Source organism: Pteronotus mesoamericanus, unplaced genomic scaffold (genome assembly GCF_021234165.1).
Source record: "Pteronotus mesoamericanus isolate MK-2021 breed Mesoamerican mustached bat unplaced genomic scaffold, CSHL_Meso_final contig_64, whole genome shotgun sequence".
Taxonomy (NCBI): domain Eukaryota; kingdom Metazoa; phylum Chordata; class Mammalia; order Chiroptera; family Mormoopidae; genus Pteronotus; species Pteronotus mesoamericanus.
The window spans coordinates 4,107,651-4,221,549 of record NW_026555224.1 but is presented as its reverse complement, the minus strand read 5'-3'; the positions used below and the strand labels follow the sequence as shown (position 1 = coordinate 4,221,549).

The window sequence follows — 113,899 nt, the reverse complement described above, 5'->3', positions numbered from 1 at the left end:
GTCTTTGTGGTGACCAGCTCCCACCCAGAAGCCCACCCAGAGTCACCTTAATAGAACAAAAGATACTCCCCATGTTCCTATCACTCAGGAAATTACAAGGATTTTAGGAGCTCTGTGCAGGAATCAGGGAGAGACCAATCTATATTTTCTATTGTATCACAGTTTCCCTTCTTTCAGAAATTTCAGTCTTGTGCTACCTATTCAATTTCTAAAAATCTTTGTTCATATGTTTTGGTTGCTTTTCTAATTATTTAAAGAAGAAGGTATTATTTATTACCAATGACCCCTCATAGCTGAAAGCATAAATCCAACTTTTTTTTTTTTTTTTTTTTTTTTTTTTTTTTTTTACTGATGAGTGGTATTTCGTGAATGGGTATGCCGCATTTGTTACATCTTTCACCTCTTGTTGGATATTTGATTTGTTTCTGGTTTTTGGCTCTTATGAATGAAACTGGACAAGTCTTCGTAAGGACATATGTTTTAGCTTCTCTTGAGTAAATATGTAAGGATTGAATTCCTGGGTCATAAAGTATTGTATATTTAACTTTTAAGACATTGTCAAACAATTCTCCAGCACGGCTGTATCAGCAATGTGTGTATAACAGCTCTTGTTGCTCTACATTATCTCCAACACTTGCCATTACCAGTCTTTTAAACTTTTAGCCATTCTAGTGGGTAGGTAGTGGTATCTCATTGTGGGTTAAATTTGTATGTTCCGGTAACTAATGATGTTGATAATCTTTTATGTGTCTATTGGCCATTTATATTTTTTAAATGGTGTTTAAGTTTGTATCTTTTCTCCATTTCCCCCCATCGGCTTATCTTCCTACTGAATTGCAAGAGTTCTTTCTAGATTCTGGATATAAATTCTTTGTCAGATATAACAGAATCTATGTTTTTAAGCACTCCTCTTTGCTTGAGGGAATGGAGAAGGTAGGAATTTAAATAGGAGAGAGATGATTGTGTCTTATACTAGGATAGAGGTTTAGATGGAGCAAAGTAGACAGAATTTTAAAATTATTTTTAAAAAATTGCCAGGAATTCTAGGTCTATTTTTCATCCCCTTTTGTCTTCTGAGTGTTCTTAAATATATCTAAGAAATCAACCCTGAATTATTTCTATGCTTGAATTAATCACAGGAGGATGTCTCAGGATCCTAGGACGTACGGTCTTCTCCTGTTCCTTTTTCTGAGCTATGGAGTGGCAAGTTTCAAAGTTCCAAATTCCAGGCAGGGTAAGTCCTGAAGGAGGAAAAATCTGTCATGGTTTCCACACATCTTAGGGGATCGATCAGTTTAGGTATGTGATGCTGTATGGTAAAGTAGTTTGGAGAGTGTATGTGTACCTATGTGCATGTGTGAGCATACGCATGTTGGATTTTCACAATTATTCTAAAAGGGTTTTCAAACCAAGGTTTTCTCACATTGGATACATACAGATTCAGGTGTGATTAAAACCTACTAAAATTTTCCTTCATGACTGACTTTTTAGGGGAACTCTTTTCCTAACCCACATTGATATCTTTGAAAGTCACACAATTCAATTCTAGTTATGCATTCATTGGCTTTCTTACAGATTTGCATCCATTGTTGCAAAAAATGGCAGTGAGTATCCATTTTTTTAAAAACCCAAACCTCCTCTACTGGAACAGCCAATTGTTGGATGTTATACTTGGTGTTTCTCTTTGCCTTTTAGGAGGAAATAATAGATGGAAACTATCTGATGGGTAATGTCTCCACTCTGTCCCTACTTGCTGCTTCTAAGAGTTTCACATGGAATGTGACTGTGATCTCTCTGGAGTGATTCCTTTTTAAATTGTCTTCATTTTATTCCCATTTTAGCATTATTGGATCTCATACAGTTTCAAAGGTAACTGGCCATAGAGGGGAGGAGAGGGGATGGAATAGATTTTTAATAAAAATTCTTAATGAAAATCCTTAATGGTAAAAAGTAATACATACTTATACAAAAATGTCAACCAAAGCACAAGTGTTTTTTTTTTAAAGTAGACACATTTGCTCCACAAACTTTCATTCCTCTCTGCTCTAGCATAAGAGCTAATATTTACTATTTACTGAGTGTTTACTATGCAGCAGGTCCTATTCTAAGTGCTTTATGCATAGAAACACATCTAATTCTTACAGGCACCCCGGGGTGAGTCCTGCTGTTATCCCATTAGACAGAATGATGACACTGAGGTCCAGGAGCGTGAATCAAGTTCACATAGCTGGGAAATGGTGGCATTGTGATGTGTATCCAGCAACCAGGGTCTGAAGCCTGTTGCCTTCACCTGATGGTGTTATGTACTGCACATGGGCTGGTGTTAGATACCAGAGCATGAGGCAGGGCACTGGAGGGCCTGGTGGAAAGAAAAATGTTAGCAAATGATTCTAATATGATGAGTATTCTGAAGGAAAAGAAACGGAGGCCTTGGGTCTCATGGAAAGGACACCCAGTTATGCTAAAGTGGTAGATCCCCATAAAAACTCTCCCTGAAATACTCCAGTTGATAGTTTTGGATATATTCTTTCAGACTAAATATTTATTTATTCATTAATCTATGTATAACAAAAATGAGATTATAAAAGGCCTTCAAATGACTTACAGCAGGAGGGTTTATCTATTATCAGCTACTCTACTATATCTGGAAGCAAACGCCTGACTCACTCCTTTTTTATTGACAAGTGGTATAACACGGAATGGATGTGCCATATTTGTTGAACTTTTCACCTGTTAAATGTTTGATTTGTTTCCAAATTTTGTCTATTGTTAATAAAACTGCATTTTCTGTGTTGGGCACTGTTTTAAGCACTATACTTGTATGAACAAACTGCATCCTCACAATTGTTAGTTGTATAACATAGAAAGGGAAATTGAGGTACAGTACAATTCAACATATTGCCTAAGGCCACAAAATTAAGTGACTGAGCCAGCATTCAAATCCAGATTTTGAGCCCATGCTCTTCACAGTGCTATTCCAGTCTCTCGGAGTTCACATAGCATCTGCTTTTTATACTTAATTTAGTAAGGACAGCTTACTAAGTTCTTCTCTTTGATTATAGTTGATTTAAGTGGATTGTTATGGGAATTAGAATATTGCACACAGCACAGAGATTGATAATTGTTCTTGGGAGAATGGGATCCAAGTGGATTTCTAGAATTGGAAAATCCCCTCGCTCCCTACCCATTGTGCCAGATTAACAAGTCTCCTACCTTCACACACAAAGTTTCTAGCATCCCCAGCCACATCCCACCATCTTCTGTGCATTCTGGTCCCCTGGTCACTGAACTAGTAGGAGAACTACTCATCTTAGGGCAACTGTCATCATGACCTTCTCCCACCTGTCTTTGACGGAAGCTCCCACATGTGGACGTCAGACCTGTCCCACAGAATCCTGGCCTACCTGAATTCACGGAATGTTGCCTTCACCATCCCCAGCCTGCAGGTATGTATCTGAGACCTATCTGTATATGTTCCCTTCTCAGGACTCAGGATTGCAAACTCAGGCCAGGTAAGTTGGAGAGGTGGGCTAAGTGTAGAGCTAGTTTTCACTTTCCCAAAGAAATGCGTTCTGTACAGTTTTTCTTGAAACATGATACAAATTCTTTGTCCTTCCTTTTTCCCTCTTTGATGGAGACATAGTATATTAGGATGTAAGTTGAGCTGCTGTAACAAAGAGACCCCAAATTACAGTGCTAAAACAGTTTAGTTCATTTCTGTCTTATGTAATAGTCCACAACTAAGTGGGAGATCTAGAGAGGGTTTATTTTGAAAGCCCTCCCAGGGGCCCAGGTTCCTTCTATCTTGTTTTGTCATTCTCTAGGGAGTTGTTGCCCACATCTGACACAGCACATCTATTCTCCAACCCAAGGGAAGTGTGGTGGGAAAGAGGAAGTGAAGGGTGAGCATCTTTTCTTTTAAGGATGTGACCTGCAAGTCCCACACTTCCTTCTGCTTACCCTCCATTGGCTCCCAGTCCATAGTCACATCTTACTGTAGTCCTTCCTCAGAGGCCATGAACCCAGCTTAGACTTGTGGGATTCTGTTGCTACAAGGAAAACAGGAGAGTGGATCTTTGGGCATAATTATCAGTATCTCAGTTATGTGTTTCAGAAATATTTTTCCTCACTTATACTTCTACTATAAGAAAAGCAATAACACGATCATGTGTTTTTTTTAATGTATAGTTAAGCATGTTACTTTCAATTTTTTCTTTAAATTTTTTATTGTTATTCTATTCCAGTTGTCCCAATTTTTCCCCCTTTGCCTTCTTCTGCCCAGCCCAACCCTCTCTCCCACAGTCAATCCCCAAACCATTGTCCACGTCCATGGCTCATTCATACATTTTCTTTGATAGTCCCTTCCTCTTCTTTCCACCCTCATTCTCCTCCATCCTCCCATCTGGTCACTTTCAGTCTGTTCTATGTTTCCGTGCCTCTGGGTCTATTTTGCTCATTAGTTTATTTTGTTTATTAGATTCCTTTTATAAGTGAGATCATATGGTATTTTTCTTTCACCGACTGGCTTACTTCACTTACCATAATACTCACCAGTTCCATCCATGCTGCCACAAAAGGTAGGAGTTCCTTTTTTCTTTCTGCTGTGTAACATTCCATTGTGTAAATGTACCACAATTTTTTGATCCATTCATTTACTGATGGGCACTAGGCTACTGTAAATAGTGCTGCTATGAACATAGGGGTACATAACTTCTTTTGAATGGATGTTTTGGGATTCTTAGGGTATATTTCCAGCAGTGGAATTGCTGGGACAAAAGGCAGTTCCATTTTTAATTTTTTGAGGTAACTCCACACTGTTTTCCACGGCAGCTGCACTAGTTGGCATTCCCACCAGCAGTGCATAAGGTTCACTTTTTTCCATCTCCATACCAACACTTACTGTCTGTTGATTTATTAATGATGGTCATTCTGACAGGTGTGAGGTGATATATCATTGTGGTTTTCATTTGCATCTCTCTGATAGCTAGTGATGTTGAGCATTTTTTCATATGTCTTTGGGTCCTCTGTATGTCCTCCTTGGAGAAGTGCCTATTTAGGTGTTTTGCCCATTTTTTAATTGGATTGTTTTTCTTCCTGGTATTGAGTTGTATGAGTTCTTTATATATTTTGGAGATCAAACCCGTGTCTGAGGTATCATTGGCAAATATGTTTTCCCACATGGAAACTTATACTTCTATAATACTTCTATACTTCTTATGGAAGTAATACTTCTATACTTCTAAACTTATACTTCTATAGTATATTTCTATACTTCTAAACTTATACTGCTATAGTATATTTCTATATTTCTATAGTATATAGTACATTTCCCTTCACATTTTGATTATAGTTCCTTTAGCTATGCAGAAGCTTTTTAATTTTATGTAGTCCCATTTGTTCATTTTTTCCTTTATTTCCCTTGCCCTAGGAGATGTATCAACAAAAATATTGTTATGTGGGGTATCTGAAATTTTACTGCCTATGTTTTCCTCTAGGATTTTTATGGTATCACAACTTAAATATAAGTCTTTTATCCATTTTGAGTTTATTCTGATATATATTGTAAGCTGATGATCTAGTTTCATTTTTTTTGCATGTACTAGTCCAGTTCTCCTTACACCATTTGTTGAAGAGGCTGTTTTTACTTCATTGTATACTCATGCCCTCTTTGTCAAATATTAATTGACCATAGAGACATGGGTTTATTTCTGGGCTCTCTATTCTGTTCCATTAATCACTGCGTCTGTTCTTATGCCAGCACCAGACTATATTGATTACAGTGGCCTTGTAGTATAATTTGAGATCAGGTATTGTGGTCCCTCCTACTTTGTTCTTCTTTGTCAGGATCATTGAGGCTATTCAGGGTCTTTTTTGGTTCTGTATGAATTTTTGAAATATTCATTCAAAATCTGTGAAATATTAGTATTTTAATAGGAATTGTGTTGAATCTATAGATTGATTTGGGTAGTATGGACTAAAATATATATTTTTAATGGTGTTAATTCTTCCAATCCATGAACATAGTGTATGTTTCCATTTATTTGTATCTTCCTCAGTTTTTTTCTTCAGTGTTCTATAGTTTTCTGAGTACAGGTCTTTTTCTTCCTTGGTTAAATTTATTCCTAGGCACTTGATTTTTCTTGTTGCTATAATAAATGGGATTTTCCCCCTAGTTTCTTTTTCTGATAGTTCATTACTGGTGTACAGAAATGCCACCAAGTTCTGAATTTCAAGTTTATATTCTGCTATATTTTGCCAAATTCACTTATTAGGTCGAATAGTTTTTTGGTGGAGACTATAGGGCTTTTTATGTGTGCTATCATGTCATTTGTGAATAATGACAATTTTACTTCTTCTTTTCCAATGTGAATGCCTTTTATTCTTTCCTGTCTGATTGCTGTGGCTAAAACTTCCAGTACTATATTGAAAACGAGTGGTGAAAGCAGACAACCTTGTCTTCTTGATCTTAAGGGGAAAGCTTTTAGATTTTGCCAGTTGACTATGATGATGGCTGTAGGTTTCTCATATATGGCCTTTATTATATTGAGGTATGCTCCCTCTATACCCACTTTGCTAAGTGTTTTTTCTTTTTATCATAAATGAGTGCTGGGCTTTATCAAATACTTTATCAGCATCTATTGATATAATCAGTGATTTTTGTCCTTCATTTTATGTGGTGTAATATGTTTATTGATTTGTGAATATTGTACCATCCTTGCATCCCTGGGATGAATCCCACTTGATCATGGTGTATGACCTTTTAAATGTATTGCTGGATCTGGATTGACAACATTTGTTGAGGATATTAGCATTCTTGTTCATCAGAGACATTGGCCTGTAGTTTTCTTTCTTTGTTGTGTCTCTACCTGGTTTTAGAATTAGGATAATACTGGCCTTGTAAAAAAAGTTTGGAAGCCTTCCCTCTTCTTGAATTTTTTGGAATAGGTTGAGAATAAGAGTTAGTTCTTCTTTGAATGTTTGGTAAAATTTGCCTGTGAAGCTTTTGTGTGCCAAGAGTTTTTTGATTACTGCTTCAATTTCAGTAATTGTTATTGATCTATTCATAGGGCTTTCTGCCTCTTCTTGGTTCAGTTTCAGATGATTGTATCTTTCTAGAAATTTACCTTTTTCACCCAGGTTGTCCAATTTCTTGGCATATAGTTGTTCTTAGCAATTTCTTACACTCTTTTGTATTTCTGTGGTATTGGTAACTTCTCTTGTTTCTGATTTTATTTATTTGGGTCTTTTTTCTTCTTTTCTTGATGAGCCTGGTTATAGGTTTGTCAATTTTGTTTATATTTTCAGAGAACCAGCTCCTGGATTCATTGATACTTTGAATTTTTTTTTTAGTCTCTGTGTCATTTAATTATTATCTGATCTTGTTTATTTCCTTCTTTCTACTCTCTCCAGGCTTTTTTTTGTTGTCCCTCTAGTTCTTGAGTTAGGTTGTTTATTTGAGATTTTTCTATCTTCTTTAGGTAAGCCTGTATTGCTATATACTACCCTTTCATGACTGCCTTTGCTGTGTCCGATGGGTTTTGGGTTGTTGTCTGTTCATTTTCACTTGTTTCCAGATACTTTTGATTTCTTCCTTATTGATGAATGGTTAACCTGTTCATTATTTAGTAACATGTTATTCAATCTCCATGTATTTGATTGCTTTTGAGTTCTTTCCTTGAGATTAGTTTCTCATTTCAAGCTATTGTGATCTGAGAAAATGCTTGTTATGATTTCAATTTTCTTGAATTTTTTGAGTCTTATTTTTTGTCCTACCTTGTGGTCTGTCTTTGAAAATGATGCATGTGTGTTTGAAAAGAATGTATATTTTGCATACATTCTTAGTTCTGTAAATATCAATTAAGTCCATTTGATGGAGAGTGTCATTCAATGCCACAATATCCTTGTTGCTTCTTGCTTTGGAAGATCTACCCATTGTTTACAAGAGGGTGTCAAAATCTCCTGCTATGACTGTATTGCTGCTGGTCTCTTTCTTGAAGTTCTCCAAGATTTTCCTTATGTATTTAGGTGCTGCTATGTTGGGTGCATATATGTTTACAAGGGCAATGTCCTCTTGTTGGACTAATCCCTTAAGTATTATGTAGTGGCCTTCTTTGAATTTTGTAGTGGCCTTTGTTTTGAAGTTTATTTTGTCTGATATAAGTATTGCTACCCCAGCTTTTTTTTTTTATTATGTCTGTTTGCTTAGAATATTTTTTTCTATCCCTTCACTTTCAGCCTGTGTAGATCCTTTGTTCTGAGGTGGGTCTTTTGTGGACAGCATATATGTGGGTCATGTTTTCTTATCCATTTAGCTACCCTATGTCTTTTGATTGGGGCATTTAACCCATTTACATTTAAGGTTATTATTGATAGGTATTTTTTCATTGCAAGTTTTCCCTTTGTACTTGTGTTCCTCTCTCTCTCTCTTCATTTTGTTAAAGTAGTCCTTTTTCATCTCTTGCAACTGCTGGCTTGGTGGAGATGTGTTCTTTTAGCTGGGCAGATTAGTTTTGGTTGCAGGCCTTTGCTTTTCATTACTGAGAATATCTCATGCCATTTGCTTCTGGCTTGTAATGTTTCTGTTTAGAAATCAGCTGACAGCCTTATCAGAGTTTCTTTGTATGTTGCTAGCTCTTTCTCCCTTGCTGACTTTAAGATTCTCTCCTTGTCTTTAAAATTTTCCATTTTTAATTATGATGTGTCTTAGAGTGGGCCCCTTTGGAGGTTTATCTTCATTGAGACCCTCTGTGCTTCCTGGACTTGCATGACTTTTTTCCTCACCAAGTTAGGGAAATTTTTTTGTCATTACTTTTTCAAACAGGTTCTCTGTCCCTTGCTTCTTCTTTTTTTCCTTCTGTTATCCCTATGATGTGAATATTATTATGTTTCATGTTGTCCTGCGGCTCTCTTAAACTGTCTTCCTTCTTTTTTATTCTTTTTTTCATTTTGTTGTTCTGACTGGGTGTTTTTCTCTACCTTGTCTTCCAATTCACTGATTTGATCCTCTGCTTCATCTAGCCTGCTTTTAATTCTTTCTAGTGTATTGTTCATTTGAGATATTGTATTATTATTTTCTTCTTGGTTCTTATTCATAGTTTATATGTGCTTTTTCATGCTGATGTAGTTTCCACTAAGTTCCTTATAGCGCCCACTGAGTTCCTTGTAGTTCTCACTGAGTTCCTTGAACATTCTTATAACCATTATTTTGAATTCTATGTCTGATAATTTGCTTGCCTCAGTTTCATTTGGCACTCTTTCTGGGGAGTTCCCCCTTTCTTTTTGACTGAGTGTCATTTCTTTGTCTTCCCATTTTAAGTGGCTCTTTTTCTTTGTTTCTGCATATTGGGTTGGTATCCTTTGACTCCCTGTCTCATGGGGTGGTCTTCTGTGGTGGGAGACCCATGGGAATCAGTGGTTCAATCTCCTTGATCTCCTGAGCTAGATGCTCTTGGAATGCCCTTTATGTCAGTTATGTGAGTGCTCTTATTATAGTTGGGTTTTGGGTTGCCTTTGGATCATTCTTTTGTGTATTCTTCTCTTCAGGTGGCTTACTGAGAGTCTGCCACCTACCACGTCTTATATGCTGTTGTACAGGTGCTTCCAGAACAAACATAACAACCCAGAAAACAAAATTCACACCTCCAAAACTACCCCCCAACCACAACCACACTGTCAATAACAAATGAGTCGTATTAATAAAGGTGGAAAGAGATTGAGACTATTATAAGAAAAGGAAATCAAATATGAGATGACTAACAGAAAAAATAATGATTTTGAGATGGTAGAGGGAGAAGAAATTATAAGAATAGGGAACAGAAACAAAGTGAAGAAAGAAATAAAATAAAATTTACAATGTAAATAAAAAAGGGAGGGAAGAAGGCCAATGGAGTAAGAGAAGGGAAGAGTATAATGAGGTTTTTAAAAAAATTTAAAAATAATGAAAAAATAGGAAGAAAATTGAAGAAAAACAACCACCACAGCAATATCAACAGAAAATGACCAAAGATTAATAAAGGTGGAAAGAAAATAAGAAAGAAAAAAAGATTATGAGATGTGTGAATGAAAGAAAAGTGATTTTGAGAGGATAGTGGGAGAAGAAGTAATATGAGTAAGGAATAAAAACCTAGCTAATGGAGGGAAAAAATAAAACTTAAGACAAATAAAAGAATGGGCAAGAAGAAGGCAAAGTGGAGTAGGAGAGGAAACAGTAAAATCTGAGATTTGAAATACAAAAATAGTGAACATCTAGAAATAAAATTGAAGAAATCATCAGCAACCACCATATCAACAACAAAGGAGCAAAGATTAATAAAGAGAAAGAAAATAGGATATTTTAAGAAAGAGAAAAAGTGTGAGATGACTGATAAGAAGAAAAATGGTTTTGAGCCCTGGCTGGTGCAGTTCAGTGGATTGAGTGCCGGCCTGTAAACCAAAAGGTCACTGGTTCGATTCCCAGTCAGGACACATGTCTGGGTTGTGGGGACATGTGAGAGACAGCTGGTCAATGTTTCTCTCACACAACCATGTTTCTCTCCCTATCTGTCTCCCTCTCATTCTCTCTAAACGTAAATAAATAAAGTCTTAAAAAAAAGAAAAATGGTTTTGAGAGGCTGGTGTGAAGATAAATATTAGTTGTGTGGGATAGAAACAAGACATAGAAATGGAAAAAATAGAATTTAAAACAAAGATAAGATGGCAAATTGGAGTAAGAGAAGGGAGGAGTAAATTATGAAATTTGAAATAAAACTAAAGTAAAAAATAGTGAAATAATAGAAACAAACTTGAAGAAAAAAATGTTAAAAAGCTATGCCACAGAAAAAATAATGCAAATAATGAAGAATACCAAGGTGGAATTCATCTCAGTGGAGTCTAGTGTTTGCTACTGTCTTCTTTTTGGCTCTGCCCCTGGTAATATCAGATGGTGTTCTAGTCTAGCCCTAGGCAGCCTGCTCAAGATTACAAGTGATCCACAGTCTGTGGCTGTCTCCTTCAGGCCTGGCTGGCCTTCCTTGTTCTGCCCTGCCAGCTTTCCATCAGCACAAGGTCCAGCAGCGGTTCATCTAATCATCTAATGTCCAAGAGCACTGCAAGAACCACCTCTGCCTGCCTCCAGGGGGGCCTCTGGTGTGACTGGGAGAGCGGAATCCCTGGGTCACTCATGAGAGTTGCTGTTCAGTCTTCAGGGAAGATGGTGGGAGTGTTTCCTCACTGCCATCCCCCCGCCCCCCGCCCCACACCCTGCCACATGTCTTGGTTTGTCCCAGATTATTTCCAATGATGTATCGTTTCTGATGAATTAGCTATCTGTTTCCTGTGAGGAGCCAATCTGCGTAAAAGGGGCAGCTTTTTCCTGCTTGGTGCTGATGGCAGTTCTGTATAAGAGCTGAGGCTGGATGAGGCCCTGAACACCTCTTGCTTCCCCATGGCCCAATGAATCAGCGTAGCCCGTAGTGTCTCATAGAAGTTCAGAAAGGACCCTTTCAGAGCTTCCACTTCTTTCCCCTGTGGGAATGTGCCCAGCAGGGAGCTCCTTAGCCTGGCCTCATTGATCTGCAGAATCTGTAATCCTGCAGGTGGGGGTTTGGATCGCCTGTCTGTGAGGAGACCTGCCTGGCTGCAATGAATCTCGGGCCCTTAGCTCCTGGCCATCCAGTCCCCAGGCTGCCTCTCTCACAGGAGACTCAGACATGAACACCCCACTCTGCAGCCCCCTGCTCACCAGCTGTACCAGGTCACGTCACACAATCCCTTCCATGTGCAGCTTTCTGTTCTTCCTGCGCAGCTGGACTCAGTGGGAACAAACTCCATTTTCACTATGGTTTCTTTGTTGGCAGAGCCCCTTGCATGTGAGAACGTGGGGTCCCTGCCTTGCCATGCTTCAGCTTCCCCTTTAAAAAAGTCTCTATGTGGTACCCACACTGCATTCTTTAGCCATGGGTCAGCTCTCTGCCTGCTACACCTCCCCCAAAACAGAAAATCTCTCGTTCAGAGCTGTTCACTGTTTTAGGAAATAGTTTCTCTCTGGAACTCTCCTGGTTGATGGTGCAACTATGGATGTGCTATTTGCTGTGTGTGTGCAGTCTGAATCTCACAGACTTTGTGTATCCTTCCAAGTCTCTCCCAATTAGAGTTGGGGTTTTTTCCCTGTGTGGGTCTAGGGACCCTGCTCCAGGAGGGAGAGGGAGCCACTATGATTTGTTTTCTGTCTGATCTGTCCTTTGCAGCAGGTACCTTGCACAGAGCATTTCCCCCTCAACTTTTAAAATCTCTTACTGGAAGATGCAAATCATCCTCTGTGCTCCTTGGCCTTAAAAATTCATATCAGCAGATTCTGTTGATTGCTCACGTCACTTTTCAGAAGATCAGCCAAAAATCCATGCTGAGGGCACAAATAAATGGGCTCAGCTTCCACCTACTCGGCCCCCATATTCTATATACTCATGTTAATAGATGGCAATGGATGTGTGCCTCAGGGAACACTAGTTGTGTAGGGCTGGTGTGTTCTGTCTTTAGCATTATACTGTGAATAGCTCAGAACACTGAGGAAATATTCTTCTAGCATTCAAGAACTCTTTGATTCAGCAAAGAATTCATGCCAAGGATGAATGAAGTTCTACATACATTTCTGTGGTTTCTATGTTTACTTCCTTTTTATTGAAAATAAAAATATCAATCAACATTCACATATGAACTACCCTTAGAGAACTGGTTGTTAACCAGTTACCAGGGTACCCACTAGCTGTTGGTCTCATAGCATCTGCTTTCTTTCTACTGTTACCATCTGTGACAACAAGAGAAGTAATACTGGATACTTTTTTCTGTAGCAGTTTGATTTTTCATGAAACATATATTTTAACCTGACTGGTAGATATACTGTCTGTCTATTATCTATCTATCTATCTATTTATCTATCTATCATCTATCTATCTATCTATCTATCTATCTATCTATCTATCTACCTATCTAAGACAGGTACAATTGTAGGCACTGGAGACTCAGAGAGAACAGTCATATTTCTACCCATGTGAGTCTTTCATTCCAAGGGGAGAGACATTGAGTAAATAGTCAACTCATTTAAGATAGAGAATAATGGCTGGCACTTATTGACTACTTGCTGTGTGCCATGGACTAGTGTAAAAATTATACAATCATTTGATCCTCAGAACAACTCTGTCTACTATTGGCTCTATTTTCAGCTGAGGAAACTGAGGCCCAAGGGTAGCGTTGCCCATTTAGCGAATAAAAAAATACAGAATTTCCAGTGAAATATAACTTACAGATGAACAACAAATGGTTTTTTTTAGTATAAATGTCCCATGCAACATTTCGATATACATATACTAGAAAATCATTTATTGTTTATCTGTAATTAAGATTTAACTGGGCAGCCTGTATAGTTTATCTAGCAAGTCTAGTTTAGTAACTTGCCCAAGGTCTCACAGCTAGTAAGTGGCAAGGTGGGCATTTGCACACAGTTTGTCTCATTCTAGAGCCCACCTTTTGCCTATAACATCACACTATGCTGTCCCTCTAGAGCAGCTCTATTTAAGGGAGATTTAGAAAATAACTCCCCATAGAGCAAAGGAAATCACTTTCAGGAGAGACTACACTGGTAGCTTGGGGCATGGAAGAGTGGGGGTAAACTTTCTGGACTTGAAAGCTCAATCACCTACAGAGCCAGGCAGGCCATAGAGAAGGCTGGCTAGGTGGGTGGTGAGCTGATTGTCACATCAGGGGACGTGTGCCCAGTGTTCCCAACTCTTTGTGTTTTCTAAGAGAAGTTGGAAATCTGTTTTTATGAGGAGTGCCCTCTTTTACATGTTGGCAGCTAATGAAAAATTTCAGAGCCAGACTATCCAAAAGTGTGCAGGCTGCCAACTTGTGGTCTCTGCAAGGAAGGAGGTAGCCTGGCTGGGCTGCTGTCCTTGGTGCTGACTGTGCTCCTGGCCTGCCCTCACTGACTCTCCCAACACTCCGTGTCCAGGCAGCCATGGAAACCCACCTAGAGCAGCGTCTGTACCAGCCCCAAAAGCTGCTGCAGGACCTGAGAGAAGCAGATGCTCAGCAGTTCCACACCGCCATGAAGTGCCTCTGGGAAGACAAGAGGGACTACATGGTGAGGCTCTTGCATCCATGGAGTAGGCAAAGTCCAGGACTAGTTGAGCATTTGTTGAGCTGAAGCAAATTGAGCCTGATTTAGGCCCTGACCTTTCTGCATCTCTTCCTGTCTTCATGTCCTTCCCTGGCGCTCCTGGAGCTTTGGACCTAGAATTGCCTCCAAAGTTCAAAAGAAGAGACTTATGATTCATATTCTTATGGCTACTAAGAAATGAGGGGCACTGAGGGCCTCCAGTAGTTTGGCTTAATAAACATCCATAAATGATTGCTATGCACCTGGGGACACTGGGTTCAGAGATAAAAGACTATCCTTGACCTCAGAGTCTGGAGGGGAGACACAAAAACCAGAAACAGGTCATTTCAACAAGACAAAGTTGATGATGTAAGAGAAAGCAAGGCCTCAGGCCCAGGAAATCCATTGGACCCAGTAATGGGAGCTTTTGAGTTTCTTTTTTCAGAGACAGGTTTGTGTGAAGCAGTTTTTCCCAAAAGGAGGTGGATCATTTAAACATTCTAATAATCATTTACATTAATGTTTGTGATTAAAATAGAATGGACACATTGAACCTGTGAATTTGGTAGTAGAAATGTAATGTTTCTTTTTGAAATGAATTTAACTTAGAAAAAAGAGTTAGTTCAAAAAATATGAAGTAAATAATAGTAAACAAAGTGCCAGATTATGGTGAAAATGGAGATGGTGGTCTGTGAAAATGATACTGATTAATGTTTATTAAAGGTTTACTATGTGTCAAGTATTATTCTAAGCGAATGGCCAGGAAACTGTTTCTATGAAGGCCCAGAGAGTATTTTAGTCTTTGCAGGCCATACAATTTCTGTCACAATTTCTCAGATCTGCCATTGTAGCAGGAAAACAGACTTAGATGGTAAGTAAGTGAAGGGGTGTAGACATCTTCCATTAACACTTTAGTCACAAAAACAGGCAGTGGGCCAGACTGGGCTTGTGGGCCATAGTTTTGCCAACAGTGCTATAAGGATGTAACATGCATGGGTCCACTGAGTTCTCTTAGGGCTTTCTGAAATAAAGATAAGAATCTTACCACTTCAACATTCAGATGAGGAAATGGGCCTGGAGAGGTTGGGGAGGTAACCTCAGGTTGCACAGCTTGAAGCTGCAAATCGGAGGTTAGAGCTTGGCCTCTTGATTCCGGCTTGAGGCCTCTTGGCATCTGGTAAAACCCAAGGGCCCCCTTCGCAGAATGTGTTAAAATCTATAAAATAAAATACAAATGCTTACAAAGGAAGCCAATTCTATTGAAAGACATTAATCAACTGCATTAAAAAAATTGTAGTATAGTAATTCATGTGCTTCTTTAACACATCCAATAACAAGATTTAACAGCAGGTCTAATAGCTCCTCTGCAATTTTGAGGGAGTGTTGAGTGTAGATGAGATTTCAGTACATCAGCAACTATTGTGATATGCTATAAAAGTGCCTGTGGTTCCTATTGATGACAAATCAAAGGTCCTGCTACCACCTTGGAGACTTGTTGCCTAAGTCTGTCACTGAATAAAATACTGGGTGTCAGCTCTAGCGTAGTGAAAATAAGGGTGCAGCCCCCCCCAGTGTTTACAAATGCCCTAAATGCTGTTCACAGACCCCAGTTTAAGATCCCCTAAGTTGCACTCACTAACCACACTGTTTCGCCCCTGTGGTAAGAGAATGAAGGTAGCTGAAAAGTGTGGGCTTGAACTCAGATTCCATTTCTGTGTAAGGTAGCTTATTACCTATTGTTCTTTTTTTTTTTAAAGATTTTTAAAAATTATTTTTAGAGAGAGGGAAAGGAAAGGAGAAAGATAGAGAGAGAGACATTGACACGCTCTCGCATCACATCTCACATCGCATCACGGTTGGTGGTGTGTGAGAAACATCCATCAGTAGCTTCTCACACATCACCAGTTGGGGACCTGCCTGTAACCCAGGCATGTGCCCTAACTGGGAATCAAACCAGCGACCTTTTGCTTTGTGGGATGATGCCCAACTCACTGAACCACAACATTCAGGGCTCATTCAAGTCTTAATATAAATCTAAGAGGTAGGCTCTAATTTTATCTCTGATAAAGAGGAAGAAACTAAGTCTTAAAAGAGATAAGTAATTTGCTGCAGGATACACGGATAATAAGTGGAGGGCATGGGATTCGAATCTAAGAATGTCTGATCCTCAGACCTGTAGGCTTAAACTACAGTACTGTTGTGGGAATTTATGAGAAGACACATGTTTACTACATGCTTGGTGCAGTGTCTGTTGTGAAGCAAATGCTCAGTAAATGGTGGTTGTTATTTTTGGAGGGTGTGTTGGGTGAAGGACAGAGGGCCCAGTCAGATTGTGACTAAACCCTGTCAACATTACTGGAGTCTATGGTTCACATGATTCATTCATTCATTTGCTCATTCAGCAGGTTATTTCTCAATGCCTTCTAGGTACCAGGCATTCCACTAGGCTTATGCTTGGGCCTGAGGGACTCTCCTGGTTCAACTCCACATCAGAATCAGATGTCAAAAATCTACCCCAGACCAGTTAAATTAGTGTCTTTGGGGGTTCTGGGGTTACTGCCCCACTGATGCCAATGTGCAGGCAGATTTGGGAACCACCAGCTTGGAGGAAAGGCAGCACTGTGAACATCTCTAATGCATCACAGGGTTTGATTTGCAATGCTCTGATCTGGCTGAAGTAGGAGGATTTCAGGGAGGACATCACCAATTGTGTGACGAGAGAGCTTTGACTTGAAGGATGAGCTGAGTTTTGCTGGGAGAAGGAGGTGGAGAGTGGATTCCAGCTAGAAAATGGGTGTGAAGAATGACAGTCATGGTGTACTTCAGAGCAAGGAATGGCACATTGCCAGTGATGCTGGTGAAGGCTGAAATTTTGTTCGGTAGGCAATGGAAAGTTGTAGAAGGTTTGATGTAGCAGCATGGTGTTAAACAGTGGTCCTTAGTTTCCTCACTGCTGCTAAGTGTGGTCCCTGCAGTGCTTCCAAATCTAGAGACTGCTCTCAAAACAAGCCTACCTTCCTTTATTCCTTTAGAAGTTGGAAGACATCGTCATCAACTTGGGAGAGATTCGGAAACAAGCCTTGCAGAGCCCAGGCGTGAACCGCAGCCTGTTTCTTATCACACTGGAGAGGTGCTTCCAGGTGCTGAACTCTCTGGAGTGTGTGGAGATCCTGGACAAGGTGCTGAGGGGATCCTCAGGTAGCTTCCTGCAGCCTGATATCACAGACAGGCTTCCCCAGGACCTGCGTGAGGATGCCTTCAAGAACCTGTGAGTGTTCCTCCCAACCCTCTTCACTCCACTCACTGTCCCTCAGAATCTGTTGTGAAAATTCAAGAAGGTAGTACATGGTAGAGGGGAGGAGGCAGGTGGGGACAGGTTAGTATGTAAGGCCTGGAACAGAAGCCTAATATCTGTGTTTAGAGATGGTTTTATTAAACAATGTCTTCCAACTTTCAGTCATTCTGGTCCCATCCTCACAGCTTTTGCCATATCTATAGACGCTTGCACTATTGTTTACTTCCTGTTTTTCTTTCTAGTGACTCAGTCTTTTTACTTAATATTATTTAAAAAGAAAATTTGATATTATTACTGTAAATGTGAAATCAGTTATTTGTCTTAAGAAAAAGTAATAATAAAAATAAGTACATTAATAAAAGAAAACAGTGCCACTAAATCCTAGCTAGATGTGTTGGTTTTCCAAAGCTCTGAGCCTGGGGTCCTTTCTCTTGGTTGAAAAGGAGCTGAATGTTGTTGAAGCCTCTTTAGCACTCCCTGGGACCTTGTTCTTGAAGGGCATGTGAACTGATAGAGCACTGAAGAAGAAGTGCTTTCTCCTTGGAGATGCTGTGCAAGTCAATGTGTCAGCCTCTCGCCCCAATTGGAATTACACTGTGGGGTGGGGGATACCACATTAGAAGTTTGTGTCCAGGACTTTAAAGTCCCTAGGCATTGTGATCACTTCCAGCTTCCCCCTTTTACTACCTATGTCACTTTCCGGCCCTAACAGATGCTTTACAAAAATCTAAAAAAATGATTTGCAAGAAGGAAAAAAGGCAATGATGACAACTTGGGAGAGACTCTGTGTGTGTGTGTGGTGGGGTCTGTCCAGGAGGTATCCAGCTGTGAAAACAGAGACATTTACTGAAGGAAGTGCAAGATACAAGAAACATTGTACATAGGACAATGTTGCCTCTGTCTCCTTCAAAGTAGGCACCTTGGGACCTCACTCAGTTCTCCCAGTCACCATCAACTGCCCCGTTTTATTTTCCTGAATCTTGTCAGTGGTCTTAAATCTTTTCCCTTCAAAGGTGATCTTAGTTTTGGGAAAAGCCAGAAGTTGCAGGGCACCAAATCTAGGCTTTAGGAGGACTGAGCCACCTGGGTGATTTGATAGTTTGCCAAAAAACTCTTCATGAGACATGATGCATGACCAGACGTGTTATAATGATGGAGCTGCTAATCACCAGCTGCCCATGCTGGGACCTTCTGTATCATCTGAATAGTTTCCACTGAAGAACGTTCAAGCTTAACATAAAATTTGATGCCGATTCATTGCTCTACTCACTCAGTCATTTTGAATTTGCCAACCACACAGTACACATGCTCACTCAATGGCATCAAGCACTCCCACTGACTAGTACAGTGAAGTCGTCATTGTTCACACATGCATATTCTGGTCCACTCTCCTCGGCTGTCAGGTTACATTGATGTTGCACAAACCATTCTCATTACATTAACAATGTCTGGACTTTTTCCAGACAGACTTTGTGTGTGTGTGTGTGTGTGTGTGTGTGTGTGTGTGTGTGTGGCAGCCAAAGGACTGTAGGAGAAACAACCAATATACGACAATACACTGATCTAATTCTGTCTTTAGGGTGTCCATATTTTGGCCAGGATATATATCACGTGAAACCCCTTTGTCATTACACAATCCCTTTTAATTTAGCATCTCTTGCTCCTCCACTCACCCAGGTTGTATGTGGGTGGGAGTGGATGTGGAGAGAACATAGTTGGAAGAGGGATTTTATTGGCCACTGCTCACTTGATCCAAATGTCAGAAACCCATTCAAACTTGTTTTTTGAAGTCCCTGTTTCCAAAAGGGAATTATTGGATCCTGTAATTGAATAGTTTTAGGAATAGGGCTAATGTCAGGTGCAGTTGGAGCCAGGAACATCTTTGGATTTTTATCTCACAGCTCTGCTGTTCTCTGGACTGGCCTGGTTCTTAGTCAGGCTCTCTCCCGTCAGAGCACTGGGTGTTCTAGGCCCATGTCATCAGAATGCCCAGTCCAGAGGTGGCAGAGTCTCTTTTTCCAACATGTCCAGACAAAGTCCTAGACCTGATTTTCATTGATCCATACTGGGTAATGTGTTCATCCTTGCTCCAATCACTGTTGTCAATGGGATCTAATGTGCTGAATGGCTTAAAGGTGGGTGACAGTCCCATCCAAACAACATGGATGGGTCAAGAATGGGAGAAATGTTTCTCCAAAGAAAACTGAGGTGCTGTTATGAAAAAAGAGGGGCATAGGTGACTACTACAAAAACTTTATATGGACCCTGATAAGACTATGGGGGAAAGGTTATGAACCTTGCAAACATAAAGACAATAGAATAGTGCAGATATAACATTCCCTGACTTCAGATTCTCAGTTCTTGAGTGGGGATTCCAGAATACGTCCCCACTTCCCCACTGAAGACATCCTAATGGGCGCCATCTAAACCAACCTCTTCTTTTATAGATAAAGAAACTGAGGCCCAAAGAGGAGACAGCATCCCAAGGTGACCCCATGGGGCTTGCTTTAATCTGAGCTCAACCCAGTTTTGTCCTCTTCCTACTCTACCCTGCCATCCCTCTTCTCCTTGAGTGGATTATATCATTAATCCCCTCCCCATTTTTCAGATTAGGAAATTGAGGCACAGAGAGATTAAAAAGCTCGCAGAAGGTTAGAAAACTAGGGAATGACAGAGCCGCATTTTTGCAAATGGGCAGGCTTTCCCATAAAGGAAGTTTACATTTTCCCCAGAACTATGTCTGTGTCCTGTTATTTTCACCTACTCAGCTGTGGAAAAACAAAATAATAACAAAAGCAAAAACATGTAAATGAAAAGAAAAATACAGAAAGAAGATATTAAGATGGACTTAAGGGAAAGTTTGCCTGTTGAGATAGGAAATGATTGGGAGAGTGACAAGGATAAAGTTTAAGCTTAGAAAAGGCTAGTGAATTGGTCATTTGGTGAATTGGTTTTCAGTGATGGGTGGTGGTGAAGGAAGACTTCCAAGACAAGGAGGCTCAGCTGTTTTGCAGTATGAACCAGAATGGTGATTGGTGCCAAATGCTATGAAAGGCCTGCTAATATTTGGACCAAATGGGACCACTGGATATGGCAACAAGGGAGTCAATGGTAACTTGGGTCACAAGGAATGGTGTGGTGGTGAAGAAGCCAGATTTCAGTGGCTTAAAAGTGATCTAGACACTTCACAACCAGCAGGATGTCTACAAGCGAAACATCAGACAGTAACAAGTGTTGATAAGGATGTGGAGAAATCAAGACACTCGCACATTGTTGGTGAGAATGTAAATTGGTGCAGCTACTTCGGAAAACAGTCTGGCAGTTTCTCAAAAGGCTAAATGTAGAGTTGTCACTTAACCCAACAAGCTCACTCCTTGGTATGTATCCAAGGAGATGAAAACATATGTCCACACAAAAACTTGTGCCTGAATGTTTATAGCAGGATTATTCATAATAGACAAAAAGTGGAAACCACTTAAATGTCCTTCAACTGATAAATGGATAAACAAAATGTGTTCTAGCCATATAGTGGAATATTATTTAGCTATTAAAAGGAATGAAGTACCAACTCATGCATGAACTTTGAAAACATCATGTCAAATGAAAGAAACCAGTCACAAAGATGACTTATAATCTGATTCCATTGCTCTGAAATGTCCAGAAGAGGCAAATCTGTAGAGACAGAAAGTAGATGTGTGGTTTATAGGAGTGGGGGCGACTAGAGGTTGGGGGTTGGGGGGAGTTTCTTTATGAGGTGCTTAAATCTTCTAAAATTGATTGTGGTGGTCATTGTACACCTTTATGGATAGACTGAAAACCATTGAAGTGTACACTTTAAATGGGCAAATTATATGATATGTGAATTATAATCTCAATCAAGCTGTTAGCAAAAAAAAGTGACCCTGAGGTGAGGAAGTGGAGACTAGTCTTGGGAAGGTATTTAACCAAGGAGTTGGGGAGAAACTGAAAAAAAGCCCTATATAGCAAGGGAATGAGAAGGATTTTTATTAACACAAGATAGACTCCACCTGTCTGCCCCTTACTTGACCCCCGTGTTTGTGTCTTTTTAGATCTGCGGTGTTCAAAGACCTCTATGACCAAACCTCGGCCCATTCCCAGAGAGCTCTCTACTCCTGGATGGCTGGTATTTTGCACACATCCTCCAACGCCACTGGTGAGCCTGGATTTTGACATGGCATCGCTTTTTAGGGGGTGTCCTCCTTAAAAAAAAAAGAGGTGCTTCATCTCTGAAGACAAGGATTTGATTTCAGTGTTACGTATGATTTTACCTGCCCCTTCCCCAACTTCCAGAAAGAGTGTAGTGTGGTTTGTGGAATGAAACACATGGCCTTTTCACGTGTGGAAGCCTGAACTAAGGATGCATCGTATCTTACAGTCGGCTATGTGGCCTGGTTTCTTAGAGGGTGTAAACAGCATTCTAGATTTTATGAGAACCTTTAAAATAAGGACACAGGTTCAAAATTTGTGTTAAAACATCTATATTAAAGTGGTACAAGATAATTTAAAAAAAAATCTAGGAAATAAAATGCAGAAATTTAGTACTAAGCTTCCTGGCAACCAAAACAGAAATAGATCAGCATTCATTTATTTGAGAGATGTTTATTAAAAATTTTCTAAGTCTCTCTAGTAGGGGGACATAAAGTCAAATTCATAGAGACAGAAAGTAGGATGTTGGTTGTGAAGGCTGGGTGGAGGCAGGTGGTGAGTTAGTGTTTAAGGAGTAGTGTTTCAGTTTTGCAAGATGGAAAAAGTTCTGCAGATGGGCGGTGACGAAGGCTGCATAACAGTATGAATATGCTTACTACCACTGCACTGTACACTTAAAATGATTAAGATGGTGAATTTTGTTAGGTGTGTTTTACCACAATTGAAAAAAAGAAAGAAAAATACAGAAAAAGAATGGCCGTGTAGATTAGTAATGCAAACTATTTTTTAAGGTAAGCTTTAACTTGTTGAATGTTTATTATCACTAATGTAAACACAATAAACTTTTAAAATACTTTTTAAAAGCCTACTATCTGTCAGCCATTGGAGATACAGGGGAGTACAAGATAGTTTTTGCTCTTGTGGAGCTATTGTTTTATTGTAGGAGGGTGGGTGCAGAAACTGTCTAAACAAGTAAATTAGAATGGGAGATAGGGAGAATGAGAGAGAGAGGGAAAGAAAGAGAGAGAGGAAACAGGAGTGGGCACATATTTTTTATAGAGTGACAGAGTAAATATTTTAGACTTTGTGGACCTATGGTTTCTGTCTCAACTATTAAACTCTGATGTTATAGCAAAAGCAGATGTAAACAATAGATGAACAAGCGTGGCTGTGTCCCAATAAAGCCTTATGTATGGACACTGAAATACGAATTTCATATAATTTTCATGTGTCACAAATATTTTTTTCTTTTGATTTTTCTTTCAACTGTTGAAAAGTGTAAAAACCAAGCTTGCAGGTGGTACAGAAACAGATGGTGGTCTAGGTTGGGTCTGCAGGCTGCAGTTTGCTAACCCCTGGACTAAGAAATCAGAGAAGACCTGACATTTTGATTGAGATTTATTTATTTGTTTGTTTGTTTATTATTTTTCATTGTCGTTCAAGTACAGTTATCTCCATTCCCCCTCACTTTATTGAGATTAAAATGGGAAATGGAATCAGTCCCACCAGGCTCTGGAGGAAGGACATTCCCAACAGAGGGACCAGTAAGTGCAGGCCCTGAGGAGGGCTTGAGCTCGGTGTGCTGGGGGAGCATAAAGGGAGCTCTGAGATTTGTATATAAGGAGCATTAAATGACATAACACACTAATCAATATCTTCCATGCATAGAAAATTCCCTCTTCCTGATGCAGCTATGAATCTCACATGATATAACTCTGAGAAAACCACCTAACCTCTACACTTCTTTAAGTCCTTATTGCCATATTTAATTAGAGACAGATTTTCCTTCTAAAATTCCTATTGGATGTTTCATTATGAAACTAAAGTGAATGAAAATGAATTCTACTCGTCTTTAAACTTTGTATTTTTCATGAAGTTCCTTGAAATAACTGGAAATACTTTGGGTATTAAAAATATTTTCAGCTTCGGGAGCACAGGTTTACAGAGAGACAGCTCATGTGTAATAATTGAAAAAGAACAACTCATTGTGGTTCTTGCTGGTTTCCCCTCCCCAGTTCCCTAGCCTTCTGGGAATCACCTTTCTAATCATCAAGTCAAGTGTCCAGAGTCCCCATCTAGAAGATCCTATAGTGTTTACTTGTGCTCACCCCAAAATCTGATTCCTGGGTAGGGGAGTCACCCTGTTGTTCTTGTGACTCAGACATTTCAGCAGTGACTTAATCACTGCTCATGGCTTCTAGTACTAGCTGGTGACTGTTTTACTGCACTCTCTAAATGCTTCCCTGCTTCTTTCTTTTACCTCAAAATGCCAACAGTGCAAGGGAAAGTCAAGGAACATATAGCAAGGACTCATGGACAAAACCAAAGGGGAAGAGCTGAGGGAGGGAAGGAAGGAGGGGGCAAGGGAAAGTAGTGGGGGGTTGGCAGAGACAAATGTATTTGAAAAAATAAATTAAAATAAAATTAAAAAAATTTAATTAAAAAAATCTTTTATTGAAGGGTTGGGGCAATGGTGACTTATTCTAGCTCAGGGAAACTTGAAGTTGGATCCTGGATGTAACTGCTTTTTTATATTAAAAAATTCAATTACAGTTGACATAAAATATTATAATAGCCCTTACCAGTGTGACTCAGTTGGTTGGGCACCATCCCACAAAGTGAAAGGTTGCTGGTTCGATTCTTGGTCAGGGTACATGTCTGGGTTGTGAGTTCAGTACCCAGTAGGGACCTGTATGAGAAACAACCAGTTGATGTTTCTTTCTCACATCAATGTTTCTCTCCCTTTCTTTCTCCTTTCCTTTCCCTCTATCTAAAAATAATCTCTTTTACATTCTTTTCAAATGCTCATGGAAGTTTTTCAAAGATAGAACACATGATAGGACACAAAGCAAGCCTCAGCAAATTCAGGAAAATTGAAATAATACCAAACTTTTTCTCGGACCATAAGGGCTTGAAACTGGAAATCAACCTCAAAGCGAAACTTCAAAAACTTGCAAACTCATGGAGACTGAACAGTACACTATTAAACAATGAATGGGTCAATAATGAGATAAGTGGAGAAATCAAAAAGTTTCTGGAAACAAATGAAAATGAACAGACAACAGTCCAAAACCTATGGGACACAGCAAAGGCAGTCCTGAGAGGGAAGTTCATAGCAATACAGGCTTACCTAAAAAAGATAGAAACATTTCAAATAAAAGACCTAACACTACAACTTCAAGAACTGGAGAAACAACAACAAATAAATCCCAGAGCAAGGAGAAGGAAGGAAATAGTCGAGATTAGAGCAGAACTGAATGACATAGAGATGAAAAGAACAATTCAAAGGATCAACCAATCCAGGAGCTGGTTCTTTGAAAAGATAAACAAGACCAACAAGCCTTTAAGCAGACTCATAAAGAAAAAAAAGAGAGAGGACCCAAATTAATAATATCAGAAATGAAAGAGGAGAAATAATAACTGATACCACATAAATACAAAGGATTGTAAGAAACTACAGTGAACAATTATATGCCAAGGAATCTGAAAACCTGGATGAAATGGACAAATTTCTAGAAAAGTATAATCTTCCAAAACTGAGGAAGGAAGAAATGGAAAGCTTGAACAGACTGATAACAGCTGGGGAAATTGAAGCAGTGATCAAGAAACTCCCAGCACACACAAGTCCAGGGCCGGACGGTTTCATAGGAGAATTTTACAAAACATTTAAGGAAGAGCTAACCCCTGTCCTTCTCAGACTATTCCAAAAAATCCATGAGGAGGGGAGACTCCCAGACTCTTTTTATGAGGCCAGCACCACCCTGATCCCAAAACCAGATAAAGACCTTACAAAGAAAGAAAACCACAAGACAATTTTGCTGATGAACATAGATGCTAAAATCCTCAACAAAATATTGGCAAACCGCATTCAGCAATACATTCAAAAGATTATCCCCCACGATCAAGTGGGATTCATCCCAGGAATGCAGGGATGGTTCAGTATATGCAAATCAATAAATGTAATACATCACATAAACAAAAGAAAAGACAAAAACCACATGATCATCTCGATAAATGCAGAAAAAGCATTCGATAAGGTACAGCACCCATTTATGATCAAAACACTCAGCAAAATGGGAATAAATGGGGCATTCCTCAACATAATAAAGGCCACATATGAAAAACCTACGGCCAATATCATACTCAACAGGCAAAAACTAAAAGCTTTTCCATTAAGATCAGGAACACGACAAGGATGTCCGCTTTCACTGCTTCTTTTCAACATGGTATTTGAAGTCCTAGCCACAGTGGTCAGACAAGAAAAAGAAATAGAAAGCATCCAAATAGGAAAGGAGGAAGTAAAACAATCATTGTTTGCAGATGACATGATAGTGTACATAGAAAACCCTGTAGACTCTACCAAAAAACTCCTCAACCTAATAAGTGAGTTTGGCAAAACAGCAGGATACAAAGTCAATGTTCAGAAATCAAAGGCATTTTTGCACACCGGCAATGCAATAGAAGAAGAAGAAATCAGAAAAAAAATACCATTCGATATAGCAAGAAGAAAAATAAAGTACCTAGAAATATATTTAACCAAGGAGGTAAAAGACCTGTATGCAGAAAACTATACAACATTGAAGAAAGAAATAAAGGAAGACACAAATAAATGGAAGCATAAACCATACTCATGGATTGGAAGAATTAATATCATCAAAATGTCCATTCCACCAAAAGCAATTTATAGATTCAATGCAATCCCTATTAAGATACCAATGACGTATTTCACAGAAATAGAACAGACATTTCAAAAATTTATATGGAACCATAAATGACCCCAAATAGCTGCAGCAATTTTGAGAAAGAAAAACAAAGTAGGAAGGATCACAATACCGGATATCAAACTATATTACAAAGACACTATACTCAAAACAACCTGATACTGGCACAATAACAGACCAATAGACCAGTGGAACAGAATAGAAAGCCCAGAAATAAGCCCAGGTCTATATGGGCAACTAATATTTGACAAAGGGGGCAGAAGCATAAAATGGAGTAATAATAGCCTCTTCAACAAATGGTGTTGGGAGAGCTGGATGGCTACATGCAAAAAATTGAAATTGGATCATCAGCTGACACTATACACAAAAATAAAGTCAAGATGGATAAAAGACTTAAATATAAGTCACAACACCATCAAAGTCCTAGAGGAGAACATTGGCAGGAAACTCTCAGTTATCCCACACAGCAATTTTTTCACCGATATGTCTCCTAAAGCAAGGGACATAAAGGAAAGAATAAACAAGTGGGACCTCATCAAAATAAGAAGCTTCTGCACAACTAAAGAAAACATCGGCAAAATGAAAAGGGAGCCAACCATTTCCCTTTATGGTGATGGGAAAATATATTCACTAATGATACATCAGATAGAGGTTTGATTTCCAAGATATATAAAGAACTCACTCGACTCCACTCCAAGAACACAAACGATCCAATCAAAAAATGGTCAAAGGACCTGGGCAGACGCTTTTCCAAGGAGGAGATACAGAGGGCCCAAAGACATTTGAAAGGATGCTCAGCATCACTAACCATCAGAGAAATGCAGATCAAAACCACAATGAGATACAATCTCACACCAGTTACAATGGCCATCATAAACAGATCAACAAACAACAGGTGCTGGCGAGGCTGTGGAGAAAAGGGAACCCTAGTACACTGTTGGTGGGAATGCAGACTGGTGCAGCCACTGTGGAAAGCAGTGTGGAATTTTCTCAAAAAGCTGAAAATGGAACTGCCTTTTGATCCTGTGATTCCCCTGCTGGGACTATACCCTAAGAATCCCAAAACACCAATTCAAAAGAACCTATGCACCCCAATGTTCATAGCCGCACAATTTATAATAGCCAAGTGTTGGAAGCCACCAAAATGCCCATCAGTAGATGATTGGATCAAAAAACAATGGTACGTTTACACAATGGAATACTACGCAGCAGAAAGAAAAAAAGAACTACTACACTTCGCAACAACATGGATGGAACTAGAGAACGTTATGCTAAGTGAAATAAGCCAGGGGGCGAAAGACAAATACCATATGATCTCACCTACAAGCAGAACCTAACCAAAAATACAAATATGTGAGGAAAATAAGACCAGCAACACTGGAAGGAAAAGAAACCAACAGAGGCAAGAGGGAAGGAAGGAGGGGTGAGCAGGGGAAAAGGAAGGGAAGGGGAAAGTGAAGGAATATATAGCAAGGATTCATGGACAAAACCAAAGGGGAAGGACTGAGGGAGGGAGAGCAGGGAGAGGGGAAGGGAAAGTGGTGGGGAGAAGGCAGAATCAAATGTATTTGTAAAAATAAATAAATTAATTAAAAATATAATCTCTTTAAAAAATATTATATTAGTTTCAGTTGTACAACAATAGAGATTAGACATTTATATAATTTATGAAGCAATCCCTCTGATAAATCTAGTACTCACCTGGCACCATACATAGTTACTACAATATTAATGATTTCATTTCCTATGCTGTACTTTACATTCCCATGACTATTTTGTAACTGCCAATTTGTATTTCTTACTCCCTTTACCTTTTTCACTCCCCACCCCCAACCCCCTCCCATCTGGCAACCATAAGTTTGTTCTGTGTCTTTGAGTTCCTGTTTTGTTTGTTTATTTTGTCATTTAGATTCCACATGTAAGTGAAATATGGTATTTGTCTTTCTCTATCTGACTTATTTCACTTAGCATAATAATCACTAGGGCCATCCATGTTGTCACAAATGGCAAGATTTTATTCTTTATTATGGCTGGGAATACTCCATTTTACATATGTACCACTTCTTCTTTGTCCATTAATCTATTGATGGACACTTAGGCTGCTTTCATGTCTTGGCTAATAATAATGCTGGGATACAGATATCTTTTTGAATGCTTTCATATCCTTCAGATAAATACCCAGAAGAGGGATTGCTGGGTTGTACGGTAGTGCTATTTTTAATTTTTTGAGGACCCTCCATACTGTTTTCCTCAGTGGCCATGCCAATTTGCAATCCCAGCAGTGGTGGATGAGGGTTCCCCTTTCTACACATGATGGTTCTTCAAGTCTCATTGGCATCCCACTCACAGGGAATTCAAAATGCTTGAACAGAGTGACAGAGAGAGACAATCCTCTGAGAATCCAGAGGAAAGAGACATTACTGCTTGCTGGGGAGACAGAAAGGCTTTAAGGAAGAGGACATGTTTGAGCTCAATCTTGAAAGTAGGGTTTGGGAGAGGGGTTTGTTAGGTGAAAGGCATTCTAGCTCACGAGAAAGGCCCAAGTGAGTGAAGGTTTGGTGAACATTTGAGGTGCACGGAAGGAAGGACCAGTGATTCCGTTTGGCTCAATAAGCATGATCATGATTGTTACTGTAGTAATAAAAGAGAGTCAAATATATATTTGAAGTTGCCAGATTAATTAGTAACTAAGTGAGCTAAAAATAAAACTAATTTGTGGTCTTAAGTCTTAACAAGTAAGCTTCATTTCTAATGAGTCCTCAGGTGGCAGGCTTGTGTGCTTCCCGATGCACGGTGTAGCATCACATGAGTAGGAGGCTGTCTGTGAATGGTCATTGAATGCATTAATGAATTAAGGAATGCAACAAGGAGGCCCTGACAACAATTATGCTTTTGACTGTCACATTCTGGTGCAGGGGCTTTTTAAAATTTATTTACTAATTCATCCACTTATTTATTTTCTTGCAGATGACTCCGTTTCATGGGTCAGTGCAGAAAAGTTATGGATCTTGGGCAGATACATGGTTCACCTACCCCTTGAAGAAATTATGAAAATTAGTCCTGTAGAAGTAAGTTGGAAAAGCATACTTAATGCCCCTCTTACTAATCTCACAGTAAATCTGGGATAAGGTATATTCTTTATTTTTTTATTTTTTAAAATTTTATTGTTGTTCAAGCACAGTAATCTCCACCTTTCATGTTCAGTCAGCCAGGTGAGGTGCCCTGGAAGTTGGACACCTGCTCCAGCCCAATATATCTGGATCTCCAAAGAAAACTCTGGAATAAGACCTCAAGTGGCCAGTCATTGGATTGTGTTCTAGGGTAGAAGAACTAAGAAAAGAAAAAGAATTGTGGACAACTGAGATAGTGCTGATGTGAATAAACATGATAGAGAATGTTGGCTATGAACCAAAAATCACTTAAGAGTATTTTTATCCTCAAGAAAGGCCAAGGACAATAGCTATTGAGTTTCCAGCCCTGGGAAGCATGGACCCAAATCAAAAGCAACATGGGTTAATAGCTAGGTTTATTCATAGCTATTTTTATTGCTAGCTACTTTAGCAGGAGTCATGATTGCATTTTAACTCTGTTCTAAGGTTACTTAACTCATGGTCAGCCTGTTTCTCTCCTCCTGATGTTGACCCAGTGACACTAAAATCCCTTGGGCACCCTGATCTGCAATGCAGCCTACAAAGAAAGCTGCCAGCATGGAGGCATTTGTGAAGAGCTTGGGGCTTGCCTCCAGTTTTTATCCTGTGTGCCTTGGCTGTCTCCTGGCTCAGGAGAGGTCTTTGCCTCAGATGACAGGCTTGTTCATGGGCCAGCTGATCCAACAATGTCTGGTTATTTTGAAATGAGAGGCAACACTAGGTTCCTCTTTTTTAACCTAGGAATCTGGGAATATGTCAAATGTCTCTCAAATTTATAACCATGTTATAAAATGGATTAAACCTCCATTTTACCCTGCCAGTGCTGGATGAATTTCAGGAAGTAGATAGAGGTTAAATTCTGAGGAAGCTGGGAACTAGGAGAGAATTTCTAAGATTAAGAGTCCATTTGCAACTTCTCTCTTTTGTCTAAAAGTGTAGAAAAGGGGTATGAACTCAGAGGGCTGACATCAAGGTGCAAGTTTTTAAATGAACAAAGAGCAATCTATGAGGGAGAGGCAACTTTATGAGTCTTTAAAGAACAGTATAACAGTGCATCAAAATATATGGGATGTCAACATGGCACCCTTGGACACAGGCAAAAAATGAACAAGAATAGAGAGATATTAATATACTACTCAGATTCTTTTTATTCTTGTTTACTTTTTAATCTTACAAAAAGAACACACTTTTTTTAATTGCCTGAAGGCCGTTTATAAACTCATCTATTAAAAAAACTCTGACTCCCCAAAACAGAAAATTTGTGGACCACAATCTCTGATCTCACTATAACAAATCTAGAAGTAAATGTACATATATTAACTTTTAAAAAGTTCATCTTCTTGGATATTAAAACATAATACTGTCTTAAATAATGGTTGGGTTGAAGAAGAAACCACAGCAGCAGTGATGGACCTTTGAGAAATCCATGACAAGAAGTGGGCGTATCCGAGTGTCTTGGGTAGGCACAGCACACTCACCAGGGTGGTATGGCACAGGGCCACTTCAGTCCTCCTCACTGATCTTCTTGTCCTTGTCCACTAGATTGGGTTGTTTATCAGCTATGACAACGCCACCAAGCAATTGGACACAGTGTACGATATCACGCCTGAACTAGCCCAGGCATTTCTGGAGAGGATCGGCTCCTCCAACTTTGACATGAGGAATACCTCTACCATCCACAGGCAAGGGGCCAGGGCTCTGGGCCCTCAGGGCTGTTTCCCAGGAAGGGACCTAAGCATCAGTTTCCCCTGAGCAATAAACGGTCTTAGGAGGGATGGGGAGTGACTAATCCATGAAGAGTCTCTGTGCACATGAGGCAGGTGTTTCCCCGAAGAGATTCTGAAGGGGAAAAGGGAACAGATCCTCTCTGAGCACCTCCTCTGTGCCAGGAATTTTATGACCTTTATCAGGTGCTAAGGTTTGAATGCTCAGTATTCTGTCCATTCCAAGGTAAATGTGTAATTCCCATTAGGTTGGGTTGGGTACTGGAAATAGCTCGTGGGTTATCTATGTGTGAACTGCTTGTTACCTATACTCTCAGATGGGTTATCTAGACCCCCACCCCCAAATATGAGATGAGCTCTAGAATTTAGTAATTGTAACATGATCCTCTAGGAACCATTTCCAGCAGGGGAGGGCCAGGAGCTGTGACCCTCGAAAGGGTTCGAATGTCAAGGGGATGGGACGTGCAGTGGGGATGAGTGGGGAGCATTGTTCAGTCACCTTCTCTTCATTCCCCAGGGCCTGACTGCCACAGTGCTTCCTCTGATATTACTGTAGTACCTTAAATTTTTTCAAACTCACCAGTAGAGAATGTTCTTACTGTTACTCCTCCTTCTCCTATCCCTAGTAATTTTCACCCATTAGCATGGGTCCCATATTTCCGTGGTCACACACACACAAAACAGCTTAGTGGTGAAGAACATGGGACCTAGAACCAGACATCCTGGGTTGGATCCTGGCTCTGCCACTTCTAAATTGTATGATTTTGACCATGTTAGTGCCCCTCTCTGTGCCTCCCTTTCCCATCTGGGAAGTGGGAGTAATAATCTGCCTACGTCATTAAGGCCCTTGTAAGGATTACACACACCTGACACAGCTCAGTGCTCAAGAAATATTATCCTTAATGTGGTTCTTAATATTCAGTTTTCACTTCCCCCAAGTCATCTTTTCTCAATGGACACAGTTTCAGATCCTTTCCCTGACCTGGTTGCTCTCCCGTGGATGTGTCTGAGAATGTCAGAGTCTTTCCAAGAGGGTGGAGCCAGTTTGAGAATGGTCAGCTACGTGGTCCTGCCATGACAAGTCGAGTAGCTACCATACTAATGCTAAGAGCATTCATTAATGAATGTATGCTCAGTATCTGCCAGGAAGTGTGTTAACTATTTGGTATGTTGATTCTCGTTTAACTCTCACAGTACTCCTCATTCCTACATTCATCAAATTTATTATAATGTGCTCTGATGAACGAAACAAACCTCCCCTTATTAAAGGCTCAGAGAGGCTGGCCTGCGCTGTGCAGCGGTCAGGAGTATGCACTGAACAACCGTGCACAGCAACCTAGCAGAGGAGTTAAGTAACTTGCTGGAGATCCTGTAGAGCTGGGCTCTACACTCCCATTGCTCTGAAGCTATGCTCTTAACCACTGGGTATAATGCTCCCAGATGGACCTGGGTTCAAATCCCACTTCTGCCCTATACTGTCCTGTCTTCTGTCTTTTTCTTTTCAAAGTCATTATCATCTGCGTGTACAGGCTGTATAGCATCCTGGAAAGTAATCTCTTCCCAGAGACTGCCTTGATAATCAAATGCCTTATATCCATGTTGGAAATGGGGAGTTTTCTGTGGCTAACTCAGTACCATGCTTTTCTCATGTCCCTTATGCCCCAGGAGGAGAGATGACATAGTTGGATGGATCTAGATTTGAGTCCCAGCTCCACTACTTGTCTTCAGCAAGTAACTTGCCCAAGTCACTGCACCCTCTGCAAGAATCCCTTGTCTTCTCACACAGGCTCGGGCTGCTGGTCTGTTTCTATAGTGACCTGGAGCTGCTGGATGCCACCATGGCCCAAGTCCTTCTTCACCAGATGATCAAGTGCAGCCATCTGCGGGGCTTTCAGGCTGGTGTTCAGAAGGTGCAGATGGGATATGGCCTGGGCCTTGGCCTCAGTTTTACTAGCCAGAGAAATGGGGAGAACAGTCTTGCCCAGCCTTTGAGAGAAACATGTAGAGTTAATTATGGTCTAGGTCTATCCAGAGAAGAAGCAACACAGTGTAGGAAAAAGTTTTGATAGATCAAAAATCTGTCAGAGTAGCCACAACGAACTTAAGGGTGCATGAAGGGCTTTTAAATGCAGATTCTGAGTCAGTAGGTCTGGGTGGGTCCCGAGATTCTGCATTTCTAACAAGTTCCCAGGTGACACTGATGCTGCTGGTCAAAGACCACACTTAGAAACACTGCTCTAGTCCACCGTTTCATTTATGGATGTTGAAGCTGAGCTCTAGAGAAGGGGAATGGCTGAATTGGGAGAGCCAGGAACTGGGAGAGCTCTTTCCTTTACTCTGCTGCCCCCTAGTGGCCATTTCAATACTCCCTGGAACACAGTTATGTAACATCTAAACGAATGTATATATCGTTCATACAAACACAGGTGTTAAAACATGAACGATGCTTGTGTTTTCTTCTTTTGTGCAGAGGTCATGTTAGAAGAGGTAACATGGAAGCAACTGGGAAACACACTTGACTACAGCTAGACAGACATATTATAATAAAATAATTGTTAGGGTGATCACAAAAGCGTGAAAACTTGTAAGACATCATTTTAAGGGAAAAATAGAAAAAAATGCACTTCTGTTCATATTACAATTATGTACAAACTATGTACTGTAGTTTATTTATAAATTACATAAAGACATAAGAGGTCTTAGAAGCCTATGTACACCCAATTACTAACATAGTTATTTGTATGCAGTAGGATTTTTAGGAGACTTATTTTTTTTTGTTACCACTGGGAATTACTTTTATATAGATTGTATATTATCATCAACCCCCCCTGGATATTTCATAAAGGGAAAATAGCCATATGTACAGTTGTAGAGTTCAAGGTCACAAAAGGAAAAGAGATACTGTGAGAGTGTGGTGGCATTAAGGGTGAAGTGGACAAAATTTCCTTCTGCCATATTTTAAGGTTGATTAGTTACAAATTAATATATAAATAGAGCACAAGGTCAATTTGCAGGCCATTGAGGTCAAGGCTAGAAGAGGCGGTGTTCTCAGGGGGTGACTCATCTGTGGGCATGGCAGGGACCCCTCCCACATTGGCTGGAGTGCCTCGCCCATTGGTGAGGCAAGGTGGGGGGAGGGTGCTGTGGAGCCCTTACACCCTAGGATGTCAGAGGGAACTACTGTCCCACTTGCTATCGACCTCATTCCAGCTTGCTCCTCTGCTAGCTCAAAGCTGACCTCCTGGACATTGCCACGGAGAACCAGACCCTCAATGAGACCCTGGGCTCTTTGTCGGATGCAATTGTGGGCTTGAACCACAATCAGTTGGAATCCCTCTCCCCCGAGGCTGTGCATGGCGCCATTTCCACCCTCAACCAGGTGTCAGGCTGGGCCAAGAGCCAGGTCATCATCTTGTCTGCCAAATACTTGGCCCATGAGAAGGTTAGTTGGAGTTCTGAACTCTTTTTCAATACCTCAACATCCAAAGGCCACTCAATGCACACAGCAGGGGCATCCAATCAGTAAGAAGATAGTGCTGAGGACTACTGAATTCAAATCTTTGTTCCGCCATTTACTAGCTGGACATTTCCTTCCTTGGACAATTGGCTTAACTTCTCTTTGCCTTGGTTTCCCTATTTGTTAGATAACATGGGTAAAAATAGCATCTACTCCATAAGGTGGCTGCAAGGATTATGCAGTCAGTTCACAGGAAGAGGTTGGAACACCATGTGACCTAGAGTGTGAGTTCAATGAGTGTGAGCTCTCCTTGAGTTGTTGAGCAAAACAAGGAATTCATCCCAGGACTTTGTTGTTAGTTGTTGAGGCTGCTTACATGTCCCTCATCCTGGGATCAGAAATAATGCTATTTTATTTCAGTCTTGAGCTGCCCAGAGGAAACTGTCTCCACAGAAGGAGGGACAAAGGAGGAAGGTAAGCAAACAAGTTCTGAAGCCAGATGCCCTTGGTTCAATCCCCAGCTCTGTCTCCTGTACATGTCCTTGGCAATACAAGGGAGCATGTTTCTAAGTTATTCCCTATTTGCTTCTGGGGTGGGAAACAGGCCTTTTTCTTGGGGCATTAGGCTCTTTCTGCTGGCCCAGTAGAAAAGACTCCAGAGATCTGAGCTCCAAATATTTTGGGTCCTGCTCTTTTAGTTCACATTCATAGCCACTCCCCAGGAAGTGAACTGGCTCATGAGGATTGGACTGGGACCAATTCCAATATGACAACAACAAACATTTATTAAGCACTTACTGTGTTCCAGGTTCTGTTCTAAGTGAGTTAATCATTTAATCTTCCCAACCATCCTATGAAGTCAATAGTGTTATAACTTTCATTTTCCAGGTCATTCATATGAGGCACCAAGCATATAAGGGAATTGCCGAGGCCACATAAAAGAGACACAGTTGGGATTGAGCCCAAGGCATAGGCTTTGGAACCTGCTTGCTTAAATTCCATGCTAACTACCTCCATCATGGTGCTATGACCATTGTCCAACCCATTCTCACTTTCTGACTCCAGGCCAAGGCTAGCCCATTCATCTTGTCCCTTCTAGCCTTGTGGTGATTTTAGTTTGAAGGCTTGGCAGCCTTTCTCTGTTTTGACTGGGGCCACCTGGGTTCACCTGGCCATTTCTCTGTGAATTTGATATTAGGGAGCTGAGAGAGACTCTCTTGTTCCCTCCCAGCCCTGAACAAAGTGGCTTGTCTCTTTCCTAGTATCCAACTCTGTATACAGTGGGGCAAGGTGACTTTTACTAAGAAGCCAAGGGCTTGAAAATCTTGCCTTCTTTGGGGACAGTAAGGGACCATCCATTTTATAAAGCAAAACTAAGGGAAACCACTCAGCTGTTTTTTGTAGAACCAAGAAAATCTGTTTTTATGGAAAACCATCTAGCATCTTCACTCTGAAGGAAGAGGAGGAAATGTATAATTTCTGATAGGGTGCCAGCTATAGTCATACTTGTTATAAAATATCAGACTCATATCCTGAAACATTATCTTTATTTCAGCTCAAAATTTTTGCATGGAGATAAGTGAACATGGGGCTTTGCTATGTCTGATGCTTGTCAAGTGCTGTAGTGATAACTGTGGCTGCCTCAAGGCACTGTGAGATGGGTCAGGATTGAGTGAACTGGGAGCCCCAGGACCTATCTGAGAGGCAGTTCCTGCCCATTCCATTGTTGTCAGTGTGGGCCCATATCACTTGATGTTCAGATTTTTTTTTTTTAAAAGAGACTCAAATCTCAGTTTTTATGGAAATTCCCTGTATTTTTAAACCTTGAAAGCTAGTTTAGATTAAACACAAAACTGTCCCTTTGGCCAGCTGTGGTGCATGAGCCACTTCTTTTGGATATTTGTGCTGTGACTTCAGACAACAAAGTACTTCCCCCAGCGGAGCACTTAGCACTCATGTCATGTTTTGATATTTAGCCCTCTTTCCTGCTGGAAGGAAGGAAGGCCTGGGATGGAAGCAAGCATCTTGCTTACGGTGATGCCCCTGGGGCCCATCCTGATACCTGGCACACAGTGGGCCTGGTAAGTGCCTGTGAGGTGAAAAGCCACAGCAGAGCCTCACCCGCTGCTGGCTGGTCCTCACCCAGGTGCTGTCTTTCCACAACGTCAGCCAGATGGGTGTGCTGCTGGCTGGGGTCAGCACCCAGGCCTTCTACGGCATGGAGCGCAAGGACCTTGCACAGGTCCTAAGAAGCACCGTCTCCTTGCACATGTCTGATCTGTCGCCTGCCCAGCAACAAGGTGTCCTCAGCAAGGTGAGAGGTCTGATCTTCAGTCATGTGGCTTACAGGGTATGTGGTTTTGCGGTTTTGTGATTGGGCTATGACTTTGAGATGTCAGCTCAGGGCTGGGGTTAGCTCAGCCTTCAGCAATCGGGTGTTCTGAGCCTGGAGAATGCCTTCTTCTGATGTCCACCTTCCCTCCTTTCCAGAAAGAACCCTTGAGGCCATGTTATATTTCTCCGAAGACCCCGGTGCTCTCTCTAATAAATCAAATCTGGCAGACTTTTCTTAAATCAGGCTTCTTGATATAATAATAATTTTTTAAAGTTTATTTTTCCAATCTAAAAATGAATTCTGAAGTTCCTGGAATGTTTCTGAAAGCCCCTTCCACTGTTCAAAGTCATGCCACCTTCCTCTTTCCCATTTGGCAGTGGGCCTTTGGAGCATCCTATTCTCTCAAATTTGCCTTTTCCAATTGCAAAATCTGTTAAGAAACCAAACACAGGGGTTTGGCCCCAAACATCAATGCTTTGCAGAAAGTAGTAGTACATATGGTTAAAATAAAGAGCCTAGGTTTTGAAATAAGACAGAATTTGTTTGAATCTCACTTATCAACCAATTATTCATTAAGCCTCATTTTCTTAGCTGTAAAATGGGGATAATGATAGTTCCCACTTCACTGGTTTGATGAGCAGATTCAATGGGTTTTATTGCCCAGGAAGCACTTGACACAGTGCCTGGCCTTTACTCAAAGCTCAGTGCACCATCTACAAGGCTGTTAGTATGTTTTTTCTCACTTTTGGCAGATTATTGAAGCAGGAGATGCTGTCCCCAGTGTTGTGGAAATACAAGGGGCTTTCTTTAAGGAAGTGTCTCTCTTCGATTTAAGGAAGGAATCTGGATTCAACGCCACTGTCCTAAAGGAAAAGGAGCTTCGGAGGAGTCAAGTATGACACTAAGGGTTCTGACATCAATTCTGAAGTGTGTGTAAGGGGTTTCCCCACACTAACAAGGACTTTTCTGACATTAGTTCTGACTAACAATTCAGCTCAATTCTGACACTGCTTACCTGGAGTAGTATCAGATTCCCCAGGTTAAGGGCTCAGTCCTAAAAGACCCTCACCACTTAGATGCCAGTTGCAAGTCCAGGTTGTCACCTGTGCTTCTGACTGACTGATTATAGATTGGAGGTTCCAATGATGCCCTCCTTGGGCTTGATTAATTTGCTAGAGCAGCTCACAGAACTCAGAGAAACATTTTACTCACTAGATTACTGGTTTATTATGGAAGAATATAACTCAGGAACAGCCAGAAGGAAGAGATGCATAGACAAGGTATGGGGAAAGGGTGTGGAGTTTCAATGTCTTTTCCAAGTGCCACTCTCCCCAAATCTCCACATATTCAGAAAGACAGAAGCTTTCAGAATCCTGTTATTGGCCATGGGTGATTAATTGAACTTCCAGGCCTCCGCCCTTCCTGGAGATCAGGGGTTGGGCCTGGAAGTTCCCACCTTCTAATCATATAGTTGGCTTCACCAGCCCATCCTGGTCTATTTATCCTTCTCATCTCCTTTTGCTTCTTGGGAGTGTTTGGGAACTATAAGGTGGAGATGGAAAAGGGGCTGCAGAGGGTCCTTAACTGGGCAGTGGCAACATACAGCACAGGAAGTACCCAGAAGCTAGCTCCTCATTCACCTCCTAGAGTACAGGGAATGGCTGGGTGTGAGAGCAGGAGTTCCACAAGTGCTCTGCCACCAGTTCAAATCCCAGCTCTGCCACTTAACATTTATGGTCCTGGGCAAGTAACAGAGCCTGGTAAGCCTCTATCTTCCCATCTGTAAAATTGGATTATGGTGTGCCTTCCCCATAGGGCTCCATGGTGCTCGGCAAAGCATGTGCTCTGCACAGTGACTGAGTGCCCCATCAACACTGGTCATCATTCTCATCCCTCAGGCCTTGTTCCTGTATGAGCGTCTGTCAAAGACCACCAGAAGGCCCGAGGAGCTCCTAAGGTAGAAGACTGTAACTCCGCCTGGGAGCTGGCAAGCTCTTTGGAGCCTCATTTCCCAGCAGGGAGAGCTGGTAGCCTATGTCAAATCAGCTCTGCCTTCTCTTTCTCCTCGTTTCTTGTCTTACTCAGCCCTTTCTTCTCCCAGCCCCTGATCTTGTTTTCTAGTGCAGGGCAGCTGGTTAAAGGCGTGACGTGTTCCCACATCGATGCCTTGAGTGCCAACTCCTTCTTGGCCATTTTCCAGTATTTTGAGAACAACCTCTCTCTGCTTTCACCATACCAGGTACCTTCTTGCTTCTGTTTCTTCCTACCCTAATTGCTGACTCTGCCTTGATTGGCATCTTAAGATATTCATGCCAGGATTATTCTGATCAAATGATGATGTGGGGTCAAATATTGAGCCAGGCTTTTTCCAGTTTCTTTCTTAAAGCTACACATGTCTTCACAGTCAGAGTTTCCACAGCTTGGTTATTCCATACTCTCATTTGAACCTTAAAATACAGTTGGGAGGTACAGCATTTTGTGTATTCATAATTATGTTCTCCTGAGAGTGAAGGCCATTCCTTCATCCAACATTCTTACCCTTGCAAGAGGTGGCCAAGAACAGAAGACTGCTTTAAGAGTGTTTTCTTTTTCACTTAAAACTTCCTTTTCCAAATGGTTATGGACACTCTTTAACACTTTGGGAAAATTGGAAGCAGGAAGGCTTGAGTTGTTCATTTGCTATAAAGTGTTGCTTTTGCTCCATGAGTAGATTTTAAAGCTCTGCTGTACAATATAGTGCCTATAGTTAATGATGTGGTTTTGTGCACTTCAGAATTTAAGAGAGTAGATCTCATGTTACATGATTTTCTCACAAAAACAAAAACAAAAGGATACAAGGAAACTTTGGGAGGTGTTGGACATGTCTGTGACCTTGATTGAAGTCGTGGTGTCAGGGGTATTTGCATATGTCCAAACTCAACAAATTGTACACATAAAGTACAGTGTAGTTCTTTGCATATCAATTATAACTCAATAAAACCATTAAAAAGATACAGATTGCAGAGTCCCACTTGCAGACTTTATCTTAGAGTAGGTCTGGGGTGATGCCCTATAGTTTACATTTCTAACAAGTTTCCTGGTAAGAACCATTGAACTATATGAAATGCCTCACCCAGGCAGGGAGGGAAGTCAATAACTGATGCAGTGGCTGGAGGAAGACCTACATGTTTGAGCAGGAACAGTTGCCCCAACAAAGCTCCTTACCTGGACTTCCCCAGTTCTTAGAACCTTCAAATACAAGAACAGTAGAAAATGCCTTCTTTATTTATATTTTTGCTAAAAACACGTAATTATTGTATAAAAAATAGAAAGAAAGTAAAATTTCCCGTAGAGTAGAGGTTCTCAGCAGGGGACCTTTCGGCCTTATCTCAAGACACACTTGGTTGTTACACTTGGGGGAGATGCTACTGGCATCTAGTGGGCAGAGGCCAGAGCTGCCGTTTCACATCCCAGGATGGAGGTGGCAGCCCCCCGCCCCCAATAAAGGGCTACCCCACCCCATGTCAATAGGGCTGGGGCTGAGACTACCTGCTCCAGGGGCAACTACAGGGAAAGGTTGTCTCTTGACTTTGAGTTTTTTGATGTAAAACATATTTACATGTAACTTAAAAAGCACAAATGAACTCATACTGTATACACTGTTCTGTTTAACTTTATATACAACACACATGTGTATGTATATAAAATAGGTCATGGACATTCCATATTATAGATATAAATCTACTATGTGGAAATAAAATAGCTGTGTAGTATTCTATTGTATGGATATACCATAATTTACTTAACCAGACCCCTACTGAAGGACATTAAGGTGATACCTCACTTTACTGCAGTTATAAACAAAACTGTGGTGAGCATTCTCATACTTAAATATTTGTGTTCCTCTTTCTATTACCTCAGTTTTCTCATCCATAATCTGGGCATAAGAGTGGTACCTACACCACTGGCTGTTCTATTAAATAAATAAGCATATGTAAAGTGCTTCAAATAGTGCCTGGCACCAGAAAGCACAATCTTGTTTGCTCTTATTATTATTTGACTAAATGTCTAGACATTTTTTAATCTTTCAGGTTAATTGCTTGGCGTGGAAATACTGGGAGGTCTCCAGGCCCTTTATGCAGCCCTTCCTCTTAGCTGTGCTCCCGTAAGTGAACATCAGCACCCCTTTTTCTGGCTCAGCAGTAAGATTGGTAGGACTCACCCAAACCAAAGTGATTCTCTCCCCCTGGGTTTTTGTGAGGAACCAGAGGCAGAGTGGATGGTGCCTTCAGCAATGAAGCCTTGAGAACCAGGATTTAAATTCTGAGCCCCGCCTTCAGAATTAAATTCTGAAATATTTCAGACCATTGTTTTTTCTTGTTTATAAACCAAAGCCAAAGCAACCCAGGCCAGTGAAGCAGGTCCTGCTGGGCTGACCTTGCAGCTGTGCCCAAGCTCCAGGACAATCAGGGCTGATATGAGCTGTGGGGATTTTTCCTGGTTTGTGTGGGCACTCAGGCCTGCGGGACAACCCTGCTTTTAAAATATGGTCTGGACACTTGTTTCCCTCTTCTTTCTCTTGCTGTTATTGTCCTCATTCATTCAACAATTATTTACTGAGTGCTTACTATGGATTGGTTCTTAGAGATAACTAAATTTTCCCCTTATAAGAACTTACAATCTCATGGGGGAAAATAGACAAGCATGAAGCCAATTATAATATCAAGTTACTATTTGGTTGAAAGTGACAGAATCTTTTATTGGCTTAGGCAATAAAAGGCAAATTTTGGGTTCAGGGAACTGGAAAGTCCAGGGCTGGATTTCAGGCATGGCTAGATACAAGGGCTAGAATGGTGGTATCTTAGCCCAGCTTTCCTCTATGGGCATCTCTGTCAGACAGATTCTTTCTCTGTGGTGACCCCTGGAAGAACCAAGCTCACACCTTCCTGGTTTTATATTCAGGCAAAAGAAAGACCCTCTCTTCCCATGCTCCTCAGTAAGACTTGGGTTAACTCTCTTTGGCCTACATTGGGCCAATTTGCTCTCCTTGACCCAATGCTGGGATTGGGAGGATGGGTAGTTTTGGAGCTAAGAGTGAAATGGGCTCCACCGCAAAGCACAATGACTTAGAGTAAAGAGGTGATTCCCCAAAGTCAGGTACTGTACCATGGGAAAAGGTTATGGACGCTGGGAACAGAAGAGGGAATATCTTCTTCAGACTGTAGAGTCAGTTGAGACTGAACTAAAGCTTGAAGAATGAGGTGGGGTTAGAGAGTTCAAGGTGGACACCCCAGCCAGGGCATAAGGGATGTTCAGTCTGGCAGGGGGTAAGGAAAGTGAAGTGTTCAGAAGAATGCAAGGTATGCATCTGCAGAGTAGTTGTTAGAGACATAGGTCAGAGAAGCAAGGGATGGTCAGATCAGGGAGGAGTATGTGATGCCCAGAGATGTTTCAGATTTATGCTTCAGAAAGATCATCACCACTGCCTATGTGACGGAATGCAGGGGGCTCAGCTGGGAGGAGGGGGACAGTGGAAGCTTACTTCTATAACCTGCACATTGGCATGGCTGTCTCCTTCCACTTATCCAAGTCTCAGCTCAATTAGCACTGCCTTAGTAGGGCCTCTCCTGCTGTTCCCCATCATTCTCCACTGCAGAGCCATTTTATCATCTTCTTTTTCATTTATCATTGTCTACATTTATCAGTAGCTGAAATATCTGGTTATCTGCTGGTTTCAGTGTTTTTTCTTCCCTCCCCCCACAATTAGAATGAAGCATCCTGAGAGCAGGGACCTGCCCCTCAGCTTTTGTTCATGGTTGTAGCTCATCCCCAGCACAGTGCCTGGCATGCAGTAGATGCTCTGTAGATATCTGCTGAGTGAATGAATGGACAAATGAACATATAAATGAGATGGTGGTACTGCGAATGGAGAGGCAAGAACAGATTTGGGTATTAGTAAGGAGATAGCAGTGACATTTTGGGGTCAAAGGAGAAAGGAGTCTGGGATTGCATGGAGGAAGAACATTTTGAGTTTGGTTTTGAAACAGTCAAGTGATGATGGCACGTGGGTCTAGAGAAGTCTTTCTTAACCTTCATTTCATTTTTGCCTTCCTAAGGAGGAAAATTTCATTTCTCCCTAAAGAGAGAAATGATAAGGAATAATTTAGATGAGTAGGATTGATCTTTGATGGGTCATAAATCATTGAAATAACCTTATTTTCAATCCTTCTCTTCTCCCCCCTGAACCAGTTTCTGCCCCATAGCGAGGTGATATTGCATCTGTTGAGAATATACAGCTGAGAGTTTAGGGGTCAGTTCTGGACTAGAGATGATGGAATTGGGAGTCATTTCTCTTGCTCTCCTCACTCTCTCCTTTTCAGTTTTCTTTCTCACTTTCTATTTTATTCTCTTTCCTGTTTGTCCCTTCCTTCTACTTTTCCTTTTCCTTTTCTCCTCATCTCTCCTCAACAGGTCCATCAGTCAATGTATGTTTATAGAGATACTATTCTGTGATCAATGCTGCTGGGGCACAGACGAGGAGCACGATAGGAAGTTTGGTTCCTGCCTGTTAGGAAAGGAGCACAATGGGTGGGAGGCTTGCTACCTGCCCACAAGAGCCACAACATCACTGGGAGAACAAGCATTTAAAGAAGAGCCCTGTGATAAGTTCTTGGGTATCAGGCCCTGACTTCAGGGGCTATCCAGAGCAGTCACTCTCTTCCTTCTCTTGGTTCCCCCATCTCTCTTCAGGACTCACTACCTGGCTTCTGTCCCAGCCTCCCGATGTGTGCCCTTTCTGATCAGCCTGGGAAAGATTCAGCTGGACTCCTTCATTTTAGATTCCCACAAAAAGAGTGTGGTCCTCAAGAAAGTGCAGCAATGCCTGGTAAGGAAACTTTCTGGGTGACACCTTCAGTGACTATGTCTATGACCCTCCTGGAAACCCTCAAGGGATCTTTCTGGGATCTCAAGCCTGCTGTTTGTCTCAGAGCTGGCTCTGAGTCACTAGGTGGGAGCAGCCTTGGCCATTGGCTCTGGGGCCTGAATGAGGGGAGACTACTCTGGGGGACTGGAAAGAGCACAGAACACGGACATGCCTGTGTGCTGGTGATCAGTTATATGGGTTATATGGCTGTGGGGAATTACCTCCCCTTCCAGAGCCTCAGTCTGCAAGATGGGTGCAAGAGAACTTCCCTTATGGAGTCGTTATCAAGGGCATGAAATAAACAAGGCATTACTTAATACCAAGAATCATAGGGAAGACCATCCTAGTCACGAGCTGGAAGTTTCTTTATCTTTAAAAAGGGTTGATATTAGTCCTTAGCTCTTACAGTTACTTTGAAGATGAATGATGGATCAAGTTCCCTGTAAACACTTGGAACTGTGCCTGGTCTATAGTAAGCACTCAATAAATGCTAGCTCCATTTGTTGTGTTAGGAAGAAGCTTTGAAGACTTTCAAGAACCATACAAACTTTGAGGGGATGTTTTTATTATTTATGTACTGTTATTATAATGGTTGTTGAACGCTGGGGTCTGCTCAAAGCAGAGACAACAATGACAGCCCTCACTTACCTAGTGTTCACAGTCTGCCAAGTTTCTGTCCACACTCACTCTCTATGGGGCCTCTCCAGCAGTAAAATAAGGTCTTCCTGGGGTAAAATCAGGTTCTGTGCTATCTTTACAAGTCCATGACAGGTCAGGGGATACACATTTTTATGAGGTTTGGGGACAGGATGTGTTTTTAAGGGATCTCAATCTTGAGTCCTGCTGGGTGTTCTCATCAGCTCCACTTGTCACTTTCAGAACAACTCCATTGCTGACGAGTACACCGTAGACATCATGGGGAACCTGCTCTGCCACTTGCCAGCAGCTGTCATCCACCATGGAGTGTCCCCCAGGGCCTGGGCTACTTTCCTGCACAGCCTCAGAGACTGTACAGACCTCAGCCCTGAGCAGAAGGCTGCAGTGAGGATCAGGCTCCTGGAGCAGCACGGGTGAGGAAGGTCAGGGCTTAGCGCCAGGGGTGGTAGATGCTGGCAAAGAGAAACCCAGCCCTGGCTCTACTGCTCTCAGAACCAAGAGTCTCTTGCTCAGGATGATTTGATCCTATGTTTATGCTGGAAATGCAACCTTTCTCCTTTGGCCTCAGATTCCCTGCAAAGTGAGAACAAGAGTAGCTGCTCTTCAGGCCTCACATGGTTGTCCCCAAACTCCTTGGTATATGGAAAGGGAAAGAGTTTTGGAAAGATAGCACTTCACAAATGCAAGGAGGTGGTAGTATTATTGTTGCTATGGCACAATAATAATGACAATGATAAAGATATAAATAATTGAGGCACCGTCAGCTCTGGGCGAGTGAGTGCTTCCTGGGGGAAACAAAATGGTTCTTTCCCATGTAGAATTTTATGTAGTTGGGTCAGAGAGTTGAGTAGGCTCCGACCATCAGACAACAGTTAGACAAACGTTTTTGGAGCTTTCACTGTGTCCCAGGCACTGTACTATTATATAGAGTTTAAGACCATGGAGTTGGGAGACTAGATTCCTTGGGTTAAAATTTTGTTTCTATCATCTCCTCTCTGTGGAACCTGAGGAAAGTTACTTAATTTGTTTGCACTTTATTTTTGCATTTGTAGAATGGGAATGGTAATAGTCCACATAGGATTGTTGTGATGATTGACTGAGTTAATGCACACAAAGGACTTACAACAGTACCCAGCAAATAGGACTGAGTATGCGACAATGGTTCTACTGCTAGAACCAAAGATACAGTGGTTAGTGAGATAAGTGTGGTTCCTGTCTTCATGGAGCTTATGGTCTGGTGGGATAACATTTTTAATCAAAGAGATAAGGGGGGAGCTTTTTGGCCAGGGGTGGTTTGGTCTTAGTCCTAAGAGAGGGGTTCACATTACTAGCTGGGCAGACCTCCTTTAGAGATGTCACAAAATTCAGTGCGAGGCACTTCACTGTAGACCTTTGTGATCTCTGTAAGAGCAACAGTAGGTTCTGTATTAGTGCTGTTAGTATCCTGCCAAATTCAAGATGAAATGTGTTGTTGTAAGAGAGAAGACTCTTAGGGTAATTTAAAGAAATAGATACATCATTACTGTTCTAATGAGGAAGGGGAGGAGGAAAATGGTGTGATGTAAGTGATAGAAATTTAACAATTCAATTCAAACTACAAAATGGGAATTTATTGAGTTTAGAAATTGAACATAATGGAAAACTCCAGGGTGGACTGCAGGCATGGTTGGATCCAGGAGCTCAAATGATGTCATCAGGAATTTTCCTCCAATCCCTCAGCTCTGTGTTCTTAGGTATGGCTTTATTATCTCCACTGGTGATAGGAATTGCCTCTAATATCCTTTTTACTTCTTGGGATACCAGAAGAAAGAGAGAGAGCATCTCTAGTAGTTCCATAAAAATTCCTAGGTATGGTTCTGATTGGTCAGCCTGTATCACATGCACATTGCCTTGGCCAGGAAAGTGGGACCATGTGATTAACAGTCTCCTCACATCTTAAGAAAGTTCATTTCTGAAAGAAAAGGATGCCGGGGGCAAGGACAACAGCATAGTTTTAATTTGTTGCTTATTATCTGTTCTTAGTCTCCCCCAGAACTGGACAGCTGAGATGACCAAGGACTTGGGACCTTTTCTAGTACTTTTCTCAGGAGATGAATTAAGCTCTGTTGCCACAAAGGTATTTCTGTGTTCTATCATTAAGATGTAGTCCGTTGTGCTCCACTGGGTTTGCTGCCAGCTTGCTTTTCTGGAACCTTCCTTCTTGTACCAATGGGCTCAGGTGTTTCCAGTTCCACTCCAGGATGCCCATGGTTCAGGAAAAGAGAGTGAGTGACAGCTAACTGAACTCTGACCTTTTCATGTGGTCTGCTCGCAGAGGTGCATGGCCTGTGTGCTATGATTCAGCTACCTCTCTGCTCTTTCTACATGTGTGTTTGTTCCAAATCTTACATGCACCAGGGCCATGTGCATACACATATGACCAGCCTGTGTAATGACCTATACTTATATTATCGAGCATTTGTTGAATTATTATTGAGGTTAAGTATAATTTTATATGATTCTTTGTAGAGACCATGTTAGTTGGGCTAGGGATCAAATTTCTATGAGAAGCTGCTATGAAGAAAAAAAAACTGAGACAATAAGTACTATTATAGCTTAACCTTTGATTTCAATCTGTGTTTAATGTGCTTTAATTATTATTTGCTCCTCCTTGTTTGTCTTCTCTCTCCCACATAGTTTCCTGATATCCTTCAACAAACAGCTTCTGAGATGGTTGGGATCTTGCCCCCCAAAGATTTCCTTTGGGCTGTCTTTGCATCTGTTCGGAACAGAAGTGCAAGGAGCCCCAGCATAGCCCCCAGCCCTGGTGAGTGCTTCTGGGTACCTGAGCCCATGCCATGCCAGAGTGTTGGGCTGAGTTGCCGGCTGGCACCCGGAGGCCTCCTCATCTAGGGGACTAGATGAAGTGTTTGCAAAGCAAACAATCCACAGGCAAAGATCTACAGGTCAATGAACTACACCTTTGTAAAGTGACTTGGAAGCACATCCTACATGACTTACTCAAGCTAGTGGTTTAATGGTGGACATGTGCAAGAAGCGTTTCAAAATGATTGACTTAATGGGATAAAAATGGCTGAGCAGCTACGTTTGCAGTGCTGGGACCAGGCTGGCTGTCTTTGAACCCTGGGTCTGCTGCTTACTGGCTGTGTGATTGGGTAAATTTTTTAACCTCTCTGTGCTTCAGTGTTTGTCCTCTGTAAAACAAGGACAATAAAGTCCCAACCTGATTTGGTTATTGTGAAGATTAATGGGTTTAAACTTTTAACATGTTCACAATAGTACTTAGCATGTAGGAAATGCTCAGTGTTAGGTATTTTTATTATTATTGTAAACCTACTCAGTGCAGACTTGTGCCAAGCAGGAAGAGACAAAATTAATCAGACCTGATAATAATTGTAATAATCATAGTTGACAGACAGTGCTTCTGTTCTTTCCTGCAACTAATAATCATTGAGCAGAGATGTGTGAACAACACACAAAAATCCCTGCCCTCGCAGAGCTTCCTTTCAAATGGTTGGGATGGGGGAATAGCCAGACAATAATTACACAGTACTACTGTAACTGAACACAGGTCAGCTGGGACTCCAACCTGGGCATTTTGAACCTTACCAGAGTCCACACTGTCCTGGCAGAGTCACTAAGAACTGTAACCAAGTGCAAGTCTGGCTGCCTGCTGCTTCAAAAGCCAATCTCAAGAGACAGGTGCTATTGTAAAGGAAAATGGCTTATTTGCAGATGGCGGTCATCTGCAAGATGGGGGACTCTTGTCTCAAAGCCCGTCTCCACCTCTCAGTGCAGAGAGAGGTTTTTATAAGGAGGGAGAGGGGAACAGAACGAAGAGATCAAGGGAGGGGGTTGCAAACTTCTCTCCATGCAGATGAGCACATTCCGATAAGGCAAGTGATGGTCTGGTGTGTGTCATCCTGGTTTAGTCATTCTGGCCTCACATCATCCAGGCTCCATCGTTGAAGTTCAGCAAATCTCCTGGAGCTGGAATGCCTGAGGGTCAGGCATTTTGAAGTTAGTTCCTAGGATTCTTATACAAACTGCTGTTTATGTACTTATCAGAGTCAGCATTTACATAAACAATGTCAAAAGAATGATGAGGTGGATTAAAATTTCCCACTATTACAATCCCCAACTGTTACAGTATGTTGTGTGTTGATAAGTGCTAAGAAGGAAAATAAACAAGGGAAGGAGTCAAGGAGTATGGGTGAGGGACTGTAATTTGAAGAGGGATGTTTCAGTGAAAACTTGACATTTGAGTAAAGACCAGAGGGAATGTGGGAGAGGGCCTGTGGATATTTAGAATTTTGGAGTCTTCCAGGTAGAAGGAAGCATGACAGGAGTGGCAGATGAATGGGAAATGAGAGGCCAGTGTGCTGAAGTGGTGTGGGACACAAGGAAAATTGTGCAAGGCCTCGTAAAGAAACTGGAAGGACCTTGGATTTTACGCTGGGTAAGAGTTTCTAGGGGGAATTCAAGAAAGAGGTGTTGTGATCTGATATATGGGTGATCATTACTCCATACCTCATCTCATCCTCACCTCTGTCTTGTGAGGTGGGCACTATGATCTCTCCCACTTTATTGAACAAGGAAATTGAAGTTTAGAGAGATGAAGAGACTTGGCCAAAGTCGCAGGGTTAATAGGTGGCATCTCTTGGATTTGTCCCCAAGTATGGTGGAATTGACCACTGTCCTCACAGCCTCACAGTTCAGTTGTCACACTGCAACACTTCTTGTCTTTCTACACTCAGGAGAGGACACTGTTACCAGTGTGTAGTCAGAGTTGCCATTAGTGGTTCTGCGTATTAATTATTGCCCTGCTTATAGTAATGGATGGATTAGCAGAATTACAATTTGGTTTCATTTTAGTTAATTTTTGCATGTGTGTTTGAGTCATTCAACAAATATTTACTGAACAACTGCTCTGTGCCAGGCCTGGGAACACAACGGTGAGAGGACCAACTTCCTGTTGCACTGTTTGACCATTCTGTTCCTCTAGTTCTGTTCTGTTACTGGCTCCTGCTTTCATTGGCAAGTGGGGAGGGGGACCTCTAGGAGGGATGGGTCTTCTGTCCCTTTCAAGTGGGTTATGATAATGTTTGAGGAATTCACACAGTGCTCTTGACCAGGTCCAGTTTTATTTCTTGATTGGAGTCCATTGAATTTTCTTTTTCTTTTTTTTAGTAATTGAAAATTTTTTTAAATTTATTTTTTCAAGTACATTTGTCTCTGCCTTCCCCCCACCATTTTCCCTTGCCCCTTCCCTGCCCTCCCTCCCTCAATCCGTCCCCTTTGGTTTTGTCCATGAGTCCTTGCTATATATTCCTTGACTTTCCCCTTCCCTTCCTTTTCCCCGCCACCCTGCTCATTCTCTCTTGTCCCTGTTGGTTTCTTTTCCTTTCAGTGTTTCTGGTCTTATTTTCCTTACATCTTTGTATTGTTGGTTAGGTTCCGCTTAGAAGTGAGATCATATGGTATTTGTCTTTCGCCCCCTGGCTTATTTCGCTTAGCATAATGCTCTCCAGTTCCATCCATGCTGTCGCGAAGTTTAGTAGTTCTTTTTTTCTTTCTGCTGCGTAGTATTCCATTGTGTAAATGTACCATAACTTTTTGATCCAATCATCTACTGATGGGCATTTAGGTTGCTTCCAACACTTGGTTATTGTAAATTGTGCTGCTATGAACATTGGGGTGTGTAGGTTCTTTTGAATTGGCATTGAAGAGACAATGAGAAGGGAGTGGCCACAGGTGGTGCTAGTGACTCTGTCAGCACCAGGTGGGATGGGGACGACCAGGATTGTTCTTAAAACAAGGAGCCCTGCCAAGACAATATCTTATTTCTGTGTTGAATATGGGTAGCTGGGTTGAACAGGTTAGTTTCAAGTTATTCAAAGACCAAAATGGGTGGTTTCTCCTATTGCAAGAGAAGCAACAGGTCAATTTCTCCTCTCTCCTGGGTTGAAAGGCCACAACCCATCCATGGCTTTTATGGAGGACAAATCATCTTCCTTTTCAACTCTTAGGAGCCATCCTCCCTCATGATTCTGAAACCCTTAACTCTGGGTTTCAAATGTAAATATATGGGGTGGTGGAGGCAGGTGGCATAAATAATAAAAAAAATATGTATTGAGTATTTATTGTAGGCCTGACATTAAGTTCTTTATATGTGGTGACACATTTAGTCCTCACAAAAATTTTCTCCTCATTTTATAGTTGAGGAAACTGAGGCACAGAGGGGTTAAATAGCTTTGGATTTGAGTTTACAGCCAGAACTCTTACCACCAGCTCCTGCTGCCCTCAAGACAACTTGAAGTCTATGCGTAATGTTGCAAAGCTCTTACTCTGTGCATGTGGCTGTGCAAAACATTGATATTTTCATGATTTTACTACCAGGTAATTAACAAGAAATGGCAGAAATGGGATTCAAACTGGCCCCTGAGTCCCTGTTGTCAGTTCTACACTGTACGTCTCTCCTGGATAAACCCGACTGGAAGAGAGTACCATTTACTTCAATAGAGAGACATACTAACATTTCCTGAAATTCTTGTTCTCTGTTTCTTCCCTGTGTCCCGCTGTTTTCAGGTTGCCGTGGAGTTGAGGTCCCCTCTTCTGATGATATCTTCAGGTTGGGCAAAGCCAATGCCTGCTGGGCCCCCCAGGACCTGCTCTGCATGGAGGAAGACACATTCATCAGGCATGTGGAGCTTCTGGGGGCTGTCAGGGGTTTCAGCCCTCCTCAGCTCATGGCCCTAAAGGAAAAGGCAGTACAGGTAAAGCCCACCTACAGGAGAAAGCATTTAACAGAGGGAAAACCCAACGCAACACTCCCAGCACTTCTATCATAGAGTGCTCCTTCCTCAAGGAGTTCTCACTGTGTTTTCTTGTGGAAATTTCACTGCATAAAGTTTCCAGCTCCCACCTCTTAGGGCTGCTGTGAAGAGCGGAGTGAGGTGTGTCTCAGTATCTAATGGGAGCTCAGTCAATCAGATTTTGTGGATGTTCCATGGTCTTTGGCAGAGATGTTTCTAGGAACAGTACCTTTTCTTTCTTCACCTGGATAGCCCAGGTGGTGCATGAAGCAGCTTTTCACAGAATCTTTGCAAATACATCTGGAAATGTAGAAGAAAGGAGTAAAAAGAGGACCAGAAGAAATTTGCCATTTTTATAAAGATCTCCTTGAGTGGTTTGTTTCAACTGTCACGATAGTTGTGGAATGTATAGTTACCCTGGTGGGTTAAGACATTAGATTCTATAAAATTATATTTGTAACTAGTTTTATAAGTAATTTGAGTTAAAAAAGTTAGGAAATAATAAAAATCAGTTATAATTTTTTACCCAGGGATAAGCACTGTTAATATTTTGTCATATTCACCTGAAGCTTACTATATTTCTGTGTATATATGTAAAATATACAATACTTATATATTTCATAGATGTATTTCACATATATGCTTACTAAAAAATAGTACCACACTTATCTGCTATTCAATAACTTCTGCCCACACCCCGCATTATACAGTGCATATTTATCATATCAGAAATATAAATCTACATCAGTATTTAATAGCTATATAATATTTTACTTTATGACAGGTTCTTATTTATGAAGCTAATTGGTAGGCTTTTATATTGTTTTTATTTTTTAATAGGCCCGTATTCAAGGCCCATATTCTCACATATTTCTTTGTGCACTTGTCTTGTTATTTACTTAGGTTAAATTAGGTGGAATTTCTAGGTCAAAGAGTATAAATATTTTAAAAGATTTCATTTCATACAGCCAAATTTCCCTCTAAAAAGTCTGTACCAATTTATATTCTCAGCCATCAACAAATGAGTGTATCCTTCTCCCCACATCTTTCCAGCACAATAAATAGTCATTCTCTTTACTCCCTTATCAGTATCATCAGCCAACATGGTATTCTTTGATTGTTGTTAATGTACATTTTAGAAATTATGACTGTGATTGAATTTCCCCCATATGTTTATTTCTTCTTTTGTGAATTTTATGTTTATGTCTTTTGTCTTCTTTTAAAACAAATATAGTCATCTTTTCCTACTTGACTTACACAAGGACTTTATATATTAAAGAGACTTATTCTATGTCTGTTTTAAATACTTTCATTAATGGTCAGTCTAATCTGGCTTTTTTTTCTATCTGAAGGTCTGGGACATGCCGTCTTACTGGAGAGAACACCACATCGTCTCCCTGGGCCGCATTGCTCTGGCTCTTAATGAGAGTGAGCTGGAGCAGCTGGATCTCAGTTCCATCGACACTGTGGCTTCCCTAAGCCAGCAGTCAGAATGGACCTCAGCACAGGTAGGTAGATGTTGCTGGATCTTTTCAATATACCGTCATCACTGTCATTTTTTAGTCTGTTTTTACTTAGTAATTTTTCTCCTAATTATGGGTTATATTTTCTTATTTGCAAGCCTAATAAGTATGACTGGCTGATGGGCATTGTGATCTTTATATTTTTGAGAGCTTGGTTTAGTTATATTCCTTTGAAGAGCACTGGGCTTTGTTCTGGCATGCATTTAAATTACCTTCAGATCAGTTTGATTTGGGGAGCTTCCTTTTGAGATTGATTAGGGAGAAAGTAGAGTGAGTTTTATTCTGTGGCTAATTTATCCCAATGACTGAGACATGGTTCTGAGAATACTACCTAATAATCCCCTGTGTATTTCAAGACCTTTCTCTGGTTGGTGGGAATGTGAACTCTTTCCAGCTCCATATGGGCTCTGGGAATTGTCCACCCTACTGCTTTCTTATGCCTTGTTCTGATACTTTTGTGTAGTTTTACTTCAGGCCTGTGTAGATCAGTACTCAGTCAGACTCGAGAAAACCTCCCTGCAGATTTCTGGAGCGAGCTCTGTCTGTGCAGCTTTTGCCTTTCCAGTACTTCCCTGCAAATTATAGGTGGCCTGATCTCTCTGAACTTTGATCTCTGTATCTTCAAAAGAGCCGGACTACTTGTTTGGGTTCTCTTTCCCACTCCATCGTCTAGAAACTGCCCCTGGACAGTGAGCAAGGGCAATTTTAGGGTTTTCCTTATTTACTTTCTTTTTTTCAGGAATATAGTTCTGTGTTCCTTGTTGTCCAATGTCTTGAATACAGATATTCTAAGTAATTTGTTCAGTTTTCTTTTCATTTTTTGTGGGAGGGCAATTCATCCTTCATGTGCTAAAGAAGTTCTCTTTAGAATTTTTTCCATTTGGGAGGGAAGTTAATCCATTATGTTGCTAGAAAGGGGGGTCTTAGCTGCTCTGTGTTATCTGCATTCTCAGGCAGCCCTCCCTCAGTGGTCTTTGGCACTATGCTTACCTATGAATTAATTTAAAATCCCACAAAAACTGCCCCTTTCTCATTAATATTTGGGAAAGTCCCAGCGTTGACCACAATCATGTAATTGCCTCTCCTGAACAGTCACTCTGGTCAAGGGTAGAATATATTGGTTGATCAGGGAGTGGAGTCCATCTCACCATGTGCCTATGAACTGAGAGTAGGAAATGGTGTATGGTAGGCTGCATAAAGATCCCCAAAGCGGTCTGCATCCTAATCCCTAGAACCTGTTACTTTATGTGGCAAAAGGGACTTTGCAGATGTGATTAATTTAAGGACTTTGAGATGGGGAGTTATACTAGATTATCCAGTGAACCCAATGTAATTTTGAGGGTTCTTTTAAAAGGAGGCAGGGGGCCCGCAGAGACAGGTGATCTGATGATGGAAGCAGAGGGATATACAGAAAGATTTGAAGGTTCTGCACTGCTGGTTTGAGGATGGGCCATGAGCCAAGCAGTGCAGATATCCTTTAAAAGCTAGTAAAAGCAAGGAAATGAATTATCTCTAGAGCTTCCAGGAACAGGACACACCATGCTGACCCACTTTAGGATTTATGACCTCCAGAACTGAAAGAGAATATATTATGTTGTGTTAACCCACTGAATTTGTGGTATTGGGTTGGCCAAAAAGTCCATGTGATTTTTTCCATAAAATAAAAGATTTTTTAATTTTCACCAATAACTTTATTGATTTGGATATTTTTATTATGTTGGCTGTCTCCTGCATGGTATAACATCAATTGTTCTTAATGTCTCGATTTGATTGCTATCAACTTCAGCTGGTCTACCCGACTGTGGAACACCATCCAGTGAGAAATCTCCAGCACAAAACTTTGCAAACCACTTTTGACATGTTCAATCAGCCATAGCACCTTCTCTATACACTGCACAAATCTTTTTTGTGTGTTTCAGTTGCATTTTTACCTTTCTTGAAATAATAAAGCATAATATGCCAAAATGTTGCTTATTTTCTTCCACCTTAATATTAATATTAAAATGGCTGCACAAAAGTTCACCAATTTTTTTTTAATGCACACTGATATGTCGGCTGTCACAATGCAATCTAACAAAGTTGTTTCAATTGAAGTTAAAGACAATTAAATACTACTAGAGTCAACTTACAGGAAAAAAAAAAACAAATTTTTGGCCAACCCAATAATTTGTTAGACCAGTCAAAGGCATGGCAAAGAAAGGAAGAATGGATGCTGGGTAGGCAAACCAATGCATGTCCCCCACTCTCATGAACTTGTGTACTCAGGATCACCATGACACATAATTCTAAGTGGCACCATTCAAATTGGACACAGTGTGAATTGTGTCCCCTGGAGTTGGGCAATGTAGAGGTACTGGCCATGAGGATGAAATAAGTTAATACACATGAAATACTTACAACAATGTCTGCCTGATATGTAACATTCAATAAAAATGAGTTGTTTTCATTGTCATCATTGCTGTCATCATCGCCATCATCATCAAACTTTCTCTTTCTGGCAGTTGCATAGTCTCCTCGTTTTCAAGGTTAGAACCACTAATCTGAGGTGCTCTCCACTGTTGTGTTCTGTACTCCTGGGGCTCTCAGACTGGTTTTGACTGGTTTGGGAAATGCTACATCACACTTCCTAAATTAAAACCATTCTATTCACAGTATGGGAGAAAACCAAAGATATATACCCAGCTTGGAAGCTAGAGTATCTCCTTCCTTTTACACCAATTTCAATTTCCATGGGTGACAGTGAGATTTGTCAACATATTTGAAGAGGATATGAAAACCTAACATTTGCAGATAACATTTGCACTCAGTTTCTCAAATTTAGTTCCAAATAAAACCCTAAAATGCATGTTTCTAGATTAATAGACCTGATGAAACTACATTAACAGAGAGTTCAACTTAAAAACCAATATAAGGAAAAAACCCATTATAGAAGCTGGTGGGATGAACAGAGAGATTGAAAGTTACAGTTATTTTTCAGTGGTTATTATTGCTTAAAAGCTTTAGTATTAATGGTCTTGGAGTCATTAGAGATACACTGGTCCAGTCATCCAAGTAAATATATTTTGGCTTGTCACCTGGCAGGCTGAGCTTGCATTTTCCAGGTTCCAGAGGCAAGGACAATTTAATACCAGGATGACAAATGATCCCGTTAAAAAATGGGCAAAGGACCTAAATAGACACTTCTCCAAAGAGAACATACAGAGGGCCCAGAGACATATGAACAAATGCTCAACATCACTAATCATCAGAGAGATGCAAATTAAAACCACAATGAGATATCAACTGATGATATTTATCAGAATGGCTGCTAGCAATAAATCAACAAACAATCAGTGCTGATGAGGATGTGGGAAAAAAAAGAATGCAATGATGGGAATGTAGATTAGTGTAGCCATGTGGAAAACAGTATGGAGTTTCCTCAATAAATAAAAAATAGAACTGCCTTTTGACCCAGCAATTCCATTTCTGGGAATATATCCTAAGAATCCCACCAACTTGAAAGAATATATGCACCCCTATGTTCATAGCAGCATTATTTACAGTAGCAAGATCTGGAAACAGCTGAAGTGCTCATCAGTAGATGAGTGGATAACAAAGCTGTGGTACATTTACACAATGGAATACTATGTGGCCATAAAAAAGGACATATTACTTTTTGCAACAGCATGGATGGATCTGGAGATTATTATGCTAAGTGAAATGAGCTAGTCAGAGAAAGACAAATACCATATGATCTTACTTATATGTGTAATCTAATGAACAAAATAAACTGCTGAACTAAATAGAAACAGACACATGGACACATGAAAGAGATGGACAGCTGTCAGAAGGGAGTAGGTGGTACTAGGTATAAAAAGGTGAAGGTATTAGCCAAAGAACATGTATAACCCATGGACACAGACAACAGTGTGGCGATGGCCAGAGGGAGGGTGGCAGGGACCGGGTAGAGGTGGGCAAGGGGGGTGCAGGAAATTGGGACATCTGTAATAGTGTCAATAATAAAGATGAAAAAAAATACCTCATCTTCAAAGTAATTTTATTTGAGTTGTATTTTTACACTTCCATTTTAAAATGAGCATGTCTGCTATCTGGGGGAGCCCTATTGCTATGAATCAACTAGTGAAACCTGACTATGAAGACTTAATAAAAGAGTTCATCTCCATCTTTTCTCCAACTCCAGTGTCTTCACCGGCTATGAACACAGGCTCTGGCATCAGATTGCCTGAGTTTTAATCCTAGGGCCATTGTTTACTAGCTATATAACCTTGGCTTTGACATTTAACCTCTTGTGCCTCAGTTTCCTCATCTGTGAAATAGGGGTAACATTAATACTTATTTCATAGAGTAGTTGTGATAATTAGATGGGGTGGAATATTTGAAGTGCTAGCATACAGTAGGCATTCAGTAATGTTAGCTATTATTTTTCAGTGCATATTAAATGCCAAAAACATTGAAGTCTGAATGTGGTGTTACTGAAATTCCTCTGTAGAACCTTTGAGCTTGGTAATCATTGAGGGCAGCTTCCTGAAGACACTGACCAGTCTGATTTGTAGAAACTTGGGAAATCTCCCTAAAGTCAGTCCAGCATTTGAAAGCAGCAACTGGATGCCATTTCAAAGGAATACATGTCCACAACTTCTATAGATCACTCTTGCAACTGTTCATTTGTTCTTTATTCATAAAGCACTTACTGATTCTCTGAGTGATCTGTGTGCCAGGCATTGTGCTAGGTGCTGGGATACAATAGTGAACTAGCGGAATATGGTGTGTATCTTTGGAGATTTTACTTGGTGATTCAGACAAAAAAAGTGAACAATCGAAGTGAAAAAAATTTTTAATTGTGATGTGTGATAAATAAATAGGCAAGGTGCTCATGGAAATAGAAATAGTAGGGAAGGAGACTACTTGAGATGAGGGAATCCAGGCAACCTTTGAAGAGGTAGTATTTAAACAGACCAGAGAAATGGGAAAGCAACAGCCACGTGAAAAGTGAAATCCCATTGCTACATATCGCATTTTTTAACATATCATAATCTTTGCCAAAACTTTCTCTCAACACTGTAATAATGTTTTTTTATACGATGGGGATGGACTGATGTCAAAGGAAGATGGGAAGTTCACTGTGTCCCAGTGATCCTCACTCCCATTCAAGAAATGTCCATCCTTGGTTGTCTCTTCTCTACCTTTGCCTTGTAAGCTCTTATTCTCTAGTAATCTTTTGCACTTGCCCCCATAATCATTGAGGGAGCCAGACTTTATCATACAGCTTATCTCCAATGGATTGGCTTGGATCTTTCCTCAGGTGCAACATAAGCAGATCAAGTACAACAGGGCTCATTTAGTTACAAGTGGCAGAAAACCCAACTCAAAGTGGCTTGAGCAAGAAAAGGAATTTATTGATTCCCATAGCTAAAAAGTTCAAGTTTAGAGTTCAGGTGTGCCTGGATCCAGGGCCTTCAACAAATGGTGGGACTCTATCTCCCACCATCTTTCAACCAGCTTTCCTTTTTGTTGGTTTTATTCGATGTGGCAAGTTCTTGCAGATTCAGGTGTTTATCATTCCCAGGTCCAGTCCGGAGTAAAAAAGGCTCTTCTCTCCTAAGTATTCCAGCTACAGTCCTGGTAGGTTTTGACTGGATCACATGCCCAGTCTAGGACCAATTATTGCAGCCAGACTAAGAGATGACTTGACTGGTCAGGACAGGGCCATAGAATCACCCCTGGAACTGAGAATTTTTTTCCAGGAATGTCACAAACAATGAAAGGCCACTGTGTTATAATTTCAGGAACCTTACACTTCAGCCCCCTTATATGAAAATTCATTGAAAGTATCCTGTGTGTTTTCAACACCAAAGCATTTGACATACTGCTCTCTGGAATGGAAGAGTAAGGGGAAAACACATTTCTGTAGGATCTTAGAGAAAGAAAAATTCACTCTGGCTGAGATAGTTATGAAAGACTTAATAAATAAGATAACATTGGACTTGAACACCCAAAATAAAAGGTGGTTGAATTTAATCAGTGGGAATGAAGGAATGACATTTCAGATGGAAGGACTGATTTGAGCAAAGGCACAAAGACAAAAGATTACAAGGTTTTGTCAGAAAGTTGTGGAAGCAGATGTTGGAAAATTTGAATCTTGATGCAGAAGAACTTAAATGTCTAAGCTGTCTGAAGATCATCAGTACTGAAGGAAATGAGCCAGCAGACACAGACACAGGACACAGTAATGGGAAAGGCTATAAGCGCTTCACCATCTAAAGACACCTCTGCAATCAGAGCACAGACCCAAGTGCTGGCCTGAATGCAGAGGCTACAGCGGTTTGGAATAGGGAGCATGTCTGGAGGAGTAGGGTAGGGGATAAGTCAGGAGGCTGCTGAATTACCCCTTCAGGTCTTGGGGTCTCAATCATCCCTGGATAATTCATCTCATAACCTTCCTTGTTTTCATAGGCTAAATCCATTCTGCAAGGATTCCTGGAAGATTCAGGCTATCGCATCCAGGATCTGAAAAGTTTCCACTTGGTAGGACTTGGTGTAACCCTGTGTGTCATGAATATCACTGAAATCTCACTTATAAAGATCACAGAATTCAGGTAACCGAAACACTAGTGTGTAAAATGGCAAATAATCTGTGGGTCATTCCTTTAGCAAGATATCCTCTGCTTCTGATGCTTGGCCGCCTTCTGAGTTAAAACAGGGAGTGGGCTTAGCTAGATCTTTCTTTGATGCTGAGCTGACCTATTTCTTCACACTGTTTTTGGCTAGAGAGTCTTCCAGGCTCACACTCTATCCCTGCCTCTTAATCAGGGCGGTAGTGGCTAGAATTGGGACCCTGCTCTGCAGCACCCATGTCTTGGCTGAGTTCAAGAGGAAGGCAGAAGTTGTGTTTGGGGATCCCACTGAGTGGTCTGGATCTGTTTTGCAGGAGCTTGGAACCATTGCAGGTAAGAGGCATCCTGAACACACCTTTCTCTCTTTTTCCAATGTTAAATCTGGGGACAGAAAAAAAAATCCTTGTCCGTGTGTAGCAAACATCTGTATAGTTACAGTAAAACCTAGATTTCTGCACATAAATTTGCAAATGGTGGGGTTGCAAATCTACCATTTGAATAAGCTCTCTTGATGGTTTTGTGCACTCAAAAGTGATACAGAATGTGACTGAATTGGCTCCTAAATTGGCTTGTACACGATATAAAAATGCACCTTCTGGGTATACATTTTATTGTAGGAGACCAATCAGGGCTAATGTGACCCGCATTTTTTTTTTCTGAGTTGATTAGGGAACTCAGTTCCCACTGTGATTTTCAGGGCCTTCTGTAAGGAGTTATGTGTACCTCAAACACTCAGATCTGTGCATTCTGCAGCATCACTAATAAAATAAGTAGAGTTCTGTTGGCTTGAACTAAACCCTCATAATTCATTTTTCTCTCCAGCTGGATTAACTAAAGAAGAGCTCCAAGTGCTCGATAAGGATTTGATGCCATATTTCCAACCATCAGCTATCAGATGCCTTCCTGATGAGATATTCAAAGTAGGTCCTTAGTTCCCGAAAGGCAATTGGAGCTTGACCCCATTTCAGGTCACACCAGGAAGCATACGGCAGGTCTTGTACTCTAGGGGCATAATTGGGCTTCTGCTCACAGGGCCAGAGGAGAGTTGTATGCTGACAACAGACGTGTCACAAGATAATTTCAGGGTTTTTAAATAGTTTTTTTTCTTAAAATTTTAACTTTTGTTTTAATTGTATTTATTTCTTATGGTTGCATTCTCTTCATAGTGAGCGGCACTAATTTTCTGTTTATGATGATATGACAAGTTTATATTCCCTTATCCCAAACCCTTGGGGACAGTTATATTTCAGAATTGAGAAATTTCTAGATTTTAGGAAGATCACTATGTGACTGCACAGTATGGCCGTGTCTTGGGAAGTACCTGCAAGCAAACACATTAATGTTTCTTCTAAGAAGCTGGGGCCAAGTCATACTAACTGAAACAAATATAGACTATAAATGGCCTCATATCAGTTCAGGGCAGGTTTTGCTAGCAAATTATTTTGTCTTAAACTTTTGAAAAAAATTTCCATTTGCAGACTTTTTTTGGACTTCAGAATTGCAGGTGGGGGATTGTGGAACTGGATAATACTTCATTTTAAAATATATTTTAGCAAAAACACTTGAATTGATTTAAAGAAAAAAAAGTATTTTAAAAACCACAGTAGGACAGGTTACAAACTACTATGGAAAATATTGAGAGGGTGGAATTAGATCACCTGAAGTTAGGGAAGCAGGATACTAAGTGAGAGCTCCTTGCTTCCTATCCATGTGCAAGATTAGGGGAGTGTTTTTTGGGGACAGTCTGCTCTGGTGGGGCCTGACCCTGGTGTTCTTGTTTGCTGGGTAAGTTGGGGACACATTCTGTTCCCCTCAACTGGATAAGACACACAAATGAGCCTGGACAAACTCCCATGATGCCATATCATTGGTTTATTTCAGGACACACAGCAGATCCTGAACCATTTCAATACCCAGGACAGCTCCCAGCCCAGAGCAGGCACACTAGATGCTTTAGAGAATAAATAGTCCTGAAGGCCATTGAGCTCCCCTTCCGGGAGGCTCTCTGGGACAGGCAGCTTGGTTCTGAATGCTGGCACATTGCTGAACACTTTCTTATGGTCTTGGACCGCAGTTTGTGGCTGCTTCCTTGCTCTGGCATTTATTCCAGAAATTCCTACTGACCGCCTACACTGTGGTAGGCCGGAGGCTAGGTGCACCGGGGCATGTACTGGGGAAGGGGTCTGACAGTGTCTTCAGGGGCTGGAGTGCAGTGAGCTGGGTAGATGGAAGTGAACTGGAGAGTTCTGTCTAGATGGGGAGGCTACTTCTCTATTTATTTTTATTTTTTAATCCTCACCTGAGGATATGTTTATTGATTTTAGAGAGAGAAAAAGGACGGAAGAGAGAGAGACACATCAGTTTGAGAGAGAAACATCAATTAGTTGCCCCCACTACATGCCCCAAACAGGGATCAAACCTGCAACCTTTTGGTGTACAGGATGATGCTTCAACTAACTGAGCCCCTGCCAGGGCTACTTCTCATCTCTGGCACATTAATGTAATGTGACAATGTGGACCTAGGGTGGTTGGATCTCCCTTCCTTCCTTCCTTCCTTCCTTTATTTATTTATTTATTCAAAGAAGCCAGAGTCTCCATTTTCACTGTGAAATTTCCTGATAATTAAATGTTGGCAATGACTTTGAATTACAACATAATGCAGCAAGCCTAGAGATTCAGTCTGGCTTGTGGGTGGCAAGTCAGCAACATTAGAAAAATAGATAATTTTTATTATACAGACTCTGTTAATGGTAGATGTAAGACGGAAGCCAGAAGAACACCTACGCTGTGTGTATGTGTTTGTGGGGAGGGTGATGAGAGAAAGGAGGTGATGCTGAATCTCACAGGAGAGGTGGAGAGGGAGGAACAGTGTCCAGGCAGAAGAGCACGGCAGAGGCGCTGACTCCTGCGCACACATAGCTGGTCATTCTGCTGAGTGAAGGGTGCTAGAGGGAGTAGCTCGAGGGATGGGCAGGGCGTAGAGCATGGCGACCTCATTGTTATATTCAGGAGCCCGAGCTGTGTCCTGGAGGGGCCAGGAAAAAGTCTACATGAGTCTAGGAGCACATCTCCTTTGGTAGGAAAGTGGGTGAAGGAGTAAAAGGAAGGGGTGACAGATTCTGGTCCCCTTTCTCTGAATGTTTTGTTTGGGCCCTTAGGAAAGAACCCAGATGACTTTAGAGGCCTTCCCACAAATGCAGAATCCTGCCATCCCACCTCATTCTAGACCCACGGGAACTAGTCACCAAGTCCTCTATGCTGAAGCAATTCCAGAAGGCTCTTGTTTAGGGTCCTCAAAGACACAGTGTGCACCGAAGAATTTTCTACTTTCAGTGTCCAGGGCAGACATCACTGATAGATCCTGCACTCTCCCTCCGCTGAGCCCTCACAGAATTCACGGTGCTCTAACACTCATACACAAAGCATCGCATAGGAGATGAGTCCTCTGTGTCATCCCACATCTCATCCAAAAGCCCAGAGAGGTTATGTAACTTGTCCACTATCATGTCGCGTGTGTGTGGCAGAGCTGGGACACAGGCTAAGATCTTTGACCTTTAAGCTTGTGTTTTCTCCTCCACATAAGCCTTGAGGAGGCACCGCGTGCTGCACTGAGCAGCATTAACTTACACAGTGAGAAATCACTCCCTTTCCAACTCCCCTTTAATACTGATTGCTTAAGGAGGAAGTCTCAATATCTCAATTTGGAGCCAAAATGTCTTCAACACCTCTGCAATGCATTTAAATCCCCTTTCTTTTTAAAGGCCTCAGGTTCAGTCCTTGTTGGCCAACGAATCTAGTTAAAATTCTATAATGTTTTTATTTATTTTTAAAAAGGTTTTATCTATTTATTTTTAGAGAGAGGGGAAGGGAGGGAAAAAGAGAAGGAGGGAGACATCCATGAGAGAGAATGAGAGAGAAACCTCGATAGGATAGGTTGTCTCTTGCAGGCCCCCAAATGGGGACCTGGCCCGAAACCCAGGCATGTGCCCTGACCAGGACCTAACCGGGACCTTTCCGTTTGCAGGAGGATGCCAAACCCGCTGAGCCACACCAGTCAGCCCTTTTTTATTTCTTTTGGCTTATTTTTAATGGTTACTGATGGCAAATCATTCTGGTTTTCTATTTTTGGAAATTCCCATTAAAAAATAAATTTATTTTGATAGCGAAAATGATCTGATATTAAGGAGAAATTACAAAGACGAGTACAGAACGGTACACGAGGGCACTGCCCCTTTGCCCCTGCAGGAGCTCTCCCCGGAGCAGATAGCCGCTCTGGGTCCGGAGAACGCCGCGGCCGTGACGGCTGCCCAGCGCCGCCAGCTCAGCGCGCCACAATTGCAGAGCCTCCAGTGGGCGCTAGATGGCGCCAAGGCGCGCTTTTGGCTGAATGCGCCCCCCAGTGCCAGCCCCACCCGGACCCCCTCCTCCCATTCTCCAGGTGAGCATGACAACCTCCTGCCTCTCCACCATTCCCCATCCCCTATTCCTATCCGTTGGTCTGCCTTGCTGGGTCTGGTGCAGGAAGGTTCCTGAAATTCAAGTTAGGGTTTCTGACAGTCATTGCAGTTCTGACTTAAGAGAAAAATCCAAAGTCTTTACTAAACACATATAAATAACTCTCAACTCCCGCTGCACTTAAAAATTCACCTGGGGGCAGTTTTAAAAGCTGCCAGTTTTGCACTCCCGACCCATAGCCCATTGAATCAGTCTCTCAAGACTAAATTCATTTCACTGATTCTTTTTTGACTCCTCCTTCCTTCTCACTGTGCAGTATTAATTAATAAATCTAACCAGTATGTGTTAAGCACCTACTATGTGCCAGGCCTGCTGTAGGGGCTGGGAACAGAGAGGTGGTCAAGACAGGCCCAGCTGTCTTGTGAATGAACAAGATGATTTCATGGCTGGTAAGAGCATGGAAGGTGGAAGAAAAGAAGGCAGAGAGGTGAGCAGACTAAAGGTTGAGCTAAGAGGGGGGAAGGGGTATGTGGTTTCCCTCCTCCTTTTTCTTCCTTACCTCCCCTTACCCCTCCCCTCCTTTTCCCTCGCTCTCCCACTTCTTTGTGATTCCTTCTGTCTTAGTGAGCAGCATCTTTGGGCTAAGGTGTGGGGAGACAGTTGTAAACAAACCACAATTGTCCTCCATTGTTGCTGAGTATAGGGGTGAGAGGGAGATACATACCCAGGTGACCATGAGGCAGTGTGACAAGTGCTATCATGGGAACACAGCACTGAAGGGACATGGGAGCTGCAGCTGACCTAGGCTCAGGGAGCACTGGGCAGTGGCCTTGGAAGCCTCCCAAAGACAGTGATGTCTAAGCCCCCACCTGAGGTAGGGAGAAGATGGACTCAGCCAGGTGGAGGGTATCCCAGGTAGAGAGAGGAGTGTGAGCAAATACCCAGAGAAGAAAGAGAACTTGGCACTCAAACCTCCCCTGTATCTTTAACAGTGTCAATGTAAGAAATGTTCAAACCTATAGAGAACTTTTATGAGTTTATTTGAGCAAAACTGATGACAATTACTAGGAAGCAAAAATCTCAATGGATTGAGAAACTGCTCCAGAGAATGACAGTTTTGCCCCTTATTTTATAATCAGAATCAAAGGAGAAGATGTAAGAGGGTTACCTGAAATTCATTGGTGGTAGATTAGGGAGGCAGGAGAAATCAAAGTGGAGAAATCTCTGAGACTGGATACAAACTAAAACAGACAGACACATACTTCTTTCATTTTTTTTAAAATCCTCACCCAAGGACATTTTTTTCATTGTTTTTAGAGAGAGAGTAAGGGACAAAGAGAAGCATCAATCGACCACCTCCCCTACACATCTGGATGGTGGATCATATACACCTGGACTGGGGATTGTACACACTGAGACCAAGGGTCAAACCTGCAACCCAGGCATGAACCCTGACCTGGAATCGAACCTGCAACTTTTTGATTATGGGAGGATGCTCCAACCAACTGAACCACACCTGCCAGGGCGACACATACGTTTTTTTTACATTTGTGATTTTAAGATAGTTAACAGTTAATGATGAACATAATAATAATAACAATGAGGGGTTTTGTGATCTCTGCTATGGTGTGAGAGTTGTGCTTTGAAGGGCCTAAAAAAAAAAGAAATTACCTTGATATTCCAAAGGTATGTTATCCTAGATGCAAAAAGACAATAGACAGGATCAGTAAAGGTAAAGACTAATCTTTGTCAAGGAAGATAACAGCCTAGGACATGACTACCTGCCATGAACTGCTTTATTTAGAAAGTTTTAATTTCAGACCATCCTATGTGGTTAGTTTGGTCTCTGAGTTCATAAGCCCACCACACAGATCTCCCCTGAGTTTATGAGGTTTAGTATGTGACCCCATTTTTGTCTACACCAGCCTCCCATTTGAGACGGCGAATTAGGGGATTCCCAATTTCTGCTGCCACCAGTGGCCAGAAGTGGTACTTATGAACAGGAGCCATGCCTTTTGATTTACTGTTATTATTTTTCAAAGTTTCATTAGTCCTGCCTGGTGTGGTTTAGGTGGTTAGAGCATCAACCTGTAAGTGTTGCAGTTTCCATTTCTGGTTGGGGCACATACCTGAGTTGTGGGTCTGTTCCCTGGCTTGGGTGTGCATAGAAGGCAATGTATTGATGCTTCCCTCTTGCATCAATGTTTCTCTCTTTCCTTTCCTCTTTAAAAGCTATGAAAAAAATGTCCTCTGGTAAAGATAAACACATGCACACACACACAAACTCCCATCCCCTCAAAATCTCTTCATTAAAATATAATGTGCATATATTTGGAAATTATTTTTAAATGTTGTAGTGTTTTGTGTGTATAATACACACAATAGATAATATACATGGTTCAAAATATTTAAGGTCTGAAAAGGGATGCAATGACATCTTCCTCTGTCCCCTGCCCCCTAGTAACATAGTTCCCTTCCCCAAAGGCAACCAATGTCAGCAGCTTCTTGTACATTTGTCCAGAGATATTCTGTGCATATAACTAGACTATCTCTGCACTTTAACAGAAGCTTATTATACACTTTGTTTGAGGTCTTGCATTTTTCATCCAACAATGTACCTTGGAGACTGTTCCATGTCTGTACATAGAGCTGTGCTATTGCTGGTTTTCTGGCTGCCATCTGTATTTAACTAGATATCTGTAGACAGACAAATCACTGTTTCTGTTTTTGTTTTTTACTATTACAAAGAATGTAGCAGCTAATGACCTTGTATACTTTGCATCTGTTCAAATTACCTTCAGGGTAAACTCTTCAAGTGAGAAAGCCAGGGGAGAGGGTTTGTGCATTTGTAATACTGACAGATATTGCCACATCCCTGGCAGAGAGGCTGAAGGGCTGTGACAATTCTCTCTTAAACCAGTCGTGTCAGAAAGTGGCTAGGGACCTTTAAAAAGGTGTCCCTGCAAGTCCTCAGCCAGGCACAATGCTAGATGCCTTTCTCCCTCCATTCACCCCCCAGGCCTGAGCTGGCTGACAATGGGTGAAGCCTTCCTGTGGGCCAGGCCTTTAATCTCTTATTTCCTAAACTTGCTTTATTATCTGAATCACCTGGGATTGATGCTTAAAATTCAGATTCCTAGGCCTGTCCCAGACCTGCTGAATCTGAATCTGCAGGGGAGGATCCTGGAATTTGATTTTTAACCAGCTCCCCAGGTGACTCCTGGTGAAGACAGCTCTGGCACTGGTGATTCACACAATCTCAGTTAATTCTCACCACCCCAACCTCCTATTTGGGGTCTTCAGTCCCATTTAAGAGACGGCAAAGGATGATTCGGCAGGTCAAATGAGTGGTTCCAGAGGGGGGCAACCCAGGGAGTTGGATATGATGCACCCACCCTCACGGCCTGCGGAGATCCCCTGTGTACTTTCTTGTGCTTCCTTTTAGGAGCCTCCATCCCCCTGGGTCTTTGGCCTGGCTGCCTGTTGCTGGTTCTAACGCCCCAGCTTGTGCGGTGAGTGGCCAGCACGCATCATCCTTCAGTGCCCAAGCCGCTGGCCTTGACCTGAGACCATGACCTGGAGACCAGGGCCCTGAAACTGAAAAGGCACGAGAAAGAAGAATAATTACTAACAATGATCTTGCAAGTTCTTAAGCTGGCTTGTGTGCTGACACATCGTCTGCCCCATTTCAGCCCTCTCTTGTTTTCCAGCCTGGAGACAGAAGCTGTTCAGAAAGTGGGGTGGGGGATTCTGTCAACAGCATGAGGACCTTGCTTACAAGTTACTGCCTTTTCTCTAGGCAGAGGCCAGAGCAATGGGTGCAGGCAAAAACATCACTTTAGCCAGGTTCCTACTGATGGTGTCTACTCTGCCTTTATTTCCCTTCCTCAGAGCTACAGGCTACATTGGATTTCTTCTTAGACATTTGGCAGAGCTGAAATAAATGAATCCCTCACAAGAAGCCAATATTCCTGCCTGATTGCTGGGACTAATTGATGTTCCAGTGGGCATTTCATTGCTTGGGAATTAAAACATTTAACATGGCTCAATGTTAAATCAATTTTTAAATACATTTTCCAGACACCTTCCATCGTGCCAGGAGTCAGCTTAATGGATGGGTGTTATCAGTGAAGCTTTCCAAAAGTTCCTTCTTTGAGTGGACATGGTGGCTCTTTCTGTTTAAAGTTGCTCTGGGCTTTGGGGATGGGTTGAAATAAAAGAAAATACATTGTGGAAGTTAGTCACCCATGTGATTGTGGCACAGCAGAGTAGACATAGTCCGCTGACCCAATCCTTTTGGAAGCTGGGACAGAGTTACTTCTGGAAATTTATAGGGCACTCTTGGCCTTTGGCTCAGGGAAGCAAAACTCAGGAAGGGGGGACAGCAGACGTGCTTTGACAACTCCCAGGTGTTGTGCCTTCTCAAAGACAGCCATCAAAGTTGTTTCTCACAGCATTCTATGGGTGGCAAGTTAGGCATCCTGGGTTCTCCTCCTACTCACACCTGGAAGTGAGAAGAAAACCTGCTTGAGTTTCCAAACTCTCCAGTGTTCCCTAAGAGGTGGGGGGATTTTTAAAAGTGGGTGTTGTAGAGACTGGCTTTTTCTCATATGTCACAGGTGGTTATGACAAGAAATTAAAAGATTAGGGTTTGGAAGGTGTGGTCTCTCAGGGATTGTTAGTGTAGGGAGCTAAGTATTAATAAAGGAGGGGAGCAAAGGGAATCAGACATTCGGAAGCCTAGTGAACTGGGAAGCTACAGCTTCACACACTGCCCAGGGGATTGCAGCATTGCCCTGCTAAAGGGATTAACAGCCCTCCTTCCCTGGTGTAGAGAGAAAAGGACCAGCTTCCCAATCTCCTCTGGGAACTGCTGGCCTGGTACCAAATAGCTGAGGGAAGGAGAGTGGGAAGTTCCTTCGCTGGGCACATACCCAGTAGAACCCAAGATGGCACAAGGCGAGGTGCTTCCACTTTGAGACATGTGCCGTGGGAGCCACAATGGCGACATAGAGGCCTGTCAGCCTGGCCTGGGAAAAAGATTGGATCGGATAAGGGACACAAAACCCAGAAAATGTAGAAAAAGGATTGGTTAAACAGAGGGCCCATTGGGAACCTGTGAAGGATTGGGAAATTGGTTAGTTTGAAAAAGTGCCTGGACCTTCTCAAGCCTGAGAAAATATAATCAGCCTAACAAAGGTGAGCTCTCTCTCAGTAACACGGGCTTGCCCCATTTGCCCATGTGGCCCTAGCAGCTGTCTGTGGCCCGGCCGCTGTGCAGACTCCAAGTGCACAGCACCTACTGGAGCGCAGCCAGAAACAGACTAAGCTAGCTGAAAGAGGATAGAGGCTGAAATGGACTGTGCCAAGAGCGCAGCATTTCAGGACACTGGCTTTTGTTCTGGGCTCAATGAAAACAAGGCTGTACTTCTTTCCCAGTGGGGCGGAACTGAACCTGGGATGGCCTTTTAATTTTGCTTCTACAGTAAATCTTACCACTACTCCTTATCCCCTGTACATGGGTTTTTGGAATGTTTTCCTTGTGACTCTGTGTAAAGACCCCGCTACCAACAACAATGGCATTTAGGCTGTGATTTTGTTTTGTTTTATTGGCATGAAAGTGGTGCTAATGTTGCTTCTCCAGCCAGATTGTTTATCTTGTTACAAATCACACCAGCCCCCGGTTTAGTTGGGCTGGGCCAGCTGCTTGGAGAGGGACACTGGGTGTCTGTGCTCATTTTGATCAGAAAGGCCTTCGCTCAGTACTCCCTCTATTATCCCATTCCTTTGGATTATCTTGGCAATGACAACAAAAACAACACTGCTTTCAGGCAGACTTCATGCTGCCAATGCCATGTAATTATGGGTCTCGCCTTCCCATGCCCTCATGTGTTTTTGATTATTTCCTGGATTATCCTTCCCATCCCGGATGATGATCATGGTTCCCGCTCTGGAGGGCCAGCTTTGCCTCCGGCACTGTTCATTAGCTCATGTCATCATCATCACGACCCTGCCAGGTGGGTGCTGTTATGATTCCTATGTTCCAGGCAAGGGAACTGAGACTGAGGGGTTAAGGAACTCTTGTGGAAGGCCTGTCAGATAGTGGAATTTGAATGCTGACTTTTTTTTTTTTAATCTTGCACTGTGCAGCCTTCTTTAACTTCTCTAATAAGTTAGATCAGAAAGGGATTCTATAAATCCCTTCACCTCTTCTTCTGGCGGGAGGCCAGCTGCCTCACAGCACATGTAATTGGTGATGGCCTTAGGCAAGAAGACAAATCTAGCTTGTGCCCTGCAGGACTCCCAGGGTCTCAGGTTGAAATGTGCAGTCCTTTGCATACTGGAAAGCAGTGGGTCGCGCTGGCAGGTGCTGCTCCGTTCACCTTTCAATGTCAGCTCTGCTGTTGGATTCCCAGTGTCCATCTTCAACATTCCCCCAGCTGGATGTGAAGATCACAGTCACTTACACGCAGGTTACAGGGTACTAGCCATGGTTCTGATTGGTCAGGATCTGTGCCATACTGGTTATTTTGAATATTACCCCAGCTAGATCCTTGTGCTGAACCCCCATGATTAGAACCACTCCAGACACTGAGCCTGGTGTGTTGGGATCTGGAAGACTCACAGAAGGATTTCCAAGTCAAGTAATAGCACATGCAGTAGGCACATCAGCCCATCCTCAGGAGAGAACATCCCAGAAGCAGCCATGGCTCTCCCTCAGGTACGTGGTCATCTCCTCTGCACAACTGGAAGCTGGACGCCCCTTTGAAGTGACTGAACTATCCTCCCTTGGGGGTCTAGTGCATCTTCATCTGCTCCCTGCAATGTTGGGCCCATGGAAACCCCACTCGCCAGTGTATTTTTCTGTGCTCCTCCCTGAGACCATGGGACAGGAAACCCAAAGCTCTGATTCCCACTAATGTCCAGTCCAGTTCCAGGACCTGTTTCACCAAGAAGGATGTGAGATTGGAGGAACTGGACATGGCAACTCTCCAGCATGTATCCCCATCAGAATATAAGCTGCTGTGGGCAAGAGCCTTGTCTGTCGGGTTCACTGCCATGTTTCTACTGCCCAATATTCCTTATTAGGCTGGGTGATGGTTGGTGTTTGTTACAATTTGTTCAATAGATGAATGAAACCGCTTCCCTCTTTGCACTAAACTGAACTCAGTAGGACCTTTGATCAGGCAAATGCTGAGAAACTTCAGCTGGAGCTGAAGGGGAACTGGGGGAAATATGATCAGAATATATTCATTTACAAAAACTTATTGAGGACCTGCTTCTACTAGCCTTGTGCTTGGCACTATGGATACGGAGTACACAGCCCTGCCCCCATGGAGCTTGCGCTCTGCTGGGCACTGGGGGAGGCAGGTAATACACACACAGACACAGACACACACAGACACACACAGAGACACACACACCCACACACCCCTATCAGATGGTGATAAATACTGGAAAAAGAAAGAAATACTGGAGGAAGAATTGGGAGCTTCAGGTGGTGGCGGTGAGTGGGGGGGGGGGGCAGAGAACAAGTTTTAAGTAAAAATTAGTTTGTCAGGGGAAGCCTTACAGAAAAGAGGATGACTGAGCAAAGATTTGAGGGAGGTAAGGGGGCAGTTCATGTGTATCTATATCTATCCCATTTATTTCATGTATCTATCTATCTATCTATCTAGCATCTCTCTATTATATATCCATCCATGTATCGATATCTATATGTATATCTATATCTATCATCATCATCTCAGGCAGAAGGACAAGTGCGAAACCCCAGCGGCAGGACGAAAGGGTAGGGTGCTTACAGACTGGCAGAGTGACAGGTGGCTGGGAAGCAGTGGGAGTGGGCTGGGGAGAGGCAGGAGATGAGGCTGGGGTGCGGATGATGATGATGGCTGGATCAGGCAGGGCCTTGTGGACACCATAGGGCTTTGTCTCATGATTCTGAATGGAATGAAAGTGGGATGAGGTGGAACACACACAGGACCTTTGCCTTTCTCCCTCAAAATTAGGAACTAAAAGAGAAATTTGTTTATTGAGAGCGAGAGTACAAGCAATCAAAAGCTTATATAGTTTTAATTGGCTTTTGTTTCTCTCATGGAATGGAGGTGGTATTTTATTTGTACATTTTCTAAGGGTCCCCCATCTGCTCATGAAATCCATATACAGCGAAGTGCTGAGGCAGAAATTCCTTAAGCGACCCATTGGGAAAACTCTCATCAAGTCAGGAGTAGCTGCTCAGTGTGGCTACTTCTTTCCCTTCTGCCCCATGTGTGTTGCAACATCAGCATCACACATGATAGTGAGCCCAGCAGTTAGCAGAAAGAAGCTCTGGAAGTCCTCTCTGCTGTCTCAGCAAGGGTCCAGGTCCTTCCTTGTTTTGTCCACGGCCAGGGGGTCTTTTGGATTTTCCAAAAACCCAGGGAATTCCTTTTCTATGGTTATTCTCAGGTCCTCCTTTGTTAAGCAGCCTTTACTCCAGAAAATTTGTGAAATGTGAACAGCATGTTTTCTATGGCCTGCTCCATTTGAGATGGCATTTTGGTAAGGTCTTGGCCAGGGGCATGGCAGGATCTTTCTGGACCTTTGCCCTCTACAGCTCTTTTCTCACAGCACCAAGGCTTAGAAAAAGTGGCTGTGGCTCCTGGGACTCTTTTGAGTTCTGTCTTGCATCCTTTACATATTGTCTGGTTTCCCTTGGTTTCCATTCTGTTGCCTCCTTGGAAAAGGGTCCTTGTATCAATTCAGTTTGACGAACATTATGGTAGGAGATTTATCTTGGGATTTTGTCTCCTGGTCCTCCCCTGTATCCTAGACATAAGGAGAGCCTTTATCCTCACTCCATGCTGCTTATTGCTGATGGCAGGTTTCCTCCTCTTCCTTAGACCAGCTGGATAAACAGTTAGCTACAGGAGACCCTCTGTGTCACCTGTAGGTGGCATATCAGTACCCTCCTGACTTTTATCCCTGCCAGGACCTGTTCCAGGCTGGGCAGGATCCAAGGGCTCCAAAAGCATCCCCAGGAGTTGGTTTCTCTCTGTTATCTCTTTGCTCTGCCTCCTTTAGGTCTGGCTTCTTTTTCAGGTGGGCTCTCCTTTTATGGTGGTCACTATCAGCTTTAGATGTATAGCCTAACAATTTTAGCAATATTGAGAGAGAGAGGAAAATTGGTCTTTCCCGCTCATGCCAGCATAGGTCCCTGGATTTGCTTCGATTTGGTTTACTTGAGGCAGGTGCTCATCTCTGAACTGATTAGTGTGACCAGGACTGTCAGTGACCAATTAGCTAATCCTGGATCAAGAGATTACCCTGAATACCGCCCAAGATCACACTGACTGAACAGGAAAGGGCTGATTCAACTAGAGTTTAGTTACCAAATTGTAGTAGGTTGAATTCTGAGATGGCCCCAAATGGCCTGATGTGTATGCCCTGTGAAATCCCCTCACGCCAAAGTGCAGGCAGAACCCATGGGGTGATGGACTGTCACTCTCATGATTAGGTTGCTAATCAGTTGACTTTGAGTTAATCAAAAGGGAGCTAGCTGTCTGGATGAACCTGACCTAATCAAGTGCACACTTTAAAGGAACTAGGCCCCTCCTGAAGTCAGGGATATTCAGAGTATGAGAGAGCCCATGGAGGGACCATATGGCAAGTACTGGGATGGACTTTAGGAGGTGAGAGGGGTTTCTGACTGATAGCCAGCAAGAACAAAGACCTCAGTCATACAAGCATAGGAACTGAAGTCTGAAAACAATCGGCAATCTTGGAAGATGAGACCTCAGACCCTGAGCAGAGGATCTAGCTGAGCTGTGCTCAGACTTCTGACATACAGAACTGTGTGATAATAAACACGTATTACTTAAACTGCTACATTTCTGACCATTTGTTTTGTAGTAATAGAAACCAAATCACAGAATGAGGGGAAAGGAGGAGCTGAGATACAAGCAGCCATGTCTGGTTGAAATAGACTAGCTTCGGAATTCAAGCTTAGCCTGGAAAAATGTCCATGTCCAAGAACCTCACCCTGGGAAGCAGTTTTCTTGGGTGGGCAATCTGTTTTCACTCTCTCTAGGATCTTCTGCTTCATGTAAGAGGGGTGGCCTGGTATGTTTATTTATCTTTTGCATTTGTCATTTATAGTGACTTAACCATCAATTCTTCCTTCCTCACAATGCTGTGAATTTCCTTAATGGAAACATCCTCTGGGGCTGTTAGGTGGCTTAGGTGGGATTGATCCTACCTTTGGCTCCAGGTCTAGGTTCTAATTCACTTAAACCAATTAGCACATCCCATTCCTCAGGCCACAGTGATTGATTCATGGGTGGACCAATGAGAGCCCGGTCCTAGATTTTTATTCAATCATTAAAGGAAAAGCCAGGGGTGAGGGGAACTCTTTCCTTCTGGGCATAAATTGGCCAGTCATCTTGAAATTGTAAGAGGAAAAGTTGTATGAAGAAATAGAATTAAGAAGTCGAAAGAGGAATGGAGTTAAAAAATAGTGTGAGAAAAACTAGGTCTGGTACAAGTTTTTGGAGCCTGGGTCAAACCATACCTGCCCTGGACCATTCATATGTAAGGAACAAATTTCTGATACCTACAACTGGATGAAATGGCTCCTCCTTCCTGCTTATTCTTAAGTTTTTGGTGTCCACAAATTGTTTTTTTATTGTTGGTTTGGCTGATCATCATGAAGTGTCATTTGCCCTATAACCAGTAGGTATGGACATCTTGGCCTTACAAAACCCCTAACAGCCCCAAGCTTTCCTCTGAATCTGGCTCCGATGAACCTGAGTGATGGTTTACAATGACCCTGTTTTTGAAAACTGTCTTTACACAGATGATAAAATTGGAAAATAGTGCCCAAGATTTTTGCCTTGAGCCCTGGCCTTGTTCTAGAAATGACTCTCATCAGAGATTTGCACCCCACCCCCCCTCCAGGGACCTCCTTGTTGGAAAATTGGCCTCAGGGGGCTGAGTCATACCTGACTGACTCAGGGTATCCAAGTCTGCTTTTTCAACTGAGTCTGAAGCCTCCTGTGCCCGGAGGGCAACTTTGTCTCCTGGTTTTCATCCTCCTGGTTTAGCATCACCCAGGGCAGAACTCTGGGCAGGGTCAGGTGGGTGGGTGGGGGGAGGGGAGGGTTCTTTGGTTTTCTTGGATAGGCTGGGTTTGCTGACACTGCAACCAGCTCTTACCAAGTTGGATTTTCCAGGCAGCATCCAGCAGTGCCTCATCATGTGACTTCTTCTAAAGGCACCTTTGGTGTTCTCATAGATACTGAGGCGTTTGTCCTTTTTGGTGTCCCCATACTGTCCCTGTGATCAGAGTGCCCCACTGGTCTTGTCAAGTACTTGGCTATAGAAATGAAAGAATAATATGCAATGATGCTGATCCCTGTAAACACGCTCTTACAGATCTTCATTACTGCCTCCCGCCCCGCCCCCCAGGCCCGGCACTCGCCGTGAGCATCCTTGCGGCAAGCTCAAAGGCTTTTTCTCCAGGGCTGGGCATTGCACTTCTAGTTTTGGACAGTCAGAGCTTTTTCCAGTGACTCCAACATTTGCATTGGTTCGGGCTGTGGTCAGATACAACAAGGTGAGGGGAGGGTGGGCACTTCAATCGTCCTAAGCAGACCGCCAGGCTTGCATTCCTTTTTCCTTCCAGAAAAGACCTTAATTTTAAAAGCTGTTTGGGATTTTTCCATTCTGGTTGGAAGAGCAGCTTCTGAGATCCTATGGTGTCTGCTCATTACCAGGAGATTTTAATGACTTCTGTACTTATTTAAAGCTCAGATGAAGCCGCCTGGCTTTTTGTTTGTTTTGAGTACCTTCTGCTAGTCCTCTCCTCTCTTCTTCACTTTCCCCTTCCACCTCTGGATTCCAGTGGGATTGACCAAGGGAGCCCAGCAGGAGATTGGAGGGTCTGGCTTCCCTCCTGCCAGCCTGAGGGTTTGTTTTCCTCCTTGAAGACCACAGTTCCTGATGGGTGACATTTTTTCTCATTCCAGAAACCTCTCTACCCCTTAATTTAGACTGGTGGTAAGGGCTTCCTACTGTTGACAGTTTCAGGGTATTTCACATCCCACTTTTTCTCTTAATCCCACCCACACCTCTGTAATAATCCCTTCATTCAGCTGTCCTCATGGCCCCACTTGAGTGTGCCACCCTTCCTGCCAGAAACTGACCTCTTCATTATGCAGGGAATTCTAGTTCTTTCTGATGCCTGCCCCTAATCTTGTTGACAACCTCCTCCAGGTGTCCAACAGAACAGAGCCCTCTCGGTTAGGCCCGGCCACATTTCTTAGGAAGGGAAGTGGGTTATATAGATCAATCAAATACCTGTTATGTAAGTGTCTCAGCTTCTTCTTGTATATATTGTCATTCAACAGCTTAAAGCTGTTGAACAATGCATGCAAACAATATTTTAATGTAACAAAGAAAATGCCCTGACAACATTGTTAGAATCAAGCTGTTGTATCACATGTGAAGGAGAAGTACATTCCACTGAAGACAAGCTTTGAGAGCCCCATGCTTTGTGCCATTCAAAATTAGTATCTTAGACAAGAATGTTGCTACAGAAATATAGTTAACAGCATTCTTAGAAAAATATAAGCTAGGAAAGAATTGAAGACCATGTACCTGTTGAACTTGATGAAATAATTTTAGCCGCTGAAACTGGTAAATCTTAACAGTGAAGTTACAAAAACACAGCAGAGTTTTCGATTTGCAGATTCTGTTTGGTTGGTTCATAGGGGGAAACCCTGGGAGAGCTAAGAGTTTGTCAAATACCTAACATAGTCCCCAAAAGAAAGATAAATGTAGGTGTTTGTATCAAGCTTTTAAACTTGTTATCCATCAGCAAAAATGCAGAAAAAATTGTATTGATGGCAAGAAAAAGAAAAAGAAGACAGGAAAACTTCAGGAGCAAATTACATAAAAATGCATCAGAATGTGGCCCTTTCTGACTTCTTCACCTATATGTGAGCCACCAATACTCTTGTCTGGATCCTTGCAAGAATCTCCTAGCTGTTTCCCCATCTCTGATGTGCCCCTTTAGGGTCTATTTTCAACATAACAACCAAATGATCCTAAAAAAAGCAAGTCAGACTATTATTTATGAGTCAAAATGTGGAAACAACCCAAATGTCCATCAGCTGATGAATGGATAAACAAAATGTGGTCTCTGCATACAATGACATGAATCACTGACACATATTGCAACATGGATAAGCCTTGACAACATTATGTTATGTGAAAAGCCAGTCACAAGGGGCCATCTACTGATTTAATTTACATGAAATGTCCAGAACCCCTAGAGTAAGAAAGTAGATTAGTGATTGCCAGGACTACAATGGGTACAATGTTTCTTTTTGGGGAGATGAGAGGGTTGTAAAATTGATTGTGGTAGTAGTTGCACAACTCTGTGAATATACTACAAATTCATGGGCTTGTATACTTTAAAAGGGTAAATTGTGTGGTGTATGAATTATATTTCAATTTAAGCTATTTGAAAATAAAAGATATGTATGAAAAACTTGGACTTTGGAGTGTCCAGATTAGCCAGGGCCTATGTAATCTTGAGTAAGAATAAATTCAGTTTGATAACTTTACATTGAAGAGTAAACAATTCTTAGGATCTAGTAATACATCACAGCTTTTCCAAGATAGAGATGGTAACAGGGTCAAAGAAGTATGTTGCTTCAGGGACATGTGAAAAAGAAAAATGACATTCCTCTCCCCAAAACCTTCCAGTGGTTTTTCATGTTAAAGTCAAAACTGAAGTTCTTTAGAAAAATTTTTGTTTTATCCTCACTGGAGGACATACTTATTGATTTTTTTTTCTTTTTTGGAGAGGAGATGGCCGAGAGAGAGGGAGGGAGGGAACCATCAATGTGAGAGAGAAGCATCAATTGGTTGCTTCTTGTGTGTGCCCTGACTGGGGTATAGAATCTACAACCTAAACATGTGCCATGATCGGGAATTGAACCCATGACTCCTCAGTCTACAGGCAATGCTCCAAAAAACTAAGCCATACTGACCAGGGCAAAACTAAGGTTCTTAAAATCTTCTGCAAGGCTCAGCACTGTCTTCCATATCCCACTTGTCTGAGGTTCCCTTCCTTCCTCTGCCACTCCAGCCTCCTCTGGCCCCTCTGTACCCAGACCTGTTCTTGACTCAGGGCTTTGCCATGGCCCTTCTCCCTGAATGCAAAGTGCTCATATAACATTCCCATGTGGCTTAGTCACTCACCCCATTTAGGTCTTTTCTCTAGTGTCACTTAGCCACCTCCTTTGCCATCCTATATGAAAGCACATCCTTGACATTGTCAGGGTTTTTTTTTTGTCCTGCTTTATTTTTCTCTGTAGCACATCTGACCTGCTACATAGTTTACTTATGTTTTGGCTTATTGTCTGACTTTCCATCCCCAAGTAGAATGTAAGCTCTGTGAGACAGGGATTTCTGTCTTTTTTTTTTTTTTTTTTTTTTAGTAGCTATATCCTCAGTACCTAGAACAGCGTCTGGTACATGGGAGATGTTCAATAAATATTTGTTGAATGAATGAATGAAAAGCTACCATGTGGCATAAGAATATAATAGCTATTAAGGAAATACCAACATCCTGCAAATGGTGTAGGAAAATGCCACACAAGTTGCCAGTTAGATTAAAATGTTCTTTTTAAATTGCAGGCCCTTGAGGGTAACTTATACAAATAAGAGCAAACCTTCCCTTATTTGTACAATTTCGCCACTCAATCTCAGGCAATTGCCTGGAGAATTGTTAAGCATCATTTAATAAGTGAGCCTTCGCTGCTCTTCTCCCACAGTATAGAGTTGTCCACAGGAGATACAGCTAAATTCCAAGTTAGCAGTTAAGAGTGGCTGTCCCAAGGGCCTGCATAGACATTTCTCAAAAGAGGACATATAGATGGGCAATAGACATATGGAAAGATGCTCAACATCACTAGTCAACAGGGAAATGCAAATTAAAACCACAATGAGAAGTCACCTCACACCTGTCAGAATGGCTGTTATTAATAAATCAACAAACAACAAGGGCTGGCAAGGCTGCGGAGAAAAGGGAACCCTCATGAGCTGTTGGTGGGAATGCAGACTGGTGCACCCACTGTGGAAAGCATTATGGAGGTTCCTCAAAAAATTAAATATGGAATTGACTTATGACCCAGCAATCCCTGTTCTGGATACATATCTGAGGGAAATATAGTCAGCATCTCAAAGTGATACCTGGATCCCAATGTTCTTTGCTGCATTCTTCACAAGAGCCAAGACATGGGAACAAGCTAAGTTCCCATCAACGAATAAATGGATAAAGAAACTGGTTTATACTGTGGGAGCTAAAAAAATGTTAATGCTTTTCCTTCCACCTTCTAAGTTCTTCTAGCTAACAAATTAACAAACAGATTAACAGGAGAAAAAACAAGTTTAATATATATGCATGAGGGGTTCACATAGACATGATAAACCCATGAAAATTTCAAAGACAGTGAGGCAGCATTGGGCATATAAGACATTTTGGACAAAGAAAAAAAGGGGAGAATGGGGTATTAGATTTCAGAAGTGAGAATGGGTGATTTATGGGTAGTCGAAGCAGAGCAGAACACACATGGCGGGAGAATCCTTGCTAGGTGACTCAGAAACAATGGACACAGCGTAGTTAGCTAACAGGCCCCTGCCTGAAGCCCTCTTGTTTACCACCCTTAATTCAAATTAAGCTGAGGCAGCATCCTAAGATCTCCTTGAAGCAGGTTTCTCCATCTGAATTTCTTGGGCATGAATTCAGGAAGAGTCAAAGGCTCTTTCTGGATCTTTCATTTCTTAATAAACAGCTTAAAATCAAGATCCCCAAAAGCAGCTCCAGGGTAGCAGAATTTTGGTCTCTTCAATACCTACACAATGCAATAATATTTAATATTTTTTTAAAAAGGAAATCCTGCCATTTGTAACTGTATGGATAAACCTGGAGTGCCATTATGCTAAGTGAAGTAAGTCAGATACAAAGAAACATACTGTATGTTTTCACTTATATATGGAATATAAAAAAGTTGAACCTGTAGAAGCAGAGAGTAGACTGGTTGCCAGTGGCTTGGGGTGGGGGAAGTAGGGAGAAGTTGGTCGAACAGTATGCAAGATGACTAAGTCTTGGAGATCTAATGTGCAGCAGGGTGACTATAGTTCATAATACTGTATAGTATACATGAAGTTGGCAAAATATTAGATCTTATGTGTTTCCACTGCACACACACACACTCACATACGAGGTAACTATATGATGAGATGAATGTGTTAATTAGCTTGATTGCGGTAACCATTTCACAATGTATGTGTATATCAAACATTATGTTATATACCTTAAATATATACAATTTTATCATTTATACCTTAATAAAGCCAGAGGAATATTTTACATAAAAGGAAACAGAAGAGGATCTTCACAGCCAATATGATAGACTAGGGCTTCTGTGTGAAACACGACTTTCTTGTGTCGATGTAAGAAATACCCAAACCTGTAAGAAGTTTTATGAGTTTATTTGAGCTGAACTGACAACTACCGAGAAGCAAAATCTCAATGGATTGAGGAAATGCTCCCAAGAATGACAGTTTTGCACCTTATTTTATACATTACAATCAAAGGAGGAGGCAGGAGTAAGGGGGTTACATGAAAGTCATTGGTAGTAGATTAGGGAGGTGGGAGAAAACAAAGCAGGGAAATCTCTGGGATTGGGTAAAAAGTAAAAGGAATAGACACATCTTTTGCATTCGTGGGTACAGGATAGTTAAGAGTCAATAATGAACATCATAACAATGAAAATGAGGGATTCTCTGGTCTCCTACTCTAGTGGGAGAATGTGTCTTGAGTGGTGGGGAAAAAGGGAATTATTCTGACATTCCAAAGGCATGTTATAGTAGAAGCAAAAAGACAATAGACCGGCTTGGTTAAGGTGAAGACTGACCTTCATCAGTGAAGTACTGGCCTAGATCATGACTACCTGCCACGACTTGCTTTTGGTTAATACATTTTAATTTCAAACAACTCATGGGGTTACTTTAGGTCTGAGTTTGTAAGGCTGCCACACAGGTCTTCTCTGAGCTTGTCAGTTTTAGTATGTGGCCTCTTTTTTGTCCACACACTATTCACCAATTGCATGTTGAGTATATGGCCTATGCTCACAGAGGCCTCTCATAAAACTCCAGAGTCTAACAATTCTCTTTGAGATTCTCCAGCAGACCCAAAGGTGAATTCCCCATGTGCCATCTGTCCTATTATTTAAATCAAACCCACCACAAACATACCATTCAACCTTGATGAAAATCTGCCCACCATTTCATATGCTACTGTAAGACAGAAGTGCAGTTTTAAGTTTACTGATACTGAGATTATTTTGGTGTTCATCTGGCCAACAGACTGTTTTGAATGGATGTCTGTAAAGCCACATTTTCTTCATCTCTGAAATTGTATTAGACACTTTATAAAGTCATCTGTGTATGGCAAGGATTGAGTATTCCAGAAAACATTTGTACTTTAATTTCTAAGTAAAATAAGAATGAGAAAAATGGATCTTGTACTTGCACTATATGGAATGGTAAATCCAAAGTTTAAAACAAGGGTAAAAGCTGAGAGACAATTGCATGGAAGGGCTGGACCCGAGGACAGATGCAGACAAAAGCCCAGTTCTAGGACATGTGTGCATAGGCTGCCATCAGGGGGCGAACTACAGCTGCATGGTGTCCAGAGGCAGAGCTTGGCACCTACAGTTCCATTAGGTGAATTACAAAGGAACTAAAGTTCTTGTAGGTGAATTATTTCAGCCTTGGTGAATTTTAAAAAGTGCCTCTTCTGAGTAGTGTGGGCTAATTATCAAAAGGTCAAAACCCTTTGGGCCAGGCCAGATGGCGTAACTAGAGACCAGATTGAGGACTGGCTTTTTCCCCACTCATCACCTTAGCCAGGTGCCTTTGTGAAGTGCACACATAGCCCAGCTGTGCTTGGAGTTCCTGAGAATACCAGCTATTCTTCCTCATTACAAAACTCAGCAACTCAGACAGCTGAGAAAAGCATTTTGAAATTTAAATGAAGTTCAGGTAAATTTGTGTATAAATTACAAGGAATGACATCCTGATAAAAGAGGTTGTATGGGACTGGTAATGCTGGAGACTGAACTTAGGATCTAGATGCTTTACTGGAGGTTCGCTTATCTGACAGCCTGGTTCCTTCCTTAGAAAAAGAATTGAATGATTTAACTGATTAATTGGGGGCTTCTGTGACATTTTGGCAGAATTTGAATGTATTTGTGTGTATTCTAGGCTGACTTGGAAATTAACACTTGAATATATGTAAGAGGGACCTGCTCATTTTGAAATCTTTTCTTCTCTTTGGTGCATTGGTAACTGTGAGTTAATTTATGCCTAAATAGCTCAAAGACTTCTCTGTTTTAGCTCTGGAAATAATGTTTTTCTTCTTTTGAAAAATGTAATATTTCTGCTAAAAGTATAGAAACATAACAAAGATAAGAGCCTTCAGGGCTCTTTGAAGACAGAATGGCATTCTGAATTGGACATTCATTAGAGTGAAGGGATAAATCTCTCCATCTGAGTTTTATGATTTTAGGTTTGTTTGTCTAATGGATTTCTTTGCTTAAACTTACCAGGTGCATGCATGATAATTTTGAAGAGCAGAGAGATGAACAAATGTATTCGATTTGTAAATATTTTAAGAGGCATTTAAAAATTTATCTCAGGTTTAGTTAAGTTTATTTCTGACACTCTTAGTTGAAGACAGGAGTGACTGTTCCCCTCCCTCCACACCTTAGAAGCACGGGGTGCTTTTTCACTTATAAATTCTTCAACCTCAGAGGGGGAGGGGAAGAAGTTCCCAGAAAGGTTAGAAATGAAATTGGGGTGGGCAGAGAGATCCTAATTGGGGGATACCTTGTGGGAGAGTTGCGGGCTTTGGATTGTTGGCTTAAGAGTTAATTATTTTATCTAACTCTTGGTGCTGTGATGATAATTAAGAAAGATCATGAATAAAAACATATTAGAAGTATCCAGTCAATGTTAGCTGCTGTCGTTATTTGTTCTCAGGACTTCTGTGAACTCCCTAGTATACTAGAGGATGTCTATTCCAAAGGTTATGGAACAATAAATGCATGGTTGGCTTTTTGGCTCAGTAAAGTTTTTTAGGATTTAGGGTGAGGAAGGTGTGAAGGGCCCTGAAAAATCCCAGTATAGGAGATAACTTTGCCACAAGAGATGGGGATCAGCTGCCACTTGGGTTTCTGAGATAATTGACTCACAACTCAGACTCTGTCAATGGAGGTGTTGTGTCTTTCTGGCTTTTCATATGACTTGCATTGTACTCTTGCAGCTTTGATAAATTGTGAAGCTTTCTCCCCTCCTTAAAGCACATGGAAGTACAATCGTAGAGTGTTTCCAAACTGATTGCCATAATTAATTTTTAAATTGCATTTGATTTTTAAAATTATAACCCCTTGTTTTGAAATACTGTAAGATGCACAAGAATTATACTTTTTTTGTATACTCTTCACCCAGCTTCTCTCAATAATACTTACATAACCCTAGTATAGTGTCAACACCAGGAAATGGATGTTGGCATAATACTATCCCAATTAACTTATGAACTCCTTAACTGGTTTAATCTGGGTATTATCCAGAAGCAGTTATTTCAAACCTTGAATTCCTGGTCCACAAAGGTGCAATCAGGCTCTATAAGAATAGCCAACAGTTTGTACTTTGGAAATTGCCATGATGACACTCCCTTGTGGTGAGGGGTCAGAGTGGATTTCCTCACCATGGCCACTCTTCCTTGGGAGCCATGAATGTGCTTCCAGAAGAGCTTGTTGGAGAGTATTTTATTCTTCCTTTGAGAAAGTGTGATAGCAGCCATGATAGAGACCAGGAAAATCATGTCAAGTTCACCCCACTGTCATCAAAAATAATAAAAGATGAGAGACTGGGGATTCAAGATGGTGGAAGAGTGAATGGAAGTCACAGAGGAATCCCCAGAAAGTGAACTAAATGAAATAGAGGCAAGTAAACTATATTGAGTTCAAAACACTGGTTCTAAGTAAGCTCAATGAGCTCAGTGAGCTCAGAGAGAATTGCAAAAAACTACAGGGAAACTATGAGGGACTTACTGCAAACCATATCAGCATGAAAAAGGACATAGAAACTATCAACAAGACGCAAGAGGAAATAACGAATACAATTTCTGAATTGAACACAGTAGAAGGAATCAAAAAGCAGGCTAGATGAAGCTGAGGATAGAATCAGTGAGATGGAGGACATGGTAGAAAAAAGCTCCCAGAAGGAGGAAGAAAATGAAGAAAGTCTCAAAAAGAATGAAGAGGTGTTGAGGGAAATGCAGGACAACCTGAAACATAATAATACCCATATAATAGGGATATCAGAAGAAGAAGAAGAGGAGCAAAAGGGATAGAGAACCTGTTTGAAAAACTAATGAATGGAAAACTTCCCTAATTGGAAGAGAGAAAAAGTCACATGAGTCTAGGAAGGACAGAGGGTCCAATTCAAGAGGAACCCAATGAGGCCCACTCCAAGGCACATCATAATTAAAATGGCAAATATCAAAGGCAAACAGAATTCTAAAGGCAGCCAGGGAGAAACAGGTAGTAACATGTAAGGGATCCCCCGTACAGCTAGCAGCTGACTTCTCAACAGAAACACTGCAAGCCAGAAGGGACTGGCAGGAAATACTCAAAGTCATGAGAAGCAAAGGCCTGTCACCAAGACTGCTCTACCCAGCAAGGCTCTCAATTAAAATCGAATGTGAAATAAGGACTTTCCCAGACAAAAGAAAGCTAAAAGAATACACTTCCATCAAACCAGCACTGTGAAATATGCTAAAGGGATGGCTTTAAGACGATGAAGAAAGAGAGTCTATGAATACCCAGTTCCTTTCATAGTCACCAATACTTGATATTACCAATATTTTTAATACTTATTAATCTGATTGTGACAATGATGTGCTATTTTAATTGTTCCTTTATTATGTGTTGAAACTAAACCTGTTTTTGTAGATTTCTTGACTATTTCTATTATTTTTAAAAAGTTTTAAATGACTTTTTGATATTCTTTACCCATTTTTTTAAATAAATGTTTGTAGAATTTTTTCCCTGAAAAAACCCAAACCTATTAACACATTTTTTAGATGTGTTGCAAATACTTTCCTATTCTATTACTTGTCCTTTAATTTTTTAATATGTAGATTACTATATAGTCTTAAATGTTTAATATAGTCATATTGTTAATATTTTACTTTTTTAAAAAAAGAAATAACTATTTTAGAAAACTGTTTTATTTTCTATTTTCTTCTAAAACTCCTTAGATTCTACATATTGATTTTTAACTCACCTGAATATTTCTTGTATAATGTATGAAATAGGGCTCTATATTTGTTTTATTTCAAGTAATAGTGGCCCATGCACCTTATTTGTTGATTAAGCCTTATTTTCACCATTGACTTGAAATATAAATGTAATCATATATTACATTGTTAGAGAGATATATGTTTGTTTCCAACATGCTCACTTTATTTCATTGATATACTTGATTATTTCTGTCCTGGTGTCATGTTGTTTTAATTGCTGAGACTTTATAATGGATTTAAATTTTTTAATATTTTATAATAGATTTTGACATTTAAATAAATAAATAAAATCAATCTGCATTTAAAAAGAAAGAAAAAAGAAGGAACTCCTACCTTTTGCGACACCATGAATGGAACTGGAAAATATTATGCTAAGTGAAATAAGCCAGTTGGTAAAAGACAAGTACCATATGATCTCACCTTTAAATGGAACTTATTCAACAAAATAAACTAATGAACAAAATAAACCACAGGCAAGGAAACATGGAGCAGACTGAAAGTGACCAGGGGGGATGGGGAAGGAGGACAATGGTGGAAAGAAGGAGAAGGGACTAGACAAAGAACATGTATGAATGACCCATGGACATGGACAACAGAGTGGGAATTGACTGTGGGAGAGGGGGGTGGGGTGGGATGGATGGAGGAGGGCAAAGGGGGGAAAATTGAGACAACTGTAATAGAATAAACATGATTTTAAAAAAAGGATGAGAGAATGTTAAATAGACAATCATATTTAAAGGACTTGCCATTAGTAGAAGAGAACCTAGCTCCTTGCTCAACTTTGTAGAAGAAATTGTTCTGGACATGAAAGTTGATGACTGGGGGACTTATGGATGAAGAAGGGGTAATTCAGTATTGCACAAAAAGAAAGAAGAGGCATTTGGGGTAGAAATGAGTTGATAGGCAAAGAGAGAACAAAAGCTGGCCCACTTGAATGGCCATAATACAAACAGCAAAGCTGAAGATATGGGCAAAAAGAGGATAATCATGAAAGGGCCATTTTCAAGCATTGCCCATTGATGCTCCTGTGTCTTATCCCTGTCAGTTAGCACAACTACCTGGAAAGGTAAATAGTAGTGTTCTTACATCATAGAGGAGAAACTGAGGCTTGGATATGATATTGGAGGTGGTCAGAGAAGGATAGTTTCAACAAGGGATTGTGGTTAGCTGTTCTACTGACATTCTTGGCATCTCACTCCTCTGTTATGCAGTCACTCTCTTTTCCAGGATTGGTAGTCTTCTTTCAGAACATGCCGTAACTCATCTGCTTCTCTTCATCTCCTCTGTCATCACTCTAAACTATCATCACATCTCAACTGCATATAGCAACAGCTGATCAACTCACTTCCTCTCTTGCCTCTTGCCTAGTCTGTTCTTCTAACAAAAGCCAGGGAAACCCTGGACAAATGTGTATCTGCTAAAGCAATTCCCTTCAAAGGCTCTCCTAAAGTGACCATTACATCCAAAACCCTATTGTGGCCTACAGATCTCTTCATGGTCATATCTTCTTCACTATCCTCGGTTGTCCCCCAGCCATGCGGCTGTACTTTCCCCATGGTCTTCACATGTGTTGTTGCCTCTAAGAAGGAAACTTAAAAACATGTTTCCTTCACTTCATACCACTGAAATCAGATCTGTTGTGCACTGCATGTCTGTGTCTACCTTGCAATGTGATAGTACCAGAAGGTGGGGCCTTTGGCAGGCAAATAGAATTAGATGAGGTCATGAGGATGAAGCCCTTATAAATGAAATTAGTGCTCTTGTAGGAGATCTGTCTCTGTTCTCTGTCTTGTGAGGACACAATGAGAAGATGGTAGTCTGTAACCTGAAAGAGAATCCTCACCAAAACCTGACCATGCTGGCACCATGATCTTGGACTTCCAGCCACCAGGACTATGAGAAATACATTTCTATAGTTTACAAGACACCCAGTCTCTAGTATTCTGTTATAGCAGCCCAAACAGACAAAGACTCACCTAAAATATTACTTCTCAAACTCTTCAAATTCAATTAGGCCTCCTATACTTGTTTAGTATATGTTTCTTCAGAACATGTTTACAATATATAATTATGTTTGTTCAATGATTGATTTAACAGCTATGTCTTCCTATTACATCATAAGATCCGTGTGGCCAGGGACATATTCTTACTGCTCACCATTGTATTTCCAGGGCCCCACACAGTACCTGGCATGTACATAGGTACATGATAAATATTTGTCAAGTGAATTAGTGAATGAATGTATGAATGACTGAATATGTATAGGGTTGCTGCCAAGTCTGGCTTTTAGTATCCCTTTTCATTTACTTTCTTAAAAAGCAGTACATTTAAAGTTGTACTTTCACCTAAAAGTTGTAAGAGTTTGAAGCAAAAACTTGAAATCAGTGATATGTGACATGTAATGAGTAAATGTCCACACAAGCCAATGTCCTTGAGCTGCGATATGACATTGTCTCTGAGTTTGCCATGGTGAACTTGACCACAAAGATGCTGAGTTCACTGCCAGCCACAAGTAGCAACAGAGTAGTAAGCAGTGGTGTCAATCTTAAAAGCATAAGATATTCTTAGCTGCTTATTTTTATAATGGGTTTTATTATGGTGTTGCTAAAATGGGCCCAAACCATATGTGTCTGCATCAAGAACAGTCTGAGCATGGACTGCAGGAAACACAACACTGGCAGAGACATTGAAAAGCCACCTGTGTGACTCTGGAGGCCAAGCACTAGTGTTTTTTTGTGACTCAGAAGAAAAGTCTTGGTTTAGAACAGGATATTGAGAAGTACAATAGAACAGATAGCAATCTGTCTCCTCATTCAAGGTCAGTTTAGAATCACTGTGAAAGCTAGATATACTGATAGAAAACCTGGTGGAGCCTGGAGCTGTAGGAATTGTTGAAATTATTTTGGGTCAAAAAGAGGCAGCTAAGTTGAAAAAGGTACCCTTATTGAGTGACACCATCAAATGGATTCAAAAGGTATGCTTGAGCAATTGGTGGAAGTCCTGGAGCAGCCAGACCTCTACATTTTGATAAAAGGAAAAATGTGAGTGATTTGGCCATTTTACCATCTTTAAAATAATGCAGTCAATGTAAGCATGCTAAGTTGCTCAATGCTGAATGGTACAGCAGCTGGTAAAGGAATTTTCAGCAAGATACAATTTTTTTCTAGCAAGTTCCAGAAGTTTACTGTCTGTGTTCTTAAGTACTTTGACAGTGAGAGAGGGGACAGAAGGAACCTGACATGTGATGTCTATGCATCTCAAAAGGCCGCAGTTTTAGAAATTGAAAGGTCAATATATCAATGTATCACTAATAATGATCTTGCAGAGAAATTTTCATTTGTTTTCCTGATGTTAAGTAATTGATTTACTCATCAGAATAATTAAGCAACCTTAATGATGTTCTTTTTGGGGGGAGGGTGTAATTACATGCATATGTTAAAATGCAAGTAGTACCAAGGGTGTGCAGTGAAAATTAAGTCTTTTCCCCAGGGGTGACCACAGATCAGGGTTTTGTGGTTCCTTCTAGAGATCTTTTTCACACCCATCTGTGTATGCATGCACATAAATGCATTTCCTTTTTTTTATTAACACAATGGGAGCATGCTATATTCTCTCTCTTTAAAAAATTGAAATAAAATTCACATAACATAATTAACCATTTTAAACTGTGCAATTCAGTGGTATTAAGCACATTCACAATGCTGTGCAACCGCCATCTCTGTCTAGTTTCAAAGCATCATGTTCTCTTTTGCACTCCATTATGTATTTATTTTTTCACTTAGCAATGCTTCCTGGAGATTGCTCCATACTACGAAATACAGATTCCTCTCCTTCTTCCTTATGCTGTGGGTTACCCTTGTGCCAGACCTGGAATGTGCTGCTCAGATCCTCCTTTAACAAAGTGTTTGCTGCTCAGCTGCGAGGAATGGGAGGCTGACTGCCTGAACCTGGCAGCCCTCTCAGGGTCCCGCTCAGCTGCTGAGTTGGGGTCATGCTCCTCTCAGGCAGCCCCAGCCCATGACTGAGCAATATGGCAGGGCAAGAGCCTGCTTGTTTCTCTGTCAGGCAGTTTCTGCCTCCCTCTGGACTAGCTGGGACTTTGTCAGCTTTAAATTGTGCCCTAATGGCTGCTGCCTTACCCAATCCTGTTCCCTTTCCTTCTCCTGCGTAGCTGTTATTCCCTGATATACCTTCTGTACTCTGTCCTGGGATCTGCATGTCATGTCTCCAGTCTTCTAATGACCGACGCTGAGATTGCTTCTAGTCTTTTGCTTTACAGGTAGTGCTGAATGCACATCCTTATCACATGTCTGCATGGTTGTGTGAGAATATCTGGAGAATAAATTCCCAGAGGATGCATTGTGGGTCAATTCCAATTTTGCCTGTAAGCTTCAGATATACATCATCTAATACCCCTCCACTCCTGTGATTGTGCAGTCCCATCCAGCAGGGAGGGAACAATTGTTTCTTCACACCTTTGCCAACAGAGTATAGGATCATGGTTAAAAAATGTTCCCAACTTTATAGGTGAAAAATATTATGTCATTATAGTTTTAATTTGCTTTAATTTTTATTATGAGTGAGGTTGAACATATTTTCAACTGCTTAAAAATTATGGCAAATAAAAGAAAATGTGGCTTCATATTAAAGCAAGCAGAGTATGTAAACAATTCCCATTGACATTTTAAAGAAAAACTATACTACTTTAAAGAAATTCCCCATGTGTGGAAGGCTACTTTGTGCAAAATCCTCAGACACCTTTGGGTACAAGTTCAGGACAGCAGTTGTTCACCTGTGTAAGAAGTTTCATGAGTACTGCATCACTTTGGGTAAGATATTAAGTCTGTTTTAGTTTAAAATGTATAATGAGTGTGAAAATAATATTTTTTTGTTATCATGAGTTGGTGATTAGAATGTATTAATTCCTATCATTAATTAAACTCTGTCAGGCTAGCAAGACAAAGGGCTATGCCAGAAGTGATTACATGTCCCACTTTTCTGAGGGAGTCCCAGAAAGACACAGGGCTTCCATTTCTAATACAATAGCAGTGAGGGAAAAGGACCAGTGGGTATTTGTCTTGTCTGATGACAGGAGCAAGGGAGCGGGGGGTGAGGGGGCGGTGTGGAGAAGAAACATGGGAATATTCTGTGCTCTGGTCAAGGCTGGTGGAATTGATGTTCTATATCCACTTGTTTTAGATGATATTCTGAGACTCAGTTTCCTTTCCTGACTCCCCCAGAAACAAGAAACTTGGTGAGGTGTATTGGTTAGACTAGAGCCTGAGCTGCTATAACAAAGAAGTCCTAAAATACAATGATTAAAAAATGCAATTAAAACATTTCTTTTCTGTGTTGCAGTTCAAGTTGGTCAAAGGCAGGGTAAGAAGCTTGGTTCCATGAACTCACCCGGAGTCTCAGGTTCCTTCTGTCTTACTGCTTTGCCTTGCCCTGCAATTTGGCCTTTATTGACATGATTGAAGCTGACTCATCAGCACCACATCCCTTTTATAGCTCACAGGAAGGGTGAGAAGAAGTTGAGGACCAACAATTGTTGAAGGCCATTATTTTCTTTTTAAGGAAAGTGATGCAGATTCTGATACATCACTTCCACCCACATTTCCTTGGTGAGAATTTAGTTATATGACTATATTTAGTTGCTGAGAAGTGAGATTCCAGTAGTATGGCCATGCGCCCTGTGAAAACCCTTGGTAGAATGGTGAGGGGTAGATATTGGAGGAAATTAGCCATTTCTGCCACCTGAGTTCAGAGCCTGACAGATGAAGAAAGAAAATAATTTTGCATCTGTCATCAGTTCCATCTATTCTAAGCATCCTAAACTGGTTTCAAGACTGGACAAATAGTGAGGAAGAGGATGTGACACCGCTTTGTTCTTTGATCCTTCAAATAAGCCTGGTATCCAGAATGGCCAGATCTGTAATGTAGAAGCCAGTCAGTCATTCAACAGACAATGGAGCACCTGCTAACATTTAACAACACTAGCAGTTGCCCCGGTTCCCCATTTCTGCACCCACCCTTGTGGAGCCAGCCTCAGGAAGCCCTAAGAGAGGCCAGCATTGTCTGGGCATAATATCCTCCTCAGAGGTCTGAGCCCCAACTCTGTCCAAGGGGCTTTTCTTTCCAGCTTCTAGGTTCTAGTAACACCATATTCTTCTCTCCATTCCTTCAGGAGGTTAACTGTTTCATATAATTATTATTTCTGTGTTAACTCAAGTGTACGCTTTTTGCTTTTTTAGTTCTCCCATACTGTTTTAAAATGTTGCAAAATAAACATGTGTGGTTTTGTTGTCCAGCCTGAATCTTGACGTTACATATGGTGTATAAGATTATTTTAAATGGTACCAAGTTGAACATTTAAAAAATATTTGAATGGGTATTTATTTAGCATAATGTGAATTAGGAAAGGAAATATAAAATGAACATACCAAGCTTATTAGCTGTTATTTATTATTGCTTGAGATTAAAAAAATAAATTAAGAATGAGCTGAATTAAAGAACAATGTTAAGCAAATGATAAGATAACTGGTACACAGCCAAGACAATGAAGGTGGTACGTAATGAGAGTTTGAAAGTACTGAATTAAGGCATGTCCACCTAGCCCATTACCCTAATACTAATTTAGCTCTTTTAGCTCTTTTATCTTGGTTCCAAAGAAGAAACAGGACAGAGGGAAGATTAGAAGAGCCTCCCAGTTTGACGTTCTACATCTCTTTATATTCCCCTGGCCCCTCCCCAGCACTTGAAGTTTAGCTAAAAGCTGAGCACTTGCTGCACGATGAGCTTTACATATTCAGTTCAACTAACAATGGGGAAGGCTGGCCACCACTTTGAAATTCTACATTCCTTAGGTGGAAGCAGAGCTATGAAAAGTTAACCATGGAGTCCCTTAAGCTGGGAGCCCAGATCCCTCTGTTTCATCATCAAGTTGCCGGACTCTGAGTCCTGGTTTAGGTAACAGCCTGGAGGTTAAATGCCAGATTTGGGATGACCGTGTAGCAAGGTCGGCAGTGTATGGCCACCCAAATATGTCTTAACTGTAGTTGATGGTGAAAATCTGTAATGACATTCTGTCCTAAGAAATTGAATTCCATCTTCTCTTGCTTTAGTGACAAGGAGATGGAGTAGTTATTTTTGTTCTAGGCATCCCCACATGGGGAGAAAGTCAACACACAGTCTGGAGAGGCGGATGATCCTTTAAGAGACCTCTGAAGCCATCATGGAGGTGGCCAGGCCCAGTGGAAACTGGGGACCTGAAATGTTACTGCTGGATTGTGTGAAAATGAGTAGAAAGGAAGTACAGTGGAGACGTGGTGTGAGATATGTGTTTCTAGAAACACATTGGCAAAGGTAAACATGTGACATGTCCCTCCATAACTGACATTCAGTGTCATGGGCTTTAATTTTATTTCACCTCTGAAAGAATAGTTGACATGGGTGAATGACAGACAGAAAGGAAGGGGATATGAAGTATTCCACTCATAGTTGAGTGTGACAGCAAAAACTTTTCAATTTAGACATTTGGGCCTTCATAGAAACTTCATATTCAGAGAGATTCTGGTGGGCCAAAATTTTCCAGTTGAGTGTTTTTCCTTCAGGAAATAATCCTTAAGGAACAGAGGTTCAGAGTTAGAGGCAAAAGCAATTCAGAACCACAATTTTTCTTAGATATCTAACAGTTCCACTTGGAATAATCAATATGATATAGAAAAAATGGTTCCTTGGTTTCAGCACTGATTTTAATCATTTTAGAATTATTTCTACACACTGTCTTAAAAAGGACAGGCTTACCATTTATTGATAGCTTTTCCTGAATGTCTCACCACCCAAACTTTTTCTTTAAATATTGTTTCCTTCATCACAAAAGTTTCCAAGTGCAGAGATAAAGGACATCGGGGAAACTTTCTCATTCTTGATTTCTGAAATATTTTTAATTTATTCCTTTTTTCTGCCTTATATCTAATCAGTTCTCAAATCTCACATCATGAGGCCATTCAGTCAACAAATGTTTCTTAAGCACCCTATATGTGCAACCTTCTCTCTCTATCTGGAGATAATCAACCTTAAGTTTTCACTTAGTGCTTTTCATTATGGGTTTCTAGTGTCCCATTACATGAGGTATCTGCCATTAGCACAAGAGCTTTGAAAATTCTGACATCAAGGTTAGCACCTAGATTACACATTGGGTTCCAAAATCCAATAAAGCCACCATTCCTGTCGGGGAGGTTTCTAATCCTAATGATGCTAATTTGAGATTCTCTGGAGGAAGAAATTTTTAAATATGCGAAGGGTGGAGAGAACCCCCACCTTGAAGTATATCTAGTAACCACCACCAAGTAACAATAACAACACTTGGAGAGTAGGAAAAAAACAAAACAAAACTAAACTAAACTAAACTAAGAGATGCACAATTGGCCCAATTGGAAATTAAAAATGAACTAAAAGAATCTGTAGAATGCAAAGTTAAAAGTGTGTATATTGGCTTTTGCATTTCTACAGCAAAATGAACTCTAACACGTACTGGGATGCATCAGATTATGGTCATCATACGTCAATGCCTAGGTTATTTTCTCATTGATAGAAATTACAGAAGTATACCTTGCTAAATGCTTAAGAGAACCTTAAGCTTAACTAATTGGGGAAGTATCAAGAAATAAAAGCATGAAGCAATTTATGTATTCCTTGATTTTGCTTTTATCATTGGACATAAATGGGACACTAAAGTCATAGTGGTTCTGAGAATGCAAAGTGCTGGTCAGTGGGTCTGTAAACAAACACAGCTGAAAGAGCACCTTCCACCTCAGGATCCCCATGTGGCAACTTGCAGTGAGAAGAAAGTTGTTTTGAGAAAGGATAGACTGTCACCTGGACTTGACTTTACCCCATCCCAAAGTGCTATCTTGGAACATCCCACAATGTTGTCTCTCATATTGCCAAACCACAGAGTTTCTGTGAGGCAGGGGATGTCTTAGAGAAGGCCTGTGCCCAAATGATGATCAAGCTGGTTTATAAGTTGGAGGAGAGACCCCCATAAAGAGGCACCTCCATCAAATAACTTCATGTTCTCTAACAAGTGAGCTTTTCTACCTGACAGTTTACAGCAGGAATAATTCCCATCCCTTCAGGTTGCAATTGTATGAAACTGCCAACATGGTTCACCCATTATGTACACTCTGGTGCCATCTAAAGGAACATTTTTTTTTTGGTGGGTCCCTGTGGAAACATTAATGGCTGAAGAGTTTATATTCTTCAGCTACAACTTTAACTGAGAAAAATGTCTGGATATAAAAGGAGTGTCTGGCATGCTTGACAGCACACCTGATGTCCTCACTTTGGTGGTGACATTGCCCACTTCAGGACTGCATCAGCATCAAACATTTGGCCCAAATCTTGTAAGGGATCTTGTCTAGTACCATAAAACCTCGCTTTCTGAAGTGTTTTTGGTACCAAATGGATGCATAATATTATGTTTTTCTTATTGAAACACGAGTTTGTTGCCTTTCCAAAATACAAATCCCCAAGCTATTGACTGAACACTAGACAGAATTTTCATCTTTATGAGGAAATGGAAGTCTCTTGAAGAACAGTTTGGCAGCAAATTCTTTCACCACTGGACTTACTCAGAGGACAATATTGGCCATGTAACGAAGCAAATATTTCCATTCATGGTCCTTCAGTTGCCATTATGGATGCTGCAGAAAAACCATGAGTTTTTTTGGCCAAACAAGTACCCTGAAGGTGGACAACTCTCCAAACTTTGAAAGGCTGAAGGAAAATGTTTCTAAAGATTGGCATTGAGAATGATTGAGCCTGATTCATGTCATTCTGTATCAAAATCTGATGACACAAGAACCCTGATGAACCCATTTGAGTGTTACTTGTACTCAGTCTCTCTTCACATTTAATCATGACTTACATGCATTCCCTCATTGACTGAGACTCATTAACATAAGGACAAAAGAAAACAAGCAACATGAATTCAATTTAAAAAATCTTGTGGAGCATTTTGTTTTTACTGACACAGCCCCACCCTAAGCTGGCAAAGTGTGTTAAGTTTTTCTTTTCCTATGCATTTTTGGGGTTCAGGATTTTGACTCTTGGTACCATTTAAATAAAAACCTGAATTGATTTGGTATTGAAATCAAAGACCACTCACTCCATGATTCCAAATTTTATACTAGCAAAGCAATCACAGCATTCTCATTAAAATGTGATTACAAGAAGATTTGAAAATTTTTGTGTTAGGTACAATTTTAGATCTATTCCCTCTATCACTCAAATAGACCTTGAATCTTAAGTTATAAACAAATGAGGCCAAGACTTTTTTAAAAACTTGCTTTTAACTATATGTGCAGGCATTAAATACCTTTTCAATGTTTAAAAAAAAAGTAAATGCAGTCCTGGTTGGTATGGCTCAGTGGATTGAGTGCCAGCCTGTGAACCCAAGGGCCTCTGGTTCTATTCCCAGTCAGGGCACATGCCTGGGTTGAGGGCCAGGTGCCCAATAGGGGCTGCACAAGTGCAACCACATATTGATGTTTCTTTCCCTTTCTTTCTCCCTCCCTTCCTCTCTTTCTCAAAATAAATAAATAAAATCTTAAAAAAAAGAATCAACCATTGAATGCATAAACAATGGATTCTCTACCCCTTCCTCTCTCTCTCTAAAAAAATGTAAATGCAAAAATTTTGGTGTATGTATTTCTGGGTGGGGCATTTTTCTGGGAATGAAGAGCACAGCTTTCTTCAGGTTTTCAAAGGAGTCAGTGATGTTCATAAAGAAAGGAACTGTAGCATGTGGTCAGGTTGGTTGCTCCAAGTTGTTCTACCTAGCTCCAGTTACCCTGAACCATTGCTTGGGCTGTTGAGTTCCTATCACACTTCTGCACCCCAAACAGCTATCATTTAATAACAAAAAAAAAAATGCTGGAAAGGTTAATCAGTCTGGTCTCTTGTCCTTAGATAAATAAATCCTTGAGTTGTGCAAGGATTTCCCTAAAGTAAGCAGATTTCTATTTAAATGTAACTGCTCTCATTAGCATCAGCCATGTTTATTATAAATGTGCTGAGATTTTTTTCTAATATAATTTATAAATTATGTTTATTACTTTCAGATGTTGAGCAGAAAATTTGGGGGGTGGTTCTCAGTGTCATTTCTTTCTACACCTTTATTTACTCTGTCTGTGGGAAGCCTTCACTACCTTTTTCCATGGCCCCTTTGTCTGTGTGCCTTCCCTCTGATTCCCTGCTCTTGTAAACCCTGGTTCTTCTACTGCCTGAGTGTTTCTTCTTTGCCACATTTACTGGCATCTTTTTCCTCCTTCAACATGCATACACGACTACCCTTCAAGACCCCTCTGTACTAACTCCTCTGCTTGTCTGTGTCCACGTTTGCTCTGGTAGGGCCAGTTTCACCCCACAATCTCCACCATTCCTACTCCTGCAGCCTCACTGAAACCTGGCTGTGGAAGGCTCAGTGCATTCTTTCAGCTAGTATGTGGTTTATTTTAATAGTTACATACTTGTTTGATTGTTACCTTCTATCCATGGCAAGAAATACTGGTTTCAGTTCCATTAGTTATATGAAGTTTCCTATTTAAAAACACAATTAGAAATTGAATTGGAAAGCAGAACTCGACAAAATTTTCTATCAAGGGCTAACTGGTCTTGGTTGCAACTACTCGATTCTGCTGTTGTAGATCGAAAGCAGCCACAGACAGTTCATATAGGAATGAGTGTGGCTGCATTCAGCTTTCAGGCTGTTGTCTGCGGGGTCCTCATTTAGGGGAAATTATTGGATTGGCCAAAAAGTCCATATGGTTTTTTTTCTGTAAAATAAAAGACACATTTTTCACTTTCACCAATAACTTTATTGATTTGGATATTTCGAGTGTGTCAGCTATCTCCCGCATGGTAGAATTTTCATTGTTCTCAATTAATGTTTCAATTTGATCACTGCCAACTCCAACTGGTCCACCAAACCACGGAACATTATCCAGTGAACAATCTCCAGAATGAAACTTCGCAAACCACTTTTGACATGTTCAATTAGTCACAGCATCTTCTCTACACATGGCACAAATTTTTTTTGGTGTGTTTCAGTTGTGTTTTCACCTTTCTTGAAATAAAGCAAAATATGCCAAAAATGGTCTGAGAAAAAGATGGCGGAGGAGTGAATGGGAGTCACGCAGACCTCCTCCCAAGACCAAACTGGAATTGTGACTAAATAGTGGAGAAATCACCTGGAAAACAATGGAACGATAGAGGGAGAGGAGCCTTGGAGCTGTAGACAGACAATGGCATCAACTTTTACACATCCTAACTAGTGAGAAGTGTGGTGGAGGCTTGAGAGGGCGGGCTGGGCACCCATGGGCACCAGCACCAGAGGGACATTGAAACCACCAGTTGGATCCCCTGGAGAAGAACAGGGTCTAAACCATAAACAGGGACCCCTAGACTACAGCAGCTGAAACCAGGAAAACACAGACAAAACACAACCCCGAAAAGCTTAGGGGTGCTCTTTGCCAGAGACAGGCAGCTGGAGATGCAAAGAGACATTTAAAGAGCCAATGCAAAAATTTGCAGTGGCAGTTGCCTTCCTTGATCTCTGGGTAGAGGTGCTGGCAGAGTGGGCTGGTGCCTGGGAAAAGATTGGTGAGGAAAACTTTGTGAAGAGAACTGAGATGGTAGCCAGTGAAACCCCAGTGATAATTCACCTCCTACTCTGCAGCCACCATCTCACTCAGGCATAAGTGAATCAATTAACCTGCTTTTTGTGTATTCCACACGCAGCTTGTGCATATGTGGGCTGGGGGCTGAGTGCAGACTGGCTGGAAGAAATAGAGGATCCCTGGCCAAGGGGTACACACAGCTGTCTAGAGACCCTTGAGGAGATACTAGAGACGGAGAGGTTGGGGAAAGAACTGAAGGATTATCTGAGATTCCCGGACCAGACTCCCTCCCCATTCTGTAGTCCCCATTTTGGCAGGCAGGCCAAGCCCCCAAAGAGGCAGAAGTGGGTGCGTGAGCCGGTTGGCCCGCGATTACAACATGGTCTGCAGAAATAGTGGATCCCTGCCCAAAGGGATCACAGAGCTGCCCAGAGACCCTCGAGGAGAGACTGGAAACAGAGACATTGGGGAGTCCCAGTGCTGACTCTTCCCCAGTCCACAATCTACACCTTGCTCAGGCAGACTATCCCCCTGAGTGACAGCGGCCTATAAGGGCATGATAGTCCTGCCATCAGGAGGCACTGCTCCGCCCTGTGGTGCCTAATCCTGACAGATGAAGACAGAGTGACTAGATTGACAATTACAGGAGACAGACACACACAGCAGATTCCTGGAAGGCTCAGACAAATGGCCCAAGGTCAGATAGGGTCAACAACGGACACCATCAAAGGCAGACCCAGAATGAAAATAAAATAAATAAATAAATAAATAAATAAATAAATAAATAAATAAAAAGACCCGCCTACTACCATAGAAGTTTAATCCACAAAGTCAGGAAATCTAGATGGATCAATTGAAGCAGAAGCAAAAAAAAACAAAACAAAACAAACAAAAACAAAAAACAAAAAAAAGACTCTCACAAAAATGGGAAGAAAAAGAAGTTCCCCCCAAATGAGGGGAAAGAAGTAATACCCACAGAGAGAGCGCTAAATGAAATAGAGGCAAGTAAACTATCAGATATTGAATTCAAAACAATGGCTCTAAGGAAGCTCAATGAGCTCAGCCAGCTCAAAGATAACTATGAGAAATTGCAGAGAAACTATCAGGAACTACATCAACCTGGAAAAGGATATAGAAACTATTAAGAAGACTCAAGAGGATATGAAGAATACCATTTCTGAATTGAAGAACACAGTAGAAGGAGTCAAAAGCAGGCTAGATGAAGTTGAGGATCGAATCAGTGAGATGGAGTATAAGGTAGAAAAAAGCTCCCAGAAAGAACAAGAAATGGAAAAAAAGACTCAAAAGAATGAAGAGGCATTTAGGGAAATGCAGGACAACCTGAAACACAATAATATCCATATAATAGGGATACCAGAAGGAGAAGAAGACAAGCAAGGAATAGAAAACTTCTTGGAAAAAGTGATGATGGAAAACTTCCCCAACTTAAGGAGAGAAAAGGTCTCATGGGTCCAAGAAGCACAGAGGGCCCCATTCAAGAGAAACCCAATGAAGCCCACTCCAAGACACATCATCATTAATATGGCAAATATCAAAGACAAAGAAGGAATCCCAAAGGTAGCAAGGGAGAAGGAGAAAGTAACATACAAGGAGGACCCCGATACGCCTAGGAGCTGACTTCTCAACAGAAACACTAAAGCCAGAAGGGAATGGCAACAAATATTCCAAGTAATAAAAAACAAAGACCTACAACGAAGGCTGCTCTACCCAACAACGCTCTCAATTAAAATAGAAGGGGAAATAAGGAGTTTCCCAAACAAAAGAAGGTTAAAAGACTACATCTCCACCAAACCAGCACTACAAGATATACTAAAGGGATTGGTTTAAGAAGATGAAGGAAAAGAGTGAGAAAGAGAAAAACACAGGTACAAAGAAAAAAAATGAATAAGTTTCTATCAATAACTCTCAATGTAAATGGACTAAATGCCCCAATCAAAAGACATAGGATAGCTGAATGGATAAGCAAACATGACACACACATATGCTGCCTACAAGAGACTCACCTCAGAACAAAAGACCTACACAGATTGAAAGTAAAAGGATGGAAAAAAAATATTCCAAGCAAATGGGCAAGAGAAGAAAGCAGGGGTTGCAATATTTATATCAGACAAAATAGATTTCAAAACAAAGGCCATAAAAAGAGACCCAGAGGGACACTTTATAATACTTAAAGGAAGACTCCATTAAGAAGACATAAACATTGTAACTTATAAGCACCCAACATGGGAGCACCCAAATATATAAGGAAAATCTTGTAGAACTTCAAAAAAAGATATAGAGAGCAAAGACTGATAGTAGGGGATTTTAATACCCCACTGTCAAAAATGGACCGATCTTCCAAACAAAACATCAACAAGAATATTGTGGAGCTGAATGACGCACTGAATCAAATAGACTTAAATAACATATATAGAACCTTATATCCGAAAGAAGCAAAATAGACATTCTTTTCAAATGCTCATGGAACTTTTTCAGAGAGAGACCACATGATAGGACACAAAGCAAGTCTCAACGAATTCAGGAAAATTGAAATAATACCAAGCTTTTTCTCAGACCATAAGGGCTTGAAACTAGAAATCAACCTCAAAGAGAAACCTCAAAAACTTGCAAACTCATGGAGACTGAACAGTACACTATTAAACAATGAATGGGTCAATAATGAGATAAGAGGAGAAATCAAAAAGTTTCTGGAAACAAATGAAAATGAACATACAACAGTCCAAACCCTATCGGACACAGCAAAGGCAGTCCTGAGAGGGAAGTTCATAGCAATACATGCCTACCGAAAAAAGATAGAAACATTTCAAATAAAAGACCTAACACTACAACTTCAAGAACTGGAGAAACAACAACAAATAAACCCCAGAGCAAGTAGAAGGAACGAAATAGTCAAGATCAGAGTGGAACTGAATGACATAGAGAGAAAAAGGACAATTCAAAGGATCAACCAATCCAGAAGCTGGTTCTTTGAAAAGATAAATAAAATCGACAAGCCTTTAAGCAGACTCATCAAGAAAAAAAGGGAGAGGACCCAAATTAATAATATCAGAAATGAAAGAGGAGAAATAATAACTGATACCACATAAATACAAGGGATTGTCAAAAACCACTATGAACGATTATATGCCAAGAAATTTGAAAACCTGGATGAAATGGACAAATTTCTAGAAAGGTATAACCTTCCAACACTGAAGGAGGAAGAAGCAGAAAGCTTGAACAGACCGATAACAGCTGGGGATATTGAAGCAGTAATCAAGAAACTCCCAGCACACAAAAGCCCAGGGCCAGACGGTTTCACAGGAGAATTTTACAAAACATTTAAGGGAGAGCTAACCCCTGTCCTTCTCAGACTACTCCAAAAAATCCACGAGGAGGGGAGACTCCCAGACTCTTTTCATGAGGCCAGCATCACCCTGATCCCAAAACCACATAAAGACCTTACAAAGAAAGAAAACCACAAGACAATTTCGCTGATGAACATAGACGCTAAAATCCTCATCAAAATATTGACAAACCGCATCCAGCAATACATTCAAAAGATTATCCACTACGATCAAGTGGGATTCATCCCAGGAATGCAGAGATGGTTCAATATATGCAAATCAATAAATGTAATACATCACATAAACAAAAGAAAAGACAAAAACCACATGATCATCTCGATAAATGCAGAAAAAACATTCGATAAGGTACAGCACCCATTTATGATCAAAACACTCAGCAAAATGGGAATAAATGGGTCATTCCTCAACGTAATAAAGGCCATATATGAAAAACCTACAGCCAACATCATACTCAATGGGCAAAAACTAGAAGCTTTCCCACTAAGATCGGGAACACGACAAGGATGTCCACTTTCACTGCTTCTTTTTGACATCGTATTAGAAGTCCTAGCCACAGCGGTCAGACAAGAGAAAGAGATAAAAGGCATCCAAATAGGAAAGGAGGAAGTAAAACTATCATTGTTTGCAGATGACATGATAGTGTACATAGAGAACCCTGTAGACTCTACCAAAAAACTCCTCAACCTAATAAGTGAATTTGGCAAAACAGCAAGATACAAAGTCAATATTCAGAAATCAAAGACATTTTTGTACACCGGCAATGCAATAGAAGAAGAATAAAAAATAGAAAAAAAATACCATTCGATATAGGAGGAAGAAAAATAAAGTACCTAGGAATAAATTTAACCAAAGAAGTAAAAGACCTGTACGCAGAAAACTATACAACATTGAAGAAAGAAATTCAGGAAGACACAAATAAATGGAAGCATATACTGTGCTCATGGATTGGAAGAAGTAATATCATCAAAATGTCCATACCACCCAAAGCAATTTATAGATTCAACGCAATCCCTATTAAGATACCAATGACGTATTTCACAGAAATAGAACAGACATTTCAAAAATTTATATGGAACCATAAACGACCCCGAATAGCCTCAGCAATTTTGAGAAAGAAAAACAAAGTAGGAGGGATCACAATGCAGGACATCAAAGTATACTACAAAGCCACTATACTCAAAACAATCTGGTACTGGCACAAGAATAGACCCATAGACCAGTGGAGCAGAATAGAAGGTCCAGAAATAAGCCAAGGTCTACATGGGCAACTAATATTTGACAAAGGGGGCAGAAGCATAAAATGGAGTAATAATAGCCTCTTCAACAAATGCTGTTGGGAGAGCTGGACAGCTACATGCAAAAAATTGGAATTCGATCATCAGCTGACACCATACACAAAAATAAAGTCAAGATGGATAAGAGACTTAATATAAGTTGCAACACCATAAAAGTCCTAGAGGAGAACATTGGCAGGAAACTCTCAGATATCCCACGCAGCAATTTTTTTCACTGATATGTCTCCTAAAGCAAGAAACGTAAAGGAAAGAATAAACAAGTGGGACCTCATCAAAATAAGAAGCTTCTGCACAGCTAAAGAAAACATCAGCAAAATGAAAAGGGATCCAACCATATGGGAAAATATATTTGCTAATGATACATCAGACAGGTTTATTCTCCAAAATATATAAAGAACTCACTCGACTCCACTCCATGAAGACAAATGATCCAATCAAAAATGGGCAAAGTACCTGGGCAGACGCTTTTCCAAGGAAGAGATACAGAGGGTCTAGAGACATTTGAAAGGATGCTCGGCATCACTAACCATCAGAGAAATGCACACCAAAACCACAATGAGATACCACATCACACCGGTCAGAATGGCTATGATAAACAGATCAACAAACAACAGGTGCTGGCGAGGCTGCGGAGAAAAGGGAACACTAGTACACTGTTGGTGGGAATGCAGACTGGTGCAGCCACTGTGGAAAGCAGTGTGGAATTTCCTCAAAAAGCTGAAAATGGAACTGCCTTTTGATCCAGTGAGTCCCCTGCTGGGACTATACCCTAAGAATACCAAAACGCCAATTCAAAAGAACATATGCACCCCAATATTCATAGCCGCACAATTTACAATAGCCAAATGTTGGAAGCAACCTAAATGCCCATCAGTAGATGATAGGATCAAAAAACTATGGTACATTCACACAATGGAATACTACACAGCAGAAATGACAAAAAGAACTACTAAACTTTGCGACAGCATGGATGGAACTGGAGAGCATTATGCTAAGCGAAATAAGCCAGGGTGCGAAAGACAAATACCATATGATCTCACCTATAAGTGGAACCTAACCAACAATACAAAGATGCAAGGAAAATAAGACCAGCAACACTGAAAGGAAAAGAAACCAACAGAGACAAGAGGGAAGGAGGGAGGGGGCGCAGGGGAAAAGGAAGGGAAGGGGCAAGTCAAGGAACACATAGCAAGGATTCATGGACAAAACCAAAGGGGAAGAGTTGAGGGAGGGAGGGGGCAAGGGAAAATGGTGGGAGGTAAGCAGAGATAAATGTATATGAAAAAATAAATAAATAAATTTTTAAAAAACCCCAAAACACCAAAATAGTATATGTATATGTCAGAATATTCTAGAGATCTTCCCCTAACCTTAAATCTTCCCATATAGAGCACACACCCCTTCTTTTTACAAAGTGCGTTTGTGTAGAATTGCATTGATATACCATAGTGTCATTATCTAGTCTTTTATGGGGAATCACTTTTCCCCCTACCATTTGCTACTGCAAGCAAGACATGCACATCTGAGGTTTCAGTAGATATAGCTGTGCTGCCCTGCAAAGGGGCTGTGCAGTTTACATGCCTACCTGTGTGCATTTTTAAGGAGTTAAAATGGAGCAGATGTTTGCAACCTATGCTCAGCAAGTTCAAATGGCTTGTGAGTCCCAGAACATGACCTGTTTTGTCAAGTATCCTTAATTGAAGGATACTTGAAGGATAATTGAAGGATAAAATCTTAATTGAAATTTCCCTTTCTATACCCTGTCTGTCTAGCTGACTCTAAAATCTTCCCTTAAGTTTTGTCCTGAAAGTCTGCAAAGCCCTCCCAACTCTGTAGGGGGAAGTAGTTATTCCTTCTGTGTCCCACCAGGGATGCTTGCTCACGTCTTTACTCTGTACTTTTCACATCATCTGTTTTACTTCTTTACCAGTCTAGTCTGCCTTTACTCATTGTGCACTTCTTGAGGTAAGAGACCATATCTTTATTCGTTGGTATATTCCCAATGCCTAAGACAGTGCCTGTGCTGGAATAGCTACTCAATAAATGTTGGCTGAATGAATAAATTATCAAACAAGTGATCATTCAAAGCAGAGATGAACCAACCACACTGAATTTGGACAATGAATACATGGGTGTGTTTATCCACTCATCTGCCCATCATGCAGATGAGCTTATCTGTGTGTGCAGATGGACTTTTGATGTAATTTGCATGCTGGAGGGGAGCCTGCCAACTCATAGAGGACTCTTCTAGGTATTTGTCATTCATTAGAGAACATAAGCTTGCACTGGATTCTAGGCAGCACAGCATCAGCCAATTAAGGGAGATTGTAGCTTTGGAAACAAACATCTGCTTGACGCTGGGTAAAAAATATTTAGAGTTTGGTGTGTTATGGCTGCCTGTGTGATTAATTTTAATCCCATATAATTTAGTATTTGATCATGTGGGACTCACAGAGATCATGCTCACAATCCAAGTTACAGCAGCAAAAACCACATCTGCCATCTCCTACCATTGGCTTCAAGTTCTAGGAGATGCTTTCTGGTTTGGGTGGCATCTGGGATTAGAGTCTACTCAGTGGTAGCCATCTTACATAAAGATTAACAAGGAAGAACACTTGTCTCCAAATTCTATCCTGGATAATCCTTCTGGGGACAATTCATGGAGTATTGGGAAAGCATGAATGTTTTCCTTTGGATTTTGATAATTGGTTGTCCTTTTTCCAGGGAGAAGGAGGTTAAAAGAAATGTAGTAAGGAAAGTACCATGAGTCGAGTTCTTCTTTTACGGCAGATTCTTTTCCAGAGGTTTTCTCACATTTTTCTCATTTGCATCTCACAGCACAATGGGGTCAGTATTATCAATTACCATTTTACAGATAAACAAACGGTTAGAGGTACTTGTTCTCAGCTCCCAGCTTGCAGGTGCCTGTGTTGTGTGTTAAAGCTGACCTGCCGAAGCCTGTGCTCCTCTCAGGATACCACCCTACCTTCCCCGAGGATGTGGTCAATGGTGTTTGGCAGAGCCATTGACCGTGACAGTTCTGAGTCTCTGCAGGTAGTGCTGGGTGGATTGGTTGTGAGCTATGTTTTCTTTGCTTTCAAAGAAAATCAAATGCCTTGGCATCTTTGCCCATGGGATTCTTGAGAACATTACTCAAATGCTCTGTGTAGAAAGATGAGAGACTTGGTGAAAAGCCTAAGTGGCCAAAACCACAGAGTATTTGCTAAGCTAAGAATACCACCTAGCTCCATAACTACCATCAGAATTAAAAAACAAAACAAAACAAAACTGGGCCACTGGGCTTCAACAGAGTCATCTACGGAGCTTTAAAAAAAAATATTCATGTCTGGTGACCACCCACAGATCCACTGATACTCTGATTCCATGGATGTTCTAAACAAGCTTTCCAAGCTATTCTGATGCACAGCAGATTTTAGAACCTATGATCTAGTTTATGGATCATTTGAGTCATCACACCTTGAATAAAGAAATAAGAATTGCTTTCTTTGGATACATTTTTTCTTTCTCACATCAGATATCTCTCTGTCTGTCTGTCTCTCTCATATTTTTCCCTAGCAGTCAGTAATTCTTAAAAACTTTTGCTACTAAACCATCTGCTGTAGAAACCTCCCACTAGGTTTCAAATGCCAAACTGTTCCTGGCAGCAATTTTCTTTATTATTTTGGGGAAAAGAATGAATTACATTTCTTCTTCATGAAAGAAAATACTTTAAAAATAAAAATTCATTATGGACTAGTACCAGTTGCTTATATTTTTAAAAGAAATAGCTTTATTAGACATGCGTTCTGTGAGTTTGCTTTATTCTTGCCTGAAAGATAGGAAGTTTGAATAATTCCAGTGCCAGGAATCTCTGGCCAGCAGTGGTAACTCAGAGAATGGAGACAAATTTAGTTCAAAGAATGCAGGATGTTTTACTGACTTCCCAATGCCCACAAGCTTTGTGGAAGCAGGCTAACCAATGCTGCAAGCCTAGCTTGCAGGTTCATATGGGTTATACCCTTGTCACATTGCATGTTCAAAATCTTCCACTGTTACCATGAAAATTCCCATCCTGTGACAAATAACAGAAATATTATTAAGAGATTTGGAAAGAAGAAACGTGAAAATGCTTCCTCTGCCTCCATTTGGAGATGGTTTTCCTTAAATGTCTTGTCAGATGATCTTCTAAACCTCCACATTGCATTTGCTATGGCAGATGGTTAGCTATCCACCAGAACCTCCCGACCCCCTTTCCACAGCATGCAGTTCCCTGAGGAAGCAACCTCCCAGCCAGTTCAACAGGACCCAGCTCTCCTTTGCAGCAGTGTGTCATTTGATCCGTTCTTCCCAATGGAACATGAGCAGAAGTGAAGTTTGTCACTTCTGAGGCAGTGTTTTTAAGAACTGGGTACCTTTTCAATTGCTTTTTCTTTTTCTGCCAACTGAGTGCAAATAATTCCAAAACCCCAAGAAGATGTAAAATCCTAAGACGGAAAATGCTCGGGGCCCTGAATCACTGCATGAAAGATGGTTGCTTTGATGTGAGTGAGAAACTCTCCTGATGCTATAGCACTGGGATTTGGAGTTTGCTTATTACACCTTTGTAGATGACCCTTATTAATCATACAGTGGCTGCTCAGCCGAGTACCGAAGACCTTCATCTGGATTTTAAGGCACTTTGACCTCCTGATTCAGAGATGCTCATAAGAGCAGTGACTCCTTCTAATGTCCTGCACGGAGCAGATAAGGCTAGGTAAAGAATTTTTGTCCAGTGACAACAATTCTAAGAGGAAAAATAATTGTTTTTGGTACCTGACCATGGTATGAGTAGAAAAAGATACTAAGGATAAGAGAGGGCTGTCAAAGCAATGCCCATTGGGACAAGAAGCTGACAAATGATTTCTGACCCTTTAGATGGGAAATTATTTCCCATCCTAGTCCTGTTTAAGCCTCCAGGAACAAGCTTTGTGTCATCCATTGCACTAATCCTGAAGAGACAGTTCTGGCAGTAATCAGAGAAGAGGATCACTTTGCAAGTAAGACAGTTCAGTATCAGTAGCAATAAATATTCTTAAAGTCACCACAAACCAGGCAGTAAGCTAAGTAGAGAGGGGACAAAGTGTCTGCCAAATTGTTTGTCTTCAGAGTCCTTACAAAGCAGTCAGGGTGACAGGACATAATAATAAGAAATATTTGGGAACAGAGGTCAAGTATAAAGTGGGTGGTAAGAAGGACACTGTCACAGACCTTTGGGAGGAAGCAACCACAGTCCGTGTGTGACATAGTGGCAGGCGGAACGTCCTGGGTGAGGGACCCACTTTGGTAGCTTAAATCTGGGTGAAATGCAAGTGAATTAACAATGCCTCTGAAGCACCATTTGTTTCAAACATTTAAAAGCAGTTTTTAGAATTTGGGTAAGTCTGTAAGAGCGAGCCTTTTATGAAAACGTCATCTTGATGTGATTAGTGTCCACGATAATTGCAAACCACAGTTCCTAATTCTTCCAGTAGGTTAGTCATTATGTAATTCTGATCAGAGTCAACACCAGCCTTTCAAAAACAAACAAACAAACACAAATTTTTTTTTTGGCAAATAACAAGTATTTCAAAAATCAACAATTTGCCCAGCCTGTGAAGTAACTAATCACAATGGATGCTTGTCTTAGGGGGGATTTGGAATCTCCCAGCTGTGCTCCATGTTAATCCTTCACCTGCTGGATCATAGGTTGCTTGAGGAAACTTCTTGAAGGGAGCTTGGGAGAGTGGTTTTTTCCAATCAAAACAGAAATACTTCATTACTTAAACAATCCACACAGCTGTACCTGTGCACACTGGCCACACATCAACCCAGTATAGAATCATAAAAAATGAAAACCCTACTGTCAAGGTAGAATCTTATACGGTACCATCTCTCAGAGATGGACGCTGCTGACAGTTCAGGGTTTATCCTTCCAGATTTTAAAAAGTTTTCTGTGAAAACATAAACAGGATCATGCTATGCATTCTGTACTACAGGCTGCCCTTTCCTCCCTTCTTGTTAGAAAGTGTATTGTGACACTTGTGCTCTCTGAGCCCACAGAGAATTACCTATGTTCTTGTCCTTTCTTTTACCTTCTAATTAGAAGTTGCAGACCTAAATCAATACAACCATTGAAGTGTTTTATGCACTACCAGGCTGCAACATTGCACACATGTAGCATGCTAAGTGCACATGTTCCTTGGTGTTGCTGAAAGCTGTCTCAAGTCTTCTGTCCTGCAGCTACTCCCTCCCATCTTCTCTTCTGGCAATTTTTCCAGTCTCCCTCATTCCATGTCCTGCAGGGATTACTCTGGCCTTGGCTTGCTAAGTGAAGGATCCATTGCACATCATTAATTTCTTAGTCGCTTATATTGTTCCTCTCTCTTCACCATGCTTTGCCTGGCTGAAGGTTCTTTCCTTTGCACCCTGTCAGATGCTGAAAAGATACCACTGGAATCCTGCCCTTATTTCCCCCTAGGCTAGTCTTGTGGCATCTCAAACCAAAAGTCAGATGGTGAGCCCTGGCCAGGTGGCTCAGTTAGTTGGAGTGTTGTCCCATACACCAGGAGATTATGGGTTTGATCACCAGTTGGGTACATACAGGAGGCAACCGACTGATGTTTCTCTCTCACATTTATGTTTCTTGCCTCCTCTCTTTCTCTCTCTCTCAAATTAATAAACATATCCTTGGGTAAGGATTTTTAAAAAAGAGTCAGTGGTGAAGATTTGAATTCAAGACTGGTTGTTTGGGTTCCCAGCTGTAAGTCAAGGAAGCAGACCTACTTATTACATGTTCCAGAAGTATTCTATACTTATTCAATGTCTGCTTCCCTTCTACATATTTTTTTATGAGGGAAGAACCTGTATTTTTCTTGTTCACCATGGTGCCATCTATAACCACACCTGGCACTTAGCAGGCACTTAGTAAACATTTGTTGAATGAAAAACCGGGAGTTCAAGGATCTAGACTAGATGAGAAAAGGTCTGAATATTCTAGGACCCAGACTCCTGATTGCTCACAGGCTGAAGTGACCTGAGAGTTAAGGGCTACAAGTCTACAACAGCTGCATGTTGCAGGGGAAAGGCCAGCAGTTGCTCTGCTTGCTTCTAGATATTCCTGGTGGGGTGTGTCAGATGGGGCTGTCAGCCGGGGCCTGCCATGTCAGGTGACCTTAAGGGAAGGAGCAGATCTCAAGCTACAGCAGATGGTAAGAGATGTCTTTAGTCTTTTACATTTAAGGAAAAGAACTGGGAATAGACACTTGGCTCAATGGCAGTTATGATGCATTTAAATAAGCCTTGCAAATCACTTACAGCAATACATATGCCTCCAAAATTCTTAATTGTCCATGGATTTTGTAGGGGCTTTTTCTTGTCCATCTTTCTTTCTTTTTCTTCCCCATCTTTCTATCCTCAGTGCTTGGTACAGAGGATGGGATAGAGTCAGCCTTTTGTGCAGTGGGTGGGCGCCCTGCCTAAGGAATACACCTGCTGAGACATAATGGCATTCAGCTGGCCGTGGCCATCTTCCCAGGGACAGTCACAACCCCTGAATGCAGAGACTGTGTCTCATGTCTCTTTATACCACCCAGTTTACTCATTTTCTACCCAAGCTGATATTGGGGCAGGTGGATAGATGCCAACTCCCCTGGAGAACAAACATTTCTGAATAAGGGAAGAAGGTTTGGGTAGGTAATTTCAGTAAAATTCCATTTGGAAACAGAAACACGAATACCTACTTTATAAGGTGGTTGTAAAGATTATGTAAAATCACATATCTAAGTTGCCAGCCCATGCTTGACACATGATAGGTAGTCATAAAATTACAGATTTGAAAAGGCAGTATATCATGGTCATGGTCATGGGTCTTGCAGTCATATAACTCTGGACTTAAATCTTGGCTCTGTCACTTAACACCATTATTTAACTTCTCTAAACCTCAGAGTCCTCATGGGGTCAATGGTACTAAATAACAGCGTCTAACTTAGAGTTGGTGTCGGATTAAATGCAAAATTGCATATAAAGTTCCTGGCTATACAATAAGTGCTCAATAAAAAGATAATACTTGTTAATATCATCATTATTATTTAACAAGGGATCATAAATGGGATATCCTGGCTGTTTGACCTTATCTGAAGAAATTTGGGATTGGAGGAGGGGTACATATAGATACCCTTCTAGCTCCTCAAGCTAAAAAAGCTTGGAATTGTCCTTGAATCTTCTGCCTTTCTCACTCCCCACAACCTGGTATTCCTGTTGGCTTTACCTTTAAAATATAGCTAGATTCTAGATACTACTCACCACCTCCTGGACACCACTATGGCCTCTCACTGGTCTCCCTGCTTCTGTCCTTGTTCCCTACAGTCTCTTCCCAACCTAGCAGCCAGAAGGGACCCTGGTAAAAACACAAGCAAGCCCATGTCTCTTCTTTGCTCAAACCTCCCAATAGTTCCCCAGTTCCCCAGAATGCACACAAGCTATTCTAGTGGCTCACAAGGCCTCATCATTCTCTCCCTGGGTGACCTGCTCCCTCTATCTCCTCTCTCTCACCTCCTGCCATTCTGCCTCTTACTCCTGCCATGCCAGGCAAATAAATGCTAGTTTATTTGCTGTTTCTTGAACACACCACACACGTTCCTGTTTGGGCTCTTTGCAATGGCTGTTCTTTCTTCCTGGAAGGCTCTTCATCTAGATTCTTTTGCCTAAGCCTGTATTTGCATGAACCACTCTCTCCCTTCCTTCAAATCTCTGCTCAAACATTACCTCTTCTATGAGGACTTCCCTGCCTACCTGTCTAAATATCAATAGGCACCCCCTCTACAATTTCCAACACCCTTTACCCCACTGTGCTTTTTCTGTCTTTTTTAAACCACTTATACCACCTAACCCACCACATTTATTGTATTTATTGTCAGTCTCTGCCCTGCAAGAATAAAATTTCTGTGAAGAACAAAGATCTTTGTTTTGTTCACTGTTCTACCTTCATGCCTAGAACAGTGCCTAGCACATAGTAGGCATTTGTTAAATGTTCATAAAAGAAAGAAAGACCCAAAGGGAAGGAACAACTTTAAAGATCTAGAGACAACTTGTAAATGAGATATCACAAGGCCTACAGCATATTTAACGTTTAAAAATATTTGTTGCTTACTTTAAAATAGGTTTTTTTCCATATTATAACCCAAATTGAGAAATTCTAATGAAGAATAAAATGACCTTACAACATGCACCCACATTCCCTAATGGAAACTATGAATAGTGTGGAGAAAGGCTTCCCTCTTTAGCCCAGGAAGACCCTCTCCAGTTTGCCGTAGTACCAACCCAATCCAATCCATGCATCTTACTTAGGTTACCTCCTGGCTCTTGGAGGCATCTGGGTGTGCTTCCTTTGATGAACTTGGCCAGCAGCTGGAGTGTCTATGTCCCATCTCTAAGGCAGGGTTTCCTGTGAGCTGGGTCTCCCCTCTGACTGAATTCTCCATTCATGTTTTAAGTAACTGGATACTGGGGTGGTTGGTCACAGAAAATCAGTTTTCAATTACTCCAGAACACATAAAAATATTCATGAATATGTGAAATAAAATGTTACTGTGCTGGGAACATTGATCAGAAGGGTGATGCTTATGCAGTGTTGTTAATTGGATTTCTGCAATGAAATGTGCAGTGGGTTTGAGTTTATATGATGAAACACAGGCTATGACAGCAGCTCCTGGCAATGATTCAGGGTAGCCTCATGGTCAAAACTGAGCAGCAGTCTGACCAGCAGGCTGGGGAGGATAAAGAGGGTAGAAGAGGTCATTGGAAGCTCGTGTAGTCCAAACTTCTTATCCGTGATCTGTATGGAGAATACTGTCTCTCAGATTTATCTCCAATTTTAATGAATGTGATGTTTGAGATAATGACCTCTATCTGGACTTGCATAAAACTCTGAGAATACTTCTGTGAATTGCATTTTATCTCAAGGGCTGCAGGATGTGGCACCCAGCGTTAAATACCGATATCATCTCCTGAGAACTCTCCCCCAGGTTCTTTATTAAGGTTTAATTAAATTTTATGTATTATCAATTAGGATTAATCTACATTTAGTCTGAATTAGAGGGAGCCAATTATAAATAAGACCACTTCTCATTTATTCCTGAATATACAGTAAAGGTTTTAAAACTTTCTCCAGAAAAAAGAAAAAAACAAAAACAAAAACGTAAATGCTCTGAAACAAATGTGCCCAGAAGGCTGAAAACTTGATTAAAGTAAAGTGAAAAGATGAGAACTTCTGTAGAAGGGTGTTTTAGACAGAAAACAGGAGTAGTGAGGGAAAGGAAAGATAACCCAAGTCATGCATATACCAGATACCTGAGGCAAGTTCCAAGAAGATTGCAATTTATATTTTTACATTTTTAGCAAATATGTAGACACACAGCCATATGCATTGCATCATTTTGTTGTTAGTAGATATTTGGCTCTAGCTCCAGGAGGCCTTCAGATAGCATGTGGTCTAAAATATAATCCATTTTGCCACTTCTCTGAGGAGGTGCAGAGGACATGCACAGGCAAAATGATTATACTTGGTGGGAACAGAGCTAAAGCTTTTCTTTCTGAAATTTGGGCTGGATGTGTATTTATCTAAGTGCCATTAGCTATGAGAAAAGCCATATCAATCAAGACATAGTCATCTTGTAAGTTGAGGCACAGAGACTTTCTACTTTAAAATGTTACCTGGTGCAGTGGCAGAGGGAGAAACTGAGAGTGCCTCACAATCGTTGGCACACCCGTTTCTAGAAGAGGCCAGGCCAGCCTGTGCTCTGTGGCTGTGTTCAGTGAAACCAGTCCAGCCTAGTTCAACTATCTCTGATTCTCTTCTTTCTGGGCACAGTAGGATTGATTCCTCCCTTCTTCCACCTTGAAATTGGATGAGGGCTTGACACTTGTCTTGTCAATAGAGTGCAGAGAATGATAGTATTGATGCTGTGCAAGAGATTTAGGAGGTAGTGTGTCCTTTGCCATGCTACCCTGCTCCCCACCCCACCACTGCAGCGTCGTGGAAACACAATTCACATAGTACCCCTAGTAGCCTGAGATGGGCAGGTCTTCTGCCAACTGCCATGGGTCATGTAGCATGAGCAAGATGTGAGTTTTCATTGTGTGAAGCCATGGAGAGGTCGAGATTTTGTTA

General features: G+C 41.2%; 1 protein-coding gene across 1 annotated transcript; it reads left to right on the top strand.

Annotated features, from left to right (window-relative positions):
- The first annotated feature begins 1,143 nt into the window (after nt 1-1,143).
- Nucleotides 1,144-68,461, top strand: OTOA (otoancorin). Its single transcript, XM_054580934.1, has 28 exons — nt 1,144-1,234; nt 1,576-1,604; nt 1,696-1,726; nt 1,842-1,869; nt 3,359-3,446; nt 13,985-14,116; nt 17,164-17,399; nt 21,497-21,600; nt 29,282-29,382; nt 31,006-31,145; nt 32,974-33,097; nt 34,414-34,629; nt 36,791-36,958; nt 37,732-37,872; nt 38,878-38,936; nt 39,101-39,218; nt 41,050-41,123; nt 43,709-43,844; nt 44,763-44,953; nt 46,563-46,656; nt 47,217-47,346; nt 51,129-51,316; nt 52,708-52,863; nt 59,332-59,474; nt 59,689-59,825; nt 60,315-60,412; nt 63,738-63,930; nt 68,409-68,461. Exons 1-28 carry the CDS (start codon nt 1,144-1,146, stop codon nt 68,459-68,461), a joined length of 3,399 nt encoding a protein of 1,132 aa, XP_054436909.1.
- Nucleotides 68,462-113,899: the final 45,438 nt, after the last annotated feature.

Coding starts and splice junctions, on each gene's coding strand:
- OTOA (XM_054580934.1), top strand. CDS start 1,144: ATGTCTCAGGATCCTAGGACGTACGGTCTTCTCCTGTTCCTTTTTCTG. Junction 3,447..13,984: donor TCACCATCCCCAGCCTGCAG/GTATGTATCTGA, acceptor CTCCGTGTCCAG/GCAGCCATGGAAACCCACCT. Junction 47,347..51,128: donor CAGCATAGCCCCCAGCCCTG/GTGAGTGCTTCT, acceptor CGCTGTTTTCAG/GTTGCCGTGGAGTTGAGGTC.